Genomic DNA, 141578 nt, shown 5'->3' on the forward strand with positions numbered 1-141578 from the left:
TTCACAGTCTAAAAATCTCAATCCAACTATCCATCGATCCTTAGTAACCTAAATAAAAATCCTTATGAAAAAGGGATTGGAAATTGGGTCCATGTGTTTTTACCTCCGTTTCAGGTCTATTTTTTTATCTAAGTAGTGTCACTTCTGTTTTCTCTTCCCGTGCTTTGCTTTCCTTCTTCCCATCCGTCTGTCTTCTTTCGTTCATCCGGCCCCTCCCCCTGGCGGCCCGGCCCCACCCCAGGTTTTACGTTGTCCTATCTCTGCGTTTGTTTTTCCTATCCTAAGCTTTTCTGTCTTTTTTAGTCGACATCTATACTACCTATTAAGGCTCTAAGGGGTAGGCTGCCTCTGCTTGTTCTGCCTTCCGACGATCTCAACCATCCAATACGCTCTAGAGTCTCTCAGCCGTCAGATGCGCGCACTCTCACCCCCCACGCATCGCCCCGCCCCCACCCGATCGTCCAACCGTGCGAGCACCCTAGCTTTGCCTCTACACTCCTCCCGCCGCCTCCTACCCTCCTCCGCGCGACGGCGCGAGCCGCAGCCGGCCCCTGCTCGCGTTGTCCACGAATCCCGCCGCTTGACGCCGTCCATGCCGCGCCGCACGCCTGCAACCGCCCGCGAATCCCGCCGCGACCCGCACGCCGTCCCTACGCCCGCCGCTAAACCCCCGTCGCGAAATGCCCGCATGCACGCCTGCTAGCCGCTGCGCACGCCCGTCGCGAATCCCGTCGCGCGATGTCGTCCATGCTGCACCGCACGCCCGCAACGGCCGCCTTCCTACGCGCTTGGGAACCGCCTGCACAGCCCGCCGCGACCCGCAAGCCCGCGCGCCCAAATCCCGTCATGGTCTAGGGCCGTTGCTGGGAATGGCAGGCGGAGCGAGGTCTCCTCGCGCGTGGATGCGCCGAACTCGCACTCCGACATGGCGCCGCGGCGGCGCGACTTGGAGGCCGCGGGCTTCTTCTTGGGCGGCTTGATCGCCACGCGGAGCGAGGCGCGGTCGTCCATGACGTACTCGTAGGACCCCATGGAGTGGCACCGTCTCTGCCCGAGACCCAGACCTTCCTTGGCACGGGGGAGGGGGGGACGAAGGACGGAGAGCGCCATGGAACCTCGACGCGTAGGGGACGCGGACGGAGAATCCTGCTCCGCAGCGGCCCAATCGGCCTTGCCCCTGCGCGCGGAGACCCACGGGATGAACCAGCGGTCACGCGGAGAAGTACGAGGGGAAACCGTGGAGGTAGTAGGGGACAAAGGGCGTTGACCTCCGCGTGGGGGATCCATGGCCGAATTGCCCGCCCGGCCGCCGGAGGGGCTGAGGGGAGGAGGATGGGGGTGGGGGAGAGGTGTCGAGATCCCTATCCTCTCCTCCTACCATGTGAGGCATGCTGGAAGTCCATCAACCATCGGATCCTCTCCAGCCGTCTCGCCCGGCCTTTGCTTGCTTGGACGGGTTGCTGGTTCGCTTGCTTTGTCCTGCACAAGAAGAATCCGATCCGTCCAGCTAGCTTGCGGATTCCCGTCCTGGGCGTCTGCGCGGTGGAGTGGATTGATGGTAGCAGTAAATTTGCGGGGTTCAGTTGATCCCCCCATGGCTGTTAGTTAGGCCCGCCTCAGAAATGTCTGGTTTCCTTGGTGATCTTCTAAGTTCTTAGAGTCTGTACCTTTAGGCTTTAGCTTTGGATCTTGCTCTCCTTCAATTTGGATCGCTGCTCCGGGAGAATGTTTCAGTTTAGCCTGCTCTATGGGTTAGCGTGAGCATGTATTGATTGATCTTGAGCTGAGCTGACGCACGCCTCGCATCACGTTGTTTTGCAGGTACGATTCGATTGATGACCTCATCAGGGAAGAATGTTTTGCAGTCTTACATGAGTTAAAGGGATAGAAAGTGCAACAACCGTGGAATAAAGGACTCGTGCTTTTGAGTAATTCAGGAGGAGTACATGCATCACGAAGCCTTGATTCTGGAATGGTGTCCAGTCGAAGGAACAGTGGGATTATCCTACGGGAAGGGTCGGTTAGGGACTGGTCCGAGTTCAACAATCCCTCGCCGTCCCCAAAACTGCTGTACTCACAGTCCTATGTCGCAATGAGGGGGTTGCTGGCCTCAGTGATCTCCTTGGACTTTTTCCTGCTGTCGAGCAAGCTAAAATCTGTGTGCGCGGCTATGACTTCCCAGAGGCATAGCCGATCACAGGAGAGGTCAAAATCAAAGGGGTTGACCTGCAGGAGAGTTGCAGTCCATCTGCTGTTCTTTTTCATGGTTGGCATTTTCATTGGGTTCATGCCTTTGTTCTCTGTCGATGTTTACAAGAAAATAGTATCCGAAAACGAGAGGCTTCCGTTCCATGATGGTGTGATTGAGGTGGAAATGATGGGCACCAAAGTTAAGGAGTTGGAGACAGTTGTAGTAGAGAAAGAGGTCGAACTGATTGACGAGCCTCAGGTTCAAGAGAGCCCTCCAGTTCCTGCAATGTTGGATGATGAGGCAGATTTTGCTGAATCTTCACCTGCATTACCTGCTATTGAAGAATCTGACATTCCTGTGAAGAAGCTGCTGATAATCGTGACGATCACTTCTGTTCGGCCACAACAGGCATATTACTTGAATCGGCTAGCCCATGTTTTGAAAGCTGTACAGGCACCTCTTTTATGGTTGGTGGTGGAATGGCCTGAACAGTCCTATGAAACAGCAGAAATTCTGAGGTCTTCTGGGGTTATGTACAGGCATCTTATATGTAGAAAGAATACCACGAGTGTACGAAAGATTGCTGTATGTCAAAGGAATAATGCAATCTATCATGTCAAAAGGCATCACCTTGATGGTATAATGCATTTTGCTGATGAAGAGCGGTCATACTCAGCTGATGTATTTGAAGAAATGCAGAAGATCAGGTCAGAGCTCTCTACCACATTTTTTTGCCTGTACTGATATATCTGTAATGAACTTATTGTCTACAAATTGTTTTGATGATTCATAATAAACAGTTAAATCTATACTACCTATTAAGGCTGTAAGGGGTAGGCTGCCTCCCCTGGTTCTGCCTTCAGCCAATCTACACCGTCCATCTATATGCGTCAAATCATCACCGTCCGTCCGTCGCCTCCGCTTCAAGCCTCCGACACCGTCGTCGCGCCTGGCTCCCCCTCCTCCTCGCCCCACTCCCCCTGGACGCACGCCACGGTGTCCCTGCCCCGCTCGCGATGCATCCCCCGAAACCCTAGGCCTTCCGCGATGAGGAGTCGCCTCCTCCTCCCTCCGTCGTGGCGTTCTCGGGCGCCGCCTCCGCGTCAACGCCATCGCCGAGATCGACCTCTACCGCCTCGAGCCCCACATGCGCAGCCGCCGCCGCGGGAGAGGTGCCCCACGCCTCGGCCTTCAACGACGAGGAGCTCGTCTCCTCCTATCTCCGTCACCGCATTCTCGGCTGTCGCCTCCGCGTCGACGCCATCGCCGAGATCGACCTCTACCATCTCGAGCCCTAGGACCTCCCCTCCCTCTTCCACATCCGCAGTCACAACGCCAATGGGTAGTTCTTCGCCCGTGCGGTCGAGGCGGTCCCAGCAACAGGACCAACCACGCACACTCGCATCTCGCTCCTTGATGTTACCAGGGAAGTATAAAGGTTGTTTGAGTTATAAATAGCAAACCAAGATTAGAGATGGCCAGGAGGTGGAGCCATGAATGATCTATCCTAGGTACACCTCCAGCTTCCCATACCATCTCCTCGGCCTCTTCCCTCCCCCCTTGGCCTTCTCCTTCTGATGAATCATTTTTCCTATGTTTGTCGCTGCTTGCTAATCGTTGCTCCAACCGTTGAGTTTGTGCAGTGGATTTCCTTTCCTAGCATCACCACATGTAAAACAGGGGAGATTTAAGATCCAACACATCAGCGAAGTGGCGCCCTTGCTGGTGAATTTTCGGCACCCTGTTCTGCTCGCCTATTCTATTGTGTATGTATGCCAGCAAACTGATTGTTTTATTTTCTAGACACAAGAATACGTCCAGGTCTCGTAGAACACCTAACGTTGGTAAGTACTCCTAATATGCAAGTGGTTATGCTGATGTTGATGAATCGATTGGTATTTTGAGACTTGTATTATGTCTCCTTTGAGCAGGTTTTAGTTTCACCAGGTACACTACATTATTTGTTCACCTTATTATGATTATTTGATCACTGTATTTTATTATTTGATCACTGTATTATCTAGAAAAATTACGAATATGCCTACTCCTGTATCATAATCACTTGTTGCCTACTCTGTCAGCCTTTGCAAAGATTGCTACTGTTTTGTTGTCTAAACCACTGGCTATCAAAATTTCTTAAAGTGTTGTGTTAGTTCTGTAACCTTCATCGGTCTAGATATTTTGTATCTAATCATCCTCTAATAAGCACATCTGTTAAGTTCAAGTTAACACAGTTACACTCCCATACATGTATACAATGACGATGACCTGTTGTACATTCTTATTGCTTGGGTATTCATTCTCTGGTGCTTAGAGTCTAATGGATGGTATGATCACTGCTTAGTATGTTTTGTTTTGTTTTTGAACTGAATTATCTCGACCTTTTATCTAGGATTGTGCAGTGATCTAGGGATTGCGTATTAGGATATTGAGGATGGGATTTTCACAAATTGCTATAGTCCAATTATTTTCTTCCCTTCTACCCTGATACATGCCAGATCATCTGTTATAATGGTGTTTGCTGCTGGAGGCACATCCCGATTCGTCGGTAAGCAACAACTAGCTAGCCTCAGTTCGTTCCAGTATGTCATGTATTTTCTTCGCGTTCCACTTATGTTTGGTTATGTTTGCTTTCCAGATAGGGCTGAGTGCACCTGCCTCATTCACAAGATAAACGACGCTCCGCGTCAGCATCCTCCCCGTTCGCGATTGGCTCGAGCGGCACCGATGGAGCGACGACTCTGTTTCCCAGAAGGCGAAAGGACGATGAGATCGACAGACGATTCGTGCCGATCGCACACCGGTAGGCGGTGGCGAGCCGCGTGAGATCTCTCGCGTCCTCCCGGTTCTCAGGGACCACGACGTCCACGCCGACGCGCACCTCTACAACGCGCTAATGAAGGCGAACGTCGCGGCGGACGACCCCGGTGCCGTCCTCAGGGTGTTCCGGCAGGTTTCAGTTTGATAATTCTTACAGTATTTATGTTTTTCACCTCCATAGACCATAGTTTGATAATTCTTGTTTGTTAGTTAGCAGTTTGTAGTACTCATGTCTCTTTCTAGCTAATTATTCTAATGATGCAGGTTTCAGTTACTGGTACATTCTTGGTGAATAAAGAACATGTGGAAAGTCACAGGTGGTCATGTATGTTTGGGGATGTTGAAGTACCAGCTGAGGTTTTGACCGATGGCACGCTACGCTGCTATGCACCAGCACACCAATCAGGAAGAGTTCCATTTTATGTGACCTGTTCAAACATGGTGGCTTGTAGTGAAGTGCGAGAATTTGAGTATCGTGATTCTGAAGCTCATTACATGGAGACTTCTCGTTCCCAAGCCAATGGTGTAAATGAAATGCATCTACACATTCGTCTTGAGAAGCTACTCACTTTGGGGCCAGATGACCATCAAATGCTTGCTATAAATTCCTTAATGCTTGATGGGAAATGGTCAAATCAAGAATCTTCTGTCAAGGAAGTAGTTTCCACTGCTAGGGTCCAAAGTTTAAAGAAACTGGTGAAAGAGAAGCTGCATCAATGGCTCATCTGCAAAGTAAACGATGATGGAAAGGGTCCCAATGTTCTGTGCAAGGAAGGACAGGGTGTGATTCATTTAGTAGCAGCACTGGGTTATGATTGGGCTATAAGACCGATAATAATTGCTGGTGTCAATGTGAACTTCCGGGATGCTCATGGATGGACTACACTCCACTGGGTTGCGTCTTTGGGAAGGTATGCTCGCACACATTAAAGCAATTTGAAACAGGGATGTCCATGCTTAGCTAGAGTTTTATGTAAAGGAAGCTACCTCTATTTCTTTCCCATCCCTTTATCTTGCACTTTGTTTGTACTTTAGTAGGAGCTTGGACCTTTTTCTGTTATTGAACCTTATATTTTATGCTTTTTAGAGAGCGGACAGTTAGTGTTCTCATAGCAAATGGACACAAGATCCCGATGCGGCAGTGGCGGACAGCAACGGGCGCTCAACGCCATCGCGCCTCCTGCGAACCCATGGTGAGATGTGTGGTCTCGATCTAGAGTCGAAGGACTTCCCCAACACCCTTTCCTCCATCGGCGCGACATCGGCCAGCTCATCTGCGACGATGAGGCATCTTCGACCGACTTCCCAACACCCCATCCTCCATCAATGCGGCTCCAGTACCCCTTCCTCCATCGGCGCGACAGCATCCAGTTCATATTGAATTTCCTCTCAATTGTTTTTAACTTTCTAATTTATTAATCGCTGGTGTTAGAACAGGTAGGTGGCGGCTAAGAAAAATGAAGATGGTGGCAGCTAAGAAACTCTAAAGCCACTTCTGATTCACATATGATGCGACCACAGAAATTGAAGATGTCGTGACCTGGGAATAGATTCGGCAGTAAGCATTCCAACTCTTCCATAAGTATCTGGGTGATTTTACCATAAGTATCTGGGTGATTTTTAGTATCAGGGTGACCTGGGATTTTTTAGTATCAGGGTGACCTAGAATTTTATATTACCAGTATCAGTTCACAAGTCTAAATTAGTTGACAACAGCTACTGAAAGATACTAAAATAAGTTCACAAGGATACATAACATGATGCTCTTGGTTTGTTGGTTTCTATGAAAAGATCGCAATAACATGATGTGTAGGTTCTCATTTGTCTAAATATTGTAGCTATATAGTGCATCTTTTTATTGCTACAACTTGAAATGCATAGTTTTCTTTAGATACCCTGTTAATCATTTAGAGAGATAGAGTATATTTATGTGTTGTTTTTTTTCAAGCATCATTAATTTGAGCTCGTCTGTTCTACTTTGCACAATGCTGATTTGCTACTATTCGTGGTTATGGAACTTCAGCTTGATTTATGGAACTTCAACTCGAATTAGGCAATACTTTTGCACAATGCTGATTTGCTACTATTTACAGAGATATTACATGTTTATAGAGATGCTCTTTTACCCCTTTTTCTATTAAATTTACAAAATATCTTCATCCTTGTGGGATACTTTTTCCTATTGCAAATATGCATATAGATTTTCTTGTGCCTTATCTTTTTGCCATTGGAAGTCGACTATCCACATACTACAGGAATGTCTTGTTATTCCTTGTGTGATACGAGTAGCAACTTACGCATAGAGTCCCAATTACGCCTTATCTTTTTTCTTTGCAGGAAGTGGATTATTTGCATGCTCAATCTATGTTCATTGCTGAAGTTACCTTTCAAATTCAAATTCTCGGGTAGAGCCACCTTTAATTGTGATGTACAGAGATATCAGTATCATTATCTAAAATATTATCACAGAACTGAGGATGGAGAAAAAAGGTGCTATCTTTTCTTTTTTTCTTTTTATCTCGTGCTATCTATGAATTAATGAGAAGAACAATTAGTACATCATGAAGATATTAATGAAATGCATGTGATATCTCAGTCGAATAACAAGGGAAAGGACTGTTTTTTCTAAATAAAGTATAGCAAACCAGCACAACTATTAACTTGTCCAAAGAAAAAAAATCATAAATCCAAAAAAAGTGTCACGTTTAGGATGTCCATTTGAACACCTCATTTGAGATAATCCTTGTGTGAGCCCAAGAGGTCCCGCCGGTCCCACTCGCACCACGACGGCTCCGACGGACGCTGATGGGAGGCTCTCATCCATCACCTACCTTTCCTCGACATGGATCCACAGGTCTAGACTGTAAAAGAGTAAACTGGACTGGAATTTTACATTCTAGGTGATACAATTTACTTTTATTGGATCTACTAGGAGAATTTCATATAGGACTTGTAAAATGTTTGGTTGTTTGTGTCTTTGTTTCCCTCATTATGATCTGCTAAAACAATGAGATATTCTGTTCTTGTAGACACTTATGCTAAAATGCCTCTATGTTTCTGACTCTGAACATGTCCAGAGTGCATCACCTTGTCTATTCAGTATAAAGGGACAATGCAGTTCTTACCCTTTCGTTGTGTTACTCAGGTGGAGCATCTTCAAACAAGAACAACCGGGTACGGTTCCTCAAATCCTCTGTTTGGTGGAGCATCTTCAAACAAGAACAACCGGGTACGGTTCCTCAAATCCTCTAAACAGATTATTCAAATCTGACAAGTTCTAGCGCTCATCTGTAATATGGGATTTTTTTATTTCCAAAAGCAGCATGACTGCATCAGAGTGATTTGAGTCTTTTTTCTGTGTAGTCTATAATTTTTCAACTTTGCTCTTGCTTTTGCGTATAATCCATTCATACCACTGATGACTTGAATTTAATCACCTAGATCTTTTTCTTCCTTCATGCCATTCCAGGGATGCTTCTAGCTCTGGTACTCTTTTTTGATAACAGGAAGTTCAAGGATGTGAATTTTCCACCAGCTATGTCTCCCCCAAAACGGTGGGATCATGTGTGGTATGCTCTAACAGGGTATGGTATTGGCTTGGTAGCTGCACTAGATGCTGGGATCTTGTCTTAGTCTCCTCAACAGCCTTACTGTACCTGGTAAGTGTTATCAGATTATACGGTCAGGATTTGGACATTATTGCCATTTTTATGTTAAATTATGCTTCTCTGACTTGGTCATGTGTACGTCATAGCATGGAGCCATGGTATAGTGATAGTGTGACCAGTTGCCCCCCCTCGAAATCCACTCCTTTCTCATCTATATTTGCTTCAGGTGATGTCCATGTCAACTGGGCTAGCCAACATGAGTTTGAAACATAACAGGTAAACCAGACTACATTGTTTTAAAAATAATCGACAAAATAGTCTTCGATAGTTTTAAAAATAATCGATAGTTTCTGCAAATCAATAACTGATATTCTCTTTGAGTAAGAAAAAAAAGCGCTAGCTCTGCACTAGGGAGTTTCAGTTAGGCACAACCACACTACATTGAGTATCATCCTGTATGTGTAGCTCGATGTAATGCAATCAATAACTGATAATCTCTTTGAGTAAGCTTATTTTCAGTTTTGTTTTAAGTATGGGTGTTTTTGAAGAGACCTTCACTACATAAAGGGAAAAAAGAAACTGTTGATTGGAAAGAACTGCACATATTGATGTCTTCTAATCTGTTTTATGAACAGATTTGAAGCAAACAACCATATCTTTCCCTTTTCTCATCCCCATATTTGGTGATATGGAGATGTCCATACAACACCCCTCTTTGGTAGGCTGTTATTGTTATTTGAGCATGTGCGCCAGTTAAACCTTGTCAATATGGCAGCCATATGGATACTACATTTGATGAATGGAGGTTCCTTGTCTAATGTATCACATGAGGTTTATTTCTTGTGCTACAGCTATTTTGTGAATGAACTGAAACACATAATCTTAGTGCATATGTAACCATTGTCATGTATTAATGATAAATTTGTGACTTGATGTATTGAAGACAACATTATGATGCATTTCTGCACTGATATTCTTACAGTAAATAAGATCAAGGAACCTATATTGTGTACCATGTAATATCATTTTTAACAGTTTGATGAGGAAGTACTACTACTATTACAATTGATGCTTCAGTTCTACGACTTCTTTCAAACCAAGCGTCCACACATATCTTGAGGTATGTTTCTGATCTGAAGTACTTATTTACAACTTCTCTCACTTGTCATCTATGTACCATGTATGTTTCTGAAATTACATGAACAGTAATGTTTTTTTTGGAAGACACAGCATACCTTTAATTATTCAGCTACTGTACAATGTACAAATTCTTAATTTACTGCTAGGCAAATCAATGCTCTCAACCATTTCAACTTCTGTTGCCATGAGATGAGAGAACTGAAATGATAGTCTCATTGTTAGTACTTTAACTGTGCTGTTCTATGGATCCTTCATCCTTCACTATCTAGCAGTCAATATGCTTCAGTTCAAATTGTTTGCATTTTCTTTCCTTTGTTGGTCTGACATGTAAAACTTTATGCTGCAGCATTCTCACTGGGCTTCTGTCCTTCATGGTAAGTTGTTCCTTGCACCTCAGTACCTCACTATGAGTTAACCTTTCCAAAAAAGAATGTCTAGGTTTAGTCATAATTTCTAGCACGCATATAAAATTTGGAAGATCAGTTGTTGCTCCAGGCTTAGTTGCTCAACATTGCAGCAAGCAATTCTTGGCATTTCCCTTGCCAGAACTTCCTTGTTTTAAGGTGTTTTCTCAATGTTGATAATTCTCATACTTGCAGATGGACGATGCACTGACAACTGGAAGCATCAAGACATCAGATGCAGAAAAGAGGCGTTTAGCAAAAGCTTCCCTTGCCTACAATTGTGAGAGGTAGATGCATTTCTCTGCAGGCTATTTCATTCTGACCATTTTCTTTTTGTAGAACTGTTAGAAACTACCCCCACAGGAACATAATGGTCATTAGCTTCTGAACAAGTAGTGTAGTGTTTATACCTTTACATGAAAGAAACAACTGAATTTTTGGTCGGTGTGCTCCGTTTTTAAGTGCAAACATTGATTGGAGTTCCTATGTAAAGTTGTTAAGTTACTATCATCACTTCATCTGCTTGAAGTCATGTTCTAAATACCCCACTTGTTCATTGTGGCAAGTCTGTGTGGCTCAATAGTTCAAGTGTTTGTCTTGCAGCAAAAACTGTCCGCACTTCAGGAAACTTTTCCCAGAGTATGTTGAGAAGTACAATCAACAGCTACAATTGGAGAACACTGCTGCAGAGCCGGTGCCTCAGGAGAATCCTGCACCTGCTCCATCCCCTGCTGCCCAGCAAGCCCCGACCGTGGCCAATAGGGCACAACCACTGGCGGAGGCGCGCCGTGACAAGAACCAGAAGAAGGCGGTGCCCTTCTGGATGGTGCTGGTCATGTTTTCAGTTTTCGGGGCTGTGATGGCGTTGCCCCTAATGCAACTTTGACAATAATAAAGACAATAAGAACGTGTGATGCCAGGGCCGTAATTTTGTATAGTTTTCTATTGGTTTGTCTGAGTGACTCAGTTGGTCCCCTAGACTACCTACCACCTCGGAGTCGTATTGATGAACCTGTGATGGTATATCTGAAGAACTTTTGTTCTCAGTTCTCACTCTTGAGTTGCAGCGCCAGAAGGTCGTTCATTTTTGCTTTCTGTTTCCGAAATCGTATACTTAATTTTTTTTGTTGCCTCCCAGTTCGTCTTTGTGATGTGTGCTGACTTCAAGGTTGAGTTCGCATTTTCACATCCTCTTTCCAAGTGCGTTTGTTCCTTCGAATTTACGGCATGGTGATGCCTTCGCAATCTCTGCCGACTTCTGTGTTGAAATTCAAGCTCTAGGAATAGAGCAGTCTTCGCCCTATCAATTTTATTTTGAAACTAGGTCAGTACCCGTGCGTTGCAACGGGAACATATAATACTATGATAACTTATATACAAAATGTGTCTTATATTGTTATAAGAAAATATTTCATAATTCATTTGTGATCCTAGCCATACATAAATTTTGTTATTTTAATTTAGTTGTTTCACTACTACATTGCCAACTATATTACCTACAGTATTCCTTTCTTGCACCATAACTGTTATATGATGTGGCTTTTTCCTAGGCATCATGCGCTTACATTTGCATAAGTCTGTGATGCATAATTTGTTTTTATCATTTGCTGCAGAGTGCAAAGACAAACCTGAACGTCGAGCAGGTTTTCTTTTCTATAGCAAGGGATATCAAACAGAGACTTTCAGAGACTGATTCCAAGCCTGAGGTGCGGTCCTTTGCATAGCGTGTTGAACCTTTGGCACGTCTGCTTTCTCTTCCACAGTTCCTTAGCTTACCTGTTTGCAGGATCGAACTATCAAGATCAAGGCTGAAGGGGAAGCTGATGCAGCAGAGGCGCAGAAATCAGCTTGCTGCGACTCTTGAACGGTTGTGGCCGCAGGATAGTTTCATAATTTTTTTTCTTTGCCAGCAAGTCTCTCCTTGTGCTTGAGCTATCACAATTGCTGTGGTTTGGACAAGTGGGTGTTACGTCAGAACTAATTACTTGCTATATTGCGGAAACCCTGCTCTTGATAACGACGATCGCATATGCAACTGGGCGGGTGGGTGGTTTGATCTCGTGATGGCTACTGCTATGGCTGTAGAGTCATAGAGATGGCATTGGAGTTGTATGGTGCATGTTATTTAAAAAACATGAGGAAGTACTACTACATTACTGTTCATGTAATTTCACATCTTGATGATTTTGATATTTTCAGAAATAAGGATTTCTATGGTGCATGTTATTTAAAAAACAAGCCAACTATAGCTTGTGTGAGGTCATAGGTGCTTGCAATTATTGGAACTGGTCCATGCAAATCATTTTTGCTCAAAATCCAACTTGGCCAATCATTAGTAGGTCAAGTTATATTCATGAAACCTTTTGTTTGTTGTTTCTTTGCCTAAAAACATGCTTTCATTGGTTAGTTCATTATCCTGGAGCTGCAGAGGGACTTTATGTAGCATGATCCATGCTCAGGTATTGCGATTTTGGCAATTTCTGTAATGTAACATGGAATTGGTGAAGGTCCTTGGTCGAGTAATCACAATACTATTGATATTATTCATATTGATTAAATTTTTATCATTGGTTCTCTTTGTTTGTTATATTATCTTGTGTCATCGATTAACAACTCTTTCACCGGACGTCTTGAGGTGACTTTAGTTTCTTGTCTTTTATATGTATCCTGACATAAAACCAGTGCTTATTTTCTATTCGTGCATGTGCAGGTGCTGTACTGTTTCTTAGAATTTTCCAGCAACTTCGATGGGAGGAATTTTGTTTGAGCTTGTGGGCCCAATTCATATCAGTCGCGACCCTGGGACTATCCCACGTCCTGCGGCGAGCTTGCAGCGCTGCTGCGCCTCGGATACGCGGACAAGTCACTACTTGGGACTATTTACACCCCTAAAAGGGAAACACACAGGTACTTGATATCCTCTCCTTATCCACTAGACCACAAATTGTTTTTGTTGTTTACCAGCAAAATCAAGGGGTTGTCTATTTCTTACAAACAGTTGAAGTTTCATATGGGAATAAACTGATAGTACACATGGGATTAGAAAATTTACACAATTAAATGCGTACAAGAAATAAGCATCTGGAATTTTTACCAAAAACATAGTGTGTTGGACATATATGCAACAATTTTTTTTGCTAAACATCTACACTAGATTCCATATGGAAGAGAAATGTGATAACCGCTATTGGCTATTTACGACACGTTTCATGCAAATATGTTAGCATATCTAATTTGTGTCTAATTTTTGTAGATGAAGTTGCTAAATCCAAGCAATCAATTGTCTCCACAAAAACAAAGAAGGTATGCCTGAAAGCAGATAAATGTTTCTTCTTCTCTAATTGTGTACTCTTTACCTGATTTACGTTACTCCCCACTTGTTATTTTTTGGCTATTGAAACCCACATTTTCTAATCTTTACAATTTAAGGAAATTCAATTTCAGAAACTTCAGAGATTGCCAGATGGGTGCCATCCTGATTTTGATAATGATCATCTGTGTTCTGTAAATAATCATGACCTGCTTCCTGAAATAAGTACTCCAAGTGTTGACCTTCATCTACTTCCTGAGACAGGTAAAACAATATGAAATTACAATTTGAAAGTAGTATTTTTGTTCTGTAGGAGTAGATATTACATTTTTCTAATAATTTCATTCTGAAGGAGTGGAAAACATGAGGACACCTAAAAGTCTTCACGCCGAACTTAAGCATGAGCTGTTAAAGCTAAATACGGTGTTAAAGCTACCAGTATGTATAATCCTCCTGCTAGCTTTTTCCCTCCCTCTCTGCTCCTATTGTTGCATTTAGTGTCCTTCTGATATCATTATTTGTGGAAGTATCTGATCCTCTGGTTCTGAACTATTTTTTCATTATTCACAACTGCAGGATAATGTACTCTTTCTGGCCAACCAGTTCCTTGAATATCTTTTAAATAATCATTTAGTTGTGCGGGAGCCACGGAGCATACTGCATGCGTTCAACATAGCCTTGGTAAGCTAGGCACCAACCGGTGTTACTTTGTTTGCTTTTACATTGAATTTACGAAATATGATAAATTTCTTTATTATTTGTTTCAGTGTTGGCGTGCTGCTTCTTTTCTGAAATACACTGAGTTGAATCGTCGAGAATCACTTGCCCTTGCTTCAGATGGATTGAATTATGAATGCAATGAGGCTCCATCATAGGCAGGCTTATAGGTTCGTAGTATCGTTAGGACGGGCATCTTACTATAACAATATAAGACACATTTTGTATATATAACACATGTGCATATATAAGTTATCGATATATTATATGTCTCTGTTGCAACGCACGGGCACTGATCTATAAAAGTATAACATACATTTGTACATAGTTTATCGTGGTTTTATACGTTCCCGTTGCAACGCACGGGCACTCTCCTAGTAGTAGTATAAGCTGGTATGGATTAAACCAAACGGCTGAGTGTATTTATCAACTATTCCTGTTTCTCCCTGTCAACTTTTTCACCCATTCTTGGTTACTTCACTCCAGCGGTTTTATTTTTTTCCATAAACTTAATAAATAAAAATATATATACCTTCATGGGCCTTTCAGCCATTGTTTTTAAATATATTTTTATTGTCAAGTTATAACAATTCGTTGCCTGATTCAATCTAATTCAATGTATCTCTGTAATCCCTGAACCCTGGCGAGAGCTTGGATTTGAAAAATCGGAAGAGACTTCCCGTGAAGTCAGCAGCGGATAGATCAATCTATACATTGGCAATTAACTTCTTGCTGATTTTAATTAAAATCTAGAACTATTGGCTATTATAGATCTTAAAAAAGCTACGAAGCTCAATATATTAACTGTAGCAATATATATGAACAATATAGAATTAAAACCACGATATGTGTATTAACAGGCCTTAATTTATTCATAAATATATGACATCGTTGACTTTTGTTTAAAACTTTGACCACTTGTCTTATTTAAAAAATAACGAATTATCATTTATTTGTTTGTGATTTGTTTTATCACTTAAGGTAGTTTATGTTTAACTTTTACATTTTTGAATAAATATATTGAATATAAGATGAGTGGTCAAAGTTTTCAAAAAAAACTCAACAATATCATATATTAGTGAACGGATGTAGTACTATATCAGAATATCTAATATTTTTCTTGACACAACACATTGGTATATTTATGGGTACTAAAATATAAATTATCGATCAACTATTTGTTAGTTAGCTAATTCTACTAAAAAAATTTAGCTACCTAATTATTAATTATAGTGCATTCAAACAAATCTAAATAATATAATTTATAATATTGTTTCCAAATAATGTTTATTAGAACTATGCTATTTTTAGAGTAATCAAAACTCATATTGCGCAATAAATACAAAGTACAACATGGTTTTGAGAAAAGGCTACACTGCAAGTTCGGTTCAGTCGGTCAGCCACGCATAAGAATGATAATTGACTCTAAATTTTACACTATAAAATTTTAGGATATGAACAGATTAAGATTGGGTTTTATTTCTATTCATTTTTAAAATAAAATTTATTTAGGTATTAAAATTAATGAAGAAACATTTGAATCGCGATCCATTACCACTCATAACCACGCAGCTTCTCTGCAGCCATCACAGCATGTGGCCCTACCGCGTGCAGCCGGCACCGCAGCAAAAGCCTGTTCACCCGCTAGCTTGCTTATACTGTCTTTAACGGCAACGACTGTTATACAAGCAATCCTTCTTGCAAACGTGCAAGCAAACCATCTGGTCCATTAGATCGTAATCTAACCGTATGTCACATTTAACACTTAAACCCTTCCACCACCAGCTCAATAATCTTTATAAAAAAACCTTTAGCAAATCATGGTTGTATTCTGTGGTTGGATCGTAATCTAATGGACCAGGTGGTTTGCTGCACGCTTGCAAAGAAGGACTGCTTGCATAGCAGTCGTTGCCGTCTTTAACAACATTATCTGAATTCATCATCTATATCCATCATTTACATTATTTTTTAAAAGATTCTCACCTCTATATATCCTCTATCTCCAACAATGTTCTATATTTCTCGTTCTCTATATATAAATACTTATAGTATAGATATTTTTTTACTTTTAATTTTTATACGTACTTATTTGTCGTACTTTCAAATGTATTGTATATACTAGTTAGTTGCCCGTGCGTTGCTACGATATCTATATATCACACAGGTACAACTTGCTTAAATTAGATATTTGATCGATCTATCTTTTATATAACAGAAAGAAAACATGAGCTGCTGAGGTAGAGGATGCGTGCTCTGATTCAAACGACCACGGTTTGAACCCTAGCATCCACCATTTTTTCAACAAACAGCTAAAAAAGATGTACTCGTGACAACAGTGTCAAATATAAAATTATACAAACATCTTCTTTTGATGGATATTATGTGTACAAATCCACTCGAGAGTATCATCACATTAAAAAAATACTATTTTATATAAATAGTCAGATTGAATAAAACCCCACAAATAATAACCAAGCCTACAAAAATCCCCAAGGAATAGCAGATTATATATGCCTTTTTGGTACAGTTGGACAAATAGAGATAAAATATCATCTTCTGTGTGCATTGAGAATTAGTATAAAACATAGATATAGAACAACAAACAACACTATGATATATAAAATCCATGTGGCAAAATATCATTATAACACTAATATTATATTGTCGATATAAATATGTAATATTGTTATAAATATGCCGACTCAAATAGAATGAACTGATGCCGAACAAACATTATAATATCACATAAATTTTAAAGAATCAATATAGAATTTTGAATGATAGACAAATATATCGACAACTCTAATCTCATACACTAATTTAATCTTTTTAGCGATATTGATAAGTCTATGTTGTATGTTTGCAAGGATGACATATCAACATGAATTGTCCTCGTAACTTAATAGGCCGCTCAAAAAATTACTCCCAAGAATCTTTGCATCCTACATAAATCATAGAATAAGGGCATGCAATAGCTTCCTTCAACATAATATGACATAGTTCATACAAACTACATCAGACATCATAATTCATACAAGATAGTAGGAAAAGTTCATACAAATAGCTTCAAACAACATCACTACGATCTGTATCATACAAACTATGTCATTACATTAACATAGTACACAGTTTATAATCGAGGACTACACCAAACTCTGGCACAAGAGTGAATCTTGGTCCAAATCTTCAGCAATCGCTTCAAGGGCTTCGCATAGTTCCTTCACCTCTATTGCACTCAATGCCTTCCCTGAGTGCAGCTTCTCCTTGCGGATATACATGAGATGCTTTGAGGTAACCTGCATGATGCTAATGGCCTTGTCGACAATTTCATCCATCTAGATCACCTACAACAAAAACACTCATGTCAGTCAGGGACACCAAACAGAGACCACCAAAACTAAACTATCCATGAGCTGTTGTCTGTCATCTGCAGACCACACCCTGAAAACAAAACACTCATCATAGTCCCTGATGACTGATCACAAAAACATAGTCAGAGACTGTGCAAAGCATATGCACACCATAAAGAGACTACACCCAAACACTAACCAGTCTGTTGATGGAAACACTATGTGTGCAAAGCTCAAAGTTAACTATAGCCATGATTGCTATAATGTCATTCATGAATATAATAATATATAATAATAATAACTTTTTTGTAGATAAATAAAGGACAACTATTGTATAGCTTAATCTTATTTATAGTCAGAAGTGTTTGGAAACTAAGCGTATGTACACACAGATAAATTATCAGTTCTTTGTCCATTCACAGTACTTAATCCATTTAACAATCAAGATAGGGGATAAATGATACTCCCTCCATTTTTTATTTGACGTTTTGCAGTTCAATTTTACATTATTTGGCGTCAAATAAATAAGGATGGAGGTAGTATATTGTACAATTAAACTCCTTCCAGTAAGGCTGTTACACAAATTCAAAACTTGACCCCTACAAAGGTCAAATACAAACTTTGTACAATACAACAAAGAAAGAGAACATGTTTTGGCTACTCTGTTGAACTTTGGAAATTACACAAATGAAAGAAGTAGAAATGAAAACCAAAACAACCCTGAGAGGAAATTTTACAAGTATACAATATAAACTAATGACTAATGTTCCTTTCGAAACTGTACGCGACTATATGATGTACAATAACAGCATAATAATAATAAGCATATGATCTTTAATCATATTTCTATGGTCACAGGAAATTTCCTTGAGGAACAGATAACTTAGCGTCCTTACGAAGGTTCCGAGGTATTGTGTTCCTAAGTCACACAAAAACCTAGGCTTTAATCGGTGATTTGGGCCCCGCCCCAGCACCGGCGGTGTCATAACAATAATAGTAGTTAGTCATGGGCCATAGCTATGCAAGTATGGTTCACTAAAATACCTGCAGTGTTTTGTGCTTTGCTTAAGGACACATAGACTGCTATAGTGCCTGCAGATATTAATGCAATATCAAGAAGACTGAAGATACATAAGTACCTTAGTTATGCTTGTCTCTTGGCGGCAACAACTCTTCAGCACCGATTCTAATGTTGGTGTTTGATGGGCGCCGCTTTGATTAGCCATCTAGCCTTTTAACCTCAACAGTAAATGTCCCACAAACAGGACGATGGTCAGAGAATTGAGATTCCCCCCGGAAGTAGGACAACTGTGCAATACCATCTCCATGCCATAGTATTCTATCACACCTGAACATTTGCAACAAACTGGTCATTAATAGTATTATGTATTCAAGGTTTGGGAAGTGTGATTCCTGAATTCAGAATATGTGAATCATCTTGATTTGTTTATTTATTGCACATGAGAATGATTCCTCTTCTGTGTTTCCCCACGCTTACAACTTACCTTGCTATCCAAATCTGATTTAACTCATCACAAAAGATGGTTCTTGTGGTACAGAAAGGGGAAACACAAGGTTTTTGGGTTGCAAAGAGGTTTGTGGACTCTAGGATACTTCATAGCCACTGACGAGTGTTAACATATGAGAATGAGATCTGAACTCTCTGAAACTATCTCAAACATTGTAGTACATACCAGGCTGGGGTTCTCCTCTTTTTCTTTGATGTGGCAGTCTCTCCAGCATAAGAATCTGAGTTGCAAGAGTAGTTGTAAGTGGGAGCAAAATATATCTTCTCCTCACTCCACCCCTTGAACACACTTCCAGAAGCATGCTGGATATTGAGCTGAGAAAAATTGTGTAACATGTCAGTGAACTTCTAGTATCATTTCACCATAATATAAAATAAAAACATACTTGATTTGTATGGTTTGAATTTGTGATTGACTGATTGATCATCGGAAGAACACAACGGGGTCCAATCCAGCAGGCTGCAGCAAAAGTAAAATATTTTCTTCTTTTTTAAGGATCTCGGTTTTTTATACCAGAAATAAGCTGATAGGCCTGCATGTCTAATTTGCTTAATATTTCTGATGCAGCTGATTTTTATAAACAGAAGTGCAAGTTTTCAATAAAAACGACCAATATCTTAGCAAGCTGAAACAAAACTGGAAATACATCCCTTTCATTTTCGGTTCATTGAGTCCATATTACGAATGGAATAAATAACTAATTAAAATACCTGAAGCGATTCCAGTAGCTAATCCAGTAGCAACAAGAGCAATTTTATGTTCCCTATTGTTCTCCATCATTCCAGCACACCCATTTGCGCATGATTTACCAATATCAACACTGGTCCTTCTGCCACCTTGCTTTGACTATATAGAATAGTAGAGATATGTGAATAAAGCCTAGTTTACTATCGTAACACAGTCAAAGCATAAGTTACTTATTTGAAGGAGACAAAACGCAAATATTCAATATCAAATAATTGATACTTATTAGTCTTGCAATCAACCAAACCACGTAAAAAACTATCACTATAAAGTTGTTTCTATAAAGTTACAAGAACATACTCTATTTCTATTCATTTTTGAACTAAAATTAGTTTAGGACCCTAACAGTTTGTAAAAAATATTTGGATCGTGATCCATTACCAGCCCTACATGCTACCCAAAAACCTGTTTCACAATCACTAAAGAAACCATCCGCTGTTTTAGGGTGTCTTTGTGTGTGCCCGATTGCTAGTTCAGATTGATTAGCTCTACTTCAGGGAGGCAGCTGAATTATTGGTTGCAGAATAACAAGCATGACACGACCTTCAGGTTCATAATGCTATAGAAGGAAACTTGTTTTCTTCTTCCAGATTGACGTGCTTAGACAGGAACTTACGTAGGGACAGCATCTTGCTGTTGCCAGGGATGTTGAAGAACTGCAGGTCCATCTCATACCGCAGGGTGCACCGCGCCCCGAAGACCGCCACGCCCATCTTGCCGCCGTCGACCTTCCGTCGCCGCTCTGCCATGGCGCCATCGAGGCAGGCCCTTCTATATAATTACAATTATTGATTCCACAGAACAAATACAGAAGAATGGTATGTTCGATACTGTTTCGCCCTTCTATTTTTGCTGACCATAATTACAATTATTGATTCCGCAGAACAAATACATCTAAATCTAGAGGAAGTTTTTCTTTTTTAGAATAAATCATGAGTATGACAAAATGTATAGGCCTATGTAAACAAAACTACACATCAGATTCGATCAAGTCCTATTTAGATAATCCTCCAATATAGTTAACTTCTAGTTATCCAAGATCATGTGCTCTTTCACAAAAGCAAAATGGAAATAATGGCTAACCTTTGGAAGGATGCAAAGTTGATAAATACATCAGCTGTTGGGTGTGCATTGTAGACAACTTTAATACTACAAAAGATACACAAGTAAAATATACCATGTTGTGCTAGCAATCAGATACCATGTGAGTGGGCAGAGATAATACAATACAAAATCCTAATTAATATTTGAGTGATGGTGAGTGTATCATAAAGATCACAAAGCGTATCAATCTTCCACTCCTCTTTGTCAACAACAACAAAGAATTGTTTGATGCCCTAAAACATGATATTAAAAGACATCAATATAGGCCCAAGCATAACTTTAAATGGTATTTTACCTCCAGGGTCATCTCATCACACTTCACAAGGATCCCACCTAAACAACAACAAAGAATTGTTTGGGCATGAACTGATTGCTGGTACTTCTGAAGCGTAACTTTCCTATTATTTTTGAACAGGGTTAGAGTAACTATTCTAGTATTAAATATGCTTACTAATTCACAATTGCACGACACAAATATCAGTAGAATGTATTCACAGTTCACACTGGTAACCTACACAAAGCAAATGTCGACCAGTAATGTCGGGGACCATAATTAGGGGTACCCTCAAGACGCCTAATTCTCAGCTGGTAACCCCCATTAGCATAAAGCTGCAAAGGCCTGATGAGTGCGATTAAGTCAGGGATCAGTCCGTACGAGCGACTCGATTGTGCCTCGCCCGAGCCTAGCCTCGGACAAGGGCAGCCGACCCCGGAGGATTTCCGTCTCGCCCGAGGCCCCCCTCCAACGGCAGACACATCTCCGGCTCGCCTGAGGCCCAGCCTTCACTAAGAAGCAACCCTGACTAAATCGTCGCACCGACCGACCGAATCGCAGGAGCATTTAACGCAAAGGTGGCCTGACACCTTTATCCTGACGCGCGCCCCCTGGCAGAGCCGAAGTGACCGCCGTCACTTCGCCGCTCCACTGACCGACCTGATAGAAGGACAGCGCCGCCTGCGCCACTCCGACTGCAGTGCCCCTTGACAGGGTGAGACTGACAGGCAGTGAGGCCCTGCCAAAGGCACCACAGAAAACTCCGCTCCGCCCGACCCAGGGCTCGGACTCGGGCTAAGTCCTGGAAGACGGCGAACTCCGCTCCGCCCGACCCAGGGCTCGGCTCGGACTCGGGCTAAGTCCCGGAAGACGGCGAACTCCGCTCCGCCCGACCCAGGGCTCGGACTCGGGCTAGGTCCCGAAAGACGGCGAACTCCGCTCCGCCCGACCCAGGGCTCGGACTCGGGCTAAGTCCCGGAAGACGGCGAACTCCGCTCCGCCCGACCCAGGGCTCGGACTCGGGCTAAGTCCTGGAAGACGGCGAACTCCGCTCCGCCCGACCCAGGGCTCAGACTCGGGCTAAGCCCCGGAAGACGGCGAACTCCGCTCCGCCCGACCCAGGGCTCGGACTCGGGCTCAGCCCCAGAAGACGACGAACTCCGCTTCGCCCGACCCCAGGGCTCGGACTCCGCCCTGGCCTCTGCCGAACGACCTCCGCCTCGCCCGACCCAGGGGCTCGGACTCGGCCTCGGCCATGGAAGACAGACTCGACCTCAGCTTCGAAGGAGCCTCCACGCCGCCCGACCTAGGGCGTAGGTGAAAGGGAAATGTGCCCTTGGGCCATTTCTAAGTATTTTGGTGATTGAGTGCCAACTCAACTGCTTAAATGTGAATTTATGCAATGGATGAATAAAGTGCAAATCAAGAGCAAAGGTACGTTTCTAAGTCTTAGTACATTGGTTTTGTGTACTAATATACTTGTCTAAGTATTGGAAACAGGAAGAAAAAGAAAAAGAAAGAGGTGATTGTGTACAGCCAAGGGGCTGTTTCGGTCTGGGGCACCGGACTGTCCGGTGGTGCACCGGACAGTGTCCGGTGCGCCAGGCTGCCTCGGCCGAAGTGGCCGCTCTCGGGAATTCGCCGACGGCGTACGGCTAAAATTCACCGGACTGTCCGGTGTGCCAACGGTCGGCTAGGGCCAACGGTCGGCCGTGGATTCTGCGCGCGACACGTGGCCAAGCCAACGGTCGGAAGGGGGCACCGGACTGTCCGGTGTGCACCGGACATGTCCGGTGCGCCAACGGCTCCCAGATCTGCAACGGTCGACTGCGCTGTTTAAGGAAGGAAATCGGGCACCGGACAGTGTCCGGTGTGCACCGGACTGTCCGGTGCGCCCGACGACAGAAGGCAAGATCAGCCTTCCAGATTTGCTCTCAACGGCTCCTAGATGCCTTGGGGCTATAAAAGGGACCCCTAGGCGCATGGAGGAGAACACCAAGCAACCTAAGAGCATTCTTGATCATCCACACTCATTCCTTGCGCATTCGTTTGTCATTCTAAGTGATTCGAGCTCCGTTCTAGTGAGAACTTTGAGATAGTCTTTTGAGCTCGATTCTTGGCCGTGTGTGTGCGCATTTTGCTGTGGATTTGTGTGTGTTGCTTCCCTCCCTTACTCCGTATTTCTTTGTGAATCTCAAGTGTAAGGGCGAGAGACTCCAAGTTGTGGAGATTCCTCGCAAACGGGAAATTGAAAGGAAAAGCATAACACTGTGGTATTCAAGTTGATCATTGGATCACTTGAGAGGAGTTGAGTGCAACTCTCGTCCGTTGGGACGCCACAACGTGGAGTAGGCAAGTTTTGTACTTGGCCGAACCACGGGATAAATCACTGTGTCTTCTCTGTGTTGAACTCCTTGTGGTTATCATATTGTGCAAGATCTTCTCTCTAGCCACTTGGCATTAACTGTGCTAACGCTTAATCAAAGTTTTGTGGCTTAAGTTTTGAAGTATACAGGATCACCTATTCACCCCCCCCTCTAGGTGCTCTCAGTAGGCCAGCCACGTCAACAGGAAGCGCCATCATCACCCTACCCCGAGCCAACTCGGGCCACAGAAAACAAGACCGGTGTCCCATCTAGCTAGCTCCGCCAGATAGGCAATGATGGCGCCCGCAAGCTCCGTGACGACGGCGGCTCTCAGCTCTCTTACGGAAGCAGGAGGACGTCAGCAAGGACTCAACCGCTCCGACAGCTGTCCCTCCGCCAGGATCCGTTGCTCCTCCGACGGCCACGACATCACACCAGCTGGGTGCCAAGATCTCTCCGGCTGCCACATCGGCATGTACTTAGGGCGCTAGCTCTCCCCCGCTAGACACGTAGCACTCCGCTACACCCCCATTGTACACCTGGATCCTCTCCTTACGCCTATAAAAGGAAGGACCAGGGCCCTCTTAGAGAAGGTTGGCCGCGCGGGGACGAGGACCGGACAGGCGCTCTCTTGGGGCCGCTCGCTTCCCTCACCCGTGTGGACGCTTGTAACCCCCTACTGCAAGCGCACCCGACCTGGGCGCGAGACGAACACGAAGGCCGCGGGATTTCCACCTCTCTCACGCCCGTCTCCGGCCACCTCGCTTCCCCCCTTCGCGCTCGCCCACGCGCTCGACCCATCTGGGCTGGGGCACGCAGCGACATTCACTCGTCGGCTTAAAGACCCCCCGGTCTCGAAACGCCGATAGTTGGCGCGCCAGGTAGGGGCCTGCTGCGTGTTGACGAGCAGCTTCCCGTCAAGCTCCAGATGGGCAGTCTCCAGCAACCTCTCCGACCTGGGACGGTGCTCCGTTTCGGGAGTCTTGAGTTCATGTCCTTCGACGGCAGCTACGACATGATACTCCTTCCACCGCCGCGCGACAACGACAATGGCGGCCGTCAGCCCGCCCGCCGGCGGCGGAATCGACAACGTCTTCTCCGCGTAGTGGAAGAACAACATTCGAGCTCGCCCCGTCCTCTCCCCTGCCAACGGAGGAGGAGGCGGGGCAACCAAGGCCAAGCGGGAGGCTGCGCCTCGTTGGCTGTCGAGCGAGTCAACGTCCCCAGCGCTCCAACGGGGGGCACGCCGGGCGTCGACCTCGCGTTTGAGACGAAGGCGAGCGCCGTCTCCCCGCGACACGCCAACCCCGAGCAAGTGGACGACGCCAGTGCGCTCGTGGAGAGCTTGCAGGACGTCGCCCTCGTACCTGGGACGGCGGTGCGATCAGTCCCCGACGTGACTATGTCGCTGCTCGCCGACCGAAAGGTACCAACCGACTCCCATCCTACGTCATTTCGACTCAGCCTCAACCCGCCTAGCGACCTTGCTTTGGCGGGCGCTCTCGTAGAGGCGAGATCAAACCCTCTGGGGTTTCGCATGCGGTCGCCTTGGGACCGGTTGACGGACGTCTCGACCTGCGGGCCCTCTGGGTCTGAGGAAGATGACGACCCCAACATCTGTTGGGATTTCTCTGGATTTGGCAACCCCAGTGCCATGCGGGACTTCATGACCGCATGTGACTACTGCCTCTCCGACTGTTCCGACAGTAGCCGCAGCCTCGATGACGAGGACTGCGGCTCAAGCCGCGAATGTTTCCACGTCGAGCTAGGGGATCCCACCGAAGGCAATCATCTTGGCATGCCGGAGGATGGTGATCTCCCTAGGTCGGTGCCTCGCGCTGACATCCCGCGGGAGCTAGCTGTGGTCCCCGTTCCGGCGAGGGGTCACGACCCACAGCTCGAGCAAGTCCGCGGGGCGCAGGCCAGGCTCGACGAGGGAGCAGGAGCGCTTGAGCCGATCCGCCGGGACGTCGGGCAGGTATGGGCGGGCCAACCCCCGGCCGGAGAAATACGTCACCTGCCCCAGGGTCTCCAGCACCGCGTCGCCAACGACGTCAGGGTCAGGCCACCACCCGCATCCAGTGGGGTCGGTCAGAACCTGGCTGCAGCAGCGATGCTTCTCCGCGCGATGCCGGAGCCATCAACCACCGAGGGTCGGTGAATCCAGGGAGAGCTCAAGAATCTCCTAGAAGGCGCTGCGGTCCGACGAGCCGAGAGCTCTGCCTCCCGAAGGCAGGGATACCCCTCGGAACCTCATGCCGCGACTTCCCGATTCATGCGGGAAGCCTCGGTCTACACCGGGCGCACGCGCAACACCGCGCCTGCGGCCCCGGGCCACCTCGACAACGAGCGCCATCATCGCGACCGTCGGGCCCACCTCGACGAGAAGGCGCGCCGAGGCTACCACCCCAGGCGTGGGGGACGCTACGACAGCGGGGAGGATCGGAGTCCCTCGCCCGAACCACCCGGTCCGCAGGCCTTCAGCCGGGCCATCCGACGGGCGCCGTTCCCGACCCGGTTCCGACCCCCGACTACTATCACAAAGTACTCGGGGGAAACGAGACCGGAACTGTGGCTCGCGGACTACCGCCTGGCCTGCCAACTGGGTGGAACGGACGATGACAACCTCATCATCCGCAACCTCCCACTGTTCCTCTCCGACACCGCTCGCGCCTGGTTGGAGCATCTGCCTCCGGGGCAGATCTCCAGCTGGGGTGACTTGGTCCAAGCTTTCGCCGGCAATTTCCAGGGCACGTACGTGCGCCCCGGGAATTCCTGGGACCTCCGAAGCTGCCGGCAGCAGCCGGGAGAGTCTCTCCGGGACTACATCCGGCGATTCTCGAAGCAGCGCACCGAGCTGCCCAACATCACCGACTCGGATGTCATCGGCGCGTTCCTTGCCGGCACCACCTGCCGCGACCTGGTGAGTAAGTTGGGTCGCAAGACCCCCACCAGGGCGAGCGAGCTGATGGACATCGCCACCAAGTTCGCCTCTGGCTAGGAGGCGGTCGAGGCTATCTTCCGAAAGGACAAGCAGCCCCAGGGCCGCCCATCGGAAGATGCTCCCGAGGCGTCTACTCCGTGCGGCGCCAAGAAGAAAGGCAAGAAGAAGTCGCAAACGAAACGCGACGCCACCGACGTGGACCTTGTCGCCGCCGCCGAGTACAAGAACCCTCGGAAGCCCCCCGGAGGTGCCAACCTCTTCGACAAGATGCTCAAGGAGCCGTGCCCCTATCATCAGGTGCCCGTCAAGCACACCCTCGAGGAGTGCGTCATGCTTCGGCGCCACTTCCACAGGGCCGGGCCACCCGCGGAGGGTGGCAGGGCCCGCGACGATGACAAGAAGGAAGATCACCAAGCAGGAGAGTTCCCCGAGGTCCGCGACTGCTTCATGATCTACGGTGGGCATGTGGCGAATGCCTCGGCTCGGCATCGCAAGCAAGAGTGTCGGGAGGTCTGCTCGGTGAAGGTGGCGGCGCCAGTCTACCTAGACTGGTCCGACAAGCCCATCACCTTCGACCAAGCTGATCACCCCGACCACGTGCCGAGCTCGGGGAAATACCCGCTCGTCGTCGACCCCATCGTCGGCGACGTCAGGCTCACCAAGGTCCTTATGGACGGGGGCAGCTGCCTCAACATCATCTACGCCGAGACCCTCGGGCTCCTGCGCGTCGATCTATCCTCCATCCGAGCAGGCGCTGCGCCCTTCCACAGGATCATTCCCGGGAAGCGCGTCCAGCCCCTCGGACGACTCGACCTTCCCGTCTGCTTCGGAACGCCCTCCAACTTCCGAAGGGAGACTCTGACGTTCGAGGTGGTCGGGTTCCGAGGAACCTACCACGCGGTACTGGGGAGGCCATGCTACGCGAAGTTCATGGCCGTCCCCAACTACACCTACCTGAAGCTCAAGATGCCGGGCCCCAACGGGGTCATCACCGTCGGCCCCACGTACAAGCACGCGTTCGAATGCGACGTGGAGTGCGTGGAGTACGCCGAGGCCCTCGCTGAGTCCGAGGCCCTCATCGCCGACCTGGAAAGCCTCTCCAAAGAGGTGCCAGACGTGAAGCGCCATGCCGGCAACTTTGAGCCAGTGGAGTCAGTCAAGGCTGTCCCTCTCGACCCCAGTGGCGACACCTCCAAGCAGATCCGGATCGGTTCCGGGCTCGACCCCAAATAGGAAGCAGTGCTCGTCGACTTTCTCCGTGCAAACGCCGACGTCTTTGCGTGGAGTCCCTCGGACATGCCCGGCATACCGAGGGATGTCGCCGAGCACTCGCTGGATATTCGGGCCGGAGCCCGACCCGTCAAGTAGCCTCTGCGCCGATTCGACGAGGAGAAGCGCAGAGTGATAGGCGAGGAGATCCACAAGCTAATGGCAGCAGGGTTCATCAAAGAGGTATTCCATCCCGAATGGCTTGCCAACCCTGTGCTTGTGAGAAAGAAAGGGGGGAAATGGCGGATGTGTGTAGACTACACTGGTCTCAACAAAGCATGTCCGAAGGTTCCCTACCCTCTGCCTCGCATCGATCAAATCGTGGATTCCACTGCTGGGTGCGAAACCCTGTCCTTCCTCGACGCCTACTCAGGGTATCACCAAATCAGGATGAAAGAGTCCGACCAGCTCGCGACTTCTTTCATCACGCCCTTCGGCATGTACTGCTATGTCACCTTGCTGTTCGGTTTGAGGAATGCGGGCGCGACGTATCAGCGGTGTATGAACCATGTGTTCGGCGAACACATCGGTCGCACGGTCGAGGCCTACGTCGATGACATCGTAGTCAAGACAAGGAAGGCTTCCGACCTCCTCTCCGACCTTGAAGTGATATTTCGATGTCTCAAAGCGAAAGGCGTCAAGCTCAATCCCGAGAAGTGTGTCTTCGGGGTGCCCCGGGGCATGCTCTTGGGGTTCATCGTCTCCGAGCGGGGCATCGAAGCCAACCCGGAGAAGATCGCAGCCATCACCAACATGGGGCCCATCAAGGACTTAAAAGGCGTACAGAGGGTCATGGGATGTCTCGCGGCCCTGAGCCGCTTCATCTCACGCCTCGGCGAAAGAGGTCTGCCTCTGTACCGCCTCTTAAGGAAGGCCGAGTGTTTCGCTTGGACCACTAAGGCCGAGGAAGCTCTCGGGAACCTGAAGGCGCTCCTCACAAAGGCGCCTATCTTGGTGCCTCCAGCTGATGGAGAAGCCCTCTTGGTCTACGTCGCCGCGACCACTCAGGTGGTTAGCGCCGCGATTGTGGTCGAGAGGCAAGAAGAGGGGCATGCATTGCCCGTTCAGAGGCCAGTTTACTTCGTCAGCGAGGTACTGTCCGAGACCAAGATCCGCTACCCACAAGTTCAGAAGCTGCTGTATGCAGTGATCCTAACGAGGCGGAAGTTGCGACACTACTTCGAGTCTCATCCGGTAACTGTGGTGTCATCCTTCCCCCTGGGGGAGATCATCCAGTGCCGAGAGGCCTCGGGCAGGATTGCAAAGTGGGCGGTGGAAATCATGGGCGAGACAATCTCGTTCGCCCCTCGGAAGGCCATCAAGTCCTAGGTATTGGCTGACTTCGTAGCCGAATGGGTCGACACCCAGCTACCGACGGCTCCGATCCAACCGGAGCTCTGGACCATGTTTTTCGACGGGTCGCTGATGAAGACGGGAGCCAGCGCGGGCCTGCTCTTCATCTCGCCCCTCGGGAAACACCTACGCTATGTGCTACGCCTCCATTTCCCGGCGTCCAACAATGTGGCTGAGTACGAGGCTCTGGTCAACGGGTTGCGGATCGCCATCGAGCTAGGGGTCAGGCGCCTCGACGCCCGCGGCGACTCGCAGCTCGTCATCGACCAAGTCATGAAGAACTCCCACTGCCGCGACCCGAAGATGGAGGCCTACTGCGATGAGGTTCGGCGCCTGGAAGACAAGTTCTACGGGCTCGAGCTTAACCACATCGCTCGGCGTTACAACGAAACGGCGGACGAGCTGGCAAAAATAGCCTCGGGGCGAACAACGGTTCCCCCGGACGTCTTCTCCCGGGATCTGCATCAACCCTCCGTCAAGATCGACGACTCGCCCGAGCCTGAGGCGCCCTCGGTCCAGCCCGAGGTACCCTCGGCCCAGCACGAGGCACCCTCAGCTCGGCCCGAGGCGCCCTCGGTTCAGCCCGAGGTACCCTCGGCCTCCGAGGGCGAGGCACTGCACGTCGAGGGGGAGCAGAGTGGGGCCACGCCTGATCGAAATTGGCAGGCCCCGTACCTGCAATATCTCCGCCAGGGGGAGCTACCCCTCGACCGAGCCGAGGCTCGGCGGGTAGCGTGACGTGCCAAGTCGTTCGTCTTACTGGGCGATGAGAAGGAGCTCTACCACCGCAGTCCCTCGGGCATCCTCCAGCGATGCATCTCCGTCGCCGAAGGTCAGGAACTCCTGCAAGAGATACACTCGGGGGCTTGCGGTCATCACGCAGCGCCTCGAGCTCTCGTCGGGAATGCCTTCCGACAAGGCTTCTACTGGCCAACGGCGGTGGCAGACGCCACTAGAATTGTCCGCACCTGCGAAGGGTGCCAATTCTATGCGAAGCAGACCCGCCTGCCCGCTCAGGCTCTGCAGACGATACTCATCACCTGGCCCTTTGCTGTGTGGGGTCTGGACCTCGTCGGCCCCTTACAGAAGGCGCCCGGGGGCTACACGCACCTGCTGGTCGCCATCGACAAATTCTCCAAGTGGATCGAGGTCCGGCCTCTGAACAGCATCAGGTCCGAGCAGGCGGTGGCGTTCTTCACCAACATCATCCATCGCTTCGGGGTCCCGAACTCCATCATCACCGACAACGGCACCCAGTTCACCGGCAGAAAATTCTTGGACTTCTGCGAGGATCACCACATCCGGGTGGACTAGGCCGCCGTGGCTCATCCCATGTCGAATGGGCAAGTAGAGCGTGCCAACGGCATGACTCTACAAGGGCTCAAGCCTCGGATTTACAACGACCTCAACAAGTTCGGCAAGCGATGGATGAAGGAACTCCCCTCGGTGGTCTGGAGCCTGAGAACAACGCCGAGCCGAGCCACGGGTTTCACGCCGTTCTTCCTGGTCTACGGGGCCGAGGCCGTCTTGCCCACTGACCTGGAATACGGCTCCCCGAGGACGAGGGCCTACAGCGATCAAAGCAACCAAGTTAGCCGAGAAGACTCGCTGGACCAGCTAGAAGAAGCTCAGGACAAGGCCTTACTACACTCGGCGCGGTACCAGCAATCCCTGCGACGCTACCACGCCCGAGGGGTCCGGCCCCGAGACCTCCAGGTGGGCGACCTGGTGCTTCGGCTGCGGCAAGACGCCCGAGGGAGGCACAAGCTCACGCCCCCCTGGGAGGGGCCTTTCGTCATCGCCAAAGTTCTGAAGCCCGGGACGTACAAGCTGGCCAACAGTCAAGGCGAGGTCTACGGCAACGCTTGGAATATCCAACAGCTACGTCGCTTCTACCCTTAAGATATTTTCAAGTTGTTCATATACCTCGCACCCACGCAAAGTTTAGTCATCAAGGAAGGGTCGGCCTCGCCTCGGCAAAGCCTGACCCTCCCTCGGGGGCTAAAAGGGGGGGGGACCCCCTCTGCGTTGAAATTTTCCTCGAAAAAAGATCTCTTCTGCCAGAATGTCTTTCGTGCTTTCTGACTACTTCGAAAAGTGGATCCTGAAAACGACGGAGTACACGTAAGCAGCCAAGGCTGACCGAGCCGAGGGACTCCTACGCCTCCGGGATACGGATACCTCACTCATCACCTTCTGCGATAAGTAACTCGCGTTCGGATAAAGTGATTCCGCGGACCGAACAAGTCTTTACGTTCGGAAGCTCTTCTGCCGAAGCGATCCTTCGAGCCTTCTCGACTGAGTCGGTGACAGGGCCTCATGGACGGGTGAAAGTACGCGTAAGCGGCAAGGTCGACCGAGCCGAGGGACTCCTACGCCTCCGGGATACGGATACCTCACTCATCACCTTCCGCGAGAAGCAACTCTCGCTCGCACAAACATCCCTGTTACCGACAAAAAAGTCCAGATACTCGAAACAAGAGGAAAAGAGACGCAGCTTTACAACGCAGTGAAGGTGTGTGTTCTGGCCTCGGCGGTCGCAGAAGGCACACGCTCTAAGGCCCTCCCCTGCGGCGCGGGGGCTGGGTCCCGCATGTCATGCAAACTGGCTCGGGGCAGAAGAAGCCAAACCGCCGCGCGTGGTGCACTTAACCGCCCAGCGGTTACAAGTGACCCTCCACTTTTGCCCAGACCAACGGGCGAGAGAGGCGGGCAGCCATGCAGGCGGCATGCAACCGCGCCAAGTGGACGCGCTTCCCCGACTCCCAACGTGCCCAGCCTGGAGGCCCAGGCCCACGCGTCACGCAACCGGCGCGCCGGATGCTGCATGCAAGCAACTGCACCGCCACTTGCGCCACCACCGCGCCTCTTCGGTTGCGGAACCAATACCGCGACTCGAGGCGACCCAGCGCACGACCCAGCAGCGCCAGTCTGGCGCGACGGTCAATGCAGCCGAAAGTGGGCCGGCAGTAATGACGGTGGCAGGCGGGCGGGAGCAGCGGTCACGTCGTCAGACAAGCTCACGTCCCATCCAGGGGCAGCAAGAGAACCCCCTCTCACGGTGTGAAGACGACGCGCCCGTGATCCGTTCCTCGAACGGCTCGCGCACGCGCGACGACCGCCCCGCCAACCACTTGCCCCGTCGCATTAACTCCGCGGCAGGACAGACGGTGCTTCTGGCGGGAGAAGCGGGCGACGCTTCGCCTTCGCCGTAATAACCGCGCCAAAAAAGGTACGCCGCGTCGTTCAATTTCGTATCCTTTTCCGTTTTTTCCTCTTTCTCTATCTCTTGCAACAGGGACTGGGAAAGGGGGATACCCCGAAAAGGATCCTTCCCCGTGAAGGAACCGGGCTCCGAGCCTCCCTACTGATCAGAGGTTCGAAGGCTGGCCCCCCGAGGGGTTCAACAGCCGCCTCAGATCGCGTGGGCCCTACACCCACTACTGGTCAGAGGTTTGAAGGCCGGCCCCCCGAAGGGTTCCACAGCCGCCTCAGGCTACTCGAGCTCCGCGCCCATTACTGATCAGGGGTTCGAAGGCTGTCCCCCGAAGGGTTCACAGCCGCCTCAGACGCCGAGCGAGGGATGACCAGGGGTACGTTCGATACATAACCAAGGCTCGGGCTGCGCTCCCGAGGTACCCTAGGACATTTCCGAGACCAGCGGGAGCGATCTTGTAATGGAATCTCATCGGAGGGAGGCATCGAGCCCTCGGACCCCGTCGCCAGGGGACCGGGTCCGTCAGATCACCTCTGGGCCCCTAGCCGACCCCTAACGAACGGGGCACGAACGTCCACTCGGATTACCCGCTTGCAGCTCACCGGAGACACCATGTTCGGCGCCCATCGAGGGTAACATGGCGCTTTCCCCCCTCCTCCTTGCGGAAAGGCGACGCAGGGGCGTATGTAAAAAAGCCGAGTCTGTCCCTGATCGTCCTCTCGCCCTGTGCGGAGGCTCGGGGGCTGCTCTCGCAAACCCGGCTCCGGCCGAACCGTTGATAGCGTCAACATACCAGCCCGAGAACTTGGGCCCCGACCGTGCACCCGGGCTACGACCAGTTCGCATGAGGGAACAACCAGACCAGCTGAAGCATTACGCAAGGCATTAAGACCTCGGAGGAGTGAAACCACTCCTCCGAGGCCTCGGGGGCTACACCCGGCGGGTGCGCTCGCGCGCACCCCCCGGAACAAAATGCAACCGAGAAAGGCTGGTCCCCTTGCAAAAAAGTGCGACGAAAGCCTCCAAGCGAGTGCTAACACTCCATTCGAGGCTCGGGGGCTACTATCGGGGACCATAATTAGGGGTACCCTCAAGACGCCTAATTCTCAGCTGGTAACCCCCATCAGCATAAAGCTGCAAAGGCCTGATGGGTGCGATTAAGTCAGGGATCAGTCCGTACGAGCGACTCGATCATGCCTCGCCCGAGCCTAGCCTCGGACAAGGGCAGCCGACCCCGGAGGATTTCCGTCTCGCCCGAGGCCCCCCTCCAACGGCGGACACATCTCCGGCTCGCCCGAGGCCCAGCCTTCACTAAGAAGCAACACTGACTAAATCGCCGCACCGACCGACCGAATCGCAGGAGCATTTAACGCAAAGGTGGCCTGACACCTTTATCCTGACGCGCGCCCCCTGGCAGAGCCGAAGTGACCGCCGTCACTTCGCCGCTCCACTGACCGGCCTGACAGAAGGACAGCGCCGCCTGCGCCACTCCGACTGCAGTGCCCCTTGACAGAGTGAGACTGACAGGCAGTCAGGCCCTGCCAAAGGCACCACAGGAAACTCCGCTCCGCCCGACCCAGGGCTCGGACTCGGGCTAAGTCCCGGAAGACGGCGAACTCCGCTCCGCCCGACCCAGGGCTCGGACTCGGGCTAAGTCCCGGAAGACGGCGAACTCCGCTCCGCCCGACCCAGGGCTCGGACTCGGGCTAGGTCCCGGAATACGGCGAACTCCGCTCCGCCCGACCCAGGGCTCGGACTCGGGCTAAGTCCCGGAAGACGGCGAACTCCGCTCCGCCCGACCCAGGGCTCGGACTCGGGCTAGGTCCCGGAAGACGGCGAACTCCGCTCCGCCCGACCCAGGGCTCGGACTTGGGCTAAGTCCCGGAAGATGGCGAACTCCGCTCCACCCGACCCAGGGCTCGGACTCGGGCTCAGCCCCAGAAGACGACGAACTCCGCTTCGCCCGACCCCAGGGCTCGGACTCTGCCCTGGCCTTTGCCGAACGACCTCCGCCTCGCCCAACCCAGGGGCTCGGACTCGGCCTCGGCCATGGAAGACAGACTCGACCTCAGCTTCGGAGGAGCCTCCACGCCGCCCGACCTAGGGCGTAGGCCAGCCATGTCAACAGGAAGCGCCATCATCACCCTACCCCGAGGCGACTCGGGCCGCAGAAAACAAGACCGGTGTCCCATCTGGCTAGCTCCGCCAGATAGGCAATGATGGCGCCCCGCAAGCTCCGTGACGACGGCGGCTCTCAGCTCTCTTACGGAAGCAGGAGGACGTTAGCAAGGACTCAACCACTCCGACAGCTGTCCCTCCGCCAGGCTCCGTTGCTCCTCCGACGGCCACGACATCACACCAGCTGGGTGCCAAGATCTCTCCGGCTGCCACATCGGCATGTACTTAGGGCGCTAGCTCTCCCCCGCTAGACACGTAGCACTCCGCTACACCCCCATTGTACACCTGGATCCTCTCCTTACGCCTATAAAAGGAAGGACTAGGGCCCTCTTAGAGAAGGTTGGCCGCGCGGGGACGAGGACGGGACAGGCGCTCTCTTGGGGCCGCTCGCTTCCCTCACCCGCGTGGACGCTTGTAACCCCCTACTGCAAGCGCACCCGACCTGGGCGCGGGACGAACACGAAGGCCACGGGATTTCCACCTCTCTCACGCCCGTCTCCGGCCACCTCGCTTCCCCCCTTCGCGCTCGCCCACGCGCTCGACCCATCTGGGCTGGGGCACGCAGCGACATTCACTCGTCGGCTTAGGGACCCCCTGTCTCGAAACGCCGACAAGTAAAAATTTCTTGTTGATTCACAGCTCCAAGTAATTAAAAAATAAATAAAGATGCATTCAGTAATTCAGTAAGGTACAAACATATATCACATTTAGTAAGCTTGTATATATAATGTTCAACAGATGGCAACTACTTTAGCACTTAAAAAAGAGAGTAGAAAATAACACCATAGGTCACATCCTCTAAAGGAATAAGCACATGTACCATTTTTTATTTCTGAAAGTTAAACAAAGTCAGAGGAGATCTTCATGCCGCTAGAGCTTTAGTCCCCGCTGCTCCAGTACCTAGCTCACCGCCATCTCCTCATACATTACACTGTAATCAGAGCATATAGATTCATCAATATGTAATCAGAGCATTACAGTATGTTCTAGGACCCCCGCCCCATGTACCTCCTCTCCATTAATACTGTAATCAGGGTGATCTGTATGTGCATGTTTCATTCGAGTTACCAAAAATTTAGGTATTAGTCTTCCAAAACTTGCAAAGTACCTCTTGCTGAATCTAAAGCACATAAGGAGCAGCAAAAAGCTAAAATGATTTCCCTAGATAAGCTTCTTAGTTATGTTTAGGAAATGGAAACTAAAACATATAGATTCATCAATTATGTTCCCATAGCCACACTATTACATTCCAAAATGGAAAAATGGGATAAAATGGAAAGCAGAGCACATACCACTTGTTATATCCTTCAGAGGAGTCACCTGTCAGGGAGGTCAGGAACCATGTTAGGGGTGGGCATCGACGGTTTGGGATGCGAGGATGGCAACTGTCATAAAGACAGATTCGCAGCGAGGGCGCCACATGCTACAGAGGGTTGAGGGATGGCCGCTGTCAAAGGTGAGTGCCTCCTGATGCTTGGATTTGATGGGTGGGAGGAGACAGACGGTTGCCCGTTGATGGAGGTGGACTTGAGCGTATCCGCGCCATGGCTCGCCGCCATCTCCGATGCGGTCGCCGGAGCCCCTCTACTCCGCGCTCCTCCTCCTCGTCGGTGCTGGTTGCCTGCTGCTGGCGCTAGGGTTTAAGGAAGTTGGAGGGACAACATCACGGCGGCGGCTGCAGCCTGTAGAATGACATATCGAGTAAGGATTCCGGGCACGAGAAGAGTCTCACTCGAGGAAGGGAGGAGAGGGGGGCGAATGAGATACCGACGACGACGGTGAGTGATCCGCGAGGGAGGTGGGGATGAGAAGGAGAGAAGGGTTTAAACGCGATGCACTGTCCCTCCAGTCGCTTGAGTATGGCGTCCGTGGACTACCTTCTGGCGCCCGAGCACCGCCTCCCCGCGACGTTCGAGGACGCCGCCGACGCCGTGATTAGGGGAAGCGAGACGCGCGTGATGCGGGACAGGGGGGCGACAACTACTGATCGGCGGGACAGGGGGCGTGATTAGGGGAGGGAGGAGGCGGCAGTCGTGGATCGGTGGGACAGGGGGCGGCAGCCGCGGATCGGCGGGCATGGGGCGCGTGATTAGGGGAATGGGGAGGCGGATCGGCGGGGGCCGTGGGCGGGATGCGGGGCGAGATACGCTAGCGGCAGAACGTGATGTGGCTGTGAACGCCTACGATAGGCACTTAAGTAGTAGTAGAGATTTTGATTTTGCTAATTCTGTTGTTTTAAATATCAAAATGTATAAAGGGGATGAGAGAGGAACTCTATATATAGAGGATCCATTAACGTCCTCTATATTTATATTTATTGGACATTTTAGAGGACACTAAGACATAAAAGAGAGAAATCTTCTCTAAAATTTAGATTACAGGGCGCTTTAGATATACTGCTCGAGAGAGTCCTACTGCAGCGCACTGCGCACTGGGGCTTGTCTCGTGCCGCGCCGCGCATGGCGGCACCCCGTGGCACCGGAGGAGGGGGGAAAAAGGCTTGACTTTCCCTGTCAGGTGCTAATGCCCGTGTTTGTCGCCTCGCCTGCCTTCGCCTTTGCCTCCTGCTCCTCCAGTCCTCCTCTCGCGGCGGTCTCGCCGAGTCGCCATCGCTCCATCCACGGGGGAAGGGCCTACTCGCCCAACCCGACCGCCCAAACTGCGACAGCGAAACAAAGGAGCTCGAATGCCACGAATTTCGGCTGGTCCCGCCCGTCGTTTTTTTTTATCCGCGATACTGGGGCACACACGCAGTCACGCAAGTACGCACGGCATTCGCAACTCGCAACCCACAAAAGGCCACGGTGACCGCTGCCGGACTAGCCTGCCGCACAACGATCCGGGCGCGCCCGTCCCTGGCCCAGAAGACCCCAACGCCGGGCGCGCGTCCCCATCCGTCCGTCGCGCCGGGGTATCTATCGCGGCGTCGTGGGGTCGGAGCTCCGGGTCCGGGGCCGGGAAGGCGGGAAGCAGGGCGCAAGCGCAATGGTGGAGATAGGGAGCCGGGTACGGGGGTTCCTGCGGAACCGGTGGCTGGTGTTCGTGGCGGCGATGTGGATGCAGTCCTGCGCCGGGGTCGGCTACCTATTCGGCAGCCTCTCGCCGGTGATCAAGGCCTCTCTCGGGTACAACCAGCGCCAGGTGGCCGGGCTCGGCGTCGCCAAGGACCTGGGCGACAGCGTCGGCTTCCTCGCCGGCACGCTCTGCTCCGTGCTCCCGCTCTGGGCCGCGCTCCTCGTCGGCGCCGCGCAGAACCTCGTCGGATACGGATGGGTCTGGCTCGCCGTCACGCGCCGTGTCCCCGTGCCCCCGCTCTGGGCGGTGAGATCCCCACGCATCTTCATTTTGTCATCGACGCGTTACTTTTTTTTTCATTGCTTCCTTGTCACTGCGCGTTCGATGCTCATGCTCCCGTTCCATTCTGTTCTTGGGTCTTTTTCCCCGTTCCCCGGCGGGCTGCGGATGCATTGGTTGGTTGCATGTCGCGATCGCCTATGAATCTGTGATCGCTCTACCAACGATTAAACTTCCTTACGTTTTCTTGCCCATGACTGTTGTTGATTGAATCGTGCACGATGCTTCTGTGGAATATATGTTGGAATTTTGGGTTTCCAAATGCAGTCGTCGTTGAAATTCCAAGCTTTCGGAAAACTTCCGTATGGTAGCAGCGTCATACCGTGATGTTCCATACAGACATATAGTTCTGCAGATTTTGCTGCACCTTTGTCAAATATTCTTGCTCACATGGTCTCATAACATGGTGTTACTAGCGTTCAAATCATTTCTAACCATACAAAAGACCGCATGCCCTCGGGCCTCGGGGGGTGCAGAGTAGCACTTGGACTCCTTCACTTAGAAAAGGACGGCTGAGCTGATTCCGTTTGTTTTAGGATACTGCCTAGCTAAACTTTGATGTTTACTGTAGCGTGTCCCATTAAAGCAGAACTATACAGATACAGTTATCGTGGAAATGGATACTCTTTTATAATGCAGAACTTCTCCAAGTTGCATTGAGCAATTTGACATAGGTCCTATTGAATATGGCCAATTGTTGTGCGGGGGCGTGCTTCTCTTGACAATGTGGTCGCTGTCCTGCTTTCCATGTGCCTCCAGCTGTACCTTACTATTATCTAAAATTTCCTGTAGATGCTATGAAATCAGGGTAAATTGTATAATGATTTAACTGTGGTATCTTATTCGTCTCCCTTAATTAATTTGCAATTTAGAACATCAGAGCTGATTAGTCGTTTTATATCAAATACAGTTGCAGGAGGTCACTTGATTTGTTTTCGGGGCACAAAAAATTAAATGACATCATATGATTACTGTTGTTTTCTGGTGTGTGTTAATCTCACACAGCACCCTCACTCTTTTCTATTATACTTTACCACTTTACAAATAGACCCTTCAACTTGTTCATAATACACCAACACTCCCCCTCAAGATGGGCCAAATATATTTAACATTCCCATCTTGTTACATGCCAACTCATTATCCTTAGGACCTAAACCTTTTGTGAGACTATCCGCTACTTGATTACGAGATTTTACATACTTCAACTTCAAAGCACCACTATCAATCTTCTCTTTGATGAAGAACTTATCAATCTCCACATGCTTCATGCGATCAAACTGAACTGGATTATTTGCTATGTTGATTGCTGCCACATTGTCACAATGGAGCAACATTGTCTCATTCTTCAACACTTGAAGCTCCTTCAAGAGACTCTTCAACCATATCATTTCACAAACTGCTAGAGCCATTGCTCTATGTTCAGCCTCTGCAGTGGATCGAGATACCACAGCTTGCTTCTTGCTTCTCCATGAAACCAGATTACCTCCCACAAATACACAATATCCAGAAGTGGATCTCCGATCATCCTTACTGCTCGCCCAGTCCGCATCACAATACCCATCCAAATTCATATGTTGATTTGGTCTAAAACACAATCCCTTGCCAGGGGTTCCCTTCAGGTATCTCAGGATTTGATAAACTATCTTCATATGCCCAGTCTTAGGATCATGCATATACCTACTCACCACACTTACTGCATAAGCAATGTCCGGTCTTGTATGGCAAAGATATATCAAACGACCAACTACCCTCTGATATCTTTCCCGATCTATAGGGTCACCTGACTCAGCACAAGTTTGGTGATTCCTATCAATGGGTGAACCACATGGGCGACACCCAAGCATTCCTGTCTCTGACAAAAGGTCGAGGACATACTTTCTTTGGGAGAGAATAATTCCCTGAGATGATCTAGCTATCTCAATCCCAAGGAAGTATCGAAGTGGTCCAAGATCCTTTACCTCAAAGGCTCTACTTAGCCTTTCCTTCAGTTTCTTGATCTCCTTCGCATCATCTCCAGTGATCACTATATCATCAACATAAACCGCTAGAATAGTGATACACGAGCCCTGATGTTTGTAGAAGACTGTGTGATCTCCATTGCATTGATGATAACCCATATCACACACAACTCGCCTGAATCTATCAAACCACGCACGTGGTGACTGCTTTAGGCCATAGAGCGACTTCTTAAGTCTACACACTTTTCCAATAGTCTGTTTATTTGCAAATCCAGGTGGGATTTCCATATAGACCTCTTCCTTCAGATCACCATGAAGAAATGCATTCTTCACATCCAGTTGATGAAGAGGCCAACCAAAGTTGGCCGCACATGAGATTAAGGTCCTCACTGTGCCCATTTTTGCCACAGGTGCAAAGGTCTCATCATAGTCGATCCCATATGTCTGACTATATCCCTTCGCCACCAGTCTTGCTTTGTACCTGTCAATCTTTCCTTCAGGAGTCTGCTTTACTGTGAAGACCCACTTGCACCCCACCGCCTTCTTTCCTTCAGGAAGGTGAACAAGTTCCCATGTCTTGTTCTTCTGCAGGGCAAGCAGCTCTTCCTTCATGGCATCCTTCCACTTTGGATCCTGTTTGGCACACCTCCAATCCTTCGGAATAGATATTGTTTGTAGAGATGCAATGAAAGTTCTATATGCAGGAGAGACACTAGAGTATGAGACATACTTAGCAATGTCATGTTCATAACAATAACGAGAAGGAGGTTTCCCAGCATTTAATCTAGGAACTCTTCTTTGCGCAAGAGGTAATTCTTCATGTTCAGGAATGGGAGAAATATGGATTGGAGAGACATTACCAGCTGGGTCTGGAGAGGAGTCTGAAGAGAGATATGGGACTGGAGCTTCAACACATCCAGGTTGTGGTTGCTCCCCCTGCTTCTTCGTCCGCTTTCGATAATATACTATAGGTTGCTCCCCCTGTTTGTCATTCACCTTTGCCCCAATGGAACAATCATGTTGCTCCCCTTGTTTCTCATTCAACTTCCCTGCCATAGGACATGGGATTGACCCAACAATCACTGCCTCATCATCCTCTGTCTCCTCCTGAATATCAATAGTTGGATCATCATGATCCCCACTACTTTCATCATCACTCAATATCTGCGTAGTTATCCCTTTCTCCACTTCTGGTGAAATCATACCTCCAACAATCACCCCTCCTGAAGCTCCACTAGCCTCATCACCACTAGCCTCATCACCACTAACCTCATCACCACTAACCTCATCACCACCTCGACCACTATCATCCTCCCCCTCTCTACGGTCCCCTCCATTGACCGGAGAGAAGTCCTCCAGAATTTGATATGAATCAACTTTCTTTCTATAGTATGGGTCTTCCTCACGAAATGTTACATCCATACTCACTAACAATCTCTTATCAATAGGGTCCCAACACTTGTATCCTTTCTGAGTAGATGAATATCCCACAAAAATGCACTTGATTGCTTGAGGATCCAACTTGTTCACCATAGGTCGATGATCTTTGACAAAACAGACACAACCAAAGACCTTTGGTGGAACACGAAAGTCACACTTTCCCAATAGAAGTTCTGCAGGTGATTTCGTATTAAGTATTCTTGAGGGCATTCGGTTGATGAGGTATGTGGCCGTCATTACTGCCTCACTCCACAGATACTTAGGCACATTCATCTGAAACATGAGAGATCTTGCTACTTCCAACAAATGACGATTTTTCCTCTCTGCTACACCATTCTGAGGTGGAGTTCCAGGACAAGTTGTTTGGTGAATGATTCCTTGACCTGACAGATATGATCTAAATTCATTATTCACATACTCGGTTCCATTGTCAGTCCTGATAACCCGAATTCTTGCATCAAACTGATTTGCAACCAGTTTATGAAAGTCTTGAAAGCACTTTAACACCTCGTTTTTATGCTTAAGTATATAGATCCAAGTCATACGAGTGTAACAATCAATAAAAGTGACGTACCACTTTGCACCATTCACAGAAGTGACTGAACAAGGACCCCAAACATCTGAATGTATTAGAATAAACGGTTCACAACTACGAAGACCAACACTAGGATAGGTAGATCTAGTATGTTTGCCAAGTTCACATGCATCACATACAAGTCTACTTTTGTCCACTCCCTTAAACATCATGGGATACAACCGACTTAAGTTCTCAAAAGATATATGTCCTAACCGACGGTGATGTAGTAGAATCTCCTTGCCATCCCCCTCAACAGTTGCTTTCAATGCTGACTCCTCATGACTGATGAACCACAACCCATTATGCCTGACTCCAGTCCCAATCTTTCTCCCAGTACTCTTCTCCTGAAAGACACAAGAATTCTCATCAAATATTACTGTGCACTTGAATTGGTCAATGATTGAACTTACAGAAAGGAGATTGACTGGAAAAGATGGAACATGCAGAACTGATGACAAGCGAAGAGATGGTGTACACGCAACAGATCCTATACCACGGATTTGTTGAGATGTACCATCAGCAATTTGAACTGACTCAGAATGTGTATAAGGAATGTATGTTTTGAAAGGGGTGGACATGCCAGTCACATGCTTTGATGCTCCTGAATCTATGACCCAATCTATGTGATGCCTACATGAGGATGCAAAAGTTTGTGCCTGAGTACCTTCGCCCATGTGGGCGTAGTTGGCAAAGTTACCGAAGGAGTTGGTGGCTTGCCCCTCAGGTGAAGTGAGGCACTCGGAAGACTTGCCCTTCTGCCACTGCTCCCATTGCTTAGCTTGTTCCCCAGATAGAGTAACAGAGAGACTCTCTTCAGTGGTAGCTATGTTGGCCCTGGAGCCACCACGGCCTCTACCACGACCTCCGCGACCTCTTCCATAGCTCCCACGACCACGAGTACCACCTCATCCTCCACGAGATCCTCCCCTTCCACCATTTCCTCTAGGGTTGGGACAATTGTAACTCAGGTGTCCCCTTTCCCCACAATTATAACATTCTCTATCCTCAATTGCAACATATGCTGGCTTCACATGATTACCACTACTCATCACTCGAAGTCTGCTCTCTTCATCTATCATGGCAGACACAACCTCATCCATGGTAGGAAGACTCTCCTGGTGACAAAAGACCGCTCTCCTGCTCTCGAACTCAGAATCCAGATTCTTTAGAAAGTGGGTCACTCTCCTATCCTCTACCCACTTATGAACCATTTGTGCATCCTGTGGGCAAACCATTTGGAGAGGAGCATAATGATCTAGCTTTCCCCATAACTGTTGGAGCTCACTAGCATATTGTTCCACTGGTCTTCCCATCTGCTTTACTGCATCTGCCTTGTTTTGAATTTCCATCATCACCATCACATTCCCCTTTCGAGAGTATATATTACTCAAGGTCTTCCAGATTTGTGATGCAGTACGCATGGCTTCCACCCTCTTGCTAACAGTGGGAGACATGGATGCCAATAACCATGCAACTATCACAGAGTTTGTCGCATGCCAGATTCTCCATTCTGCACCGAGCTTATCAATCGGCTCAACACATGTCTCCTCCAAATAATGCTCCACTCCCTTGCCCCCTAGGAGTACACGCACTCTTCTGAACCAGCTTAGATAATTCTTACTACCTTCTAGCTTCACATCATTAGGCACAAGTTCCAACTTCAACTCAGATGTACCTGTATTTGCCCTAGCACCAATCAACCCTAACCCCATGAGCTCCTGGATCATACTTCTCATTTCACTCATCATCTCACTCTTTGTAATCCCTCCTGAACCACTACCATCAATTTCTGTCTTCTTCGTAGCCTCCTCTGTACTCATTTTCACAGAAGCACAGAGTCACACACTCGACTCCTTTCTCGCAGCCTCTCGAGCTCTCTACTCCACTCGTAGACCTCGTCCTCCTCTCCTCCTGTTTCAGCCTCCGTGTAGACAGGACGCAAACAAGTCAGCAGCAGCTCGTTTGTCAGAGTGGCGCAGTGGAAGCGTGGAGGTGGCAGGGCGCTGCGGTTGGCGACTCGGTGCGGTCTGCTGCTGGTGACCGCGCGGCTGCGACTAGCCGGCCCACGCGGAGACGGTGAGCCGGAAGCAGCAGCGCGGGCGGTGAGCCGGAAGAAGCAGCAGCAGCGCGGACGGTGAGCCGGAAGCAGCAGCAGCTCTTTGCTCTCACCACTCCCTTGCCTTCCAGCGGTGGGGCTGACTGCGCTCGACGGGAGCAGGCGGCGCGGCTGCGGGCGTCGGGGCGCGCGCGCTTAGCGGCGCGTGGCGCGGGCGGCGTACGGCGCGCGCGTCGGGGCCGGCGGCTGCGCGCGTCGGGGCACGGGCTGCGGGAGCGGCGGCGGGCTGCGGCGGAGAGACCTAGCTCCGTATACCATGTTGTTTTCTGGTGTGTGTTAATCTCACACAGCACCCTCACTCTTTTCTATTATACTTTACCACTTTACAAATAGACCCTTCAACTTGTTCATAATACACCAACAATTACATATTTGTTAAGAAAGTATTCCTTACAGCTGCAAGAGGCGTTCTGGTTAATGTTGTCATTATAACTTGTGCTATTGAAGTACCTTAGATCAAGGTAAGGTTCCAGGGGAAAAAATGGTTAAAGATATTTGGGGGTGAGGTGGGAGGGGGGGGGGGGGGGAGGGGGGGGGCAATATATGAAATCAAGTGTGTGCCTTTTACCTGACGCTGGCGAAAGGCCATCTAGCCTACTGGTTAAAGGCTTCTATAAAAACTCCCTTGATGCATCCGCTCTTGGGTTACACTGTTAGGCTATTGCAGAGTGGGCGGTTGACATCGGCTCATTAGTGATGGGGATAGGGTTCAGGGATTTTCTCGGTCAGGACCATTGTTTCGGTCTCTTTTTAGTATAATACTTGGAGGACGCTCATTCCCTCCTCGGCCGAGTTTTTTTACCTGACGTTATACTAGCGTCATGCCCAATTGTGACTGTACATTTTGGCTCAGGATCCCAAGTTCCTAATCAGCTTTTGGTCTCCAAAACTGGTCCTTTTGCTAAACACCACGTGGGCAACATGAAATTGTTATTGATTTTTTATATTGATTGACTTGAATTGCCTTTATGTGGACTGTGTACTAAGTTTTTTCATTCTTCCCCAGATGTGCATTCTAATCTTCATCGGTAACAATGGTGAGACATACTTCAACACTGCTGCACTTGTCTCATGTGTTCAGAACTTCCCCAAGAGCCGTGGACCAATTGTTGGTATCCTCAAAGGATTCGCTGGATTAAGTGGAGCAATTCTAACACAGATTTATGCAATTGTGCACTCTCCTGATGATGCTGCGCTGATCTTCATGGTTGCAGTTGGCCCAACAATGATTGTTATAGCTTTAATGTTCATTGTAAGACCTGTTGGAGGCCACAGACAAGTGCGGCCTTCTGATAACACAAGTTTCACATTTGTATACAGTGTCTGCTTGCTCTTGGCCGCTTATCTTATGGGCGTCATGTTATTGGAAGACCTTGTCGACCTAAGCCAGTCAGTGACTGTCTTGTTGACCATCGTCCTAATAATATTTTTATTAGTTCCAATAGTCATCCCAGTTCTACTCAGCTTCTTTTCGGATGATGATGAGACTCTGCATGCACTACTGTTGCCATCACCTCGGAAAGAAGAACCAAGTGCATCAACATCTTCCGAAGAGCAACAGGAGGTTATACTCAGCGAGGTGGAGGATGAAAAGCCAAAGGACGTTGATTTACTTCCAGCGTCAGAGAGGCAAAAAAGGATAGCAGAACTGCAGACAAGGTTATTTCAGGCAGCTGCTGATGGTGCTGTCAGGGTTAAGAGAAGGAAAGGTCCACGGAGAGGAGAGGATTTCACACTGATGCAAGCGCTCATCAAGGCAGATTTCTGGCTTCTGTTTCTCTCTCTTCTGCTGGGCTCTGGATCTGGTCTCACCGTGATTGATAATCTTGGGCAAATGAGCCAGTCGTTGGGTTACGAGGAAACTCACATCTTTGTGTCAATGATTAGCATCTGGAACTTTCTTGGACGCATCGGTGGAGGGTACTTCTCAGAGATCATTGTCAAGTAAGACTGCTATGCTTCTTTGCTTAATAGAATTTATTTCACATGCCATCTTATAAATAATATTTTGTTTTCAAATGCTTTTTTGGCAGCATAGTCACCTTCCATGTTGACATATGTTTTGACTACATCTGTTACGAAATGTTGGTTGTTTTTAGTTTTGTCCTAAGTCATTTTTTTTCTAACTTGGATAGAAAAATGCATCGCCATCTGCACATCTTTGTTCTCTGACCCTTTTGCACTCCTTCCCTGTTTCCAGAGACTATGCGTACCCAAGGGCTATCGCGCTAGGAATAGCCCAAATCCTGATAGCGATCGGGCACTTCAACTTCGCCATGGCGTGGCCCGGGACAATGTACGTCGGCACGCTGCTCGTGGGGGTAGGCTACGGCGCGCACTGGGCCATCGTGCCAGCCGCGGCCTCTGAGCTGTTCGGGGTGAAGAACTTCGGGGCGTTGTACAACTTCCTCACGGTCGCGAACCCGGCCGGCTCGCTGGTGTTCTCGGGGGTCATCGCCAGCGGCATCTACGACGCCGAAGCAGCGAAGCAGGCCCAGCAGCGCCACAGCACCTCTAAGCTGCTGGCGACGAGTGGGAGAGTGGTGAGCGTAGTCTCTGAAGCAGCTCCGGCGCTGAAGTGCGAGGGCGCCATCTGTTTCTTCCTCTCGTCCCTGATCATGGCCGGGTTCTGCGTCGTCGCGTTCGGCTTGAGCTTGATCCTGGTCTATCGGACGAAGGTCGTGTACGCAGGTCTGTATGGGAAGCCGCGTACTTGAAAGATCTAAACCCTCAAGGGCCAGATGGCGTGGATGTACAGGCAGTGTTGTGTCTTCCCTTCGTTCTGCACAAGTTCTTTGAGAGTAGAACATGCTGCTGAATGCTGATGCACCTGAGCCATAGAAGGTGCAGATGGGAGGTTCATTGTAAAGTTTACAACGAACGAAGTATACGGAGGTCGAAAGTTCGCGGTGGAAATGCTGTATTTTGCTCAAATTTTGCTGTATTTTTAGTTGCGAGAAGCTGTATACGTATGTAATAAGTACGCCAGAGTGGAGGCCGAAAGAACGTATTCTTTTATGATTTGTTGAAACTTGAAACCGAAATGAATGAACACTAGAATCAGAAATTCAGAGTTGTGCCCGTACGGTTAGTGCTGCAACTTGGGCCGTGCCGGCCCGGCACGAGCCTATCGTGCTTCGGGCCTCAGTTAGTCGGGCCTAGCTAGCACGAAATAGAATCGGGCCGTGCCTTACTGGGCCTGGTGAGTAGAAATAAGGCCCAGCACGGCCCTAAAGCACGGCGGGCTTTCGTGCACGTAATTAAGTTTCTATCTCGGTCGCCGTGGGGAGATCAGGAGATGGCCGTTGGGCTGGCGCCTCGGGAGATCCGGAGATGGCGCTTGGGATTGGCCGCTGGGCGCCTGCCTGGGCGGCTGGGCGTGCGCGGTGCATGGCCGCTAGCATGCATGGCCGCTGGCCGCTGGGACCGCTGGAGTCGCTGGACGCCGTGCCTGGGAGTGGGCGCGTGGCCGCAGGACCGCTGGACGCCACGCCTGGGAGTGGGCGTGCGCGGTGCATGGCCGCTGGTGGCGGCTGGCGGAGAAGACGAGCGGCGGCCGACGCCTTGGGAGTCGAGGCGAGAATTGGAGACGGGCTGACGCGTGGGAAAACGAGTAAACCTAATTAAATGGCCGCCGACGCTGGATCGGGCTGTTTCCGTGCCGGGCCAGCACGAGCACGGCCCACAACAACGTGTCGGGCCTGGTAGCACGACGGGCTGATATTTAGAGCACGGCCCAGCCCGTGATTCGTGCCGTGCTAGCCCGAATTTAAACCAGTCGTGTCGGGCCGGGCCTTTTTCCATTATTCACGGGCCGTGCTCGGGCCGGCCCTTTAGGTACGACCCAAACTTTTAGGACTACGTACGGTTTCAACAGAAAGGTAAAGCAAAACAGTCGGAGAATTGAATAGGAACTTGGGATCCTGGGCAAACAAAGACTGAAAAGTAAGTCAAAGTGATTTTTCCCCTTCCATTCAAGCCTTCCTGAGATCTTTTGTTTGCCCTGTTTTTTGTCTGATGAAAGACTGAAACTCATGTATTTTCGTGGGCTTTCAAGGAACTCATGTGAATGAAGATTCTTTCCCTGCCACTGCCAGTGACCATTAAAGAAAGGAATATGTAGAGTCAGGAATTGGTAATCTATCTGTGTTTGTGTAGTTCTTTTCCCTGCATATGACCTTGATGTTTTCAGTTTTTAAAATGATGCTATTGTACTGTTTTGTTACTGACATCATTTTACCTTTATAATGTTTATTACTTGTCAGTTAATCTGATAAATCCATATCCAGCATTATCTTTGAAAAAGGTAAATCAGAGAGGGAGAAGAGAACCATGGAAGGGAAGAGGTTCATCTGATATTTTGGGTTAAGTGGTGACACGGCTGCAGTCTGCAGAAATAACGATGTCTGGTTAATTTTTTGAAGGATCAGGAGGGGGGAAACCCCTACTGCGCATTTTATTAGGAAGCGAAAATTAAAGGTTAGGCCCTGGTCCTTTTACAATCAATAAAAAGAAGAGAGAAAAAGAAGAAGAAGGAAAAGAAGAGCTATTTCTATATTTGCCACAAATTTAGCCAGTTCGGGATTGAGGTGTCGAATTCTCCCCGTGCTCTGTGAATGATTAGTCGCAATTCTCTACTAAATTCCTAAGTACAGCGGAGCACGGAGGGATCTCTGTTTGAGAACAGCCACTCGTTTCGGCTTTTCCAGATACTCCAAGTCATAAGAATAGTGATCTCCATTGAGAAAGGAACGTTGAGCTGGTGTTTGAGGTTCACAGATGCCTCTTCCGGGTTGGAAATTCTGGGTGGGGTGATGCCAATTGAGTTCCAGCAGGCTTTCGCGAAGTTGCATCTGAGGAAAAGATGATAAAGGGTTTCCTCTCTTTGCCAAAGGCAGTTTTCGCAAGAATAGGAATCTAGCTCCATGTTTCTCCTTCTCAGCATATTTCTGGTGTTTAGCCTGTTCTTAAGCCACAGCCAATAGAAGACTTTATGCTTAGGCTGACACTTACTTTTCCAAACTAGTTTGTAGATAGGATGAGTCTGCATCTGGCCCATGAAAGATCTGTAAGCTTTTTGGGACGAGAATTTGTCCGATCCCCAAATGTACTTCCAGCGGTCATGAACATTATTAAGAATAATTTGCTCCCAAGACTCCTTGAGTACCAGAAATTGATGAAACGCTTGATCAGAGACAGGTAAATGAAAGAGATCATGAAACTGCTCATGATCCTTGACCTCTTTGATAGTCATTTTTGAGTTCTTGGCAAAGGAGAAGAGCTCTGGGAAAATATGCCTCGGGATGCCCTGACTCCACTGATCATCCCAGAATGAAATAGATCTGCCATTGCCAATGACGGGGGTAGCCAGTCCTTTGAAGTTTGGCAGAAGCTTTACAATGCTCTTCCACCAGAAAGATCCAACGCTTCTATTACCAGGGAGACCTCGAGTAAGATAGTAATTGTTCCAGACCAGCTGGACCCAAGGTAAGTCGCTTTGGTTGAAAAATTTATGCAAAAATTTGATTAGAAGAGCCTCGTTCTGCGTTTCTAATCGAAGAACACCCAGGCCACCATTCACTTTCCTTCGAGTGACCGAATTCCAAGCAATCGAAGGTGGCCTCTTGGAGTTGATGTCATTTCCTCTCCACAGGCAGTGCTTTCTGAAAATATCAATTTCCTTAATGATGGTTTTAGGAATCTTGAGCGTGCACATGAAGAACATTGGTAGGGCTGAGAAGACCGAACATTGGCCTCTTGGAGTTGATGTCTGGTTAATTGATGATCCAGTTGTTTCTTCAGGCTCTTGGAGAATCAGTTCTGATGGGTGCAGTTTATAATCGCACATGAAGGTTAGTATACCTTGACAGCATAGAATCATCAATCAGGAAGCGAAGACAACGGCTAATTAAGATGGTGAGCAATCTCAGGCTTCTGGTTCTTAAACTATGTGTTTTGTAATGACTTGTTTCGAACTTCTAGAAGTCAGCTGGATGAATAAATATTACTCTCTATTCTATGCTAATGAGCTCCTCTCAGGCCGGGTGGTTAGTTAACGTTTTCAAAGGCTTGCTGTTCATTCCTAATGCTGGACTCTGTACCTCAGCCTTCATCATATGGTTTACTCGATAAACATGTTTTGATATCTTATAGTAACTTCTTTAGAACTTCTAGAAGTCAGCTGGATGAATAAATTTTACTCTCTAGTCTATGCTCATGAACTCCTCTCATGCCGGTGGTTAGTTAATTTTCTAAAGGCCTGCTGTTCATTCCTAATGTTGGACTATGTACCTCAGCATTCATCATCGGCCTGATTGGGTGCCGGCGGCCTCGGCGACTGGTTGGCACGGATCTGCACTGGTTGAGACGCTCATGTTTGGCTTATCCACACATGCAGGCTAACTAGTGTAAAAAAACCTTGCCTGCAGCCGCGCGTACAGGCTCCTGCACTGTTGTGCAGCCAACACACAAACACGGCGCAAGGGGCTGGGTCCAATCACGCGGCATATGGTTTACTCAATAAACATGCTCTGATATCTTGTTCTCTTCTCTTTCATGTGCCAAAGTTCTTCAAACTGGCCAACCAATTAATCAACAACATCCACTTCTCTTTTGGAATTGCAGTTTTATCGACCTCAATTATTCTGCAGATGATCATTATTTCAGAAGAAAATTAAAAATAAGATCATGTGGCAGCATTGCACTTAGACAAAACCGAGCCCGAGCCAAAGTAACCTTTTCTTTATTATATTGGCCGTGCATATAGTCAGATTAACCTTTTTCAATTAAAAATCTTCAAGTTGTTCATGGTATTACACTCTTCAGTCTGTACAAAAATTGCACCCAAAAAAAAGTAAGGTAAAAAGGTTATTAAAGAAGAAAAGAAAAAAAAGGAAGAAACAAACAGAGGAGAAAGAACACCTTCAAGCTTTGGCAAGTGTATGCAACAAAAAAAGAAGAAAAAGAAAAATGATCAATCATCAATCTCAGTATACGCATCTCGATCGAACTCCAAACAGCATGAGCTTGAGATAATCTGGATTACAAACGCTGCTGCACGCAGGAGAGGCCTCTACTAATGGTTGAAGGCAGTGCAGACTCTTCTGATCTCTCCGTCCTTCCCCGTCTTCACCCCTAGCCTCCCCAGCTTGAGCATGGCGGCGACGAAAGCATCGAAGAAGTCCTTCTGGCTGGCGGCGAACATGTCGACGATGGGCCTGGTCGCCTCGTCGGCGTAGAGCACCTGGTCGGAGGTGAAGAGCCCCAGCCCGTCCTGGAGGTTGGCGTAGTAGGCGTTGTCGAACCTGATGGGGCTGACGGGGTCCATGTTGACGGCGATGGTGGGGCCGACGTCTATGGGGCACGCCTGCTTGAGCTGGTACGCGTAGGCGGGGTTGAACGACGGGTCCGTCCGCGCGCCGCCGTAGCTGTAGAGCCTGTCGGTGAAGCGGCTGCAGTGCGCGAAGCCGACGGTGTGCGCGCCGGAGAGCGCGACCATGTCCACCTCCGTGAAGCCGTTCCGCTGGAACACCGGCGTGAGGTCCTTGACGTGCATGTCCGGGTCCGGCAGCTTCCCCTTGACGTCGCTGGCCCTGGAATCGAGCCCGTCCAGACGGCCGAGCTCGACGCGCCAGTAGGGGCCATCCGCCTGCATTGCCAGTTCGTCACCACCGAATACCGATACGTCACCAGCTGGTCGAGGGACGACGACGGGACTGACTGACGGACTCGAGACATGAAGGGGGTGGTGACGGCGGTTACCAGGTAGACGACGTCTCTGGCGGCGAGCGCGATGATGTCGGCGCAGGACACCACGCCGGGGCACCTCTTCTCGACGGCCGCCTTGACCCGGTTGATGGTGTCGAAGCCGTCGCCGGCGAGCGACTCGTTGTCCGGCGCGTCCTTCTCGGCGTCGTTGTTCTTGGACGCGATCAGGACGGCGGCGTCGCAGCCCTGCGGTTGAGGTGGGTGGAGGTGGGGGGAACGGCAGGGCACATTATTTACTTGTTTCTTTTTCTATTCTTTTCTATTGTCTTAGTAGGAATTATTACAAAAGCAATGTAATAGCTGCGATAACGATTTCAAGATGCCAGCTGCTTGCTTGTCACGCGTCACCAGAAAAAAAAAAGATTAAAAGAAAAGGGTGAGAGAAAAAGACTGGACTAAGAAGAAGATGCCAGCTGCTTGCTTGTCAGGATGCCACTAGCAGCTGTGTGTGTGAGAGAGAGAGGCAGAGGCAGCAAGCAGCATCTTGGTCATATTCTTGGCACCATGCATGCAAGATGGAACCAGCTGTCGAGCTGCATACAACCAGTCTGAAAAACCGAAACCAAACCACAGTCCACAGCTGCAAGTGAGTTGGTGAAACATGATTGAGATCTGGCTGCCAAAGCAACTGCGACGATTTTCAGAACCCGGCAAACAGATGGTTTTCGGCGGGTCGACGCGCTCGGGATTCGGGGGGCGTGGTTTCTGACGAGAAGGCAGGGCACGCCGCTGCCGCTGCCGCTGCTCGGCTGGCATTTGATAATCCGGAAGGGCGGGTGAAAAGCCGCGTCGTCACATGCGCGCAACCGACGACCACGCGGGGCTCTCGAGCTGTTGTTCGCTTGCGTCCCCGGCCGGCCAGCTAAACAAACACTGCCTGCCCTTGCCCTGTAGCGGCCCGTGCAGTAGCTTTTGGCAAGCCCCATTTCCTTTTCTTTCTTTTCAGCACGATTCAGAAGAGCAGCACAGGGCTCGCGATTGAGCCAAGCCAATGGAGGAGAGGAACTGGCTGGGAAGCAAAGAGGCAGGCGACAGACAGCCCATGTTATCTGACTGGAAAAAGCAGTGCGCAACTTGCAACCAATGACGGCTTCCTGGATTGAACAGAGGAAAAGGAGACGGCGACAGAGAATGGTTCTGATTTCCTCCACAACAGAGCAAGCTTGAGAGCCTGAGAGAGGATGGTGAGAGTGGGGAACTAAACTCTGCTGTTAGCACGCAGCCACGCACGAACCATATAGATCAGCTGGGAACCAAACGATAGAAATAGAATCAAATGCGGTAGCAGTAGATCAATAAGAGCGTTGGAATTGCGCATCTCGGAGCAAGCAAAGGACTGCACGAGCCACGGACGAGTGCGGTGCGGTGCGGTGGAAGCAAATTAGGAAGAGGAGGACAGGAGTAATAAGCTCGACCGAGGGGGAGGGGGAGGATTTCGCTCACCCCGACCATGCAGTCGTGGAAGACGAGGCGGAGCGTCGCCGGGATGGTGACCACCGTCTCGTTCTTCTTCCTCGCCACCTCGTACCGCACGATCGACTCCAGGCCCGGGCAGCTGTCCTTGTAGTAGTCCGGCGACAGCGCGGCCGCCACGCGGGGCGGCGACGGCATCGAGGCCGCCGCCAGGAGCGCCGCCAGCACCGCCACCGCCAAGGACGGCACGCCGCCGCTGCCTCGCCGTCGCTTCTCCATGGCTGGCTGGCTGCTGGCTGCGCGCGGTTGCGGCGCAGTGGATGCCTGCTAGCTGGCCCGAGCGGCGGGGTAGAGGTGGAGGAGGAGAGATGCGGCGGAGCTGGGACGAAAGTCGCGGCGGGGTGGAGCGGAGCGGCCTATGGTCGCGGGCAGCGGGGATGCCGGGGGGACGGGGGTGAATGGAACGGAAAACAAAACGCTTTATAGCACTGAGCCAGTGACTCGATGAGAGAAATGATTGGCCTTTTATAAATAATAATGTATAATAAATAAAGCTCCTCAGGCTAAATTAGAACGGTTCTAAGACTCTCTCTAGCAGCGGTGACTTAGTGTAAAACAGGAGACGAAAAATATAATAACATTTTTTGACATTATTTATAGATTGTAGTTTAAAATAGGGATAAGATAGAGGATCTATTAAGATAGCCTAAGGAGCTAAACTGCCATTGTGTGCTATGGTTCAACACTTCACTTTTAATCTGTTTTAGCGCTCCTGCTCAATCACCAAGCACTAAAGTTTATCTAAAGTTGTAGTGCTTAGGCTACTCACAATGAGGATTTCATGTCTCTGTTTTCAAAAATGCCACATCAGATTTATGGATGGATGAAATACCCTCTCTCAATAGAGAGTTTCATCTCACTATTTCATATGTCAACATACTTCTTAAATGTTGCATATAAATAACCAATAGGATTTACTCAATTATATGAAGATGAAACAAAACACTCTCAGCGGAGGTTTCACACAGTTTCCAAGACATTGGAAACGAGTTAACATGGTTTCATCCCCGTGAAACTCCATGAAACTCTTCCTTCTTAAATGATGTGACATGTCATCAAAATAGCTGACGTGGCAAGCTAATTAATACATGAAACACCTCATAAAACCTCTATTGTGAATAGCCTTATCACCATAAATCCAAACATGCTCTAAATGTTTTTTTTAGAAAAAAAAAGGAATAGGTTATGTGAGGAGCTCCAGAGCAGTTATATGTTGCATATAAGCTCTTGATTGTGCTAGCATGCAGTCATACTTATCTAGATTTCTTTCTTTCTCTTTTCTTTTCTCCTTAAAAAAGGGCTACCGTCGTAGCAAAAGGTGAATGAAGAGGGGCATCTTTATCTTCGTGGTGTCGGGGAAAAAGTTTGTGCTTTAGCGTCCCCTAGAGGCCCAAAGCATGGTCTCTCGCTACTACGACTAGATCACCCTTTAAGGTAGTTCCCGAACAATGCACTAACCAAAATGTACACTATTAGTTTGTGATTTCTATAGAATGATTTTTACAGGCTATTCGCTATTCGGTCACTATAGCCATCTAGGTCCTTTTCAGATTGTATCAGAGTCACTAACATAGTTAATTTCAAGGCCTAACAATCTACGGTGTAAAAGATGGCAACCGATCATGTTGGCTGGCGAGCCGCATCACTTTGACGGGACAAATTATGCATGGTCGTTAGAAGGAAATAATGTATTTGCATTTGAAGGCTAGTTTTTTTTTTTTTTTGCTAGAAAATTGGGGATGTTATGTGTGTTTTTTTTAGTGCTTGATCTAAAGGATCCAGCACCAAGAGAGGAGAAAAATTTTGCGATTAAATGTTCAAGCTCTAAATGCGAAGCTATGAAGCATTTGTTCCGAAGTTCTTTGAGTCAATCAAAGGCTTGGAATTTACACATGGGGGTTTGGAGAATGCTTGAGGACTCAATATCTTCAAAGATAAGTACATATGCAAGATTGGAGATGCCAGAAGGTGAGTGTGTGTGTCAGAGATATGATGTTCCATAGGCTCAGTTTCATTGTAAATGAAGCTAGCTAGGAACTTTAGGTCAGAAGGTGGACGGCGATGACTTTTTTTCATTGATTCTTGAGACGTTTGCCTTTCAATATTTTTTTTCCTCTCTTTCAATCCAGAGGAAGAAAAAAAACACTCTGGAAGAAGGATGGCGACAAGAACTGTGGTCGTCAAACTCACGGAGAGAAACAGGAAACCGTGAGGCGTGTGGACGCACGCAGACGCGACCCCAGTTTCAGCCTCGGATCCCGCGGGGTCACGTCCTCGACCCGTCTTCACCACCATACTGCTTTGCTGTGCTGTGCTGTGCTGCAATTTGGATTTGGGCGTTGGCTCAGCGGCAGCGCTACGCTACTGCCTACTGCTCGGGGCGTCGGGTGTTTGGCCTCCTGGTTCTCTGGTCTCTGGCTCTCTGCTGCGACTGCTCTGCTCGCACAAGACCAGCTGACGTGTCTGCTCGAGTTTTACGTGGTCTTTGGATGGCAACGGCTGTTCCCTGTCGCTTGCTAGATCACGCCACCCTGACACTGATACGCGGTAGCTGTGTTACTTCAGGCATCGCCGTCTATCGCGGACGGAACTGCGTGCAGTGCAAGCTATCCGAGGCAGGCATCAGGAGCCGTTATGCTCCGCGCCCGCCTCTCTGTCTATCGGCGGTTGTGATAACGCGGAGCAGAGCAGTTACGCTCATCATTGCCGTGTGGTGGTGGTCAATCGGTCCCATGATGATGATCTCAGCGCAGGAACTAGGCAGCGTTGGGGCGGCAGCACATGGGCCTGGCTCAGAGTCACAGCTGCTGCTGCTCCACGGCCAGCTGCCGATGCATCAGCGTCCACGTCTCAGCGGGGGTCAGCTGGCCAGGTAATAGAGAAACCGCTAGCCCTGCCGAAGAAATCGATCACGAGACGTCGTCGTGGTCGTGACTCGTGATCGTGATCCAGGCAGGCCGAGAGGAGACGTGCGCGCATGCATGCTGCTGCCCGCCAGCCGAGCCCCCAGCCCCAGGCAGGCCAGGCCAGCCGTGGAGAGGAAAGGAAGACCCCAACAAAAAAAAAAAAAGGCCACGGATTAATGCCGCGCACGACATGGGTAAAGTAAAGCGCCCGCGTCGCGTCGCGTCGCGCGCACGACATGGGTAAGCGTCCCTCACTCCTCTTTGACCGTCGGCGTGCGCCGGCCGCGTCGGCGCCCGTCCGTTGTCGTGCCAGCGTGTCATCACACCACACCACAAGGCTTCACGCAGTGTGTCTCTCTCGCCTCCTCCATCAACATCAACAATCCTACCTTAGTCAAATAGAGTTCAAAATTTAGCCGATAAGCTGACTAGGCCCTCGCAGTCATCCTTTATGCCACAAAGAAATATTTTGTATGGTGTAGTAGTGTTGCATGAGACGTTACACGAGCTACGTACCAAAAAAAGAAGAAAAACTAAATGGTGTAACTTTGAAGTTGGATTTTTTAGAAGGCATATGATTAAGGTTAAATGGCCTTTCTTGCAGCAAGTTCTAAGAATGAAGGGGGTTCGGTAACGAATGATGCTCCTGGATCAATCAATCACTTTACCTCAAAATGAAGTTTAAGTATCAGGGTTAATGACAGTTTAGGGAGATTTTTCCAATCTAAAAAAAAGGACTACGGCAGGCAGGGTGATCCCATGTCACCTCTTCTATTCAATTTAGTGGCTGACATGCTCGCCATTTTTTATTGATAGAGCAAAAAAACTGCAGGCCAAGTTAGGCTCTGTTCGGTTTTTAGGGATTGGAGCTCCGGATTGATTCCTAGCCGGATTATTTCTCTAATTTATATAGATTTTAATGAGCTGGAACGGATCCTGGTTTATTCCTATACAACCGAGCGCGCCCTTAGAGGGGTTCAATCTCATTTGGTAGATAAAGGATTGTCTATTCCTTCAACATGCGGATGATACAATCCTGTTTTATGAATCATGCTTTGCTTTAAGCAGTTAATATGAAACTGCTATTATGTGCTTTTGAGCAGCTTTTCTGGGCGCAAGATAAATTTTAACAAAATTTTTTTGCTATGGAGAAGCTAAACACTTTGAATTTGAGTATACGGAGCTGTTTCGGTGTGCAAAGGGGCAATATCCATTTTCGTTACCTGAGAATTCCTATGCATCATACTAGAATAAAACAACAAGCACCGGAGAATAGTGGAAGAAAAGTTTGAAAGAAAACTAAATTCTTGGGAAGCCAAATACTTAACCTATGGAGGAAGGTTCACACTAATAAATTATGTATTGAGCAATTTGGTGGTCTATATGGTTTCCTTCTTTAAAATTCTAAAGAGGTCTTCAAAAGAATTGATTTCTTGAGATCAAGATTCTTCTCGCAAGGCGAACAACAGAAGAAAAAAATATAGGCTACCAAGATGGAATATTATGTGTAGACCAGTTGAGCAGGGTGGTCCGGGGATAAAGGACTTAAGACTATATAATACATGTCGCCTTAGTAAATGGTCGTTTAGGCTTTTCAATGAGACAGTCTCTGGCAGAATATGATTAGGAAAAAGTATCTCGCTAGGAATACAATTTCACAAGTACAATGTAAAAAAGGGTGATTCTTAGTTTTGGTCTCAACTTTTGGGGGTTAGAGACCAGTTTCTAAAGTTTGGTCGTTTTGATCTCCAAGATGGGGAGCAAGTTAGGTTTTGGGATGACATCTGCCTTGGTGCAAGAGCTCTAAAAATTCAGTATCCAAGTCTATATAATATAACCTTTAGAAAACAACATCTATGGCTAAAGTAGTCCACCAAATTTAAATTTTAGGAGGGCAATATTGGGAAGAATTGAGGCTGAATGGCAACATCTTTGTGCTAGATTACAACCTATACAACTTACCAATAACACGATTCCTTTTTTGGCTTTCTTCAAAAAGTAGTAAGTTTTGTGTGGGTTCTATGTATGATAGGTTGTGTAATCTTGATGTTGTACCTGAAAAGGTATCAATTTGGAAAACAAAGGTACCCCTAAAAATCAAGGTGTTTCTTTGGTTTATTCATCAAGGAGTTACACTCACCAAAGATAATCTAGCTAGAAAAAGTGGAAGGGTAGTTTAAAATGTTGTTATTGTAACTGCAATGAGAGCATCGATCATAGCTTCTTCAAATGTTACTTTGCTAGATTCATTTAAAGATTAGTTGAAATTTGCGCTGGAATTAGGGCTTCTCAAAATGTTGCACACTATTTCGGTCATTGGACTAAGGAAGCTGAATCCAGTGTTAGAAAAAAATGTTGGCATTGAAAGTCGCCTAGAGGGGGGGGGGGTGAATAGGGCGAAACTGAAATTCTCAAAAATAATCACAACTACAAGCCGAGTTAGCGTTAGAAATATAATCGAGTCCGCGAGAGAGGGTGCAAAACAAATCGCAAGCAAATAAGGAGTGTGACACGCGGATTTGTTTTACCGAGGTTCGGTTTTCGCAAACCTACTCTCCGTTGAGGAGGCCACAAAGGCCGGGTCTTTTTCAACCCTTTCCCTCTCTCAAACGATCCCTCGGACCGAGTGAGCTTCTTCTTCTCAATCAAACGGGAACAAAACTTCCCCGCAAGGGCCACCACACAATTGGTGCCTCTTGCCTTGGTTACAATTGAGTTGATCGCAAGAAAGAATCAAAGAAGAAAGCAATCCAAGCGCAAGAGCTCGAAAGAACACAAGCAAATCTCTCTCACTAATCACTAGGACGTTGTGTGGAGTTTGGAGAGGATTTGATCACTTGGGTGTGTCTAGAATTGAATGCTAGAGCTCTTGTAAGTAGTTGAAGTGGGAAAACTTGGATGACTTGAATGTGGGGTGGTTGGGGGTATTTATAGCCCCAACCACCAAACTAGCCGTTTGGTGGTGGCTGACTGTCGTATGGTGCACCGGACAGTCCGGTGCACACCGGACATGTCCGGTGCACCAGCCACGTCACCAGGCCGTTGGGATTCGACCGTTGGAGCTTCTGACTTCTAGGCCCGCCTGGCTGTCCGGTGTACACCGGACAAGTACCGTAGATTGTCCGGTGCACCGTCTCGCGCGTGCCTGACTTCTGCGCGCTTCTGGCACGCATTAAATGCGCCTACAGGTGACCGTTGACGCGAAGTAGCCGTTGCTCTGCTCGTTCACCGGACAGTCCGGTGTACACCAGACAGTCCGGTGAATTATAGCGGAGCGAATTCCCGAGGCTAGCGAGTTCCAGAGCCGCTCTTCCTTGGGGCACCGGACAGTCCGGTGAATTATAGCGGAGCGCCTCTGGATTTTCCCGAAGGTGAAGAGTTTGGCTTGGAGTCCTCTGGTGCACCGGACACTGTCCGGTGGTGCACCGGACAGTCCGGTGCGCCAGACCAGAGGTGCCTTCGGTTATCCCTTGCTCTCTTTGTTGAACCCCATACTTGGTCTTTTTATTGGCTAAGTGTGAACCTTTGGCACCTGTATAACTTGTACACTAGAGCAAACTAGTTAGTCCAATTATTTGTGTTGGGCAATTCAACCACCAAAATCATTTAGGAAATAGGTGTAAGCCTAATTCCCTTTCAATCTCCCCCTTTTTGGTGATTGATGCCAACACAAACCAAAGCAAATATAGAAGTGCATAATTGAACTAGTTTGCATAATGTAAGTGCAAAGGTTGCTTGGAATTGAGCCAATATAAATACTTATAAGTTATGCATGGATTGTTTCTTCATTTTTAACATTTTGGACCACGCTTGCACCACATGTTTTATTTTTGCAAATTCTTTTGTAAATCCTCTTCAAAGTTCTTTTGCAAGTAGTCAAGGGTAATTGAATAAGATTTTGCGAAGCATTTTCAAGATTTGAAATTTTATCCCCCTGTTTCAAAAGCTTTTCCTTTGACTTAAACAAAACTCCCCCTAAATAAAATTCTCCTCTTAGTGTTCAAGAGGGTTTTGATATATCAATTTTGAAATGCTACGTTCTCCCCCTTTTGAACACAATAAGATACCAATTTTAAATTTATCAATTGAGAATCATACCATTTGAAAAACTCTTTTTAAAAATTAGGTAAATTAGGTGGTGGTGCGGTCCTTTTGCTTTGGGCTAATACTTTCTCCCCCTTTGGCATGAATCGCCAAAAACGGAGTCATTAGAGCCCTTAGAATTCCTTTCTCCCTCTTTGGTCATAAATAAATGAGAGAATATTATACCAAAGACGGAGTGATGCTCTCTCCCTCAAAGATGGAGAGTTGCGCGGAGTGACGGCGAAAGATGAGTTACGGAGTGGAAGCCTTTGTCTTCGCCGGAGACTCCAATTTCCTTTCAATACACCTATGACTTGGTTTGAAATAGACTTGAAAACACATTAGTCATAGCATATGAAAGAGACATGATCAAAGGTATATGAATGAGCTATGTGTGCAAATCAACAAAAGAAGTTCCTAGAATCAAGAATATTTAGCTCATGCCTAAGTTTGTTAAAAGTTTGTTCATCTAGTGGCTTGGTAAAGATATCGGCTAATTGGTCTTTAGTATTAATGTATGAAATCTCGATATCTCCCTTTTGTTGGTGATCCCTTAGAAAATGATACCGAATGGCTATGTGCTTAGTGCGGCTATGCTCAACGGGATTATCCGCCATGCGGATTGCACTCTCATTATCACATAGAAGAGGGACTTTGGTTAATTTGTAACCGTAGTCCCTAAGGGTTTGCCTCATCCAAAGTAGTTGCGCGCAACAATGGCCTGCGGCAATATACTCGACTTCGGCGGTAGAAAGAGCTACGGAATTTTGCTTCTTTGAAGCCCAAGACACCAAGGATCTTCCCAAGAACTGGCAAGTCCCCGATGTGCTCTTTCTATTAATTTTACACCCCGCCCAATCGGCATCGGAATAACCAATTAAATCAAATGTGGATCCCCTAGGATACCAAAGCCCAAACTTAGGAGTATAAACTAAATATCTCAAGATTCGTTTTACGGCCGTAAGGTGAGCTTCCTTAGGGTCGGCTTGGAATCTTGCACACATGCATACGGAAAGCATAATATCCGGCCGAGATGCACATAAATATAGTAAAGAACCTATCATCGACCGGTATACCTTTTGATCGACGGATTTACCTCCCTCGTCGAGGTCGAGATGCCCATTGGTTCCCATGGGTGTCTTGATGGATTTGGCATCCTTCATCCCAAACTTGCTTAGAATATCTTGAGTATACTTCGTTTGACTTAGGAAGGTGCCTTCTTGGAGTTGCTTCACTTGAAATCCTAAGAAATACTTCAACTCCCCCATCATAGACATCTCGAATTTCTGTGTCATGATCCTACTAAATTCTTCACATGTAGACTCGTTAGTAGACCCAAATATAATATCATCAACATAAATTTGGCATACGAACAAGTCATTTTCAAGAGTTTTAGTAAAGAGTGTAGGATCGGCCTTTCCAACTTTGAAGCCATTAGTGATAAGGAAATCTCTAAGGCATTCATACCATGCTCTTGGGGCTTGCTTAAGCCCATAAAGCGCCTTAGAGAGTTTATACACATGGTTAGGGTACTCACTATCTTCAAAGCCGGGAGGTTGCTCAACATAGACCTCTTCCTTGATTGGTCCATTGAGGAAGGCACTCTTCACGTCCATTTGGTAAAGCTTGAAGCCATGGTAAGTAGCATAGGCTAATAATATTCGAATTGACTCAAGCCTAGCTACAGGTGCATAGGTTTCACCGAAATCCAAACCTTCGACTTGGGAGTATCCCTTGGCCACAAGTCGAGCTTTGTTCCTTGTCACCACACCATGCTCGTCTTGCTTGTTGCGGAAGACCCATTTGGTTCTGTCGGTGTTTTGGGTCCGACCGCACACCCGGGGTTGCCCCTCAAGGTGTTTTTAGGAGTAGGACGATGTCGACGACTGTAGCAAAATGGTTCGTGCCGATCGCACGAGGGACAATGGACAAGATTTGCAGGTTCGGGCCGCTTAGAGATGCGTAACACCCTACGTCCTGGTGAGTACTCGAGTGTGGTTACAAGAGGGCTCTCTGAGTGGAAGGCACAGAGGGTTTACGTGGGTGGCTAAGTGAAGTAGGGTCGATCGTTCTGAAGGGGTGCCCCCTAGGCCTTATATACTCGACCGTGGGGCAGTACATGTGGATATGATAACAACAAGTAGCTAAAAGATAGTGAACCTCCTGAGTTTATCCCTACGTAACCCTCGCCGACTTATCCTCGCATGGCTCCGTTGCATGGGGGCTTCAGCGCGGGAAAGTCGGGTCTCTGTTGCGATTTATTCGTTCGCCGTTGTGGGCCGTCCGGGTTTGCACCAATCCGGTCTCACGTCTTCTCTTCTTTGTTGGTCGTCTTTCCCCAGGCCCACGAAAGAATGACCTTACGAATTATTGGGCCCTTGGGCCTTTCGTGAGGCCTTTTACTTCTTTAGCGGACCCAGGGGATATCTATCCCCCACAAGCCCCCGATCTTTGGGTTGATTTAGAGGTAATCAACTCAAAGATCCAAGGTCCAAAAAATAACTTCCTGCTGTCTTCCCTTGCTCCGATCACTCGTTCGACCGAAGTTTAGTTCTGTGCTTGTGCCTTAGAGGTCGGCATTTTGATTTGTAGGGTTCTGAACTTCATTGGGTGCACCGGAGGTGCACCCAATGGGTGTAGCCCCCGACCTTTGAGTAGATTTTAGAAGATAATCTACTCGAAGGTCTTCCCCAGAAATTATCTCCATGTGCGCTCCTGTATCTCGGTTGAGGATTGGTCTTTTCGATCTTGTCCCACGCCTTAGAAGTCGGCACTATATCGGTTTGGAATGATAATCCATGGGGTGCACCGGAGGTGCACCCAATGGGTGTAGCCCCCGACCTTCAAATGGATTTTTTAAGGATAATCCATTCGAAGGTCTTCCTTTTGCTTGTAAAAATTGGCATGAAGCTATTCGCATTATGCTTTGGAGGTCAGCATTATGTCATCAATATTTTGCTGCAGAGGTCAGCACATATTTTGTCTTTAGCAGCCGAGTTTGCAATCCATCCATATCTTGCTAGGTAATGCAATTTATTTGCTTCTGCAACTTGATTGGACGTTTGATGGACGTTCTCTGTCTAGTCTTTGCGTCGCTTCTGTCGGCCGTATCTTGTATTTTGCTGGCTATATTTGGCTTTCCTCTGATCCTTACTGATATCTCATTTTTGTCTTGAGGTATTTACTGCATGCCCTGCACGGATGTGACCGTTTTGAAAAATATACTGATAATTCCTGGGCGTCCCCCCCAATGGGTGTGGGCAAGGGACGGCTTGGTACGCTGAGTGTTTTAGCCGGCTGCTTCTGAGTAGTAATGTGATGGGACGGCTAGTGTAATCATATCCTTTGCGCTGTTGACTGGAGTCCCAATGGGTGTAGTGTTGCATGAAACAGCGTCAGCCGTCTGCCGTGTCTTCGGATGGGTGGGAGTGCTTATTGAATGCTTTGCGACTGTTCAGTGACCGCAGTTGGAGGTGAGCGGTTGCCTTTCCCTTCTATAAATAACGCCCTTGCTCCTCTGGTTTTTTCGCATCCTTTGCTGTTCTCTGCTTCTTCCCTTTCTTCTCTCCCAAAGCTTCCACCATGGGCAAGAACAACAAGCGCAAGCGTGAGCCGACTCCTCCATCGGAGGAGTTTGGTGACTCGGAATACTCAGAGGAGGAGTTCTCCTCTGAGTCCGAGGGGTCTCCGGCTCCCATCCCCCTGCGTGAGTCGTCTGATGACTCAGACGACTCCCAGGGGCTTGCGGCGGAGGTCTGGACGTACATCCGGGCCGTCGAGCGCTCCGGGCTCGAGGGCTCGGATGAGTCTGAGTTCTCCTCGGACGAGGAGGACTCGGACGACGGCGAGGACGAAGATGACGACGACGACGACGGCGACGACGACGACGGTGGCGACGACGACGGTGATGGCGGCAAGGGCGGCGGAAGCAGCGGCGGCAAGGGCAGCACCAGAGGCGGCAACAGCACGGGCAGCATCAGAGGCGGCAGCAGCAAGGGCAGCACCAAGGGCGGCGGCGGCAAGGGCAGCGGCGGCAAGGCCAGTGGCTAAACGCCACTGGTCTTTAGATATTAGTATAGTGTAGTTAAAATAATGTAGTAGTAATGTAGAGTAGTATAGTGTAGTTTAGTAGTAGTAGTAATGTAGAGTAGAAGTAGGGAAGCACCAACTCGCGAAGAGTTGGTTTGTAAACTTATTAACTTCCCCTTAATGAAGAACTGTCGTTGACCCCCCTTTTCGATGACTCGGTGTTGCTTTTTCTGAATGTTGAACTGATTCTTTTGATATAGTAGAAACAACGCCGAGCGATGTGAAGGTTGACATCAGCGTTTTAGAAGTAACACCGAGCAATCGAACACGAAACCGATGTTTTTTAGAGGCAACGCCGAGTCAGTGAAGATCAACATCGGCATTTTAGAAGTAATGCCGAGCGATAGAATACGAGTTCAGCATTTTGGAGGCAACGCCGAGTGATAGAAGGTCAGCGTCGGCATTTTAGAAGTAATGCCAAGCGATTTGGACACGAGGTCGGCGTTTTAGAAGCAACGCCGAGTGATTGAAGGTCGGCGTCGGCATTTTAGAAATAATGCCGGGCGATAGAATACGAGTTCGGCGTTTTAGAGGCAACACCGAGTGTTTAATGGTCGACATCGGCATTTTAGAAGTAATGCCAAGCGATTTGAACACGAGGTCGGCGTTTTAGAGGCAACACCGAGTGATTGAAGGTCGGCGTCGGCATTTTAGAAGTAATGCCGAGCGATAGAATACGAGTTCGGCGTTTTAGAGGCAACGCCGAGTGATAGCCGGCCGCACGGGTTATTTTGAGGATAATAACCAAGCGATGAAGTGGCACGTCGGCTTTTTTGGAAATAACTGTTTAGATGTCCACGTGGCATGCTGGGATTTCGGAAGTAACTGCCGGGTGATGACTGGGCACTTTTTGAAAGGGTATCTGGCTCAAGAATATCCCATAAGAGTTGCGCTTTTAGCCGCCTTTGCTTTCCGTGCCCTAGTTCTTGCATTCCCGCATCTGAATCTTCTCTGCCACTCGCCTCCTGCTCTGTTCGCCAGTGAGAAGCAAGATGGCGCCCAAGAGGAAAAACACGAACTCGTCTGCTGCGGTGATCCCCACAATCGACCCCAACAGTCAGTTACCCTTCGCAGGTAACCATATGTCTGTTATTTCCGAAGCTGAGCTTCTCCGTCTTGTCTCCATCGGGGTTCTTCCTCCGCGGGAACTCTGTTCTTGGCGGATTTGCCACGGGACTACTGTCCCAACCGAGGATACCCACGAGTCAGTAGTTTATGCTCCTTTCCTTCTCCGCGACCTCGGCCTTCCCATCTCTCCTTTTTTCCGTGGCCTCCTTGATTTCTATCATATCAACTTGACTCATTTGAACCCTAATTCCATTCTCCAAATCTCCATTTTCGTTCACCTATGCGAAGCCTACCTCGGTGTGCTGCCGCATTTCGGTTTATGGAAGTATCTGTATCACTGCCGTCCTGGGATGGCCGGGGGGCAACATCAGCTGGTCGGAGGTGCCAGTTTGGAGATGCGCCGTGGGCGGAAGACCGAGTATCTTGAGATTCCCCTCAAAGATAGCATTAAAGGTTGGCGTCTGGAGTGGTTTATAGTTGATAATTATGGAAATTCTCTCCCCTCCCGGTCAGGAAGACAGCCAAACGTTCGTACTCCGAGTTGGACTGAGTCTCCCACGGATCAGGAAGTGGCCGAGGCAGGCGTGTTGCTTACTGAAGTCGGATTACTGAAAGAGAGAGGTCTGACTGCCGAAGCTGTGGTCACAGATTTTGTTTTCAAGAACATTCAGCCGCTGAAAGACAGGGCCTATCCGGCATATCTGTATCGAGGGCTGGCCGACTCAACCCGGGTTACCAATAGGAGAATTCCTTCTGTTGACTTGGTGAGCCGACTTGAGATGATCCTCAGGGGTAAAGTTTCAAATGTTGGTGCTCCAGTGGCATACTCGGCTTGGAACTTACCTCCTCCTAAAGCTTTCACCCTTTTTGTGTCCAATCCGCCCGTGACTGATAGCAATTTGGGTCTTAGAGTGCGACCCTCTGCTGAAGAAGTCCGTACTTTGGTTGCTTCGCTCGAGGAGATTCCTGATGATGAACGGCAGGTTTATTTTGAAGTGCCCCTGAACCCTAGTGATGCAGACATAAATGACATGCTTGATCTGCTAGCTGAGGATTCATCTGATGCTGCTCCTGATGGTACGTTGGCAGTGGTGCCCCTTCCAGAGGTTGATACAACTTTGGATGTCCCGAAACCTGTCAGTACTCGCCCGAGGCGCCCTAGCCGAACTAGTCAGCCTGAGCCTTCTGCTGATGAGCAGAAGAAGAAGAGAAGACGCCTCCGGCGAGTATCCAGCTTTGACGAGGACGCCAGTACTTTAGCTCCTGCTGCTGAAGAAATGACTGCAACTGGCCTTGCTGACATTGATCCCAATGGGTGTGCTCCACCTGCTGCTGACCCCAATGAGGATGCTGTTTGCGCTGTTACTGTGGAAGATGAGGAGGAAGAAAATGAAGCTCCATTAACTCGGAAAAACAGTCGGCAGTTCGTCGCCAGCGGTGGAAGTAGTGGAGTTCCTTCTCCTGCTTTGTCTGCCCTTATTGGTCTGCAAGAACTGTCCATGGCCAACTTTGATCAAACTCTAGAGGATATGGTCCCGGAGAACTTGTTGTCAGAGCCTGTGGATGTTGATGCAACAGAGACTTGTGCAGCCGTGCCCGATGCTGTGTTGAGGTCATCCCGTGCCTCGTCGACCTTAGAGCATGATCTCGAGGGTCGGGATGCTGACTTGGATTGTCCTGGTCCCATGGAAGTAGCTGAAGGCCCGTCAACCTTAGAGGTGGTTACGGCAGAGAGCTTGGACCCCTTGAATAGTGCTAACACGTGCCCAGCCCCCGAGGATGTCGCTGGGGGAGACTTAGCTCGGGTGAGGAGTATAAGCCACTGCCCAGCCCCCGAGGGTGTTGCCGGGGATGATCCGGCTCAAGTGGGCAGTGCCAACTGTGACCCAGCCCCCGAGGGTGTCCGAGCAAGGTCTCCTTCCTGCACTTCCATGGATGTTCATGCGGGTTCACCTCCACAATCTGGCGGCATGGTGGTGGCCCAAACTCTGGATCAGGGAGTCGCTTTAGAGGGCAGCGTCCCCACTGGTCTGGCGTTTGGTTCTGTTGAAGGCACTGAGCTCGTTTCTACTGGTCTGTTGCAAGCTGTTCCGGGTTGTGGTCTGGCATCTGATTATCAGCTGATTTCTCCTGATTTGGGGATCCCTTCGTTCTTTTCCAATCTCCAGGTACTGTGCTGCACTTTTAACTTGATCTTTTACGTTTGCATGAATTTTTGTCATTATGTTCATCTGTTCTTCCCATCAGGCTTTGGTGGATGGGATGGCCAGCCAGCTGAGGTCGCAGGGTGCTTCCATCCCAGAAGTGGCTTCATCTCTTGAGCGTTGGAACCCGGTGTCTCTTCATCGTCGTGTATCCGAGTTGGAGGCAACTAATTCTGGTTAGTGCCCTTCTTCTTCTTCTTTGCCTTTGTTCGTGGAATGTTTTACCTTCTGTCCTCATTTCGTTTGATTACCTCTTGATAGGAATGACTCGGCAGATCGCAGTCCTTGAGGAAAAACATTCCCGAGATCAAGCTGAAATGGCTCAACGGTGTGCTGACTTCGAGGATAAGTATTCTCAGAGCCAGACTGAACTGAATCAGGTCTCCGCTGCTTTGGATGATGCCAACGCTCTGAGTTCTTCTCTTCACGCTCGGCTTGATTCCGAAAAGGTAACTTACAGAACCGTGATTCGCCTTATTACACGCTTGGATTCTGAATGAGTTGATTTTTGCTTGTAGGAAGAAAAACGCATCCTTGCTGCTTCTCGCGACAATCTGGATAGATTGTATCGAGATTCCAGCAACTCGCTAACCATCTTGGAGAGGAGCCACCGTTTTACGATGGAAGAACTGGACAATCAGCGTCGCCGGCTGCAAGAATCTGCGGACGAAGTGACCCGCCTCAAGCAATTGGTATCAGCGAAGGATGCCACCATCAAGGGACTTCAAGCTTCTAAGAAATCCATTGCTCAGGAGTTAGAAACTGCTCAGCTGGCCGCTAAAGTCGCCGAAGAGACTGCTGCTACTCTCAAAGCCCAGCACGATAAAGCCATGGACAAGGCTATTCGAGCAGGACGAATCTTGATGAAGAGACCCGGAGTGGTAGTTCCTGAAGACATAAAGGCCGACGTGCATGCCGCCCCCGATTCCTCGAATCACCCTTCTTCGTCGGTCGTTCCTGAGAAAGATATTGGAAAATAGAGAAACATTTTGCGTGCCATGAGCGCGCGGTTAGTATGATCAAGTACTCATTAGAGGATATCAGCTTATCGTTCGAATGTCATGATTACTTTCTTATCGTATCAGAATTTATTAGTTCGCAAGTTTGTGGTAATGCTGCACGATAATTATGAAGTTTGTTTGTGGGATATGGAAGTCATCCCCTGAATTGCATAAGCGCGAGTATGCTATACCGGCTTAAGCCATCAATGACTTTAGCCGATAACTCCGTTAGTAGGGCATAGTGGTCGCCCTGGGTTAAGTAGGCGTGAGCATGTTGCACCGGCTTAAGTCGTTGCCGACTTAAGTCGATTGCTCCGTTTGTAGGGCATAGTGGTCACCCCAAATTAAGTAAGCGTGAGCATGTTGCACCGCCTCAAGTCGTTGCCGACTTAAGTCGATTGCTCCGTTTGTAGGGCATAGTGGTCACCCTGAATTAAGTAAGCGTGAGCATGTTGCACCGCCTCAAGTCGTTGCCGACTTAAGTCGATTGCTCCGTTTGTAGGGCATAGTGGTCACCCCGAATTAAGTAAGCGTGAGCATGTTGCACCGTCTCAAGTCGTTGCCGACTTAAGTCGATTGCTCCGTTTGTAGGGCATAGTGGTCACCCCGAATTAAGTAAGCGTGAGCATGTTGCACCGTCTCAAGTCGTTGCCGACTTAAGTCGATTGCTCCGTTTGTAGGGCATAGTGGTCACCCCGAATTAAGTAAGCGTGAGCATGTTGCACCGTCTCAAGTCGTTGCCGACTTAAGTCGATTGCTCCGTTTGTAGGGCATAGTGGTCACCCCGAATTAAGTAAGCGTGAGCATGTTGCACCGTCTCAAGTCGTTGCCGACTTAAGTCGATTGCTCCGTTTGTAGGGCATAGTGGTCACCCCGAATTAAGTAAGAATGCAAGTCAACCGTAAACGAGCCGAGTATCTTTGAAATCTCTCTTTATTGATGACGTATTTCCATTTTACAGAATACATGGTCGCTCCAGCTGTTTTGAAATACAGCTAGGGGTAAAACTTTCTGAGGTGCTCTATGTTCCAGGAGTTCCCAACTTCTGTGCCATCCATCTGGGTGAGGCGATACGATCCGGGCCGAGTGACCTCTGCTACTATGAATGGCCCTTCCCATAAGGGTGATAACTTGTGCCGTCCCTCCCCCGTTAGAATTCGGCGGAGGACGAGGTCTCCTATCGAGAAGAAACGTTGCCGCACAGCTTTGTCGTGGTAGCGCCTTAGAGTTTGCTGGTATCGTGCCGATTGGATTACTGCATTCAGTCGTTCTTCCTCAAGTACATCAATATCCTCCAGCCTGGTGGCTTCGGCTTCTGCTATGCTTTCGAAGATCAATCTTGGTGCCCCAAACTTGAGATCAGCAGGTAGCACTGCCTCCGACCCATAGACCATGAAGAAAGGAGTGTTTCCATGCAGGGCCCGGCTAGGTTGGGTTCTCAAGCTCCAAACAACATAAGGCAGTTCTCTTATCCATTTTCCTGCGAATTTTTCGTTCTTATCGAAGACCCTTTTCCTGAGTGCCTCCAATATCATTCCGTTGGCTCGCTCAACCTGCCCGTTGGCTCTTGGATGTGCTACAGATGCGTACTTGATCTGAATGCTCTTTTGCTCGCAGAAGTCAAAGAATTCTGAACTGGTGAAGTTGGATCCCAAGTCAGTGATGATACTGTTTGGTATCCCGAATCTGAATATTATGCTTTGTATGAATTCCACAGCTTTAGCAGAGGTTAAAGAAGCAATGGGCTGGAACTCTATCCATTTAGTGAATTTGTCAATTGCCACCAATACATGGGTATATCCTCCTTGAGCTTTCTTGAAAGGTCCAATCATATCCAATCCCCAGCATGCGAAAGGCCAAGTTACTGGTATGGTCTGTAGCTGCTGTGCTGGCATGTGCTGTTGCTTTGACAGGTATTGGCAAGCTTCGCATCTCTGAACTAACTCGGCTGCATCGTTCTTCGCCGTCGGCCAATAGAATCCTGACCTGAAAACCTTCCCGACTAGTGTTCTGGATGCTGCATGTACTCCACACTGCCCTGCATGGACTTCCTCCAGAAGTTGCTTCCCGGTGGACGGGAGAACGCACTTCATGAGGATGCCTGACGCGCCCCTCCTGTATAATACCTCCCCAATGAGTGTATAGTGAGCTGATTGTCTGGCAATGCGCTCTGCCGAGTTCTTGTCATCTGGTTCTTCTTCATTCTTTATATACTTAATAATCGGCTGTCTCCAATCGTCAGAGTCTGACTCGGGTTGATCTATGATGTTGCACTCTTCTATTTGATCCGTCGAGATACTCGGCTGGAGAATTTCTTGCACGAAGACCCCGGGCGGGACCTGAGTCCGACCGGATCCGAGCTTGGACAGTACATCGGCCGCCGTGTTCCGATCTCTTTCTATATGATGAAACTCCAGACCCTCGAATTTATCTTCCAGCTTTCGGACGGCGGCGCAGTATTTTCCCATTGAATTACTTGAACAATCTCATTCCTTGTTTATCTGGCTGATGACTACCAGAGAATCTCCATATACCATCAGTCTCTTGACGCCCAGTGATATGGCGATGTTTAATCCATGTATCAAAGCTTCATACTCGGCTGCGTTGTTAGAGGCCGGGAATAGCAACTGGAGAGCATACTTGAGGTGTTCGCCTCCAGGTGCAGTGAAGAGAATCCCTGCTCCTGCTCCCTGCAGCTTCAGCGAGCCATCAAAATACATTCGCCATACTTCTGCCGTTTCTGGATTGTCTGGAACTTGTTGTTCTGTCCACTCTGATACGAAATCGACCAGTGCTTGAGTTTTGATGGCAGTGCGAGGTCGGAACTCGATATCATGGGATCCCAACTCGCAAGCCCACTTGGCTATTCGGCCAATGGCTTCCTTGTTGTGAAGAATGTCCCCTATTGGAAAACCAGTAACTACTATGACTTTGTGGTCGTCAAAGTAGTGACGCAGCTTGCGGGCAGTTAGAAGTACTGCATATAATAGCTTCTGAACCTGAGGATACTTTTTCTTCAAGGGGCCTAGAACCTCACTGACGAAGTAAACAGGATGTTGTACTGGATAGGCATGTCCTTCTTCTACTCGCTCGACTACCAACGCAGTGCTTACCACGTGAGTCGTGCAAGAGATATACAGCAACAAATCTTCAGCCGGTTGAGTCGGCGTAGCTCGCCGGGGTGGTTTCAATACTGGCGGTGTTGTCAAGAATTTCTTCAGTGCGTCTAGAGCTTCTTGTGCTTCTGAAGTCCACTGAAACTTATCCACCTTCTTGAGTAGTTTGTAAAATGGCCAACCTTTTTCTCCCAGCCTGGATATAAATCTGCTCAGGGCTGCCATACATCCAGTGAGTCGCTGAACCTTCTTTTGTGACCGAGGAGCTTCCATCTTCATGATAGCTTCAATCTTATCTGGATTAGCCTCAATTCCCCGGTGGCTGACGATAAATCTGAGCAACTTTCCTGCTGGTACCCCGAAAACACATTTTTCAGGATTGAGCTTCCATCTATATCTTCTCAGGCTGTTGAAAACCAGCTGTAAATCTTCGATGAAGTTCTCCGGATTCTCTGTTTTGATCACCACGTCATCTACGTAAGCCTCCACACGCATGCCCCAGTGATCGGCTAGGCATGTTTGAATGGCTCTCTGATAAGTCGCTCCAGCGTTTTTGAGGCCGAACGACATGGAGGTATAACAGAAAGCACCAAACGGAGTGATGAACGCCGTTTTTTCCTCGTCTTCTTTTGCCAAACTAATCTGATGATACCCGGAATAGCAATCTAAGAAAGACAGCACAAAACATCCAGCGGTGGAATCCACCACCTGATCTATCCTCGGGAGCCCGAAGGGATCCTTCGGACAGTGTTTGTTGAGATCAGTATAGTCGACGCACATGCGCCAATCCACTTTATTCTTTTTGAGTACAAGAACAGGGTTGGCTAACCACTCGGGGTGTAATACTTCTCTAATAAATCCAGCCGTGACCAAGCGAGCTAACTCGGCACGAATGGCCTCTCTCTTGTCGGGCGTGAAACGACGCAGCTTTTGCCGGATCGGCCTCGCCTGAGGATAGACCTTCAATTTGTGCTCGACCAGTTCTCTTGGGACTCCCGGCATATCCGCAGGTTGCCATGCGAATACGTCTCGGTTATCTTGCAGGAACTGGACGAGCGCGCTTTCCTATTTGTCATTCAAACTGGAGCTGATGATGGCCGTCTTGCGCTCATCAGCAAACCCCAGGTTGATCCGCTTGGTTTCTTCAGTCGGCCGCATAGAGGTCACGGCCTGAGCTTCGTTTGCCGGTACGGCGAGGTCTTCCTCAGGCTTAGAGTTCGCCGGCGTAGAAGGAACCGTTGACAGCTTGGTGGTGAGGGCTGCTTGGACGGCCACTCGGAAACATTCTGCGGCGCCTTGGAAGTCGGCGTGCACAGTTATGATTCCTTGCGGTCCTGGCATCTTCAGTATCATGTATGTATAGTGTGGAATGGCCATGAATTTGGCCAGCCCCGGCCTCCCGATGATGGCATTGTACCCGCAGTCGAAGTTCGCCACCTCGAATCTCAGGAACTCGGTTCTGTAGTTCTCCGGAGTCCCGAAGGTGACCGGCATGTAGATGTGGCCCAGCGGGTATTCCCCTTCCGTCGGCACGATGCCGAAGAAAGGAGTGTCTGACTCGTGGAGCTCTTTGAGGTGAACTCCCAAGCCTTGGAGCGTACGGGGGAAGGTGACGTTGATGCTGCTCCCCCCGTCCACTAGCACCTTCTTTACCCGGCTCTCTCGGATCACCGGATCGACGAGGAGCGGGTATTTGCCTGGATGGTCAAAGTTGAGCCATTGATCCTCCCGAGTGAAAGTGATCGGGTGCTCTGACCACCGGTATGGGGCGAGAGAACCGGTGGTCGCCACCAGTATCTGGCGGTCGTTGAGCTTTTGTTGTCTTTTGTTCTCCTGCGACCCATGTCCGCCAAAGATGACGTTGACCTCCCTGTCAACGCGTGGGAAAGCTCCTCCTCCCCCCTCCTCCTGCTGATGGGGCTGTCGTGGTTCATCTGGTCCTCCCCTCGGCGGAGGAGGTGGTAGGGGTTGGAAGGGTCGACCGTGTCCGACGGAGTGCTTGAAGTCCCGGCAGTTACGGAGAGTATGGCGCATGTCCTTGTGGTACAGGCACTGGGCGTCGAAGATGTCGTCCAGCGTGCGCTCGCCTCCACGAGGCCCTCCTCGGGCGCGAGAGGCGGGTGGTCCGGCGGTGTGTACTTCTTCACGAGGCCTCTTCTCCCAGCGTTTGTCGGGTGGCTGGTTCGCGTCGCGTCGTGGTGCTGCCGGTGCAGGCTTTGCTCCTCCGATGAGATCCTGGGCCCGCTCGTCGGCGGTGATGTAGAGGTCGGCTTCCCGGAACAGCTCCTCGGAGGTAGTCGGCGCCTTTTGTAGTATGGCTCGGACGAAAGCCGAGTCATTGGATCCTCTGTAGAAGTCCTCGATCACGGCCGCCTCCGTGACCTCGGGGATGCGGTTTCTCATGGTTTGGAACCTTTTGAGGTATGACCGGAGAGTCTCATCCCCCCGGCGCTTGATGGATTTGAGGTCCCATGGTTGCGCTGGCTTGTCGGAGAGAGACTGGAAGTTGGCGGTGAAACGTCGACTGAAGTCTCCCCAGTCGTCGATGCAGTGTCGGGGTAGATGTCGTAGCCACTGCAGCGCATCTTGCCCAAGGACGATGGGCAGATACGCGGTCATGACGTCTTCGGATGCTCCGGCAGCCCGAGCAGCGGTGGTGTAGATGGCTAACCAACCCCCTGGATCCTGCTTAGGTTCATATTTGTCGACATTGGATACCTTGAAGTTGGGAGGCCATTGGATGGCCCTAAGGCGCGGAGTAAGTGCGGATACTCCGCACGTGTCCTCCTGTCGTCGGGGATGACGTCTGTCCCGAGGAGGGGAGTGGTGGTGGTGGTTCCTCGACCGTCCCCGGGTGGTACCGCCAGTTGAAGCTGTTGCCGACTCAGTTCGGGTGGCCTGGCTTTGAGTCGGGAAGCCATGATCTCGGTCATACTCCTCCCGACGACGAATTTCGTTCTCATGCCGCCGTTCGCGCGAAGCATTGATAGAGCTTCGCGCGTCTCGGCGACTGTTGATGGCGTGTCGCAAATCGTTCGGCGGGTGAGCGAGCGGTAGAAGATGGTTGGCCGCCTGAGTGAACAGGCGTCGGTATCCCTCGGCGTCGGGAGTCCGAGGAAGTCCGTCAGCTATCTGAGCTAGAACGTCTCCGACTTCGCTCGGCGTGTTCATAGCTCGGGCGAAGTCGGGGTTCAGGTTGCGTCCGAAGAGCGGATTCTCGCATCGTTGTCTTGCATCTTGCTCGGCTTGCTCCTGAGTCCGCCGGCGATCACGTCGTCGGGAGTTCCTTCGTTCCCTGAAGACGCGTTCTTCCGGAGTTTCTCCTATCTCCGAGACCTCGTCTCGCGAGACAGGCTGCTCCGGATCCCGTTCTCCGGCCGCGTGATGTCGTCGAACGTTCCTGCGCCGGTTCCTCCGTCGGCGGGATTCTCGTTGAGGTGGTTCTTCTCCAGGCGCGGTCGGTTCGTCGTCAGAGACGGCGGGCGACTCTGCTCTCCCGATGAAGAGGACGTCGGGGTAGAACGGTACTGCTGTCGTGGCGACTTTCTTTCCGTTCTCCTTTGAGGCCGGAGGAACGGGAAGAACGACTTGCCTCTCCCTGGTCTCCTTCTTTCTCGCGACCCGTGTCCATTCTTTCGTCGGGGAAGTAGACAGCGGAGTCTTCCGGGTCAGCGAGCTTCTAGCTCCAGCCTCCCCGGAGACGATCTTTTTCCGAAGAGCCGGAGGTAGCGTCTTTCCAGCATTTTCGGAGTTTATTGGAGAAAACTTCTTTTCCGGCAGATCCGCGATGCGGTGTAGAATTCCCTCTTCATCCGCTACAGATGAGATTGTCCCGAAGCAGAATACAGATCTGGGACGCACGGTGATCTTGCTGCGGAAGGTGACGGCCATTGAGCTAGCTTGGATCGTCGACACACCCCCTACCTGGCGCGCCAGCTGTCGGTGTTTTGGGTCCGACCGCACACCCGGGGTTGCCCCTCAAGGTGTTTTTAGGAGTAGGACGATGTCGACGACTGTAGCAAAATGGTTCGTGCCGATCGCACGAGGGACAATGGACAAGATTTGCAGGTTCGGGCCGCTTAGAGATGCGTAACACCCTACGTCCTGGTGAGTACTCGAGTGTGGTTACAAGAGGGCTCTCTGAGTGGAAGGCACAGAGGGTTTACGTGGGTGGCTAAGTGAAGTAGGGTCGATCGTTCTGAAGGGGTGCCCCCTAGGCCTTATATACTCGACCGTGGGGCAGTACATGTGGATATGATAACAACAAGTAGCTAAAAGATAGTGAACCTCCTGAGTTTATCCCTACGTAACCCTCGCCGACTTATCCTCGCATGGCTCCGTTGCATGGGGGCTTCAGCGCGGGAAAGTCGGGTCTCTGTTGCGATTTATTCGTTCGCCGTTGTGGGCCGTCCGGGTTTGCACCAATCCGGTCTCACGTCTTCTCTTCTTTGTTGGTCGTCTTTCCCCAGGCCCACGAAAGAATGACCTTACGAATTATTGGGCCCTTGGGCCTTTCGTGAGGCCTTTTACTTCTTTAGCGGACCCAGGGGATATCTATCCCCCACAGGTTCCTACAACATTTTGATTAGGACGTGGAACTAAATGCCATACCTCATTCCTAGTGAAGTTGTTGAGCTCCTCTTGCATCGCCACTACCCAATCCGAATCTTGAAGTGCTTCCTCTATCCTGTGTGGCTCAATAGAGGAAACAAAAGAGTAATGCTCACAAAAATGTGCAACACGAGATCTAGTGGTTACCCCCTTATGAATGTCGCCGAGGATGGTGTCGACGGGGTGATCTCGTTGGATTGCTTGGTGGACTCTTGGGTGTGGCGGTCTTTGTTCTTCATCCTCCTTGTCTTGATCATTTGCATCTCCCCCTTGATCATTGCCGTTATTTTGAGGTGGCTCATTTGCTTGATCTTCTCCTTTATCATCTTGAGCCTCATCCTCATTTTGAGTTGGTGGAGATGCTTGCGTGGAGGAGGATGGTTGATCTTGTGCATTTTGAGGCTCTTCAGATTCCTTAGGACACACATCCCCAATGGACATGTTCCTTAGCGCGATGCACGGAGCCTCTTCATCACCTATCTCATCAAGATCAACTTGCTCTACTTGAGAGGCGTTAGTCTCATCAAACACAACGTCACAAGAAACTTCAACTTGTCCAGAGGACTTGTTAAAGACTCTATATGCCCTTGTGTTTGAATCATATCCTAGTAAAAAGCCTTCTACTGTCTTAGGAGCAAATTTAGATTTTCTACCTCTTTTAATAAGTATAAAGCATTTTCTACCAAAGACTCTAAAATATGAAATGTTGGGCTTTTTACCGGTTAGGAGTTCATAAGATGTCTTCTTGAGGATTCGGTGTAGATATAACCGGTTGATGGCGTAGCAGGCGGTGTTGACCGCCTCGGCCCAAAACCGATCCGAAGTCTTGTATTCATCAAGCATGGTTCTTGTCATGTTCAATAGAGTTCTATTCTTCCTCTCCACTACACCATTTTGTTGTGGTGTGTAGTGAGAAGAGAACTCATGCTTGATGCCCTCCTCCTCAAGGAAGCCTTCAATTTGTGAGTTCTTGAACTCCGTCCCATTGTCGCTTCTAATTTTCTTGATCCTCAAGCCGAACTCATTTTGAGCCCGTCTTAAGAATCCCTTTAAGGTCTCTTGGGTGTGAGATTTTTCCTGCAAAATGAACACCCAAGTGAAGCGAGAATAATCATCCACAATAACAAGACAGTACTTACTCCCGCCGATGCTTATGTAAGCGATCGGGCCGAATAGGTCCATGTGTAGGAGCTCCAGTGGCCTGTCGGTCGTCATGATGTTCTTGTGTGGATGATGGGCACCAACTTGCTTTCCTGCTTGGCATGCGCTACAAACTCTGTCTTTCTCAAAATGAACATTGGTTAGTCCTAAAATATGCTCTCCCTTTAGAAGCTTATGAAGATTCTTCATCCCAACATGTGCTAGTCGGCGATGCCAGAGCCAGCCCATGTTAGTCTTAGCAATTAAGCAAGTGTCGAGTTCAGCTCTATCAAAATTTACTAAGTATAGCTGACCCTCTAACACTCCCTTAAATGCTATTGAATTATCACTTCTTCTAAAGACAGTGACACCTACATCAGTGAATAGACAGTTGTAGCCCATTTTGCATAATTGAGATACAGAAAGCAAATTGTAATCTAAAGAATCTACAAGAAAAACATTGGAAATAGAATGGTTAGGGGATATAGCGATTTTACCCAACCCTTTGACCAAACCTTGATTTCCATCCCCGAATGTGATAGCTCGTTGGGGATCTTGGTTTTTCTCGTAGGAGGAGAACATCTTCTTCTCCCCTGTCATGTGGTTTGTGCACCCGCTGTCGATTACCCAGCTTGAGCCCCCGGATGCATAAACCTACAAAACAAGTTTAGTTCTTCACTTTAGGTACCCAAATGGTTTTGGGTCCTTTGGCATTAGAAACAAGAACTTTGGGTACCCAAACACAAGTCTTTGACCCCTTGTGCTTGCCCCCAACATATTTGCCAACTACTTAGCCGGATTTGTTAGTCAAAACATAAGATGCATCAAAAGTTTTAAATGAGATGTCATGGTCATTTGATGCACTAGGAGTTTTCTTCTTAGGCAACTTAGCACGGACATCTAGTTCTAGGCAACCAAACCGTGCAATAATCAAGAACTTTGGGTACCCAAACACAAGTCTTTGACCCCTTGTGCTTGCCACCAACTCAAAATGAGGATGAGGCTCAAGATGATAAAGGAGAAGATCAAGCAAATGAGCCACCTCAAAATAACGGCAATAATCAAGGTGGAGATGCAAATGATCAAGACAAGGAGGATGAAGAACCAAGACCGCCACACCCAAGAGTCCACCAAGCAATCCAACGAGATCACCCCGTCGACACCATCCTCGGCGACATTCATAAGGGGGTAACCACTAGATCTCGTGTTGCACATTTTTGTGAACATTACTCTTTTGTTTCCTCTATTGAGCCACACAGGGTAGAGGAAGCACTTCAAGATTCGGATTGGGTGGTGGCAATGCAAGAGGAGCTCAACAACTTCACTAGGAACGAGGTATGGCATTTGGTTCCACGTCCTAATCAAAATGTTGTAGGAACCAAGTGGGTGTTCCGCAACAAGCAAGACGAGCATGGTGTGGTGACAAGGAACAAAGCCCGACTTGTGGCCAAGGGATACTCCCAAGTCGAAGGTTTGGAATTCGGTGAAACTTATGCACCCATAGCTAGGCTTGAGTCAATTCGCATATTATTGGCCTATGCTACTTACCATGGCTTTAAGCTCTATCAAATGGACGTGAAAAGTGCCTTCCTCAATGGACCAATCAAGGAAGATGTCTATGTTGAGCAACCTCCCGGCTTTGAAGATAGTGAGTACCCTAACCATGTTTATAAACTCTCTAAGGCGCTTTATGGGCTCAAGCAAGCCCCAAGAGCATGGTATAAATGCCTTAGAGATTTCCTTATCACTAATGGATTCAAAGTCGGAAAGGCCGATCCTACACTCTTTACCAAAACACTTGAAAATGATTTGTTTGTATGCCAAATTTATGTTGATGATATTATATTTGGGTCTACTAACGAATCTACATGTGAAGAGTTTAGTAGAATCATGACACAGAAATTCGAGATGTCAATGATGGGGGAGTTAAAGTATTTCTTAGGTTTTCAAATAAAGCAACTCCAAGAGGGCACCTTCATTAGCCAAACAAAGTATACTCAAGATATTCTAAGCAAGTTTGGGATGAAGGATGCCAAGCCCATCAAGACACCCATGGGAACAAATGGGCATCTCGACCTCGACACGGAAGGTAAATCTATCGATCAAAAGGTATACCGGTCGATGATAGGTTCTTTACTATATTTATGTGCATCTCGACCGGATATTATGCTTTCTGTATGCATGTGTGCAAGATTCCAAGACGACCCTAAGGAAACTCACCTTACGGTCGTAAAACGAATCTTGAGATATTTAGTTTATACTCCTAAGTTTGGGCTTTGGTATCCTCGGGGATCCATATTTGATTTAATTGGTTATTCGTATGCCGATTGGGCGGGGTGTAAGATTAATAGAAAGAGCACATCGGTGACTTGCCAGTTCTTGGGAAGATCCTTGGTGTCTTGGGCTTCAAAGAAGCAAAATTCTGTAGCTCTTTCTACCGCCGAAGCCGAGTACATTGCCACAGGCCATTGTTGCGCGCAACTACTTTGGATGAGGCAAACCCTTAGGGACTACGGTTACAAATTAACCAAAGTTCCTCTTCTATGTGATAATGAGAATGCAATCCGCATGGCGGATAATCCCGTTGAGCATAGCCGCACTAAACACATAGCCATTCGATATCACTTCTTAAGGGATCACCAACAAAAAGGAGATATCGAGATTGCATATATTAACACTATGGAACAATTAGCTGATATCTTCACCAAGCCACTTGATGAACAAACTTTTAACAAACTTAGGCATGAGCTAAATATTCTTGATTCTAGGAATTTCTTTTGATGTCTTGCACATATAGCTCATAAGTATACCTTTGATCATGTCTCTTTTATATATGCTATGACTAATGTGTTTTCAAGTGAATTTCAAACCAAGTCATAGGTGTATTGAAAGGGAATTGGAGTCTTCGGCGAAGACAAAGGCTTCCACTCCACTCCATAACTCATCCTTCACCGTCGCTCCGAGCAACTCTCCGTCTTATGTATAATATTCACTCATATGTCTTTTACCAAAGGGGCAGAAAGTAATTTCAAGGGCTTATATTTCACTCAAAGTATCCGTTTTTGGCGATTCATGCCAAAGGGGGAGAAAGTATTAGCCCAAAGCAAAAGGATCGCACCACCACCTAATTTTAAAACTAATGATTTTCAATTGGTAAATTTCAAATTGGTATCTTATTGTGTTCAAAAGGGGGAGAAAGTAGTATTTTCAAAATCGATATCTTAAAACCCTCTTGAACACTAAGAGGAGAATTTCATTGAGGGGGAGTTTTGTTTAGTCAAAGGAAAAGCATTTGAGACAGGGGGAGAAAATTTCAAATCTTGAAAATGCTTCGCAAAATCTTATTCATTTACCTTTGACTATTTGCAAAAGGACTTTGAAAAGGATTTACAAAAGAATTTGCAAAAACAAAACAAGTGGTGCAAGCGTGGTCCAAAATGTTAAAAATGAAGAAACAATCCATGCGTATCTCATAAGCTTTTATATTGGCTCAATTCCAAGTAGCCTTTGCACTTACATTATGCAAACTAGTTCAATTATGCACTTCTATACTTGCTTTGGTTTGTGTTGGCATCAATCACCAAAAAGGGGGAGATTGAAAGGGAATTAGGGTTACACCTATTTCCTAATTGATTTTAGTGGTTGAAATTGCCCAACACAAATAATTGGACTAACTAGTTTGCTCTAGTCTATAAGCTATACAGGTGCCAAAGGTTCACAAAAAGCCAATAAAAAGACCAAGAAAAGGGTTCAACAAAAAGAGCAAGGGACAACCGAAGTGTTCCCTGGTCTGGCGCACCGGACTGTCCGGTGTGCCACCAGACAATGTCTGGTGCACCACCGGACAGTGTCCGGTGCACCAGGGCACTCGAGGCTGAACTCCTCACCTTCGGGAAAACGCAGAGGCTGAAAGGGAAATGTGCCCTTGGGCCATTTCTAAGTATTTTGGTGATTGAGTGCCAATGCAAGTGCTTTTGTGTTGATCTATGCAAAGTGGTGGACAAAGTGCAAATCATGTCAAAAGGTATGTTTCTCAGACTTAGTACATTGTTTTAGAGACTAATGTATTGTGTCTAAGTGCTGAAAACAGGAAAAGATCAATTGGAAATGTCTTGGCTCGAGCAGCCAAGACTCTGCTCAGTCTAGGAGCACCGGACTGTCCGGTGGTACACCGGACAGTGTCCGGTGCGCCAGACTGGCTCGGGCGAACTGGTCGCTCTCAGGAAATCGTCGGTGACGTACGGCTATAATTCACCGGACTGTCCGGTGTGCACCGGACTGTCGGTGAGCCAACAGTCAGCCGGGCCAACGGTCGGTCGCGCGATCTGTGCGGGACACGTGGCCGAGCCAACGGCTAGAAGGGGGCACCGGACTGTCCGGTGTGCACCGGACATGTCCGGTGCGCCAACGGCTCTCAGGCTGCCAACGGTCGGCTTCACCATTTAAGGAAAGAAATCCGCACCGGACAGTGTCCGGTGTACACCGGACTGTCCGGTGCGCCACGCGACAGAAGGCAAGAATTGCCTTCCCAGATTGCTCTCAACGGCTCCTAGCTGCCTTGGGGCTATAAAAGGGACCCCTAGGCGCATGGAGGAGAACACCAAGCATCCCTTGAGCACTATTGATCACTCACACATCATTCTTGCGCACTTGTTCGACATTCTAGTGATTTGAGCTCCGTTCTAGTGTGCTAGCCATTCGAGCTTAAGTCTGGGTTCTGTGTGTGCGTATTTGCTGTGATCTTTGTGTCTTGTGTGAGTTGCTAATCCCTCCCTTGCTCTGTGCTTCTTTGTGAACTTCAAGTGTAAGGGCGAGAGGCTCCAAGTTGTGGAGATTCCTCGCAAACAGGATTAAGAAAAGCAAAGAAAAACACCATGGTATTCAAGTGAGTCTTTGGACCGCTTGAGAGGGGTTGATTGCAACCCTCGTCCGTTGGGACGCCACAACGTGGAGTAGGCAAGCGTTGGTCTTGGCCGAACCACGGGATAAACCACTATGCCATCTCTGTGATTGATATCTTGTGGTTATTGTGTTTTGTTGAGATTACTCTCTAGCCACTTGGCAATTATTGTGCTAACGTTAATCAAGTTTTTGTGGCTTTAAGTTTAAGTTTTACAGGATCACCTATTCACCCCCCCCTCTAGGTGCTCTCAATTGGTATCAGAGTCGTTCTCTTTAAGAAGGGACTAATCGCCCGAAGAGATGGATCCTAAGGGAAAGGGGATGGTGGTCAACAACAACGAGAAGGAGTCTATCTTCAACGAGCCGAAGGATGACAAGCCTACCGACTCGGGCTCGAGCCACAAGCGCAAAGACGGGAAGAAGAAGAAGACAAGGCGCATCAAGGAGATCGTCTATTACGACAGCGACGAATCTTCCTCTTCCCAAAAGGACGACGATGACTACGAGAAAAAGAAAACGGTCAATTCGAACTTTTCTTTTGACTACTCTCATATTCCTCAAAGTACAAATGCTCATTTATTATCTATTCCACTTGGTAAACCTCCTCATTTTGATGGAGAGGACTACGGATTTTGGAGTCACAAAATGCGTAGTCACTTATTCTCTCTCCATCCTAGTATATGGGAGATTGTAGAGAGTGGAATGCACTTTGATAGTACGGATAGTGATAGTCGCCTAGAGGGGGGGGGTGAATAGGACGAAACTGAAATTCTCAAATATAAACACAACTACAAGCCGGGTTAGCGTTAGAAGTATAACCGAGTCCGCGAGAGAGAGGGTGAAAAACAAATCGCTAACAAATGAAGAGTGTGACACGCGGATTTGTTTTACCGAGGTTCGGTTCTTGCAAACCTACTCCCCGTTGAGGAGGCCACAAAGGCCGGGTCTCTTTCAACCCTTCCCTCTCTCAAACGGTCCCTTGGACCGAGTGAGCTTCTCTTCTCAAATCAAAGCCGGGAACAAAACTTCCCCGCAAGGGCCACCACACAATTGGTGCCTCTTGCCTTGATTACAATGGAGTTTTGATCACAAGAACAAGTGAGAAAGAAAAGAAGCAATCCAAGCGCAAGAGCTCAAAAGAACACGGCAAATCTCTCTCGCTAATCACTAAAGCCTTGTGTGGAATTTGGAGAGGATTTGATCTCTTTGGTGTGTCTAGAATTGAATGCCTAGCTCTTGTAAGTGGTTGAGAAGTGGAAAACTTGGATGCCATGAATGTGGGGGTGGTTGGGGTATTTATAGCCCCAACCACCAAACTTGACCGTTGGTGGAGGCTGTCTGTTCGATGGCGCACCGGACAGTCCGGTGCACACCGGACATGTCCGGTGCCCCAGCCACGTCACCAGTGCCGTTGGATTCTGACCGTTGGAGCTTCTGACTTCTGGGCCCGCCTGGATGTCCGGTGCACACCGGACAACTCCTGTTCATTGTCCGGTGCGCCAGTATGGGCGCGCCTGACCTCTGCGCGCGCTGCGCGCGCATTAAATGCAGCGCAGGTAGCCGTTGGCACCGAAATAGCCGTTGCTCCGCTGTTGCACCGGACAGTCCGGTGTACACCGGACAGTCTGGTGAATTATAGCGGAGCGGCTGAAGTGAATTCCCGAGGCTGGCGAGTTCCTGAGACGACTCTCCCTTGGAGCACCGGACACTGTCCGGTGTACACCGGACAGTCCGGTGAATTATAGCGGAGTCGCCTCTGGAAATTCCCGAAGGTGGCGAGTTTGAGTTGGAGTCCTCTGGTGCACCGGACACTATCCGGTGTACACCGGACAGTCCGGTGCCCCCAGACCAGAGGTGCCTTCGGTTGCCACTTTGCTCCTTTGTTGAATCCAAAACTTGATCTTTTTATTGGCTGAGTGTGAACCTTTTACACCTGTATAATCTATACACTTGGGCAAACTAGTTAGTCCAATTATTTGTGTTGGGCAATTCAACCACCAAAATTAATTAGGGACTAGGTGTAAGCCTAATTCCCTTTCAATCTCCCCCTTTTTGGTGATTGATGCCAACACAAACCAAAGCAAAAATAGAAGTGCATAATTGAACTAGTTTGCATAATGTAAGTGCAAAGGTTGCTTGGAATTGAGCCAATATAAATACTTACAAGATGTGCATGGATCGTTTCTTTCTTATTTAACATTTTGGACCACGCTTGCACCACATGTTTTGTTTTTGCAAACTCTTTTGTAAATCCTTTTCAAAGTTCTTTTGCAAATAGTCAAAGGCAAATGAATAAGATTTTGAGAAGCATTTTCAAGATTTGAAATTTTCTCCCCCTGTTTCAAATGCTTTTCCTTTGACTAAACAAAACTCCCCCTAAATGAAATTCTCCTCTTAGTGTTCAAGAGGGTTTTGATATATCATTTTTTGAAATACTACTTTCTCCCCCTTTTGAACACAATAGGATACCAATTGATAATATTCTTGGAAACACGAAATTTTTGAAATTGGTGGTGGTGCGGTCCTTTTGCTTTGGGCTCATATTTTCTCCCCCTTTGGCATGAATCGCCAAAAACGGAATCATTAGAGCCCTTTAAGTACTTTATTCCCCTTTGGTCATAAGAAAAATGAGTTAAGATTATACCAAAGACGAAGTCCTTTTGCTCTCTCCCCCAAAGATGGAGAGTCTCTTGGAGCGACGGCGAAGGATGAGTTACGGAGTGGAAGCCTTTGTCTTCGCCGAAGACTCCAATTCCCTTTCAATACACCTATGACTTGGTTTGAAATAGACTTGAAGACACATTAGTCATAGCATATGAAAGAGACATGATCAAAGGTATATAAATGAGCTATGTGTGCAAGTCAACAAAAGAAGTTCCTAGAATCAAGAATATTTAGCTCATGCCTAAGTTTGTTAAAAGATTGTTCATCAAGAGGCTTGGTAAAGATATCAGCTAATTGATCTTTAGTATTAATGTATGAAATCTCAATATCTCCCTTTTATTGGTGATCCCTTAGAAAATGATACCGAATGGCTATGTGTTTAGTGCGGCTATGTTCGACGGGATTATCCGCCATCTTGATTGCACTCTCATTATCACATAGCAAAGGTACTTTGGTTAATTTGTAACCGTAGTCCCGCAGGGTTTGCCTCATCCAAAGCAATTGCGCGCAACAATGGCCTGCGGCAATGTACTCGGCTTCGACGGTGGAAAGAGCGACCGAATTTTGCTTCTTTGAAGCCCAAGACACCAAGGATCTTCCCAAGAACTGGCAAGTCCCCGATATGCTCTTTCTATTGATTTTGCACCCCGCCCAATCGGCATCCGAATAACCAATCAAATCAAATGTGGATCCCCTAGGATACCAAAGCCCAAACTTAGGAGTATAAGCCAAATATCTCAAGATTCGTTTTACGGCCGTAAGGTGAGCTTCCTTAGGGTCGGCTTGGAATCTTGCACACATGCATACGGAAAGCATAATATCCGGTCGAGATGCACATAAATAGAGTAAAGAACCTATCATTGATCGGTATACCTTTTGATCCACGGACTTACCTCCCGTGTCGAGGTCGAGATGCCCATTAGTTCCCATGGGTGTCTTGATGGGCTTGGCATCCTTCATCCCAAACTTGTTGAGAATGTCTTGAGTATACTTCATTTGGCTAATGAAGGTCCCCTCTTGGAGTTGCTTCACTTGAAATCCTAAGAAGTACTTCAACTCCCCCATCATAGACATCTCGAATTTCTGTGTCATGATCCTACTAAACTCTTCACATGTAGATTCGTTAGTAGACCCAAATATAATATCATCAACATAAATTTGGCATACAAACAAATCATTTTTAAGTGTTTTGGTAAAGAGTGTAGGATCGGCTTTTCCGACTTTGAAGCCATTAGCAATAAGGAAATCTCTAAGGCATTCATACCATGCTCTTGGGACTTGCTTGAGCCCATAAAGCGCCTTAGAGAGCTTATAGACATAGTTAGGATACTCACTGTCTTCAAAGCCGGGAGGTTGCTCAACATAGACCTCTTCCTTGATTGGTCCATTGAGGAAGGCACTTTTCACGTCCATTTGATAAATCTTAAAGCCATGGTAAGTAGCATAGGCCAATAATATGTGAATTGACTCAAGCCTAGCTACGGGTGCATAGGTTTCACCGAAATCCAAACCTTCGACTTGGGAGTATCCTTTGGCCACAAGTCGAGCTTTGTTCCTTGTCACCACACCATGCTCATCTTGCTTGTTGCGGAAGACCCATTTGGTTCCTACAACATTTTGATTAGGACGTGGAACTAGATGCCATACCTCATTCCTAGTGAAGTTGTTGAGCTCCTCTTGCATAGCCACCACCCAATCCGAATCTTGTAGTGCTTCCTCTACCCTGTGTGGCTCAATAGAGGAAACAAAATAGTAATGCTCACAAAAATGTGCAACACGAGATCTATTAGTTACCCCCTTATGAATGTCGCCGAGGATGGTGTCGACGGGGTGATCTCGTTGGATTGCTTGGTGGACTCTTGGGTGTGGCGGTCTTTGTTCTTCATCCTCCTTGTCTTCCTCAATTGCATCTCCCCCTTGATCATTGCCATCATCTTGAGGTGGCTCATTTGCTTGATCTTCTACTTCATCAACTTGAGCTTTATCCTCATTTTGAGTCGGTGGAGATGCTTGCGTGGAGGAGGACGGTTGATCTTGTGCATTTGGAGGCTCTTCGGATTCCTTAGGACACACGTCCCCAATGGACATGTTCCTTAGCGCGATGCATGGAGCCTCTTCAATACCTATCTCATCAAGATCAACTTGCTCTACTTGAGAGCCGTTAGTCTCATCAAACACAACGTCACAAGAAACTTCAACTTGTCCAGTGGACTTGTTGAAGACTCTATATGCCCTTGTGTTTGAATCATACCCTAGTAAAAAGACTTCTACAGTCTTAGGAGCAAATTTAGATTTTCTTCCTCTCTTAACAAGAATAAAGCATTTGCTACCAAAGACTCTAAAATATGAAATGTTGGGCTTTTTACCGGTTAGGAGTTCGTATGATGTCTTCTTGAGGATTTGGTGTAGATATAACCGGTTGATGGCGTAGCAGGCGGTGTTGACTGCCTCGGCCCAAAACCGATCCGGTGTCTTGTATTCATCAAGCATGGTTCTTGCCATGTCCAAGAGAGTTCGATTCTTCCTCTCCACTACACCATTTTGTTGTGGAGTGTAGGGAGAAGAGAACTCATGCTTGATGCCCTCCTCCTCAAGGAAGCCTTCGATTTGAGAGTTCTTGAACTCCGTCCCGTTGTCGCTTCTAATCTTCTTGATCCTTAAGCCGAACTCATTTTGAGCTCGTCTCAAGAATCCCTTTAAGGTCTCTTGGGTTTGAGATTTTTCCTGTAAAAAGAATACCCAAGTGAAGCGAGAATAATCATCCACAATTACAAGACAATACTTACTCCCGCCGATGCTTAAGTAAGCAATCGGGCCGAATAAATCCATGTGGAGTAGCTCAAGCGGCCTGTCGGTCATCATGATGTTCTTGTGTAGATGATGGGCTCCAACTTGCTTTCCTGCCTGGCATGCGCTACAAATCCTGTCTTTCTCAAAATGAACATTTGTTAATCCTAAAATGTGTTCTCCCTTTAGAAGCTTGTGAAGATTCTTCATCCCAACATGGGCTAGTCGGCGGTGCCAGAGCCAACCCATGTTAGTCTTAGCAATTAAGCATGTGTTGAGTTCAGCTCTATCAAAATCTACCAAGTATAGCTGACCCTCTAACACACCCTTAAATGCTATTGAATCATCACTTCTTCTAAAGACAGTGACACATATATCAGTGAATAGACAGTTGTAGCCCATTTTGCATAATTGAGATACAGAAAGCAAATTGTAGTCTAATGAATCTACAAGAAAAACATTGGAAATAGAATGGTCAGTAGATATAGCAATTTTACCCAATCCTTTGACCAAACCTTGATTTCCATCCCCGAATGTGATAGCTCGTTGGGGATCTTGGTTTTTCTCATAGGAGGAGAACATTTTCTTCTCCCCTGTCATGTGGTTTGTGCACCCGCTGTCGAGTATCCAACTTGACCCCCCGGATGCATAAACCTACAAAACAAGTTTAGTTCTTGACTTTAGGTACCCAAACGGTTTTGGGTCCTTTGGCATTAGAAACAAGAACTTTGGGTACCCAAACACAAGTCTTGGAGCCCTTGTGTTTGCCCCCAACAAACTTGGCAACAACTTTGCCAGATTTGTTAGTCAAAACATAAGATGCATCAAAAGTCTTAAATGAAATGCTATGTTCATTTGATGCACTAGGAGTTTTCCTTTTAGGCAACTTAGCACGGGTTGGTTGCCTAGAGCTAGATGCCTCACCCTTATACATAAATGCATGATTAGGGCCAGAGTGAGACTTCCTAGAATGAATTTTCCTAATTTTGCTCTCAGGATAACCTGCAGGGTATAAAATGTAACCCTCGTTATCTTGAGGCATGGGAGCCTTGCCCTTAACAAAATTGGACAATCTTTTAGGACGGGCACTAAGTTTGACATTGTCTCTCCTTTGGTAGCCAATGCCATCCTTAATGCCAGGGTGTCTCCCATTATAGAGCATACTTCTAGCAAATTTAAACTTTTCATTTTCTAAGTTATGCTCGGCAATTTTTGCATCTAATATTGCTATATGATCATTTTGTTGTTTAATTAAGGTCATGTGATCATGAATAGCATTAATATCAACATCTCTACATCTAGTACAAATGGTAACATGCTCAACACTAGATGTAGAGGGTTTGCATGAATTAAGTTCAACGATCTTAGCACGCAAGATATCATTATTATCTCTAAGATCGGAAATTGTTACATTGCAAACGTCTAGTTCTTTAGCCTTAGCAATTAAATTTTCATTTTCTACTCTAAGGCTAGCAAGAGAAATGTTCAATTCTTCAATCTTAGCAAGCAAATCATCATTATCATTTCTAAGATTGGGAATTGAAACATTACAAACATGTGAATCAACCTTAGCATTTAAACAAGCATTTTCATTTCTAAGGTTGGTAATAGTGTCATGGCAAGTACTTAGCTCACTAGATAATTTCTCACATTTTTCTACCTCTAGAGCATAAGCATTTTTAACCTTAACATGCTTTTTATTTTCCTTGATTAGGAAGTCCTCTTGGGAGTCCAAGAGGTCATCCTTTTCATGGATGGCACTAATTAGCTCATTTAGTTTTTCCTTTTGTTCCATGTTAAGGTTGGCAAAAAGAACGTGCAAGTTATCCTCCTCATTGCTAGCATCATCCTCATCACTAGAGGTTTCATATTTAGTGGAAGATCTTGATTTTACCTTCTTCCTTTTGCCGTCCTTTGCCATGAGGCACTTGTGGCCGACGTTGGGGAAGAGGAGTCCCTTGGTGACGGCGATGTTGGCGGCGTCCTCGTCGGAGGAGGAGTCGGTGGAGCTCTCGTCGGAGTCCCACTCGCGGCACACGTGGGCATCGCCGCCCCTCTTCTTGTGGTACCTCTTCTTTTCTTTCCTCTTTCCCTTCTTGTCGTTATCCCTGTCACTGTCACTTGATAATGGACATTTGGCGATAAAGTGACCGGGCTTACAACACTTGTAGCAAACCTTCTTGGAACGGGATTTGTAATCCTTCCCCTTCCGTTGCTTGAGGATTTGGCGAAAGCTTTTGATGATTAAAGCCATCTCCTCATTGTCGAGCTTGGAGGCGTCAATTGGTTGTCTATTCGGTGTAGACTCCTTCTTTTCCTCCATCGCCTTAAATGCCACCGGTTGTGCTTCGGACGCGGAGGGTTCGTCAAGCTCGTTGATCTTCTTGGAGCCTTTGATCATGCATTCAAAGCTCACAAAATTCCCGATAACTTCCTTGGGGGTCATTTGAGTATATCTAGGATTACCACGAATTAATTGAACTTGAGTGGGGTTAAGAAAAATGAGTGATCTAAGAATAACCTTAACCACCTCGTGGTCATCCCACTTCTTGCTCCCGAGGTTGCGCACTTGGTTCACCAAAGTCTTGAGCCGGTTGTACATGTCTTGTGGCTCCTCCCCTTGGCGAAGACGGAAGCGACCGAGCTCCCCCTCGATCGTTTCCCGCTTGGTAATCTTGGTGAGTTCATCACCTTCGTGTGCGGTCTTGAGTAGGTCCCAAATTTCTTTTGCATTCTTCAACCCTTGCACCTTGTTGTACTCCTCCTTGCTTAGAGAGGCGAGGAGTATGGTTGTAGCTTGAGAGTTGAAGTGCTCGATTTGGGCTACTTCGTCCTCATCATAATCCTCATCCCCTATGGATGGTACCTGTGCTCCAAACTCAACAACATTCCATATACTTTTGTGGAGTGAGGTTAGATGAAATTTCATTAAATCACTCCACCTAGCATAATCTTCACCGTCAAAGGTTGGCGGTTTGCCTAATGGAACGGAAAGTAATGGAGTATGTCTAGATGTACGAGGATAGTGTAAGAGGTTCTTACTAAACTTCTTACACTCTTGGCGTTTAGAAGTTACGGAGGGCTCATCGGAGCCGGAGGTCGATGTTGATGAAGTGTCGGTCTCGTAGTAGACCACTTTCCTCATCCTCTTGTGCTTGTCCCCACTCCGATGCGGCTTGTGAGAGGAAGATTTCTCCTTCTTCTCTTTGTGATGAGAAGAAGGTTTCTTCTCCTTCCCTTTGTTGGAGGTGCTCTTCTTCTTCTCCTTCCTCTTGGTGCGGGACTCTTCCGATGAAGTGCTCCCTTGGCTTGTAGTGGGCTTGTCGCCGGTCTCCATCTCCTTCTTGGCGTGATCTCCCGACATCACTTCGAGCGGTTAGGCTCTAATGAAGCACCGGGCTTTGATACCAATTGATAGTCGCCTAGAGGGGGGGTGAATAGGGCGAAACTGAAATTCTCAAATATATTCACAACTACAAGTCGGGTTAGCGTTAGAAGTATAACCGAGTCCGCGAGAGAGAGGGTGAAAAAAAAATCGCTAACAAATGAAGAGTGTGACACGCGGATTAGTTTTACCGAGGTTCGGTTCTTGCAAACCTACTCCCCGTTGAGGAGGCCACAAAGGCCGGGTCTCTTTCAACCCTTCCCTCTCTCAAACGGTCCCTTGGACCGAGTGAGCTTCTCTTCTCAAATCAAAGCCGGGAACAAAACTTCCCCGCAAGGGCCACCACACAATTGGTGCCTCTTGCCTTGATTACAATGGAGTTTTGATCACAAGAACATGTGAGAAAGAAAAGAAGCAATCCAAGCGCAAGAGCTCAAAAGAACACGGCAAATCTCTCTCGCTAATCACTAAAGCCTTGTGTGGAATTTGGAGAGGATTTGATCTCTTTGGTGTGTCTAGAATTGAATGCCTAGCTCTTGTAAGTGGTTGAGAAGTGGAAAACTTGGATGCCATGAATGTGGGGGTGGTTGGGGTATTTATAGCCCCAACCACCAAACTTGACCGTTGGTGGAGGCTGTCTGTTCGATGGCGCACCGGACAGTCCGGTGCACACCGGACATGTCCGGTGCCCCAGCCACGTCACCAGTGCCGTTGGATTCTGACCGTTGGAGCTTCTGACTTCTGGGCCCGCCTGGATGTCCGGTGCACACCGGACAACTCCTGTTCATTGTCCGGTGCGCCAGTATAGGCGCGCCTGACCTCTGCGCGCGCATTAAATGCAGCGCAGGTAGCCGTTGGCACCGAAATAGTCGTTGCTCCGCTGTTGCACCGGACAGTCCGGTGTACACCGGACAGTCCGGTGAATTATAGCGGAGCGGCTGAAGTGAATTCCCGAGGCTGGCGAGTTCCTGAGGCGACTCTCCCTTGGAGCACCGGACACCGTCCGGTGTACACCGGACAGTCCGGTGAATTATAGCGGATTCGCCTCTGGAAATTCCCGAAGGTGGCGAGTTTGAGTTGGAGTCCTCTGGTGCACCGGACACTGTCCGATGGTGCACCGGACACTGTCCGGTGTACACCGGACAGTCCGGTGCCCCCAGACCAGAGGTGCCTTCGGTTGCCACTTTGCTCCTTTGTTGAATCCAAAACTTGATCTTTTTATTGGCTGAGTGTGAACCTTTTACACCTGTATAATCTATACACTTGGGCAAACTAGTTAGTCCAATTATTTGTGTTGGGCAATTCAACCACCAAAATTAATTAGGGACTAGGTGTAAGCCTAATTCCCTTTCAGATAGTCCCATGTTCATTAATGAGCAAATTCATAAAAATGCACAAGCTACTACTGTTCTTCTAGCTTCATTGTGCAGGGATGAATACCACAAAGTGAGCGGCTTGGATAACGCCAAGCAAATTTGGGACACCCTCAAGATCTCTCATGAGGGGAATGACGTCACAATGCTCACCAAGATGGAGTTGGTGGAGGGCGAACTCGGGAGATTTGCTATGATAAGGGGAGAAGAGCCAACCCAAACGTACAACCGGCTCAAGACCCTTGTCAACAAGATAAGAAGCTATGGAAGCACGCGGTGGACGGACCACGACGTCGTCCGCCTAATGCTAAGGTCTTTTACTGTCCTTGATCCTCATCTTGTAAACAATATTCGTGAGAATCCTAGGTACACCAAGATGACGCCCGAGGAGATACTTGGAAAGTTCGTGAGCGAACGAATGATGATCAAGGAAGCAAAATACGTGGACGACACATTGAATGGTCCAATCAATGAGCCTCAACCTCTTGCTCTCAAGGCAACAAGAAGCAAGGAGACGCTACCTAGCAAGGTGGCACAAATTGAGGCGGCCGGACTTAATGATGAAGAGATGGCTCTCATTATCAAGAGATTCAAGACGGCGCTAAAAGGTCGCAAGGGGCAGCCAAGCAAGACCAAGACAAAGGGGAAGCGCTCATGCTTCAAATGTGGTAAGCTTGGTCATTTTATTGCTAATTGTCCCGACAATGATAGTGATCAGGATCAAGGGAACAAGAGGGAGAAGAAGAAGAACTATAAGAAGGCAAAGGGCGAGGCGCATCTAGGCAAGGAGTGGGATTCGGATTGTTCCTCTTCCGACTCCGACAATGAAGGACTCGCCGCCACCGCCTTCAACAAGTCATCCCTCTTCCCCAACGAGCGTCACACATGCCTTATGGCAAGGGAGAAGAAGGTATGTACTCGAAACTCTACTTATGCTTCTTCAAGTGAGGACGAATCTAGTGATGAGGATGAAATAGATTATTCATGTTTATTTAAGGGCCTAGATAGAACCAAAGTAGATAAAATTAATGAATTGATTGATGCCTTGAATGATAAGAATAGGCTTTTAGAAAAGCAAGAGGATTTGTTGTATGAAGAACATGACAAATTTGTAGAAGCACAAAAATCTCATGCCCTAGAAGTTAAAAGAAATGAAATGTTTTCTTGTGAATTATCTTCTTGCCATGAGACAATTTCTAACTTAAGGAGCATTAATGACGATTTGAATGCTAAGTTAGAAATAGCTAGTAAATCAACATCTTGTGTAGAAATTGTTGCAACTTGTAATAGGTGTAAAGATTTTGACATTGATGCTTGTAGTAAACACCTAGTTTCAATTTCGAAATTTAATGATGAATTGGCTAGTCTTAATGCTCAACTTAAGACTAGTAAGAGCGAATTTGATAAGCTAAAATTTGCGAGGGATGCCTACACGATTGGTAGACACCCCTCAATTAAGGATGGACTTGGCTTCAAGAGGGAAGCCAAGAACTTAACAAGCCATAAGGTTCCCATCCCCGCCAAGGAGAAAGGGAAGGCTCCTATGGCAAGTAGTACTAAAAAGAACCATGCTTTTATGTATCATAATAGGAGACATGCTAGAAATAACTATAGAAGTTATGATTCACATGCTTATGATTCACATGCTATGTTTGCTTCTAGTTCTTCTTATATGCATGATAGAGATATGTCTAGGAGTTATGTTCATCATGTGCCTAGAAAGAATATTGTTCATGTTTCTAGGAAAGTTATGGATGGTCCTTCTACAATATATCATGCTTCAAATGCTTCCTTTGCCATTTGTAGAAAGGATAGGAAGATAGTTGCTAGGAAATTAGGGGCAAAATGCAAGGGTGATAAAACTTGCATTTGGGTCCCTAAGAAAATTGTGACTAACCTTGTAGGACCCAACAAGAGTTGGGTACCTAAGACCCAAGCCTAAATTTGCCTTGCAGGTTTATGCATCCGGGGGTTCAAGCTGGATTATCGACAGCGGATGCACAAACCACATGACGGGGGAGAAGAAGATGTTTACCTCCTACGTCAAGAACAAGGATTCCCAAGATTCAATTATATTCGGTGATGGGAACCAAGGCAAGGTAAAAGGGTTAGGTAAAATTGCAATATCAAATGAGCACTCTATTTCTAATGTGTTTTTAGTTGAGTCTCTGGGATATAATTTACTATCTGTTAGTCAACTATGCAATATGGGATATAATTGTCTATTCACAAATGTAGATGTGTCTGTCTTTAGAAGTAGTGATGGTTCACTAGCTTTTAAGGGTGTATTAGACGGCAAACTTTACTTAGTTGATTTTGCAAAAGAAGAGGCCGGTCTAGATGCATGCTTAATTGCTAAGACTAGCATGGGCTGGCTATGGCATCGTCGCTTAGCACATGTGGGGATGAAGAACCTTCACAAGCTTCTCAAGGGAGAACACGTGATAGGTTTAACTAACGTGCAATTCGAAAAAGATAGACCTTGTGCAACTTATCAAGCAGGTAAACAAGTGGGAGGAGCACATCACAGCAAGAATGTAATGACCACATCAAGACCCCTGGAGATGCTACATATGGACCTCTTCGGACCCGTCACCTATCTAAGCATAGGAGGAAGTAAGTATGGTTTAGTTATTGTCGATGACTTTTCCCGCTTCACTTGGGTGTTCTTTTTGCAGGATAAGTCTGAAACCCAAGGGACCCTCAAGCGCTTCCTAAGGAGAGCTCAAAATGAGTTTGAGCTCAAAGTGAAGAAGATAAGAAGCGACAACGGGTCTGTCGGCGTTTCGAGACAGGGGGGTCCCTAAGCCGACGAGTGAGTGTGCTGCGTGCCCCAGCCCAGATGGGTCGAGCGCGTGGGCGAGCGCGAAGGGGGGAGAGGCGAGGTGGCCGGAGTCGGGCGTGAGAGAGGTGGAAGTCCCGCGGCCTTCGTGTTCGTCCCGCGCCCAGGTCGGGTGCACTTGCAGTAGGGGGGTTACAAGCGTCCACGCGGGTGAGGGAAGCGAGCGGCCCCAAGAGAGCGCCTGTCCCGTCCTCGGTCCCGCGCGGCCAACCTCCTTTAAGAAGGCCCTGGTCCTCCCTTTTATAGTCGTAAGGAGAGGATCCAGGTGTACAATGGGGGGTGTAGCAGAGTGCTACGTGTCTAGCGGAAAGAGAGCTAGCGCCCTAGGTACATGCCAATGTGGCAGCCGGAGAGGTCTTGGCACCTTGCTGGCGTGATGCCGTGGCTGTCGGAGGAGCGACGGAGCCTGACGGAGGGACAGCTGTTGGAGCGGTCGAGTCCTTGCTGACGTCGCCCTGCTTCCGTAAGAGAGCTGAGGGCCGCCGTCGTCACAGAGCTCGTGGAGCGCCATCATTGCCCATCCGGCGGAGCTGGCCGGATGGGACGCCGGTCTTGTTCTCCGTGACCCGAGTCGATTCGGGGTAGGATGATGATGGCGCTTCCTGTTGACGTGGCAGGCCTGTGCCCTAGGCAGGGCGGCGTGGGGGCTCCTCCGAAGCCGAGGTCGAATCTGTCTTCCGTTGCCGAGGCCGAGCCCGAGCCCCTGGGTCGGGCGAGGCGGAGATCTTTTGGCCGAGGCCAGGGCGGAGTCCGAGCCCTGGGGTCGGGCGAGGCGGAGTTTCGTCGTCTTCCGGGTCTTAGCCCGAGTCCGAGCCCTGGGGTCGGGCGGAGCGGAGTTCGCCGTCTTCCGGGTCTTAGCCCGAGTCCGAGCCCTGGGGTCGGGCGGAGCGGAGTTCGCCGTCTTCCGGGTCTTAGCCCGAGTCCGAGCTCTGGGGTCGGGCGGAGCGGAGTTCGCCGTCTTCCGGGTCTTAGCCCGAGTCCGAGCCCTGGGGTCGGGCGGAGCGGAGTTCGCCGTCTTCCGGGTCTTAGCCCGAGTCCGAGCCCTGGGGTCGGGCGGAGCGGAGTTCGCTATGGCGCCTTTGGCAAGGCCTGACTGCCTGTCAGACTCACTCTGTCGAGTGGCACTGCAGTCGGAGTGGCGCAGGCGGCGCTGTCCTTCTGTCAGACTGGTCAGTGGAGCGGTGGAGTGACGGCGGTCACTTCGGCTCTGCCGGGGGGCGCGTGTCAGGATAAAGGTGTCAGGCCACTTTTGCGTTAAATGCTCCTGCAACTTGGTCAGTCGGTGTGGCGATTTAGTCAGGGTTGCTTCTGAGCGAAGCCAAGGCCTCGGGCGAGCCGGAGGTGTGTCCGCCGTAAAAAGGGGGGGCCTCGGGCGAGACGGAAGTCTCTCGAGGCCGGCTGCCCTTGGCCGAGGCTAGGCTCGGGTGAAGCGTGATCGAGTCACTCGTGTGGACTGATTCCTGACTTAATCGTACCCATCAGGCCTTTGCAGCTTTATGCTGATGGGGGTTACCAGCTGAGAATTAGGCGTCTTGAGGGTACCCCTAATTATGGTCCCCGACAGTAGCCCCCGAGCCTCGAAGGGAGTGTTAGCACTCGCTTGGAGGCTTTCGTCGCACTTTTTTGCAAGGGGACCAGCCTTTCTCGGTTGCATTTCGTTCTGGTGGGTGCGCGCAAGCGCACCCGCCGGGTGTAGCCCCCGAGGCCTCGGAGGAGTGGTTACACTCCTTCGAGGTCTTAATGCCTTGCGTAATGCTTCGGCTGGTCTGGTTGTTCCCTCATGCGAACTGGCCGTAGCCCGGGTGCACGGTCGGGGCCCAAGCTCTCGGGCTGGTATGTTGACGCTGTCAACGGTTTGGCCGGAGCCGGGTTTGCGAGAGCAGCCCCCGAGCCTCCGCACAGGGCGAGAGGACGATCAGGGACAGACTCGACTTTTTACATACGCCCCTACGTCGCCTTTCCGCAAGGAGGAGGGGGGGAGTGCGCCATGTTACCCTCGATGGGCACCGAACATGGTGTCTCCGGTGAGCTGCAAGCGGGTAATCCGAGTGGACGTCCGTGCCCCGTTCGTTGGGGGTCGGCTAGGGGCCCAGAGGCACGCCCAAAAGTACCTGCGGGTGATTTGCCGGACCCGGTCCCCTGGCGACGGGGTCCGAGGGCTCGATGCCTCCCTCCGATGGGATTCCGTTACAAGATCGTTCCCGCTGGTCTCGGAAATGTCCTAGGGTACCTCGGGAGCGCAGCCCGAGCCTCGGTTATGTATCGAACGTACCCCTGGTCATCCCTCGCTCGGTGTCTGAGGCGACTGTGAACCCTTCGGGGGCCAGCCTTCGAACCCCTGATCAGTAGTGGGCGCGGAGCCCGAGTAGCCTGAGGCGGCCATGGAACCCTTCGGGGGGCTGGCCTTCGAACCCCTGACCAGTAGTGGGTGTCGGGCCCACGCGATCTGAGGGGACTGTTGAACCCTTCGGAGGGCCAGTCTTCGAACCCCTGATCAGTAGAGGGGGGGGGGCTCGGAGCCCGGTTCCTTCGCGGAGAAGGATCCTTTTCGGGGTATCCCCCTTTCCCGGTCCCTGTTGCAAGAGATAGAGAAAGAGGAAAAAGGAAAAGGGTACGAAATCTAATGACGTGGCGTACCTCTTTTTGACGCGGTTATTACGGCGAAGGCGAAGCGTCGTCCGCTTCTCCTGCCAGAGGCGCCGCCTGTCCCGCCGTGGAGTTAATGCGACGGGGCGAGTGGTTGGCGGGGCGGCCGTTACGCGTGCGCGAGCCGTTCGAGGAACGGCTGTTCCGCTTCGCGCTTTTTGAATCCCGCGTCCGGTCCGGGCGGTGTGCTGGAAACGGTTTCGCCCTGGCCTTCATATGTAACACCCCAGGTGTTGCCATGGCTGGAGCACACCTTGGCACTCAAGACTATGATCACATGTGGAAGAACTTAAGGAGCAAAAGTATAAGGGGCTTTGGAAACTAAGTTTTTACCAAGAGTTGGGAATGACCAAAGGCATTACCCTAATTGTGTGCAACTATCACCTTGGGAGAAGGGGAAAGAACCCTAGGCCTCTCTTAAACCCTATCTCCCAAAACCATGGATAAGGGGGGAAAGAGAGTGAGCAAATGTGCAAAGCATGGGTAATCTTTACCCAAACCCTAAGCAACATTATAACCATCAATTAGGGGGGGGGAAATATTACAAAAAGGCCCCTAGGGAAACCCCATTTCAAATCTCCAAGTGGAGAGAGAGCTAGAGCTCTCTAATTCCCTCTAAGTCCCTTTTTAGCCCTAAATCAAAGATCAACCGTGTTCACCTTAAAAATGGCGCCAAAACCACTTGGGTTCTATACCAAAAATGTGCAATACCACTTAGGGCACCCACTGGAAAAAGTTGAGCTCGAGACGCGGACGTTTGACATGCCATGGCATGGCTTTTGTCGTGTTATGCTCAGTGTGACACACCTGTTTTGGCACCCGAAGATCTCCCTCCCTAGGCCGTATCTGCCCCGGCGTCTCACAGTTGAGTGACAGCCCTAGGTGCCAGGAAGAGGTCTGCACCGGACTTTTGCAAAGATTCGCACGTTTGCGACCTCTGGCGACATTTGAACACTGGAAGAAACAAACTGCCACGTGTTCGACGCCGTCTGCCGCGCCAGAGCACGCCCGCGCGCGCGCCCGCGCCGCGCCCAAGCCAAGCCAGTGCCCTGGTCCGCGTCCGCGACTATAAAACGCCCAGGAGCCTTGGCCGTACCCCTCCGCACGCGCTCAAGCCTCACCGGAGCTCAGTTCGCCGCCGTTTGCCCATACGCGACGTGCCCGCGGCCACCCGAGCCCCTGCCACCGTAGACCGGCCAGCCCAGCCATTCCCAACCCCGTCCAGCCCTCGGAGAAGACTGTGCACGTCTCCGTGAAGCTCCCCGAGCGAGGAATCGGGCTCTGCTTCACCGGAGAGGCCGGCCCAAGGTCACCGGACTTCAACCGACCGCCGGCAACCGTGGACCGAGGTACACCGTGCACCTCTCTTCGATTCCTTGCACGGTTAGACTCCTTAGACCTCCACGAAGCTCCCTGTGCCCTTGGATTGAACTATGCCGCCGTGGATAGGCCGGAGCACACGCCGCCGACGAGCTCGCCCGCCTGCTCACGTGGACCGGGCGATTCCGGCCATCCCTGACGACGAGCCGTACCTCGGCGTGATCGCCAGACCCTCCCCGAGCCAACCCTACCCTTCGCCGGACCTCCCTCGCCGCTGGTAAGCCGCGCCACCCTTTTCTTTCCCGCGGCTACTGTTTCAGTTGAGGGAGGGACTGCGGGTGAGAGGGAGAGAAACCCAGGGGGTTAAGTGAAAGGTCAGAGACTCAAGTGAATAGTGCCTTAAGGGTAGATCTGCGAGGTTTGAATTATTTTAAACCCAGGGGCCTCGGCGCAAACTGCTTTTCCAGGAAAACTTAATTAAAACCTAATTTAAATTCGAACAGAAACTTTAAAAACCCATAACTTCTGTTTGGTTTATCCAATTTTGGTCAAATCAATTTTGCCAGACTCTAAATCATGTAACCTATTTAGGAAAAATATAAAACCCCTTGGTGCTGTGGAAAACTTAAAAGTTCTGATTTAATGTTAACTTTGGCCAAAAGCTAAATAATAGTAAGAAAAATAGTCAGGCTAATTGACTAAGGTTAGGAAAATTTGGAGAAGTTTATATTCACCTACTAACCTGTTTAAAAATGTTAAACCCCTCTGTCCATTACATTAAGTTAGTTTTAACCCCTTATTCCAAATATGCTTAAAGTTTAAGAAAAATAGGAAAAGTGACACAAATATTGAACCAGAGGGCACCCCTATTTTTGTTAAGATACTTAGTTAATGTAGTTCACTAGAAAAATATATCATACCCTGTTTTAGTGTAAAATAATTAAGATCTCTTTTAAATTAATAAAACAAGGATAACTTAGAAAAACTCCACAAAAATAACCCCAAGGTGAAAACACCCCCACCCTTGGGATAACTATTGTTTTATTAGAAAGAACTTAGGAAAAATATGAAATCTGCTGTTTGACATTTTTCAAATAGTAATGTAGTAGAAAAAACCTTTTTGACATGAAACTTAAGAAAAGCATAACTAAATAACCACCCCTTAGTTTTCTGTGATTTTTAGCCCAGAGGCCTATTATTACCATAGGATGCCAACAAAAATAACCTTTAGGGCAGAGCCTACCCCTAACTAGGAGGTGTAGTGTAAAGTGCCCCTTTTTGCCTAACTTTTGTTATTTTTGTTCAAGGCCTAACTTTTATACCTTAAGCCTCAAATTCTTAAAACAAGCTAAAATGGCCAGTGACAACCCACTGTAATTTTTTTACAGAATTTTTGGAAATTATTAAAATCCTGTTGTAGTTCAAACCTACCCTAGACAACCTAAATGGAAATTAAGGGAAGAGAAATAAAAGATATGAATAAAGGTTGTCCCTAAAAACTTTATTTGCTGTCCACAAAAATATATCAAAGCAATACCAAACCAATATGTTGTCCTAAAGGAAAACCTAAGTCCAAAGAGTAATAAGTCTATCTATGTACCACTAGAAGCCCCGCATAACTAAGAAAACCCTAAGTTACTTCTAGACTTAGTTTCTTTTGCATAATGTTATTAAATCATGCATAATCATGACATACATGTTCATTGCATTTCGATAGACTGTAATCTTGCTGACGGAGAGTACATCCTCGTGCCGGAGCAAGGAGCTGCTCAGGAGGTAGCCCCAGATCCAGCACCAGAGCCAGCACCAGAGGACCTGCCTGCCACTGCTTTGGAAGGCAAGCCCCGGTTTTATGCATAACCTGTTATTTATGCTATTTTACTTCACTTAATGATTGTAGGATTGATTGTGCACTTAGGTGTAGGAATTGTTTGAAACCCTAGTTGCATGATCTCAGGAATCCTTTGAAATGAATACTAGTATGACAGGTCGAGTAGTTGCTCTAATTAAATAGGATCTCGGTAGAAGACGAGTGATTTTTCTAGCACTCGCGCGAGATCAGGAAATTGATTGTACCCACTTTCACACTATCATGATACTAGTTGGTGGACAACAATCCATGGGAATTGGTTGTTTACGAGATGGAAAATGGAATAAGGATTAACGTGCGGATACCTGTGTCAAGCGTTTGAACGTACTAAACACATACCGAGAAATATGGTAAATCGGTAAGCCTAGTACCTGATTGAACCTGGCAGTAGACTTTGCCCCTCACGCGACCTGAGACGAGGTCTCCCATTCCGGTTATGGTGGGTACAAGTGCGGTCACTGCACGACGGCCAGTCGGGGTCAGTGAGGCATTGTACGCCAAGGCGGTGAGCCCTGTTCTGCTGACGGGGAATCGATGGGGACGGTTGATGTGTGAGGGGACGGAGTGCCCCTACATGTCGTGTGTTTAGGTTTACCTTGCAAGGATAAAAACTCGATTCGAATCGTCTGCTTCTCGCAGCTAATGAGACTGCTTGATCCATTGTACTGCATTGAGTAATAAGTGGAAGTATGATGAGTTGAGATAAGATGTTGATTGTTAATACTGCTTGCTACCATGTATGAGTAGATAGTTCACTTTTAGCCTTAAGAGAGTCACACTTAACTTTGACTAAGTTAAAATCTTGATTTAGAAACTCAGCTAGTGCTTTTGGCAACCAAACCCCACAGCCAAACAGCTGCATGTCTAGAGGTAGAGGGGTATAGACTCCTCACACCGGGTAAGTCTAGCTGAGTATTAGTATACTCAGCCTTGCTTGTGGCATAATTTTTACAGGTTCTCTGGAGGAGATGGTTGCTGGGATAACTTGGCCGACCACCCTGCCACCGGGTTGGACTGTCGAGTGGGACCCTGCCTCGGCTGAGGAGGAGCATGAGGAGTGATGGGACAGGCTTCCCCATCTCTCTATTTTATTTACCGTTAGTTTTATTCCGCTGCACTTCGAACAATGATGGATACTTTTGCAAAAACTCCGATGATGATGATGGTGATGTAATAATTTAACCTTATGACATGTATGGTTTTATGCTTTATTGCATTTGCTCTGTGACTCACCTTCGAGTGAGATTGTGGTACTTGATCCTGTCAGTGGCCGTGTCGGACTAGATCCGAGGGATTGACGGGTTATTCCCATTTAAGTGTAGTCTAGCCTCTAAGGCGGGACGTGGACACTTAAGTTGGAATAATTCGGGCAGTTCCGCCACAGCTGGTATCGGAGCTTGTACCACCACAGAGGAATCAGTAAAGTGTAAATACCATCAATTTTCTAAATAAAACTTGATAGAAACAAGTTGGATAGATAGTAGGACGAGCAGGATAGACCTAGGACGTGAAGCCTTAGGTTAATAGAAGGGTAGCTAGGTGGCTAAGTAACTCGGCCCTACAGGCCACTTTTACAGGATGGGAGTTCCTCCCTATTCCTTCTATCTTGTTGTGAGGTCGTTCAGGACGAGCATGCATGCATTCATAATTAAGCAATGGATAACTGAGTAAAAGACTTAAAAACAAGATAACAACCAACTAGGTCCCTAGTGCCTTTTTACTTAACTAGAGGAGGGCTGAGTCTTATTTTCCTTGTTCTTTTTACATTCTTTTTCTTTTACTTACGCTTAACCGTACACAGATGACTTCCCACGGATCCTCCGATGACGGAAATGCACTGGCCCACACGGACGGACTTGCACGAGAGGGTTTTCCCCGCATTTTGTGGGAGGTACTTCAGGGGGCTGGATACATGACACCCCCTCAGTACGCGGTGCAGCAGTTCGAGAAGCACCGAGTGCCCCGCTGTAGGGTGAGGATGACTTTGGAGCCTCATCCCCTGCAGCCAGGCTGGCGCTCCTTGGACTCAGAGTCTTTCGGGTACCGGGCAGAGGACACGATCGAGGCGATCGCTCTGCATGGATTGACTACCTTCTGCGGGTTCCATCCCTTGGAGCTGGCTACCCATCCCATTGGCTTGTTCCCCGCTGAAAAGGAGGACGACCCAATGTGGAAGGATCGGGTGGAGCATGCCAAGGACATCTGGGCCATCTACCCAGGTCAGACTGCGCACTTGACAGTACGGTGCATGAATGCTCTGTACCGTCTGCAGGTGATGCGCGGTGAGGCCATGTCCCATTTGATGGCACTGCTGGAGGCAACAAAGATCACGCTGGATAACCGAGAGGAGCTTGTGGTTGACCTATCCCAGGAAATGGTGGAGAAAGATTTGCAAGTGGAGCAGCTGTCTGGTGAGATTCATGAGTTGGAGGAGCTAGTGGGCACCCGGGAGAACACCATTGAGGTCCTAGAGGATCAGCTCCTCAACACTCAGCAGCAGCTGGCAGAAGCAAACGAGCATCTGGACATGCATCACCAAGAGATCCAGGACCAGGAGGACGACGAGGACGTCGACATTGAGGGAGGAGATGAGCCTGCCTCCAGTGTGGACACTGCTGGCTCGGGAAGACCACCTTCCCCCGAGTCCAGTGTTGCTTCGTTCGCTCACTAGGTGTCCAGGGTAGGCTTAGAAGTCGGACAGTCGGACTCCTCGCAACTAGCTTAGCTTTTGCACCCTTGGGGTACTAGGCTATATAGAGTTGAGTCATTTTGGAACAATTTGATGTAACCGTGTTAAACTATCTTGGGAGCTTGTTTGAGGAATGCTATTATCAGTTTAATTTGGAAGGAAGAATTTATGCCTCTTAAAGAATCCCTTTTGTTGAAGTTAGATCTTTCATGCTGTTTTTAAACTTTTTCCCCGTGTTGAAATCTTGAAATTGGAACTATGGTGTTAAGTAAGTATGTGGTTTTTCAGATGGCTGGGAGGCAGCGTCGTGGCCAGAACGAGCACGTTCCACCACCACCCCCACCTCCCACTCTGCAGGAGCTCATGGCTCAGCAGAATGAGATCCTGAGGCAGCTGGCTCAACGTCAGCCACCACCCCAGCATTATGGTGGTGGAGACCACCAGCGTCACCCCGCGGCGGCCACCTATCAGGAATTCCTCAGCACCCAGCCTCCACTGTTCACAAGGGCGGAAGACCCACTTGACGCAGATGTGTGGCTGCGAGTGGTGGAGTCTAAATTTCCACTGCTCCATGGAGTTTGCTCAGAGGTCACCAAAGTCAGATTCGCCACCCAGCAGCTTCGCGGACCTGCAAGGACTTGGTGGGATCACTTTCTTGCTATGCAGCCAGAGGACCGAGAGGTGGAGTGGAGGGAGTTTAAGGCAGCTTTTAGAGGACACCATATACCAGCCGGGATCATGGACAGGAAACTCAATGAGTTCTTGGCACTCACTCAGGGCAACAGGACAGTGTTGCAGTATGCCCAGGCCTTTAATGACTTGTGCCAGTATGCGGGATATCATGCGGATACAGATGAGAAGAAGAGGGACAGATTCAGAAGGGGGCTCAGCACTAAGCTCCGGGATCGTCTCAACACCGTCAGGGCCAACAGCTACAATGAGTTGGTAAACATGGCCATCTCCCAAGAGGACTGCATTACAGCTAGGCAGGCAGAGAAGAAAAGGAAGACCCCTGTGGCAGGACCCTCAGCTCAGCCACAGCGTTTCCGGATTGTGTCCGACACCCAGGGCAGGGGACCCCAGCAGCAGCAAGGGCGATGGGTAATTCGACCTCAGCAGCAGCAGCAGCAGCAGGCACCCAACCGCAACCAGTTTCTAGCACAGTGGAATAATCAGCAGCAGCAGTACCGCCAGGCCAATGACAACAGATGTTTCACTTGTGGCAACACTGGGCATTATGCCAAGAATTGCCCCAGGAACCAGCAGAGGCAGGGGCAGAATGCTAACCAGAACCAAGGCAAGAGGCAGAAGGTGCAAGTGAGGCAAGGCAGGCTGAACTTCACCACCATGGTTGATATCCCAGAGGGAGCACCCGTCTTGACTGGTATCTTTACAGTTTTGAATTATCCTGCTATTATTCTTTTTGATTCTGGTGCATCACACAGTTTTATCAGTACCAAATTTAGTGCCAAGTGCCAATTGCCTTTTCACCACACCAATGGGGGTATCACAATCTCAACACCAGGGGGCAGGGTTGCCTCCTATCAGATCTGTAGGCACGTACCAGTTAAGCTGGGTAGTCTCATTTTCAAAACTACCCTAATGATAATGGGATTGGATAGTGTGGATATCATCTTAGGGACTGATTGGTTGTCACGAAACCACGCAGTGATTGATGTCGCAGCTAGAGCCATAGAACTCCGCTCCCCTGTTGATGGTGAGATTACCTTATATCTACCCGACCAGGGATGCACCCGTTCTTGTGCTTTTGCTATGATAGAATCCCCAGTGGAAAAGATCCCAGTGGTCTGTGACTATCCAGATGTTTTTCCGGATGAATTACCAGGAATGCCACCTGACCGAGACATTGAGTTTGCAATTGAGTTGCAACCCGGGACTGCTCCGATCTCCAAGAGACCGTATCGGATGCCTCCCGCGGAATTGGCAGAATTGAAGAAACAATTACAAGAGTTGTTGGACAAGGGGTTTATTCGTCCAAGCACTTCACCATGGGGATGTCCAGCTTTATTTGTGAAGAAAAAGGATGAGAGTTTGAGGATGTGTGTTGACTACCGTCCTCTCAATGCGGTGACTATTAAGAACAAATACCCACTGCCCCGCATTGATGTTCTGTTTGATCAGTTGGTTGGAGCCAAGGTATTCTCCAAGATAGACCTTCGCTCAGGATACCATCAGATAAAGATCCGTGCCAGTGATATTCCCAAGACGGCCTTCTCTACCAGATATGGACTGTATGAGTTTCTGGTGATGTCTTTTGGGCTGACCAATGCCCCGGCTTATTTTATGTACCTGATGAATTCGGTATTTATGCCAGAATTGGATAAGTTCGTGGTTGTCTTCATTGATGATATTCTGGTTTATTCCAAAAATGAGGACGAACATGCTGAGCACCTGCACATTGTGCTTCAACGATTGCGCGATCATCATCTTTATGCTAAGTTGTCTAAGTGTGAGTTCTGGCTGAAGGAGATCAAATTCTTGGGTCATACAATTTCTCAGGATGGGGTATCAGTTGATCCCGAGAAGGTGCAAGAGGTGATGGATTGGAAACCCCCGACCACAGTAAAGCAAATTCGGAGTTTTCTGGGATTGGCAGGGTATTATCGACGATTTATTCCGGATTTCTCCAGAATTGCCAAACCAATGACTGAACTGTTGAAGAAGGGAGTCAAATTTGAGTGGAGCCAAAAGTGTGAAGATGCCTTTCATACTTTGAGACAGCATTTGACAACAGCCCCAGTACTAGCTCAACCTGACAACACCAAGCCATTTGAAGTTTATTGTGATGCTTCTGGTACTGGTTTGGGATGTGTCTTGATGCAAGAGAACAGAGTGATTGCTTATGCTTCCCGGGCACTCAGGCCCCATGAGCAGAACTACCCTACACATGATCTAGAGTTGGCAGCTGTAGTTCATGCTCTTAAGATTTGGAGGCACTACCTGATGGGAGCTCACTGTAACATCTATACTGATCACAAGAGTCTCAAATACATCTTCACTCAGGCAGATCTGAACATGAGGCAAAGGAGATGGTTGGAGTTAATCAAGGACTACGATTTGGAGGTGCATTACCACCCTGGTAAGGCCAATGTTGTGGCAGATGCCTTAAGCAGAAAGGCCCAGTGCTATTGCATGAGCATGGATGTGGGAGTTACCACCCTGTGTGATGAATTGTGCAAACTGAACCTGGAAGTTGTTTCTTCGGGTAACCTAAGCTATATCTCGGTGGAGCCCACATTGCAAGAACAGATAATAAGGGCTCAGGTTGAGGATAAGGGTGTTCAGGTTATCAAGGATATGATCAAGCAAAAGGCAGAAAAATACAAGTGTTTCCGGCAGGACAGCAAGGGAATCCTATGGTTTGGAGATCGATTGGTTGTTCCTAAGGACCCCGAGCTCAGAAAGAAGATACTGGACGAAGCTCACCTTTCCAAATTCTCCATGCACCCTGGTAGCAACAAGATGTACCATGATCTCCGATCTCTATATTGGTGGACTAGAATGAAAAGGGAAATTGCCAAGTACATATCCGAGTGTGATACTTGCCAGAGGATAAAGGCTAGTCACTTGAAGGCAGCAGGCCCTTTGCAACCCCTTCCCATACCATCTTGGAAATGGGAGGACATTTGCATGGACTTTATAGTAGGATTACCCAATACCTCCAGGCACCATGATTCTATTTGGGTTATCGTGGACAGGTTGACCAAGACGGCTCATTTCTTGCCAGTGCACACCACCCACAAGACCGAGAAGTATGCTGAAATTTATGTTGATCAGATAGTGAGATTGCATGGCATTCCCAAGACCATTATATCTGACAGAGGAGCACTGTTCGTGGCACGCTTTTGGGAGAAACTGCAAGAATCACTTGGGACCCATGTCATCCGAAGCTCAGCATACCACCCACAAACCGATGGCCAGACAGAAAGGGTGAATCAAATTTTGGAAGATATGTTGCGAGCCTGTGCACTACATTATGGAAAGGAGTGGGACAAGTGTCTGTCTTTGGCAGAGTTCTCTTACAACAATAGCTATCAGTCCAGTTTAAAGATGGCACCTTTTGAGACATTATATGGGAGAAGGTGTAGGACCCCACTGAATTGGTCTCAAGCAGGAGAAAGGGAAATTTTTGGGCCAGACTTAGTACTCGAAGCAGAGGCAAAGGTCAGGGTCATTACCAAGAACTTGGAAGCTGCTCAGGCTAGGCAAAGGAGCTATCATGATAAGAGGCGGAAGCCTCTACAGTTTGAGGTGGGAGATCATGTCTATCTTAAGGTATCACCCACCAAGGGTGTTCAGAGATTCGGGATCAAGGGCAAGTTAGCCCCTCGCTACATTGGACCCTATAAGATCGAGGCAAGTTGTGGACCCGTGGCCTATCAAGTGGAATTGCCACCACACATGTCAGCAGTTCATAATGTGTTCCATGTATCTCAACTGCGGAAATGCGTTCGTCTACCCACTGAAGTACTCCCGGAACCAGACATTGAGATAGAACCAGACTTGTCCTATCAAGAGTACCCCGTCAAGGTATTAGATCAAAAGGAGAGATCAACTCGGGCAAGGACAGTAAGAATGTATAAGGTTCAGTGGAGTCACCATTCAACAGAAGAAGCTACATGGGAGACTGAGGATTTTCTACGCTCTCGCTTCCCCGACTTTCTACCCAAAAGAGTCGGTATGTAACCACAGAACCCCACCCCCACCTGCCCCTTGAATTCAATTATAAGAAAAACTTAGATAATAAGGATAGTCTAAGTTGTGGATTTAACATAAGAAGGGCTTCCTTCTGAAGTTGCAAAGAGAATGACATTCGAAGAGCAGTTAACAAGAGAAACTTGAGTATAAAGAAAGAGTAGCACCAGCATACCTTCCAGCACCCTCCAAGGGACTCTACCTAAAATCTCGGGACGAGATTCCTTTAAGGGGGGAGGGCTGTAACACCCCAGGTGTTGCCATGGCTGGAGCACACCTTGGCACTCAAGACTATGATCACATGTGGAAGAACTTAAGGAGCAAAAGTATAAGGGGCTTTGGAAACTAAGTTTTTACCAAGAGTTGGGAATGACCAAAGGCATTACCCTAATTGTGTGCAACTATCACCTTGGGAGAAGGGGAAAGAACCCTAGGCCTCTCTTAAACCCTATCTCCCAAAACCATGGATAAGGGGGGAAAGAGAGTGAGCAAATGTGCAAAGCATGGGTAATCTTTACCCAAACCCTAAGCAACATTATAACCATCAATTAGGGGGGGGGATATTACAAAAAGGCCCCTAGGGAAACCCCATTTCAAATCTCCAAGTGGAGAGAGAGCTAGAGCTCTCTAATTCCCTCTAAGTCCCTTTTTAGCCCTAAATCAAAGATCAACCGTGTTCACCTTAAAAATGGCGCCAAAACCACTTGGGTTCTATACCAAAAATGTGCAATACCACTTAGGGCACCCACTGGAAAAAGTTGAGCTCGAGACGCGGACGTTTGACATGCCATGGCATGGCTTTTGTCGTGTTATGCTCAGTGTGACACACCTGTTTTGGCACCCGAAGATCTCCCTCCCTAGGCCGTATCTGCCCCGGCGTCTCACAGTTGAGTGACAGCCCTAGGTGCCAGGAAGAGGTCTGCGCCGGACTTTTGCAAAGATTCGCACGTTTGCGACCTCTTGCGACATTTGAACACTGGAAGAAACAAACCGCCACGTGTTCGACGCCGTCTGCCGCGCCAGAGCACGCCCGCGCGCGCGCCCGCGCCGCGCCCAAGCCAAGCCAGTGCCCTGGTCCGCGTCCGCGACTATAAAACGCCCAGGAGCCTTGGCCGTACCCCTCCGCACGCGCTCAAGCCTCACCGGAGCTCAGTTCGCCGCCGTTTGCCCATACGCGACGTGCCCGCGGCCACCCGAGCCCCTGCCACCGTAGACCGGCCAGCCCAGCCATTCCAACCCCGTCCAGCCCTCGGAGAAGACTGTGCACGTCTCCGTGAAGCTCCCCGAGCGAGGAATCGGGCTCTGCTTCACCGGAGAGGCCGGCCCAAGGTCACCGGACTTCAACCGACCGCCGGCAACCGTGGACCGAGGTACACCGTGCACCTCTCTTCGATTCCTTGCACGGTTAGACTCCTTAGACCTCCACGAAGCTCCCTATGCCCTTGGATTGAACTATGCCGCCGTGGATAGGCCGGAGCACACGCCGCCGACGAGCTCGCCCGCCTGCTCACGTGGACCGGGCGACTCCGGCCATCCCCGACGACGAGCCGTACCTCGGCGTGATCGCCAGACCCTCCCCGAGCCAACCCTACCCTTCGCCGGACCTCCCTCGCCGCCGGTAAGCCGCGCCACCCTTTTCTTTCCCGCGGCTACTGTTTCAGTTGAGGGAGGGACTGCGGGTGAGAGGGAGAGAAACCCAGGGGGTTAAGTGAAAGGTCAGAGACTCAAGTGAATAGTGCCTTAAGGGTAGATCTGCGAGGTTTGAATTGTTTTAAACCCAGGGGCCTCGGCGCAAACTGCTTTTCCAGGAAAACTTAATTAAAACCTAATTTAAATTCAAACAGAAACTTTAAAAACCCATAACTTCTGTTTGGTTTATCCAATTTTGGTCAAATCAATTTTGCCAGACTCTAAATCATGTAACCTATTTAGGAAAAATATAAAACCCCTTGGTGCTGTGGAAAACTTAAAAGTTCTGATTTAATGTTAACTTTGGCCAAAAGCTAAATAATAGTAAGAAAAATAGTCAGGCTAATTGACTAAGGTTAGGAAAATTTGGAGAAGTTTATATTCACCTACTAACCTGTTTAAAAATGTTAAACCCCTCTGTCCATTACATTAAGTTAGTTTTAACCCCTTATTCCAAATATGCTTAAAGTTTAAGAAAAATAGGAAAAGTGACACAAATATTGAACCAGAGGGCACCCCTATTTTTGTTAAGATACTTAGTTAATGTAGTTCACTAGAAAAATATATCATACCCTGTTTTAGTGTAAAATAATTAAGATCTCTTTTAAATTAATAAAACAAGGATAACTTAGAAAAACTCCACAAAAATAACCCCAAGGTGAAAACACCCCCACCCTTGGGATAACTATTGTTTTATTAGAAAGAACTTAGGAAAAATATGAAATCTGCTGTTTGACATTTTTCAAATAGTAATGTAGTAGAAAAAACCTTTTTGACATGAAACTTAAGAAAAGCATAACTAAATAACCACCCCTTAGTTTTCTGTGATTTTTAGCCCAGAGGCCTATTATTACCATAGGATGCCAACAAAAATAACCTTTAGGGCAGAGCCTACCCCTAACTAGGAGGTGTAGTGTAAAGTGCCCCTTTTTGCCTAACTTTTGTTATTTTTGTTCAAGGCCTAACTTTTATACCTTAAGCCTCAAATTCTTAAAACAAGCTAAAATGGCCAGTGACAACCCACTGTAATTTTTTTACAGAATTTTTGGAAATTATTAAAACCCTGTTGTAGTTCAAACCTACCCTAGACAACCTAAATGGAAATTAAGGGAAGAGAAATAAAAGATATGAATAAAGGTTGTCCCTAAAAACTTTATTTGCTGTCCACAAAAATATATCAAAGCAATACCAAACCAATATGTTGTCCTAAAGGAAAACCTAAGTCCAAAGAGTAATAAGTCTATCTATGTACCACTAGAAGCCCCGCATAACTAAGAAAACCCTAAGTTACTTCTAGACTTAGTTTCTTTTGCATAATGTTATTAAATCATGCATAATCATGACATACATGTTCATTGCATTTCGATAGACTGTAATCTTGCTGACGGAGAGTACATCCTCGTGCCGGAGCAAGGAGCTGCTCAGGAGGTAGCCCCAGATCCAGCACCAAAGCCAGCACCAGAGGACCTGCCTGCCACTGCTTTGGAAGGCAAGCCCCGGTTTTATGCATAACCTGTTATTTATGCTATTTTACTTCACTTAATGATTGTAGGATTGATTGTGCACTTAGGTGTAGGAATTGTTTGAAACCCTAGTTGCATGATCTCAGGAATCCTTTGAAATGAATACTAGTATGACAGGTCGAGTAGTTTCTCTAATTAAATAGGATCTCGGTAGAAGACGAGTGATTTTTCTAGCACTCGCGCGAGATCAGGAAATTGATTGTACCCACTTTCACACTATCATGATACTAGTTGGTGGACAACAATCCATGGGGATTGGTTGTTTACGAGATGGAAAATGGAATAAGGATTAACGTGCGGATACCTGTGTCAAGCGTTTGAACGTACTAAACACATACCGAGAAATATGGTAAATCGATAAGCCTAGTACCTGATTGAACCTGGCAGTAGACTTTGCCCCTCACGCGACCTGAGACGAGGTCTCCCATTCCGGTTATGGTGGGTACAAGTGCGGTCACTGCACGACGGCCAGTCGGGGTCAGTGAGGCATTGTACGCCAAGGCGGTGAGCCCTGTTCTGCTGACGGGGAATCGATGGGGACGGTTGATGTGTGAGGGGACGGAGTGCCCCTACATGTCGTGTGTTTAGGTTTACCTTGCAAGGATAAAAACTCGATTCGAATCGTCTGCTTCTCGCAGCTAATGAGACTGCTTGATCCATTGTACTGCATTGAGTAATAAGTGGAAGTATGATGAGTTGAGATAAGATGTTGATTGTTAATACTGCTTGCTACCATGTATGAGTAGATAGTTCACTTTTAGCCTTAAGAGAGTCACACTTAACTTTGACTAAGTTAAAATCTTGATTTAGAAACTCAGCTAGTGCTTTTGGCAACCAAACCCCACAGCCAAACAGCTGCATGTCTAGAGGTAGAGGGGTATAGACTCCTCACACCGGGTAAGTCTAGCTGAGTATTAGTATACTCAGCCTTGCTTGTGGCATAATTTTTACAGGTTCTCTGGAGGAGATGGTTGCTGGGATAACTTGGCCGACCACCCTGCCACCGGGTTGGACTGTCGAGTGGGACCCTGCCTCGGCTGAGGAGGAGCATGAGGAGTGATGGGACAGGCTTCCCCATCTCTCTATTTTATTTACCGTTAGTTTTATTCCGCTGCACTTCGAACAATGATGGATACTTTTGCAAAAACTCCGATGATGATGATGGTGATGTAATAATTTAACCTTATGACATGTATGGTTTTATGCTTTATTGCATTTGCTCTGTGACTCACCTTCGAGTGAGATTGTGGTACTTGATCCTGTCAGTGGCCGTGTCGGACTAGATCCGAGGGATTGACGGGTTATTCCCATTTAAGTGTAGTCTAGCCTCTAAGGCGGGACGTGGACACTTAAGTTGGAATAATTCGGGCAGTTCCGCCACATCATATACTTGAGAGGGGGTCCGGTGACGGTTCTTCGCTCTGCTCCCTTCTTTTCCCTTTAGGTTTTCGCAACCCAGGAAACTTTAGTCGGAGAAGAGAGAAACCGCTCTCCGTGCCCCCCGCGCCGCCATCTCCCCCATTTTGGTGATGGCGGATCGAGTGACCATAATCCCCCCGCGCGATCCGTGGCCCTTCTCCATGGTGACGGCGAGTGATCTGGAGGAGCTGGTCGGCGAGGGTTTGCTCCGCCCCCTCACCGACAAGCAGCGGCCAGAGTGGATTCCTCCTGTGGGCGGAGCCGCTCCGTCCCCACCGCCGGGGTATGTCGTGAGCTTCGTCTCCTTCCATGAGCGGGGATTTGGTGTGCCGACGGGCCGCTTTATGCGGGCCATCCTATTCCACTACGGCGTGGAGTTGCACAACCTCTCCCCCAACTCCATCTCGGAGGCCGCTATCTTCGTAGCGGTATGCGAAGGGTACTTGGGGATCGCCCCTCATTGGGATTTGTGGACTCATCTCTTCCTCGCCGAGCCTTTCGCCTTGTCGACGGGGGAGAGGAGGATCCGTGCAGCGGTGCGGGCCGGCGGCTGCATTCTCTTGTTGAGGCAGTCGCGGGCGTTGCAGTACATTCCTGCCATTCTTGCGTCTTCGAACAAGGGGTGGCAGCGCCGGTGGTTCTACCTCCGGAATGACGGTGAGTTGCTCCCACTGTTCTCCCAGCGAGTAGTTACTGCTGCCACCGACGCCTGGCGCCACGGGACCCCGCACGAGAGGCAGAAGAATCTCGAACCCCTTCTCCAGGCCCTGAAGGAGTTGCGGGAGGGGGGACTTACCGCTGCGGGAGTGATCGCCGCTATCCACCGTCGGAGGGTGCTTCCATTGGCGGAGCGGCGGCTGCCGCTCTGGGAGATGACCCCAGAAGCTGACTGGGAGGGCTCGCGAATGTCCCCTGATCCTCTCCCCTTCAACGCCCTCCAATGGCGGGTGTCGGCTGCGATGGGGAAGCCGGACCCCCACGCATACTCCCAGCTTCGGATGCGCCCCGACCAGGGGTGTGTGACTTTGGTGAGTGTTCGCTCCTTCCTTCTTCGTATATCGGGTCGCTCCGGGTCCTTATGATCGGGTTCCTTTCTCCCCTCCTTTTAGGATGTGGGGTGGCACAAACCCTCCCAGCCACGGGTCCCGGAGGACGCGGTGGACCGTGCAGCGCGGCGGGTCGCCACGGAGGAGAAGAAGAAAAAGAAGGACACGGAGAAGGCCCGGGCCCGCGAGCGGAGGCGGGCTCGGGACGCCTTGGAGAAGCGCCGTCGCCAGCAGGAGAGGGACGGACTCCCGAGGGAGCCGTCGCCGGAGACGCCCGACGACGATGATGACGATGATGATGATGAAGAGGATGACATGGCCGCCCGTCTCGGCCTCAGCCCCGGCTTGGGGTGTGGCCAGGAGCCGTCGAGCCAGCCCCCGAGCGGGCCGACTCCGTCAGCCCCCAAAGTCGGGGCGTCGGGCTCCCGACCCGAGGCACGGGGGCGAACCGAGAGGTCACCTGACCCCTCAGCCGGAGGAGCTGAGGCAGCTCCGGAGGTCCAGGCCAAGGCGTCTGTTCCCCAGGGGCCGCCGCTCGTGTCGGTGGCGCATGGGGGTGACCCTCAAGTCGTCGCGGCCGTGCCCGGGGAATCTGCTTCCCGGGCGCCCCAAGCAAGGGTGGTGCCGAAGGTGCCGGCGAAGCGGACCTCGGCGGCTGTTTCGGGAGCCGGGATCCAAGAAGGCTCCCCCCAGGCGCGGTGGATCATGGCCCGAAGTGGGTGAGTATCTCGGAATGTCTTCGTCTTGGCTTCCCATTCATATGTCTCGGTCGTGTTCTTTATTTCCTCCTCTCTTTTTTTTATATCCAGCAAGCGAAGTCATGGCCAGACCGACCTGGCACCCCGGAAGGCCCTCAAGACGGTGTCGGACTGTGTGGCCAGCGCCATTCAGCCGACCCTTTCGCGGGGTACTTCACCACAGGGGGCTCGGGCGTCGCCAATCTCTGAGGAGCGGGCTCCCGAGGCCGGCTCTTCAGCCGAGGCGGCTATCGTGGTTGAGGAGGCGGCTGACGCCCGCGCGGCCCTGAGGTCGCCTGTCGTGCCGGTCATGCCGGCGCCTGCCACCGCCGAGGTTGCCGCCGTCCCTGTCGAAGGGCGTCCAGTTGCCGCCAGCGTCGGGATGGCTGATGCGTCGGCGCCCAAGACCTCAGAAGAGGTGGGCGTGGACGCGCAATCCGTCCAGCCGGGTGACAGCCTCATCGCTGTGCGGCGGAGCCCCGAGGCCCGGCGCCCGTTGCTCCGATTCCGGACCCGCGAGGCCTCGGACCCTGTCTTCGTTCTCGATGATGAGCAGGAGGACCAGTCCTGGGGTGAGCTCCGCGAGTGTGCAGAGGCAACGGTGGGGTCGCTCCGGTCGTCGCTGGAGGTTTTCTGCAGAGACGTCCCCAAAATCCTCCAGGTAGCGGTTTCGGGCATACCTTTTTTCCTTCTGTGAGCTAGACACTCGTCGTGACGCCCTGTTTCCTTTCCCCAGGATCTGACGGACCGGAGCGCCGCCAAGTCGTCGTTCATCCGCCGCGAGGTTGATGTCTAGGGCTCGCTGCGATCCCTGAGGTCCTCGCTCGCCGGGGCTACCGCGCGCCTTTCTCAGTAGGATGCCAAGGTGGCGGACCTCCAGCTACTCTGCGCCGACCTGAGAGCCGAGGCAGCAGCAGCGCGTGCGGAGGCACAACGGCAGCGATCGGAGCTCGTCCAGGTCATCGAGGAACGGGACCGATCTCAGGGCCGGGCTGCCGAGGCCGAAAGCCGAGCCGAGACCCTTGCGACTGACTTAGCCGCGGCCCAGGTCGCGGCCTCGGAGCATCGTGCCCGAGCCGGAGGTACGTCTTGGTCCTCCCTGGTTCTTGTTCTTGTCCGTTTCCTTTGCTTGTGCCTGAGGTATTTCTCTTGGTTGCTTGCAGAGCTTGAGTCCGCCCTTGACGAGTCCGCCAAGGCGCTTGCCGAGGCGCTTGCCGGAGCTGCCGAGCAGAGGGAGGCGGACCTCGCGGCCATGTCTGAGGCCGTCTCGGACTTTTATCGTGTCCTCGGCTTCGGCGACGTCCCTTCAGGAAGCTCCCCTCAGAGCCGCCTTCGAGCCTTGGGTGATCACGCGCGCGGCTGAGTCCGCGAAGCGCTACACCACGGCGTCAGGCGGGCCTTCGCCGTGCTTGCTTCCCACTACGTTGTGGACCTGGAGCGGGTTAGTGAGGGGTATTGTCTTCCTGACGAAGATGATGCTGCCCTAGCGGAGGTCCAGCGGCTTGACGCGGTCGCCGTGGGTCCGAGCGCGGTGCTGGCGACCACCTTTGAGGCGGAGATCCTTCCCCCTGCGACGTCACCGGAGGCCGAGATGGACCCCACCGACGGCGGGGATGGAGCTGAGGGCGCGGCTCCTTCCCAAGGCGGCGCCTAATTCTCGTTTGAACAGTTTCTTGTTGGATGTGCGTCTCACCGCGGCTGCTGAGGCCTGAACACTTTGTCTTTCTTGCATGAAGTCGTACTCTCCTTTCTTTCCATCTGCATGTTCGTCCTGGCTTGTCAATAATAGGGTGGCTTCTCGAGTTGGGCCATTCTTCGTGGCAGGTGATGAGTGAGGTATCCCTAACCTGGAGGCACGGGAGTTCCTCGGCTCAGTCGGCCTTGCCATTTACATGTACCCGCGTTCGCTCCTCGAGACCCTGCTTCTGACATAGCCGGGAGAACGTAGCCGGGAGAACGCAAGAGGCCCCTTTTTTGATTGAAAATTTTTGACACGGAGAAGTATGCCCGATCTTGACGCAGAGGGGTTCCCCCTTTTTAGCCCCCGAGGGAGGGTCGGGCTCTGCCAAGGCGAGGCCGACCCTTCCTTGATGACCGAGGCGCAGAGGCTGCCTGACGGATCGGGCTCTGGCCCGGATATCCAGCGAGTGCTTGGCGACATCCCTCGGTATGTCGGGCATGTCCGAGGGACTCCACGCAAAGACGTCGGCGTTTGCGCGGAGAAAGTCGACGAGCACTGCTTCCTATTTGGGGTCGAGCCCGGAACCGATCCGGATCTGCTTGGTGGTGTCGCCACTGGGGTCAAGAGGGACGGCCTTAACCGTCTCTGCTGGCTCGAAGTTGCCGGCATGGCGCTTCACGTCTGGCACCTCCTTGGAGAGGTTCTCCAGGTCGGCGATGAGGGCCTCGGACTCGGCGAGGGCCTCGGCGTACTCCACGCACTCCACGTCGCATTCGAACGCGTGTTTGTACGTGGGGCCGACGATGATGACCCCGTTGGGGCCCGGCATCTTGAGCTTCAGGTAGGTGTAGTTGGGGACGGCCATGAACTTCGCGTAGCATGGCCTCCCTAGTACGGCGTGGTAGGTTCCTCGGAACCCGACCACCTCGAACGTCAGGGTCTCCCTTCGGAAGTTGGAGGGCGTCCCGAAGCAGACGGGGAGGTCGAGTCGCCCGAGGGGCTGGACGCGCTTCCCAGGGATGATCCCGTGGAAGGGCGCAGCGCCTGCTCGGACGGAGGACAGATCGACGCGCAGGAGCTTGAGGGTCTCGGCGTAGATGATGTTGAGGCAGCTGCCCCCATCCATCAGGACCTTGGTGAGCCTGACATTGCCGACAACGGGGTCGACGACGAGCGGGTATTTCCCCGGGCTCGGCACATGGTCGGGGTGGTCGGCCTGGTCGAAGGTGATGGGCTTGTCGGACCAGTCTAGGTAGACTGGCGCCGCCACCTTCACCGAGCAGACCTCCCGGCGCTCTTGCTTGCGATGCCGAGCCGAGGCATTCGCCGCATGCCCTCCATAGATCATGAAGCAGTCGCGGACCTCGGGGAACTCTCCTGCTTGGTGATCTTCGTTCTTGTCGTCGTCGCGGGCCCTGCCACCCTCGGCGGGTGGCCCGGCCCTGTGGAAGTGACGCCGAAGCATAACGCACTCCTCGAGGGTGTGCTTGACGGGCCCCTGATGGTAGGGGCACGGCTCCTTGAGCATCTTGTCGAAGAGGTTTGCACCTCCGGGGGGCTTCCGAGGGTTCTTGTACTCGGCGGCGGCGACAAGGTCCGCGTCAGCGGCGTCGCGTTTCGATTGCGACTTCCTCTTGCCTTTCTTCTTGGCGCCGCGCGGAGCAGACGCCTCGGGAGCCTCTTCCGATGGGCGGCCCTGGGGCTGCTTGTCCTTTCGGAAGATAGCCTCGACCGCCTCCTGGCCAGAGGCGAACTTGGTGGCGATGTCCATCAGCTCGCTCGCCCTGGTGGGGGTCTTGCGACCCAGCTTGCTCACCAGGTCGCGGCAAGTGGTGCCGGCGAGGAACGCGCCGATAACATCCGAGTCGGTGATGTTGGGCAGCTCGGTGCGCTGCTTCGAGAATCGCCGGATGTAGTCCCGGAGCGACTCCCCCGGCTGTTGCCGGCAGCTTCGAAGGTCCCAGGAATTCCCGGGGCGCACGTATGTGCCCTGGAAATTGCCAGCGAAGGCTTGGACCAAGTCGTCCCAATTGGAGATCTGCCCTGGAGGCAGGTGCTCCAACCAGGCGCGAGCAGTGTCGGAGAGGAACAGGGGGAGGTTACGGATGATGAGGTTGTCGTCGTCCGTCCCACCCAGTTGGCAGGCAAGGCGGTAGTCCGCGAGCCACAGTTCCGGTCTCGTTTCCCCCGAGTACTTCGTGATAGTAGTCGGGGGTCGGAACCGGGTCGGGAATGGCGCCCGTCGGATGGCCCGACTGAAGGCCTGCGGACCGGGTGGTTCGGGCGAGGGACTCCGATCCTCTGTAACACCCTGAATTTGGGGGTATAAAATTTCTTTTCTAATATCCACCAAATTCAGGTGTTACTCTCTTCTTTACCTGCTTTTCTTCTTCTTTTCTAAATAATGGAGAGTTATTTCATTATATATGTATATATGTTTTTAGCGTAGTAAAATAAAACCCTAGAGAAGCTTCGATTGTTGCATTCATACCATGCATAGTGTTTATGAGTGCGAAAAGTTTTCGAAACATGTAAAGTTATCTCGAGGATGTTTTGGGAAATTTTCTAATCATTCGGAATATTTTTTCAGTACTAAACGTGAAATTTAGATTCTCTGGTATTATTTTTAATCTCTAAAATTGAGTATTTGCGAAAGCTAAAATATTCCAAAAACTTGATAATATTTATATTTTTTTCTTCCTCTCGTCGAGCTTGTTTTAAATCTCGTGCCCTTTTCTGCGAGATCACTGAACCGCTTCTTCTCGCAAATGGCATGCCGCTTGCGTCTGCTACTGCTACTACTACTCCGGCTACCGTCTACCTTTTTGCCTTGCCTCGTCGCACCGTACTCGGAATGGTCCACATGTCATCTCCTCACTCTCTCTCTCTCTCTCTCTCGCAACTGCATCTCCCGCCTGAGCCGCCCACGACGTGTAGATTTTAGTAACCGCCCGCTCGACGCTCCTATTCAAGCTGCAGGCGCCCACTCGACCTCCCCTCTTCCCCAAACTGTGCCATGCTCACGTCGCGTCATGGTGGGAGACACCTCGCCCGGCCTCACCGTCTCCGAACGAGCCACACCCAGCGATGACGTCTCTTCCCACGCCCATGCTCTGCCATTCAATATACTGGTGAGTACTCTCCTCCCTTCTTCCCTACGAAATCTGTACAATGCCCATGACCAGCACGCCCTTGCCCAGCTGGCGCGGCAGCCCGCTCCCTCTGACCTCCGGCGAGATGAGCACGTCCATAGCCCCTCAACACGCTCTCCTTCTTTCTCTATCCCGTCTCTTCCCCTGGCTCCTGCCCGCGGCGGCGTGGCAGCCCAGCGCGGCGACCGGCGCCCGCGCGTGGTGAGCCACGGCCGAGCCCCTGGCGCCTGGCGGCCCTGCCCCCTAGCCAGCCACCACGGCGCGACGTCCATCCTCACCCCTGCGCGCGCGAGCAGGCCCTCTGGCCGTGGCAAGCAACCGGGTTGGCATGCCCTGTACAACGTGTGCCCGTGTGAAGCCCTCGAGTCGTGCGTCCCAGGCTGGTCGCGCGCGGCTGAGCTGCCCATCGGCAGGCGCCTCGGCCCCTGTCCCGCCGGCCAGCAACCCCTGGCCGAGTCCCCTCCCCTTCAGTCGAGTTCCACGGCCGTCATTTTCTTTCACCATTCTTGAAGAGAGAGGTTGTTCCTGCATGCATGCGTGGAGTTGAGAGATCCGAATCGTGCGCAGGGAAAAGGAAAACTACCCACGTAAGTCTTGCATGCAGTCAAAGCCTAAAAATCAGCCCCCTCACAATGGATCAGATCTTGTGTGGCTGCTCTCCATGTGGCCCTCTATGTAGCAAGCCTAAATCCAATAGAATCACGCCATATCACTTTAGATACGCGACTTACTAAACATTCAATATACGTAGCGTTATAAATCTGTTTTGACTCGTTTCAGTTATTTAATTTTATAAAAATACCGTGTACATATTAATAATGTTATTTTAATACAACGCATGTTTTAATTAAACAATTAATTATTTGGTTATTAATTTTAGCTTTGTAATTAAACTAATTTATGGTTTTAACTTGGCGCTTTATAAATATATGTTAACGTAATTAGTACCAACTTAAATGCTTTTGATTTAATACTTGTTTAGTGTAATCGCGTTATTCATTAGCGATCATCGCGCGTTGTCGCGTGTGCCGTTCCGCGCACCTTGTTTAGCGGGTTGCGTGTCCTGTCGCACAGCAATAAACTATTCTGTATATAATCACTCACGTTAATTAATTTACGTAATTGAACGGTGATTAACTGAGTGTTTAACCAATCAGAACTAAGTGTTGATTCTATCGATACATGCGATAAATACCTGTTATAGTGGTTATGCCAATTTAAGTATTGCATTTAATATTTATTTAGTATAAAATGTCGCACCGTTTTCGCATGTCGCGCGCTATTTGCGCGTCGCCGTTTCTCGTTCGCGCTGGTCGCGCGTGTTGTTTCGTGTGTTGTCAGCGTGCTATGTCGTGCGTGTCCGCGCGTCGTTTGCACGCTGTCGTATTGAGTTCGTCGTCGTCACGTTGTTCGCGCTTGTCGCGCGTGGTGCGCGCGCTAGGTCTCGTGCAGTCGTGCTGTTTCACGCGTTACGTATTTCGTCCCACTCCACTAATTCGTCCCGCTTAGAGTCGCTGATGTTATTTAAATTACTTATTTAACTAAGAATTGTTAGTGTGGTCAGCTAATTAAAACTGTGCGATAGCTCTAGTTTCATTTTAAATAAATATCGATTAATATAATCAGGTCAAACTAAATGTTATGATTAATACTCGTTTAGTGTAGACGCGATAACCTCTCGATCATAGCTCCGCCTGTCGCGTTCCTTTTCCCTCGTGTGACCGTAGTAACGCGCTCTATTTCGTTTTGCATATTTTATTATATTTTCCTTTGTATGGTGTAATGTTCTTATGCATATATGTTTGTTTGTTTGTTCCTGTTTGTCTTCGCTTCGCGTTGCGATTAGATCGCGATTTGTTTCCGCGCTCCGAGGAATCGACGGTCAAGCTTTGGCGGCCAAGTGATCGAACTCTTCGAGTTCTACGAGGCTGAAGACCCTGAGCATCTGTTTGGTGAAGGCAAGTGTCCTCTGACCCATTATGTCCCATTTATTTTATAATACACTGTCTCGCATACTATGAACAACCTAAGGATTTACTAGCTTTCTATTTACCTGGTCCTTGATTTACCTTTTGGGTTACTATGGTTAGCTACATGCTAGCGCTTTACTTTAATCAATGAACATGATGAGATACAATGATGATACTATGATTTTATTCTGGATATGATGATATACTTGTGGCATTTAGGGGACTCGGGCTGTTTCCCGAGTACCTCTCCGTAAGGACCTGTTCGTTGAGAGACCACCCGGGATAATAGTGCAACCATGAGGGTGGAATGGGGTGCCCTTAGCTAATTAATTAGAGGAACTAGAAGTGTAGTTGCTTCGCCGTCGTGCCGTCAATGGGGTCCAGGCACAGTGCTTGCTCTGCCGAGGCTGGGTGCCGAGGTTCTTTCGTTTTGCTTTTTAGTCGCCCTCCTGCGGGGAGAGGTACTGTGTTTATCAAACTGGAGAAACCTAACGGGCAGCTATGACCTCTAGGGAATCTTTGTAAAGGCTTCGTAGTGAATCCCTGGCCATTCACCTTGGGAGTGAATAAGGGTCTTGCAAGCCCGGGCTAGAGAGGGAATCACGGCTCATGGGTAAAGTGTGCGACCTCTGCAGAGGGTAGTGAAACTGGTATATCAGCCGTGCTCACGGTTAAGAGCAGCCTTGGGATCCTCTTTGATTAGAGATACAAATGATCTGAGATACAATGGTTCTATTTATTATTTTGGTTCGATGACAATAATGATGTTCCTCGATGAGGAAATGATTCACGGGTTGGTTATATGATAAAACTTGGCTTCCACTAATAATAAATACCTGACCAACTAAAAGCAACTGCTTGAGCTTAACCCCACATAAAGCTAGTCCACCTCAGCCAAACGGGACATTTGCTGAGTACGTTGATGTGTACTCACCCTTGCTTTCACAAAACACCAGGTTGCCTTTGGTGCAATCTATGCTCAGGTAAAGAAGAAGGCGTCGAGGTGGATCTCCAGGAGTTCTAGGACGTTGATGAGTTCGAGGATTAGGCTAGCGATCTCCCCCAGTCAGCTGCCTGTGGTGGGTTGTTTACGTTGGCTACGTTTCGATTCTGTGTACTTTGATTTATATTATGTAAATGGCTCTAGTCTGTAATATTATTACTTACTCTTTATTGTAATTCGAAGCATTGTGCTATGATGAGTCATTTATGTAATCGCTGTGTACGTGAATTTCTGATCCTGGCACGTACATGGTTCGCATTCGGTTTACCTTCAAAACCGGGTGTGACATAAGTGGTATCAAAGCCCTTGCTGACTGTAGGACCGCTGACCTAGAGTAGCATTAGCTGTTTTAAGGACTTATTGACTATTACATCACCTCATCCTTGATTCTGCTTCAAAATATTAGTCACCTCGACTAATTCTATGTTGTGCTCCTATATGCCCACTTGCCAAAAGTATTTTATTCTAGTATGGTCTATACTTCTCTCAATCTATTAGATATGATCTCACTCTTGTGCTTGTGACATCTTTGTAGATGCCCCCTGACCATAACCTTCTTGTCTTTTTGGGATTCTTTCCTCTTTCGTCATTAAATTGCTACCATATGGCGAACTCTAGTCCTTTGGTATTGACATGCTTGTATCCCTTTAGTACTCTTGTTTTGAATACTTGCCTCTAAATTTCTACTACCTACTTAGGCATTTCAGTTTATATGTCCATGATCTTCCTGTCTTTTGAGACCCTTTCCTCTTCTGTTGTTAAGTCGCTATCTTTCGGCAATTTCTTGTCTCTTGGTATTGGTATGCTCACCTCCTTGAAATCTTTCATACTCTCATCTTTTTTTATGCTTACCTTTATATCCCAAGTTATGTTTAAGATATTTCATTCTACATGCCCTTGACCACCCTTGTTTCTTAATGATCCATGAGCGGTCATTTTACCTTTCATATCCTTGGTGATCTCTTTGTTTCCTTGTAACTCCACTTGGTAATGATTTTTTTTACTTCAACTCTTCCACTTCGTCACGTTGCAAGTCTTGCCTTAACTCTGTCCATGGATTATGCTTTTCATCATTATCACCTTTGCCCTTATCACCTCTATATCTTACTTTGATGTTTATCTTAATTCGGCCCTTTAAAATCTCCTCTTTTCCATCTCCATCCGAGAGTTGTATGTTTTACCTATTTTTCTCTTGGACGTATCATCTTCTTTGTCACTTGCGAGTTTTTGAATCCATCCTTTGCCTACTTTTGTTTGTTATTACCTATACCCTTCTCATCACTCTATCCTACCTTGTGATAACATTATGTATATTATCTAAAATCTCCAATCTCCCATCTCAGTTCGAGAGTGGTGTTTTACTTATTCCGCCCTTGTTCGTAATCTCATCTTTGCCATGTGCAAGTCTTGTCGTGACCCCATTCTTGGTTGTACTTGTACCAGTGGCTCTACTATGCCTTCATCTTTTCTCTTATACCCTTGTCAGTTATCGCTTCTGACCCTTGTGATATTGATGTCTTCTACCTAAATGCTTACCTTGAACTTATCCTTTAAAAGCCTCCCCTTTCTTTCAACCCAGTTTGAGAGCTGCGAGTTACCTATCTCTCCCTTGATATCTTTTCGCTCCTTATCGCATTACAAGTTTTGTCTTAATTCCATCCTTTGCTGTGTGTTTTATTTGCTATCACCATTACCTTGTCATCCATCGGTCTTGCCTTGATACTTATCTTTATTCTTGCTCTTTAAAAATCTCCTCTCTTCCACCTCAATTTGAGAGTGGTAGATTACCTATCTAGCCCTTGGACGTACCCTCTCCCTTTCCATTTGCAGGTCCTATCTTAACTCCATCCTTTATGGTACTAATATCTTTTGTCTTATGCTTATTTACCTCCTCTCCTACATCTTTGTCTGTTATTACCTTTAAAACCCTCCTGATATCTATGTCCTTACCCTCCTACCTATCTCGAACATATCCTTTGAAGCCTCCTCTTTTCCATCCGTGTTTGAGGATAATGCCTCACCTATTCATCATTGACTGCTCCCCCTTCTCGACACCTTGCAAGTTTTGTCTAAAATAAATTTTTGGTTGGGTGTTTGTCCGTTATCACCTTAACCCTTGTCATCCCTTGATCTTTACCTTGATGCTTATCCCGTCACTGCATTTTAAAGCCCCTCCCTCGTTCCAGTTCAAGAGTGTTGTCTTACCTACCCGCTCTTGGTCATTCCCTTTTCCTCTACCGTGTTGCCAGTCATAGCATTTGTTTGATATCCCCCTTACCCTTGTAATCACTAGATTTTGACTTGATACCTATCTAAGGTCTGCTTTTGGAAATCTCCCCTTTTCTATCTCAACCCGAGAGTGTTGTTCTACCCATTATGCCCTTGGTCGTATCCTTTTGTTGATCGCTTACAATGCTTGCTTTAACTCCATTCTTTATGGTGCTCGTGTCCCTATCCTGCACGTCTTGTTCTTCTCCTTGTCCTTCAACAACCTTAGAGAGTAGTTATTCCCTTTTCAAGAAAGACCACCATTTAACTAGAAGGAACGTGTAGCAACGAAATGTTTGTTGTTGTATGCTTGTGCTGTTTGTCTTTGTGTGATGACTGATTTGCTTCTTTGGAATGAGTGTTGATGTGTTGTGGCCCTTAATCCGCAATGACATCAGTTTACTAGGTGAGTGCCATAGAGTTAAGTAGTTGGGTTCTCCCCCTGCTCTCTCTAATCCGTCTATACTTACCTTTTTTCGCTACCCTTTCCTCTTGCACCTGTCCATTTGGCAACCTCCAACTCCTCCAAATCAGTCAAGATCAGAGTCAACATCATCTTCACCAAGTGCATATCGACGCTCCTGTTAAGGGGGTTAGCCGCTAACTCCAATGAAGATAATGTGATCAACATCAACAAACAAGATCGAAGTGAGGCAGCGGAAGCGTGTGTGGGTCCTAACCCACAGGTCCAAGGGATCCTCAAGAATTATATCAATCGACCTCGAGCATCTGAAGGTCAAAGCAACCAGTCCACAAGTTAAAGTTCCCAGAGTCAAAGTTGAGTCAGGAGAAGCTATGAAAGACCAATGAACCAATCTCATTTTCTTGCTAGCCTCTTCTTGAATCTCGAGGGCGAGATTCCTGTTAAGGGGGTTAGATTTGTAACACCCTGAATTTGGGGGTATAAAATTTCTTTTCTAATATCCACCAAATTCAGGTGTTACTCTCTTCTTTACCTGCTTTTCTTCTTCTTTTCTAAATAATGGAGAGTTATTTCATTATATATGTATATATGTTTTTAGCGTAGTAAAATAAAACCCTAGAGAAGCTTCGACTGTTGCATTCATACCATGCATAGTGTTTATGAGTGCGATAAGTTTTCGAAACATGTAAAGTTATCTCGAGGATGTTTTGGGAAATTTTCTAATCATTCGGAATATTTTTTCAGTACTAAACGTGAAATTTAGATTCTCTGGTATTATTTTTAATCTCTAAAATTGAGTATTTGCGAAAGCTAAAATATTCCAAAAACTTGATAATATTTATATTTTTTTCTTCCTCTCGTCGAGCTTGTTTTAAATCTCGTGCCCTTTTCTGCGAGATCACTGAACCGCTTCTTCTCGCAAATGGCATGCCGCTTGCGTCTGCTACTGCTACTACTACTCCGGCTACCGTCTACCTTTTTGCCTTGCCTCGTCGCACCGTACTCGGAATGGTCCACATGTCATCTCCTCACTCTCTCTCTCTCTCTCGCAACTGCATCTCCCGCCTGAGCCGCCCATGACGTGTAGATTTTAGTAACCGCCCGCTCGACGCTCCTATTCAAGCTGCAGGCGCCCACTCGACCTCCCCTCTTCCCCAAACTGTGCCATGCTCACGTCGCGTCATGGTGGGAGACACCTCGCCCGGCCTCACCGTCTCCGAACGAGCCACACCCAGCGATGACGTCTCTTCCCACGCCCATGCTCTGCCATTCAATATACTGGTGAGTACTCTCCTCCCTTCTTCCCTACGAAATCTGTACAATGCCCATGACCAGCACGCCCTTGCCCAGCTGGCGCGGCAGCCCGCTCCCTCTGTCCTCCGGCGAGATGAGCACGTCCATAGCCCCTCAACACGCTCTCCTTCTTTCTCTATCCCGTCTCTTCCCCTGGCTCCTGCCCGCGGCGGCGTGGCAGCCCAGCGCGGCGACCGGCGCCCGCGCGTGGTGAGCCACGGCCGAGCCCCTGGCGCCTGGCGGCCCTGCCCCCTAGCCAGCCACCACGGCGCGACGTCCATCCTCACCCCTGCGCGCGCGAGCAGGCCCTCTGGCCGTGGCAAGCAACCGGGTTGGCATGCCCTGTACAGCGTGTGCCCGTGTGAAGCCCTCGAGTCGTGCGTCCCAGGCTGGTCGCGCGCGGCTGAGCTGCCCATCGGCAGGCGCCTCGGCCCCTGTCCCGCCGGCCAGCAACCCCTGGCCGAGTCCCCTCCCCTTCAGTCGAGTTCCACGGCCGTCATTTTCTTTCACCATTCTTGAAGAGAGAGGTTGTTCCTGCATGCATGCGTGGAGTTGAGAGATCCGAATCGTGCGCAGGGAAAAGGAAAACTACCCACGTAAGTCTTGCATGCAGTCAAAGCCTAAAAATCAGCCCCCTCACAATGGATCAGATCTTGTGTGGCTGCTCTCCATGTGGCCCTCTATGTAGCAAGCCTAAATCCAATAGAATCACGCCATATCACTTTAGATACGCGACTTACTAAACATTCAATATACGTAGCGTTATAAATCTGTTTTGACTCGTTTCAGTTATTTAATTTTATAAAAATACCGTGTACATATTAATAATGTTATTTTAATACAACGCATGTTTTAATTAAACAATTAATTATTTGGTTATTAATTTTAGCTTTGTAATTAAACTAATTTATGGTTTTAACTTGGCGCTTTATAAATATATGTTAACGTAATTAGTACCAACTTAAATGCTTTTGATTTAATACTTGTTTAGTGTAATCGCGTTATTCGTTAGCGATCATCGCGCGTTGTCGCGTGTGCCGTTCCGCGCACCTTGTTTAGCGGGTTGCGTGTCCTGTCGCACAGCAATAAACTATTCTGTATATAATCACTCACGTTAATTAATTTACGTAATTGAACGGTGATTAACTGAGTGTTTAACCAATCAGAACTAAGTGTTGATTCTATCGATACATGCGATAAATACCTGTTATAGTGGTTATGCCAATTTAAGTATTGCATTTAATATTTATTTAGTATAAAATGTCGCACCGTTTTCGCATGTCGCGCGCTATTTGCGCGTCGCCGTTTCTCGTTCGCGCTGGTCGCGCGTGTTGTTTCGTGTGTTGTCAGCGTGCTATGTCGTGCGTGTCCGCGCGTCGTTTGCACGCTGTCGTATTGAGTTCGTCGTCGTCACGTTGTTCGCGCTTGTCGCGCGTGGTGCGCGCGCTAGGTCTCGTGCAGTCGTGCTGTTTCACGCGTTACGTATTTCGTCCCACTCCACTAATTCGTCCCGCTTAGAGTCGCTGATGTTATTTAAATTACTTATTTAACTAAGAATTGTTAGTGTGGTCAGCTAATTAAAACTGTGCGATAGCTCTAGTTTCATTTTAAATAAATATCGATTAATATAATCAGGTCAAACTAAATGTTATGATTAATACTCGTTTAGTGTAGACGCGATAACCTCTCGATCATAGCTCCGCCTGTCGCGTTCCTTTTCCCTCGTGTGACCGTAGTAACGCGCTCTATTTCGTTTTGCATATTTTATTATATTTTCCTTTGTATGGTGTAATGTTCTTATGCATATATGTTTGTTTGTTTGTTCCTGTTTGTCTTCGCTTCGCGTTGCGATTAGATCGCGATTTGTTTCCGCGCTCCGAGGAATCGACGGTCAAGCTTTGGCGGCCAAGTGATCGAACTCTTCGAGTTCTACGAGGCTGAAGACCCTGAGCATCTGTTTGGTGAAGGCAAGTGTCCTCTGACCCATTATGTCCCATTTATTTTATAATACACTGTCTCGCATACTATGAACAACCTAAGGATTTACTAGCTTTCTATTTACCTGGTCCTTGATTTACCTTTTGGGTTACTATGGTTAGCTACATGCTAGCGCTTTACTTTAATCAATGAACATGATGAGATACAATGATGATACTATGATTTTATTCTGGATATGATGATATACTTGTGGCATTTAGGGGACTCGGGCTGTTTCCCGAGTACCTCTCCGTAAGGACCTGTTCGTTGAGAGACCACCCGGGATAACAGTGCAACCATGAGGGTGGAATGGGGTGCCCTTAGCTAATTAATTAGAGGAACTAGAAGTGTAGTTGCTTCGCCGTCGTGCCGTCAATGGGGTCCAGGCACAGTGCTTGCTCTGCCGAGGCTGGGTGCCGAGGTTCTTTCGTTTTGCTTTTTAGTCGCCCTCCTGCGGGGAGAGATACTGTGTTTATCAAACTGGAGAAACCTAACGGGCAGCTATGACCTCTAGGGAATCTTTGTAAAGGCTTCGTAGTGAATCCCTGGCCATTCACCTTGGGAGTGAATAAGGGTCTTGCAAGTCCGGGCTAGAGAGGGAATCACGGCTCATGGGTAAAGTGTGCGACCTCTGCAGAGGGTAGTGAAACTGGTATATCAGCCGTGCTCACGGTTAAGAGCAGCCTTGGGATCCTCTTTGATTAGAGATACAAATGATCTGAGATACAATGGTTCTATTTATTATTTTGGTTCGATGACAATAATGATGTTCCTCGATGAGGAAATGATTCACGGGTTGGTTATATGATAAAACTTGGCTTCCACTAATAATAAATACCTGACCAACTAAAAGCAACTGCTTGAGCTTAACCCCACATAAAGCTAGTCCACCTCAGCCAAACGGGACATTTGCTGAGTACGTTGATGTGTACTCACCCTTGCTTTCACAAAACACCAGGTTGCCTTTGGTGCAATCTATGCTCAGGTAAAGAAGAAGGCGTCGAGGTGGATCTCCAGGAGTTCTAGGACGTTGATGAGTTCGAGGATTAGGCTAGCGATCTCCCCCAGTCAGCTGCCTGTGGTGGGTTGTTTACGTTGGCTACGTTTCGATTCTGTGTACTTTGATTTATATTATGTAAATGGCTCTAGTCTGTAATATTATTACTTACTCTTTATTGTAATTCGAAGCATTGTGCTATGATGAGTCATTTATGTAATCGCTGTGTACGTGAATTTCTGATCCTGGCACGTACATGGTTCGCATTCGGTTTACCTTCAAAACCGGGTGTGACATCCTCCCCGCTGTCGTAGCGCCCCCCACGCCTGGGGTGGTAGCCTCGGCGCACCCTTTCGTCGAGGTGGGCCCGACGGTCGCGTCGATGGTGCTCGTTGCCGAGGTGGCCCGGGGCCGCAGGCGCGGTGTTACGCGTGCGCCCGGTGTAGACCGAGGCTTCCCGTATGAATCGGGAAGTCGCGGCATGAGGTTCCGAGGGATATCCCTGCCTTCGGGAGGCAGTGCTCTCGGCCCGTCGGGCCGCAGCGCCTTCCAGGAGATTCTTGAGCTCTCCCTGGATCCGCCGACCCTCGGTGGTTGATGGCTCCGGCATCGCGCGGAGGAGCATCGCTGCGGCTGCCAGGTTCTGACCAACCCCGCTGGATGCGGGCGGCGGCCTGACCCTGACATTGTTGGCGACGCGGTGCTAGAGACCTTGGGGCAGGTGACGTATTTCTCCGGCCAGGGGTTGGCCCGCCCATACCTGCCCGACGTCCCGACGGATCGGCACAAGCGCTCCTGTTCCCTCGTTGAGCCTCGCCTGCGCCTCGCGGACTTGCTCGAGTTGTGGGTCGTAACCCCCCGCCGGAGCGGGGACCACAGCTAGCTCCCGTGGGATGTCGGCGCGAGGCACCGGCCTAGGAAGATCATCGTCCTCCGGCATGCCGAGATGGTTGCCTTCGGAGGGATCCCCTAGCTCGATGTGGAAACATTCGCGGCTTGGGCCGCAGCTCTCGTCGCCAAGGCTGCGGCTTCCGTCGGAACAGTCGGAGAGGCAGTAGTCACATGCGGTCATGAAGTCCCGCATGGCACTGGGGTTGCCAAGTCCGGAGAAATCCCAACAGATGCTGGGATCGTCATCTTCCTCGGACCCAGAGGGCCCGTAGGTCGAGACGTCCGTCAGCCGGTCCCAAGGCGACCGCATACGAAACCCCAGTGGGGTTGCACTCGCCTCAATGAGAGCGCCCGCCAAAGCGAGGTCGTTTGGCGGGTTGAGGCCGAGTCGAAATGACGTAAGATGGGAGTTAGTCGGTACCTTTTGGTCGACGAGGAGCGACGTAGTCACATCGGGGACTGGTTGCACCGTCATCTCAGGTACGAGGGCGACGTCCTGCAGGCTTTCCGCGAGCGCGCCGGCGTCGTCTTCTTGCTCGGGGTCAGCGTGTCGCGGGGGGACGGCACTTGCCTTCGTCTCGAACGCGAGGTCGACGTCCGGCGTGCCTTCCGTCGGGGCGTCGGGGGCGTCGATTCGCTCGACGGCCAACGAAGCGCGGCCTCCCGCTTGGCCTTGATGGCCCCGCCTCCTCCTCCGTTGGCGGGGGAGAGAACGGAGCGAGCTCGAATGTTGTTCTTCCACCACGCGGGGAAGGTGTCGTCGATTCCGCCGCCGGCGGGCGGGTTGTCGGCCGCCATTGTCGTTGTCGCGCGGCGGTGGAAGAAGTATCATGTCGTAGCTGCCGTCGAAGGACATGAACTCAAGAGTCCCGAAACGAAGCACCGCCCCGGGCCGGAGAGGTTGCTGGAGACTGTCCATCTGGAGCTTGACGGGGAGCTGTTCGTCAGCACGCAGCAGGCCCCTACCTGGCGCGCCAACTGTCGGCGTTTTGAGACAGGGGGGTCCCTAAGCCGACGAGTGAGTGTGCTGCGTGCCCCAGCCCAGATGGGTCGAGCGCGTGGGCGAGCGCGAAGGGGGGAGAGGCGAGGTGGCCGGAGTCGGGCGTGAGAGAGGTGGAAGTCCCGCGGCCTTCGTGTTCGTCCCGCGCCCAGGTCGGGTGCGCTTGCAGTAGGGGGGTTACAAGCGTCCACGCGGGTGAGGGAAGCGAGCGGCCTCAAGAGAGCGCCTGTCCCGTCCTCGGTCCCGCGCGGCCAACCTCCTTTAAGAAGGCCCTGGTCCTCCCTTTTATAGTCGTAAGGAGAGGATCCAGGTGTACAATGGGGGGTGTAGCAGAGTGCTACGTGTCTAGCGGAAAGAGAGCTAGCGCCCTAGGTACATGCCAATGTGGCAGCCGGAGAGGTCTTGGCACCTTGCTGGCCTGATGCCGTGGCTGTCGGAGGAGCGACGGAGCCTGACGGAGGGACAGCTGTTGGAGCGGTCGAGTCCTTGCTGACGTCGCCCTGCTTCCGTAAGAGAGCTGAGGGCCGCCGTCGTCACAGAGCTCGTGGAGCGCCATCATTGCCCATCCGGCGGAGCTGGCCGGATGGGACGCCGGTCTTGTTCTCCGTGACCCGAGTCGATTCGGGGTAGGATGATGATGGCGCTTCCTGTTGACGTGGCAGGCCTATGCCCTAGGCAGGGCGGCGTGGGGGCTCCTCCGAAGCCGAGGTCGAATCTGTCTTCCGTTGCCGAGGCCGAGCCCGAGCCCCTGGGTCGGGCGAGGCGGAGATCTTTTGGCCGAGGCCAGGGCGGAGTCCGAGCCCTGGGGTCGGGCGAGGCGGAGTTTCGTCGTCTTCCGGGTCTTAGCCCGAGTCCGAGCCCTGGGGTCGGGCGAAGCGGAGTTCGCCGTCTTCCGGGTCTTAGCCCGAGTCCGAGCCCTGGGGTCGGGCGGAGCGGAGTTCGCCGTCTTCCGGGTCTTAGCCCGAGTCCGAGCCCTGGGGTCGGGCGGAGCGGAGTTCGCCGTCTTCCGGGTCTTAGCCCGAGTCCGAGCCCTGGGGTCGGGCGGAGCGGAGTTCGCCGTCTTCCGGGTCTTAGCCCGAGTCCGAGCCCTGGGGTCGGGCGGAGCGGAGTTCGCTATGGCGCCTTTGGCAAGGCCTGACTGCCTGTCAGACTCACTCTGTCGAGTGGCACTGCAGTCGGAGTGGCGCAGGCGGCGCTGTCCTTCTGTCAGACTGGTCAGTGGAGCGGTGGAGTGACGGCGGTCACTTCAGCTCTGCCGGGGGGCGCGTGTCAGGATAAAGGTGTCAGGCCACTTTTGCGTTAAATGCTCCTGCAACTTGGTCAGTCGGTGTGGCGATTTAGTCAGGGTTGCTTCTGAGCGAAGCCAAGGCCTCGGGCGAGCCGGAGGTGTGTCCGCCGTAAAAAGGGGGGCCTCGGGCGAGACGGAAGTCTCTCGAGGCCGGCTGCCCTTGGCCGAGGCTAGGCTCGGGTGAAGCGTGATCGAGTCACTCGTGTGGACTGATTCCTGACTTAATCGTACCCATCAGGCCTTTGCAGCTTTATGCTGATGGGGGTTACCAGCTGAGAATTAGGCGTCTTGAGGGTACCCCTAATTATGGTCCCTGACAGGGTCCGAATTCAAGAACCTTCAAGTGGAGGAGTTTCTTGAGAAGGAAGGGATCAAGCACGAGTTCTCCGCTCCCTACACACCATAACAAAATGGTGTGGTAGAGAGGAAGAACAGGACGCTCATCGATATGGCGAGGACGATGCTTGGAGAGTTCAAGACCCCCGAGTGCTTTTGGTCGGAAGCCGTGAACATGGCTTGCCACGCCATCAACCGGGTCTACCTTCATCGCCTCCTCAAGAAGACGTCGTATGAGCTTCTAACCGGTAACAAACCCAATGAATCTTACTTTCGTGTATTTGGGAGCAAATGCTACATTCTAGTGAAGAAGGGTAGAAATTCTAAGTTTGCTCCCAAAGCTGTAGAAGGGTTTTTGTTAGGTTATGATTCAAATACAAAGGCGTATAGAGTCTTCAACAAATCATCGGGTTTGGTTGAAGTCTCTAGCGACGTTGTATTTGATGAGACTAACGGCTCTCCAAGAGAGCAAGTTGTTGATCTTGATGATGTAGATGAGGAAGATGTTCCGACGGCCGCTATACGAACCATGGCGATTGGTGATGTACGACCACAGGAACAAAAGGAGCAAGATCAACCTTCTTCCTCAACAATGGTGCAACCCCCAACTCAAGAAGATGAACAGGTTCATCAAAAGGAGACGTATGATCAAGGGGGAGCACAAGATGATCAAGTAATGGAGGAAGAAGCATAACTGGCACCTCCAACTCAAGTCCGAGCGATGATTCAAAGGGATCATCCCGTCGATCAGATTTTGGGTGATATTAGCAAGGGAGTAACTACTCGATCTCGATTAGTTAATTTTTGTGAGCATTACTTTTTTGTCTCTTCTATTGAGCCTTTCAGGGTAGAAGAGGCCTTGCTAGATCCGGACTGGGTGTTGGCCATGCAAGAGGAGCTCAACAACTTCAAGAGGAATGAAGTTTGGACGCTGGTGTCTCGTCCTAAGCAAAATGTTGTGGGAACCAAGTGGGTGTTCCACAACAAACAAGACGAGCACGGGGTGGTGACAAGGAACAAGGCTCGACTTGTGGCAAAAGGTTATGCCCAAGTCGCAGGTTTGGACTTTGAGGAGACTTTTGCTCCTGTGGCTAGGCTAGAGTCCATTCGTATCTTGCTAGCATATGCCGCTCACCATTCTTTCAGGTTGTTCCAAATGGATGTGAAGAGTGCTTTCCTCAACGGGCCAATCAAGGAGGAAGTGTACGTGGAACAACCCCCTGGCTTCGAGGATGAACGGTACCCCGACCACGTGTGTAAGCTCTCTAAGGCGCTCTATGGACTTAAGCAAGCCCCAAGAGCATGGTATGAATGCCTTAGAGACTTTTTAATTGCTAATGCTTTCAAGGTTGGGAAAGCCGATCCAACTCTTTTCACTAAGACATGTGATGGTGATTTGTTTGTGTGCCAAATTTATGTCGATGACATAATATTTGGTTCTACTAACCAAAAGTCTTGTGAAGAGTTTAGCAGGGTGATGACGCAGAAATTCGAGATGTCGATGATGGGCGAGTTGAACTACTTCCTTGGGTTCCAAGTGAAGCAACTCAAGGACGGCACCTTCATCTCCCAAACGAAGTACACACAAGACTTGCTAAAGCGTTTGGGATAAAGGACGCCAAACCCGCAAAGACTCCGATGGGGACCGACGGACACACCGACCTCAACAAAGGAGGTAAGTCCGTTGATCAAAAGGCATACCGGTCAATGATAGGGTCTTTACTTTATTTATGTGCAAGTAGACCGGATATTATGCTTAGCGTATGCATGTGTGCTAGATTTCAATCCGATCCTAAGGAGTGTCACTTAGTGGCAGTGAAGTGAATACTTAGATATTTAGTCGCTATGCCTTGCTTCGGGATCTGGTATCCTAAGGGGTCTAACTTTGACTTAATTGGATACTCAGATTCCGACTATGCTGGATGTAAGGTCGATAGGAAGAGTACATCGGGGATGTGCCAATTCTTAGGAAGGTCCCTGGTGTCATGGAATTCTAAGAAACAAACCTCCGTTGCCCTATCCACCGCTGAGGCCGAGTATGTTGCCGCAGGACAGTGTTGCGTGCAACTACTTTGGATGAGGCAAACCCCCAGGGACTTTGGCTACAATCTGAGCAAAGTCCCACTCCTATGTGATAATGAGAGTGCTATCCGCATGGCGGAAAATCCTGTTGAACACAGCCGCACAAAGCACATAGACATCCGACATCACTTTTTGAGAGACCACCACCAAAAGGGAGATATCGAAGTGTTTCATGTTAGCACCGAGAACCAGCTAGCCGATATCTTTACCAAACCTCTAGATGAGAAGACCTTTTGCAGGTTGCGTAGTGAGCTAAATGTCTTAGATTCGCGGAACTTGGATTGATTTATAGCATACATGTGTTTATGCCTTTGATCATGTTCCTTATGCATTTTGTTGCTTAATAATGGTGCTCAAGTTGTACAAACACTCCCTGGACCCCACAAGTCCGTTGCAAAGTGATGCACATGTTTAGGGGGAGATGTGTTACAACTTGACCCTTTGAGACTAACCATGTGCTTGAGTTTGCTTGATTTAGTCTCAAAGGAGGATTGAAAGGGAAAAGGTGGACTTGGACCATGCAAGACTTCCACTGCACTCCGATGAGAGGGTAACTTATTCCAAGTTCATCTTTATGACCTTATTGCCTTTGTACTCTTATTTGAAGATTTTGGTGAGGCAATGGGGTTTAAGGGGCCAAGATTAATCCCGTTTTGGTGCTTGATGCCAAAGGGGGAGAAAAAGGCTAAAGCAATAAATGGATCAGATACCACTTGAGAAATTTTGAAAATAGTAGAATAGAGCTTTTGGTTTGTCAAAACTCTTCTATTGTCTCTTTTTGTCAAAAGTTGGCTTCTTGTGGGGAGAAGTGTTGATTATGGGAAAAAGGGGGAGTTTTTGAAATCCTTGATCAGTTTCTTTTGGAATACCTCTCCTTAAGTCTCTACAAGTGTGTTTGACTTAGAGATAGAAATTTGAGTTTGATTTGCAAAAACAAACCAAGTGGTGGCAAAGAGTGATCCATATATGCCAAAAATGAATCAAAACAATTTTGAGTTCTCATTTGCATTGATATTGCACTCGTTCTAGTTGCTTTATATTGTATTGGCATAAATCACCAAAAAGGGGGAGATTGAAAGGGAAATGTGCCCTTGGGCCATTTCTAAGTATTTTGGTGATTGAGTGCCAATGCAAGTGCTTTTGTGTTGATCTATGCAAAGTGGTGGACAAAGTGCAAATCATGTCAAAAGGTATGTTTCTCAGACTTAGTACATTGTTTTAGAGACTAATGTAATGTGTCTAAGTGCTGAAAATAGGAAAGGACCAATTGGAAATGTCTTGGCTCGAGCAGCCAAGACTCTGCTCAGTCTGGGAGCACCGGACAGTGTCCGGTGCGCCAGACTGGCTCGGGCGAACTGGCCGCTCTCGGGAAATCGTCGGCGACGTACGGCTATAATTCACCGGACTGTCCGGTGTGCACCGGACTGTCCGGTGAGCCAACAGTCAGCCGGGCCAACGGTCGGCCGCGCGATCTGCGCGGGACACGTGGCCGAGCCAACGGCTAGAAGGGGACACCGGACATGTCCGGTGCGCTAACGGCTCTCAGATTGCCAACGGTCGGCTTCGCCATTTAAGGAAAGAAATCCGCACCGGACAGTGTCCGGTGTACACCGGACTGTCCGGTGCGCCACGCGACAGAAGGCAAGAATTGCCTTCCCAGATTGCTCTCAACGACTCCTAGCTGCCTTGGGGCTATAAAAGGGACCCCTAGGCGCATGGAGGAGAACACCAAGCATCCCTTGAGCACTATTGATCACTCACACATCATTCTTGCGCACTCGTTCGACATTCTAGTGATTTGAGCTCCGTTCTAGTGTGCTAGTCATTCGAGCTTAAGTCTGGGTTCTGTGTGTGCGTATTTGCTGTGATCTTTGTGTCTTGTGTGAGTTGCTAATCCCTCCCTTGCTCCGTGCTTCTTTGTGAACTTCAAGTGTAAGGGCGAGAGGCTCCAAGTTGTGGAGATTCCTCGCAAACGGGATTAAGAAAAGCAAAGAAAAACACCGTGGTATTCAAGTGGGTCTTTGGACCGCTTGAGAGGGGTTGATTGCAACCCTCGTCCGTTGGGACGCCACAACGTGGAGTAGGCAAGCGTTGGTCTTGGCCGAACCACGGGATAAACCATTGTGCCATCTCTGTGATTGATATCTTGTGGTTATTGTGTTTTGTTGAGATTACTCTCTAGCCACTTGGCAATTATTGTGCTAACGTTAATCAAGTTTTTGTGGCTTTAAGTTTAAGTTTTACAGGATCACCTATTCACCCCCTCTAGGTGCTCTCAGAGGCGCTCCGCTATAATTCACCGGAATGTCGGGTGTACCATCGGACAGTGTCCGGTGCCCTAGGGGAGAGCGACTCTGAACTCGCCAGCTTCGGATTTCCGCTCCGCTATAATTCACCGGACATGTCCGGTGCACACCGGACTGTCCGGTGAGCCAGCGGAGCAACGGCTACTTCGCGCGCAACGGTCGACTGCAACGCATTAAATGCGCGCCAGCACGCGCGGGTGGCACACCGGACAGTCTACAGGACTTGTCCGGTGCACCACCGGACAGCCAGGCGGGCCCACAAGTCAGAGCTCCAACGGTCGGAACCCAACGGTCAGGTGACGTGGCTGATGCATCGGACACTGTCCGGTGGCGCACCGGACTGTCTGGTGCGCCATGCAACAGCAGCCTCTACCAAACATCTAGTTTGGTGGTTGGGGCTATAATACCCCCAACCACCCCACATTCAAGTCATCCAAATTTTCCACCTTCCAACTACTTACAAGAGCTAAGCATTCAATACAAGACACACCAAAGTGATCAAATCATCTCCCAATTCCACACAAGGCTTTAGTGATTAGTGAGAGAGATTTGTTGTGTTCTTTTGAGCTCTTGCGCTTATATTGCTTTCTTTCTCATTCTTTCTTGCGATCAACTCAATTGTAACCAAGGCAAGAGACACCAATTGTGTGGTGGTCCTTGCGGGGAAGTTTGATTCCCGTTTGATTGAGAAGAGAAGCTCACTCGGTCCGAGGGACCGTTTGAGAGAGAGAAAGGGTTGAAAGAGACCCGGTCTTTGTGACCACCTCAACGGGGTGTAGGTTTGCAAGAACCGAACCTCGGTAAAACAAATCTGCGTGTCACACTCTTTATTCGCTTGCGATTTATTTTGCACTCTCTCTCTCGGACTCGATTATATTTCTAACGCTAACCCGGCTTGTAGTTGTGATTAAGTTTGTAAATTTCAGATTCGCCCTATTCACCCCCTCTAGGCGACTTTCACATGACAATTTTTTGGTTTTTCTGTGTTCTGATTTAGTTGGTTGAATGCTGTAAGGCAGAAACTGAGTTACTTCATTATCTTAATGAAATAAAAAATCCTTCCTCGGAAAAAACAACAACATCAACAATCCCACTTTCATTCACTTCTCCATGGGAACAAACAAGGTCATGACTAGCAACAATGCATCTTCAGAGTTCAGATATGCGGAAATACCTTGGTACATTAAACAACACTGCGGTGTTCTTGTCAAAGGAAAGGCGTAACGATCGTTTTGTTCGGTTGCTGACAGTTTTTTTTTTTTTTTGGTCCGCGACTGCAAGCAGAGCCGAGCTGAATCCAGCAGGCGTCGGCGCCTGTCCAGACTTGATGATGCAGACCGGCCAACGAGCTCCATTTTTCATGGAACCGATCATTGTGGCGCGCTGATCACTTCCATGAAGAACAAAAAAAAGGATTTGGTCGGCAAGGTTTTACACTGGTACGGAAAACATTTGCTTCTCGCTCTACGGATAGCTGATGCTGCGAATTTCAGACTTCAAATAAAACGGGCTAAAACGGAAAACACAACAACTAGGTTATTTGAATTGTTTACTGCGCTGAAACTCCGTTCATCCAGAACAAACAAACAAACAAACAAACAAAAAAGCTTGTAAATGGCGACGCACAAGGAGAAACCATCCATTGTCACAAGTCACCATGAAACACGGTACAGGGAAAGAGGGAGGGAACAACGTCTCAGCTGGATCTATTTTTTTTTATGAGATAGTACAGAGTAGACATGGGCTAGCGGAACGCAGCACGAGAACGAATCCACAGGAGGGTAAAAAAAAACCGCCGCTGCTCCTTTGAGAGGAGGTCGGTCCATCAGAAGAGTGACGAGGCGATCGCGGAGACCACGGCGAGCGCGACGCCGCCGCTGACCCCAGCCCGGAGCTTGACGCCGCTGCCCGCGGCGCTGTCGCTCGCAGGGTTGCCGCCGGCTGACGGCGTGACTGCAGGAGAAAACAGAACGGTGACGGCGGTTGCCAGTTAGTTGAGTGCAGTGCAGTGGCCAGTGGGTTACTGGATGGGTGGCGAACTGGCGATGATACGAAGGGTTCACTTGAGAGAGCTGAGAGCACTCACTCTTGGAGGCGTTGGCGAAGAGGGCGTAGTCCGCAGAGCCCGGCTTCAGGTTCAGCAGGGCTGTAGCGAAACAGACAGGGGGAAGGGAGGCGTCAGGTATTATGAACGGATAATATTAAAAAAACATCCGGAATTATTTTACAAGATGCGAGTCATCAGCTCTTTGAGTATAGTTAAATGTCTGTCTATACCCATTATTTATGATATATATGCTTAATTGAATCTCAGCATACTCAAGTACATCTACCTTGACACTAACCCGCTATATACTAGTATTTAGTATCCTCTTCGTCCCTAAATGAACGTGCATCCCGTTTGACTCAATTTTGATTTCGATTATATTTATGAAAAATATTTATATTTCCATATAGGTTTATTACGAAGAGGAAGTATATGATTGTTGATCTACTATAACGGTACAGTATAAAAATTAGTAGATCTGAGAGAGTAGGAAGCTAGGAGCATGGGCTGAGATCCGATCCACGCAAAGCCGGCCCAACCAAAGCACACAGCCCACTGTGGTTTCATCATTTGCAAGTGATCAGCGGCTTTAATCAGAGCTAACACTGCCATGGTCAGTGAGGGAGGGAGCGGGAGTCGCTAGCACTCACTGATGCAGAGCGAGACGTTGGAGTTGGGGAGGTTGCAGGCGGCGGGGAGCGCCATGAGTCGGTCGAAGCGCAGTCCGAGCGACTGCACCTGGTTGCGCCCCGTGTGCGTCTGCTGGATGATGTAGCAGAGGCACTCGGGGCGCGCCTTCTCCGTGTCGCCGGCGTCGCCGCAGCAGGTGGACGAGGGCGACGCCGCGTGCCCCGTCGCGTAGTCCATGCAGTCCGTCAGCTTCCCGAAGTCCCCCTGGCACTTGCTCTGCAGCGGGTCCGCCGCCGGCGGCGACTGCGCGGCCGCGGCGCAGCACCACGCCGCCAGCAGCAGCAGGCACCACCACCACCACTGCCTCCTCGTGGCCATGCTAGCCGGCCGGGTGCTGCGACGACGACGACGACGACGACCTGCTGGCTACGCTCGGCCGAAAGAGTGGCCCAGGCCGGTCGTCGCTCGCCGCTCTACTTTTATTTGCTTGGCTGCTCGTGCCAGATGCGAAGATAGAGGAGGAGGAGCAGGGAAATGGGGCGGGCGGCGTTTATAGGCTGGGCGGGGCGGCGGGCGCGCATTGAAGCCGGGGCCGGTGAGAGTTGGATGACGGCATTGAATTGAGGAGGGGGGAGAGTAATTCGTTCCCGGTACGTGTCGCCGTCGCACGCACCACGTATAGGTGTCATCCGCAGTGACGGGCGGTACAAGTGTACGTACTGCGCCTACCAGAGCCCAGTGACGACGTGTCCCTGCCTCCCCATCGACATCTGCCGCCCTGCTGCTCCTGCTCTGGTTGTTGCATCGCCCGTTGCTCATGCGAATCGCGTTGGCGCTGCTTGCTTCTGGCTGGCTGTCTTGGGCGGCGGTGGCGGCGGGCCCGTCGCGTCTGCGGCGCTGACCGCTGACACAGCGGGGGCGAAGCTTCAAGTCCAAGCCCGCCTGCGATTTGAATGCGAGGCAAGATGGGGGCGACGACGGTGCTCGGAGCTGAGCATGGCTACCCATCATTCGTTGCACCTTGCACTTGCACAGGGCGGCGAGCGGCATTTCGCGGATGGCGTCGGCAGTTTTTTCCTGGGAAGGACGGCCTGCCCAGCTGCTCGTGCCGTGCCGTTGAGAGCCAGGCTCGTGGTGGGCACGCCCGAGCCACCGCCGAATCGCCAAGGTGATTGCTGATTGTTCAGTTCAGCCACGTTCCTGC

At 49.2% G+C, this 141578-nt stretch overlaps 5 protein-coding genes and 1 pseudogene across 8 annotated transcripts; 3 read left to right on the forward strand and 3 right to left on the reverse strand.

Moving 5' to 3' along the window:
- Positions 1-1812: 1812 nt before the first annotated feature.
- On the forward strand, positions 1813-11216 carry LOC103642988 (glucuronosyltransferase - calmodulin-binding transcription activator pseudogene; annotated as a pseudogene). Its single transcript, NR_163187.1, has 15 exons — positions 1813-2898; positions 3835-3916; positions 3995-4138; positions 4584-4739; positions 4830-5144; positions 5276-5922; positions 6099-6569; positions 7349-7501; positions 8157-8240; positions 8481-8670; positions 8766-8895; positions 9655-9739; positions 10106-10133; positions 10359-10450; positions 10767-11216. The product of NR_163187.1 is annotated as a glucuronosyltransferase - calmodulin-binding transcription activator pseudogene (transcript).
- Positions 10390-14442, forward strand: LOC114711036 (uncharacterized). The gene is made up of 8 exons (NM_001369876.2): positions 10390-10450; positions 11777-11869; positions 11950-13070; positions 13417-13466; positions 13593-13737; positions 13826-13911; positions 14050-14154; positions 14241-14442. The coding sequence occupies exons 3-8, from the start codon at positions 12911-12913 to the stop codon at positions 14346-14348; spliced, it is 654 nt and encodes a 217-aa protein (NP_001356805.1). The 5' UTR covers positions 10390-10450; positions 11777-11869; positions 11950-12910; the 3' UTR covers positions 14349-14442.
- Positions 14443-17113: 2671 nt separating this feature from the next.
- LOC103642992 (uncharacterized) lies at positions 17114-36555 on the reverse strand. Of its 3 annotated transcripts, XM_023301319.2 has the most exons (11): positions 36286-36555; positions 35811-36200; positions 35339-35449; positions 21213-21250; positions 20897-20962; positions 20430-20584; positions 19780-19915; positions 19455-19528; positions 19235-19383; positions 18680-18888; positions 17114-17534 (listed from the first exon to the last, which is right to left on the reverse strand). In XM_023301319.2, the coding sequence occupies exons 5-10, from the start codon at positions 20943-20945 to the stop codon at positions 18759-18761; spliced, it is 693 nt and encodes a 230-aa protein (XP_023157087.1). In that variant the 5' UTR covers positions 20946-20962; positions 21213-21250; positions 35339-35449; positions 35811-36200; positions 36286-36555; the 3' UTR covers positions 17114-17534; positions 18680-18758. The 3 variants fall into 3 exon arrangements, with proteins under 3 accessions (XP_023157087.1, XP_023157086.1, XP_020402808.1); XM_023301318.2 differs by having other exon boundaries at positions 20897-21250; XM_020547219.3 differs by lacking the exons at positions 35339-35449; positions 35811-36200; positions 36286-36555 and having other exon boundaries at positions 21213-21487.
- Positions 36556-37339: 784 nt separating this feature from the next.
- On the forward strand, positions 37340-46898 carry LOC100285740 (nodulin-like protein). Its single transcript, NM_001158631.1, is given in 3 exon segments — positions 37340-37839; positions 44970-45907; positions 46164-46898. Coding segments are annotated over 3 exon segments (1791 nt in total). The 5' UTR covers positions 37340-37503; the 3' UTR covers positions 46681-46898.
- A 3836-nt stretch (positions 46899-50734) lies between these two features.
- Positions 50735-53593, reverse strand: LOC100192482 (uncharacterized). Its single transcript, NM_001367472.1, has 3 exons — positions 53174-53593; positions 51725-51916; positions 50735-51611 (listed from the first exon to the last, which is right to left on the reverse strand). Exons 1-3 carry the CDS (start codon positions 53420-53422, stop codon positions 51039-51041), a joined length of 1014 nt encoding a protein of 337 aa, NP_001354401.1. The 5' UTR covers positions 53423-53593; the 3' UTR covers positions 50735-51038.
- Positions 53594-139312: 85719 nt separating this feature from the next.
- LOC100191531 (putative bifunctional inhibitor/LTP/seed storage protein family) lies at positions 139313-140900 on the reverse strand. The gene is made up of 3 exons (NM_001136962.1): positions 140395-140900; positions 139784-139843; positions 139313-139650 (listed from the first exon to the last, which is right to left on the reverse strand). Exons 1-3 carry the CDS (start codon positions 140750-140752, stop codon positions 139523-139525), a joined length of 546 nt encoding a protein of 181 aa, NP_001130434.1. The 5' UTR covers positions 140753-140900; the 3' UTR covers positions 139313-139522.
- Positions 140901-141578: the final 678 nt, after the last annotated feature.

Source organism: Zea mays, chromosome 1 (assembly GCF_902167145.1).
Source record: "Zea mays cultivar B73 chromosome 1, Zm-B73-REFERENCE-NAM-5.0, whole genome shotgun sequence".
NCBI lineage: Eukaryota > Viridiplantae > Streptophyta > Magnoliopsida > Poales > Poaceae > Zea > Zea mays.

Bases quoted from the DNA above. Each gene is read 5' to 3' on its own strand.
- LOC100192482 (NM_001367472.1), bottom strand. From the start codon at position 53,422: ATGGAGAAGCGACGGCGAGGCAGCGGCGGCGTGCCGTCCTTGGCGGTG. The intron at 51,917-53,173 runs GTGAGCGAAATC...CCTCAACCGCAG, and splicing joins TCCACGACTGCATGGTCGGG to GGCTGCGACGCCGCCGTCCT. The intron at 51,612-51,724 runs GTAACCGCCGTC...CTGGCAATGCAG, and splicing joins CCAGAGACGTCGTCTACCTG to GCGGATGGCCCCTACTGGCG.
- LOC114711036 (NM_001369876.2), top strand. From the start codon at position 12,911: ATGGGAGGAATTTTGTTTGAGCTTGTGGGCCCAATTCATATCAGTCGC. The intron at 13,467-13,592 runs GTATGCCTGAAA...TTACAATTTAAG, and splicing joins TCTCCACAAAAACAAAGAAG to GAAATTCAATTTCAGAAACT. The intron at 14,155-14,240 runs GTAAGCTAGGCA...TATTTGTTTCAG, and splicing joins ATGCGTTCAACATAGCCTTG to TGTTGGCGTGCTGCTTCTTT.
- LOC103642992 (XM_023301318.2), bottom strand. From the start codon at position 20,993: ATGGTATATTTTACTTGTGTATCTTTTGTAGTATTAAAGTTGTCTACA. The intron at 20,585-20,896 runs GTTAGCCATTAT...GTAATTATATAG, and splicing joins AACTTTGCATCCTTCCAAAG to AAGGGCCTGCCTCGATGGCG. The intron at 19,916-20,429 runs GTAAGTTCCTGT...TATTCTATATAG, and splicing joins CAGCAAGATGCTGTCCCTAC to TCAAAGCAAGGTGGCAGAAG.
- LOC100191531 (NM_001136962.1), bottom strand. From the start codon at position 140,752: ATGGCCACGAGGAGGCAGTGGTGGTGGTGGTGCCTGCTGCTGCTGGCG. The intron at 139,844-140,394 runs GTGAGTGCTAGC...GTTTCGCTACAG, and splicing joins CAACGTCTCGCTCTGCATCA to CCCTGCTGAACCTGAAGCCG. The intron at 139,651-139,783 runs GTGAGTGCTCTC...TTTCTCCTGCAG, and splicing joins CTTCGCCAACGCCTCCAAGA to TCACGCCGTCAGCCGGCGGC.